This window comes from Dermochelys coriacea, chromosome 14, assembly GCF_009764565.3.
Source record: "Dermochelys coriacea isolate rDerCor1 chromosome 14, rDerCor1.pri.v4, whole genome shotgun sequence".
NCBI lineage: Eukaryota > Metazoa > Chordata > Testudines > Dermochelyidae > Dermochelys > Dermochelys coriacea.
In genome coordinates, this window is record NC_050081.1 from 28,933,971 (window position 1) to 29,075,461 (window position 141,491).

A 141,491-nucleotide genomic window follows, 5' to 3' on the forward strand; every position below is an offset into this window, starting at 1 on the left:
CACGTCCGGAGGGACTGCCCCCTGGCCCGGCAAGGAAGGGCATCCAGGACCCCCGAGCCCTGGCAGGGCACCGGCCCTATCGTTGCCGGCACCCCTGGCTGCCCGGCACCCAAAACCACCTCTCCACCTTCCCAGTCCACCATTACTCCTGCTCGGGCCCAAAGGACACCTCCCCAACTATGCCCAGATGAGAGGGAGAGCCCCACCCCCACTGCTTGCAATCTGGCGGGGCCTGTGGAGGAGGGTGCAGCAGGGACACTGCTGGGCATGGGAGAGGGCCCGCCCCAAGGGGAATCTTCCCTCCCTTGTGCTGTCCCACCGTTACCCCCTCGAGTCCCTGAGCCATCGCCTCTGCCCCCTGACACAACCCCTGCTAGCCAGCCCCCGGATGATGCCATGGAGGGCTGGACCCTAGTCCAGGGGAAGCGGGGCAAGCGGAAGGCTCGAGCTCCGCTCCTCCCATCTGATGCGGAGGCTCCCCGGAAGACCAGGAAGGGGGGCACCGATGCCGAGCCTTCCGCTTTACCCACGGGTGCGTTCCACCCACCAGAGCCGGCTGGGGAAGACGTGGCAGCACTGGAAGACGGTATCTCCCCTCCACGGGAGTCCCTCCCCTCCAAGACCCCCGAGGCACCATCTGAAACCCCAGTGTGCCCCGAAGTGACCGTCGCGTCAGGTGCTGGCGGGGAGAATCCCGGGGTAGCGGAAAACAATTTCCCATCTATATATGAGGAGATCGAGGCCCTGGGTCTGACCCCGGTCACCCAGGGGGAGGACGATCCTATGCCAGCGGGCCTCGATCTGGGCGACTTCTTTCCAGCCCCCTTTTCCCAATACTCCCTCCCCGTAACCGTTGCTTCTGCTCCCACCTCCGAGGAGCCCCTGGACTCCTCCATCAACCTGGCTGCAGAGGGCACCCTGCTGAGAGCCACCGAGCCAGTTGAGGCGACGGCCAGTGCCACGCGGCTGGAACCTGAGCCACCAGGGGCATCCCTTGCTGGTGAGGAGCATTCGACCTCCTTTCTGGGAGAGGACCCTACAGAAGAAAGTCCACCTCCTGATGCCGTGGCTGCCAAATCCACCAGAGAGCTTGCGCCCGGCATCAGTGAGAGCCCTCTCCCGACCCAGACTCTCATCTCTACCCCTGCCCCTGCCCTTATCCCGCCCACCTCCCGAGATATTATTGCCACCCCTGGGACAGTCTCCTTCCCCTTTTCAACAGATGACTCCCAGGGAATGGCCTTTGTGTTTGCCCATCCCGACCCACCAGGGGCTGCTATTCTCCCTCCGCCGCCCCCTATCGCCCCAGCATTCAGGTCAATCCATCAAGAGCCCCGTCGGGGGTCCGCACCCTGTCTGCCCATCTCGCTGGGCCAGGGGGCTGTACCAAGGGCCCCATTGGGGAGCAACCAGACCATAACCCCAGCCCCCCATGCGCTGCGAGAGGAGTTGCGGGAGTTCCTAGAAGACGTCCGTGGCTCCCGCAACAAAGTCCAGCTTGCCCTCCAGCGATGGGGGGACTTTAATCAAATCCTCCGGGCCGCAAGGGCCCTCATGGGGGAGGGGAAAAGGACCGGGAGACAGGGCGCCGCGGCCTACCAGCGGGTCCGCCACTTCCGTGACTCCTTACTCACCTACGGGGTGGGTCACGGACTGCTGCGCGGCCCGCCGGGAGCCACGAGCATCCCTGCCGGCGAGGATCCCCCCCAGCCCTCCTCATGGCACCCTTTACCATTGCAACATTGAACAACCGTGGCTGTAAGATGGGTCTCCGCAGGTCCCAGGTGCTCTCCTTCCTTCGAGAGGGGAGGTACTCTGTGGTTTTCCTGCAGGAGACCCATACGGATCCGACCGCCGAAGACAGCTGGCGGCTGGATTGGGGGGACAGGGTCTACTTTAGCCACCTCACAGTTCATACGGGTGGAGTGGCGACCCTGTTCTCCCCCGACCTACGGCCCGAGGTGCTGGGGGTCGCCGAGGCTGTGCCAGGTCGCCTGCTGCACCTCCGAGTCCAAATGGAGGGGCTCGTAGTCAACCTCGTCAACATCTATGCCCCAGCAGCGAGCCCGGAGCGGCTGCAATTCTATCAGCAGGCATCCGCCTTCCTCGGCACCTTGGATCCTCAGGAGTGCCTGGTCCTGGGAGGGGACTTTAACATCACCCTTGAAGAACGGGACCGCTCGGGAACCGAGCAGAGCCCGGCCGCCATCGCCGTCCTCCAGGAGATAGTCGAACACCACTCCCTGGTGGACGTCTGGCGCGACCACCACCCGGATGACACTTCCACATTCCCCTTTGTCCGGGTGGAGGCCCATCGGTCGCGCCACTCCCGGTTGGACCGCATTTATTTATCACGCTTTCATCTTACACGAGCCCACTCCTCCAACATCCGGCCGGCCCCATTTTCTGACCATCACATAGCCACCGTGACAGCCTCCCTCTGCGCGGAGAGGCCGGGGCCGGCCTATTGGCATTTTAACAACAGCTTGCTGGAGGATGCGGGCTTCGTGGCGTCCTTCCGGGAGTTCTGGCTGGCCTGGGGAGGGCAGCGGCGTGCCTTTCCCTCGGCACGGCGGTGGTGGGACGTAGGGAAGGTGCGCGCCCGGCTCTTCTGCCGTGACTACACCCGGGGCACCAGCCGACGGAGGGATGCAGCGATAGAGCAGTTGGAACGGGAGGTCTTAGAGCTGGAGAGGCGTCTGGCCGCCAGCCCCGAGGATCCATCCCTCTGCGGAGCGTGCCGGGAGAAGCGGGAGGAGCTCCAGAGCCTCGAGGACCATCGGGCCCGGGGTGCCTTTGTTCGATCCCGCATCCGTCTCCTTCGGGAGATGGATTGCGGCTCCCGCTTCTTCTACGCCCTGGAAAAAAAGAGGGGGGCTAAGAAACATATCATCTGCCTACTGGCAGAAGATGGCACCCCCCTCACGGATCCGGTGGAGATGTGCGAGAGGGCGAGAGCCTTCTACGCAAGCCTTTTCTCCCCGGAGCCGACCGATCCTAACGCTTGCAGAGTGCTGTGGGAGGAGCTCCCGACGGTCAGCGTGGGCGACCGAGACCGGCTAGAGCTGCCTCTCACTCTGGCCGAGTTCTCGGAAGCCCTCCGTCGCATGCCCACCAATAAATCTCCGGGCATGGACGGGCTGACCGTGGAGTTCTACCGCGTGTTCTGGGACGTCCTGGGCCCAGACCTAGTCACCGTCTGGGCCGAGTCTTTGCAGAGCGGGGTCCTCCCTCTTTCGTGCAGGCGAGCCGTGCTCGCCTTATTGCCGAAGAAGGGGGACCTCCGCGATTTACGAAATTGGCGTCCCGTCTCGCTCCTCAGCACGGACTACAAAATCGTGGCAAAAGCCATCTCCCTGAGGCTAGGGTCCGTGCTGGCGGACGTGATCCATCCAGACCAGACCTACACCGTCCCGGGCCGCAGCATCTTCGACAACCTCTATCTGGTCCGGGACCTATTGGAACTTGGGTGTAGGGATGGTCTGTCGTTCGCCCTCCTGTCCTTAGATCAGGAGAAGGCGTTCGACAGGGTGGATCACGGGTATCTCCTGAGCACTCTGCAAGCGTTTGGCTTCGGACCCAGGTTTGTGAACTTTCTCCGGGTGCTGTACGCTTCCGCAGAGTGTCTGGTAAGGCTCAACTGGACCCTGACCGAACCGCTCAACTTCGGGCGAGGAGTACGGCAGGGGTGCCCCCTCTCAGGCCAGCTGTACGCTCTGGCGATCGAGCCCTTCCTCTGTCTCCTCCGAAGGAGGTTGACAGGGTTGGTGCTGAGGGAGCCGGAGCTGCGGCTGGTCCTGTTGGCGTACGCTGATGACGTGCTCCTCATGGTCCAGGACCCGGGCGACTTGGTGCGAGTGGAGGCTTGCCAGGCCATCTATTCAGCAGCCTCCTCTGCGCGGGTCAACTGGGTCAAGAGCTCTGGCTTGGTGGTAGGGGACTGGCGGCAGGCGAGCCCCCGCCCACCCGTGCTTCAAGCCATCCGGTGGAGCACGGGTCCGCTGCTCTATCTGGGCGTTTACCTTTCTGCCACGCATCCCTCTCCGCCGGAGAACTGGCAGAATTTAGAGGGCGGGGTGATAGAGCGGCTCCGGAAATGGACAGGACTACTCCGGTACCTCTCCCTTCGAGGGAGAGCGTTAGTGCTTAATCAACTAGTCCTGTCCATGCTTTGGTACCGGCTCAACATCCTGGTCCCGGCCCCGGCTTTCCTGACCAACCTGCGGACATCGATTCTAGAGTTCTTTTGGTCAGGACTGCACTGGGTCCCTGCAGGGGTTCTCCATCTACCTGTGGAGGAGGGAGGGCAGGGCCTCAAATGTCTGCTTACTCAGGTCCATGTCTTCCGCCTCCAGACCCTGCAGAGACTCCTTTATGGTGCAGGTAGTCCGGCGTGGAGCATACTGGCGCACGCCTTCCTGCGCCGCTTCCGAGGGCTCCGATACGACCGGCAGCTCCTTTATCTCCATCCGAGAGGTCTTCCGCGAGACCTCTCCGGGCTGCCGGTCTTCTACCAGGACCTCCTCCGGACCTGGAAACTCTTTACAACGAGCAGGTCCGTGGCGGCCACCGAGGGGGCAGATCTCCTCGCGGAGCCCCTGCTACACAACCCCCAGCTCCGTTTGCAGGTGGCGGAGTCCCGCTCGGTGCGCCAGAGGTTGGTCCTGGCAGAGGTCACAAGAGTCGGAGACCTCCTGGACTATGACCGGGGAGATTGGCTGGATCCCCTAACCTTCGCTCAGCGCATGGGGCTTTCCAGACTTTGTACACCCCGAGGCATACTTCAGGAGGTGAAGGCCGCTTTGCCGCCCGCTGCTCGGGTTTATCTCGACCGGGTCCTGCACGAGGGCACGCCCCGCCCACCCACTACCCCAGGCCCGCCGGACCTTTTAATTGGACCCCTGCCCCGTGGACCCAACCGATCCCTTCACCCCTTCACTAGAAGCCGGCTGCACGAGATGCAGCCGGTCTGCTTTCAAACCGCGCCAAGAAAACATCTCTACACGCTCGTGCTCCACACCCTTCACGCCCGTACCCTCGTGTCCCGCCCCGATACAAAATGGCGGGATACAAAAACCACTACCTGCCCCATTTGCCACTTGCTTTGCCTCCTCTTTTGCTCCAGCCCCCCTTTCTAGCTTCAGTTTGTTTGCCTGCCCCGCCCATTTCCTTCTGCAGCCTTTGTTTGTTTGCCCCGCCCCAGCCTCTGCAGCTAGCCCCTTGGTTTCCCTGTTCTACCTCCAGACTGCTTAGCCCCTTGCTCCGTGTGCCCATGCCCCCTCCCATGCGCTTGTGCAACTCCCCATTTTAGTTGCAACCCCTTTCACTGCACCCCGAATGTTGTTGTATCCCCCCCACCCTAGTGCACCAAGAGGAGCCGGAATTCCACCTTGTGTCGGTGACTGACCCCAACCCCTGATTGCCCCCTGTCCAGCCCACCCCTTTTGGTGCCCTCCTTCCCTGCCTGCAGCCTAGCGGGGAGGAGTGGTCGACCTGCTTCCCCTCTCCCCTCCTCCTTCTGGTGTCTCCCCTTCCCTCCCTGCTCATGATAGAGGGGGATGAGATGGGTGGGGCTCCTCCAGCAGCCCCAGCTACCTCTCCCCCACCTGCCCCTCTGTCACCCCCCAAGCCTCTACCTCTGCCACCGAACCATCTGCCATCGCCCCCACTGGGGCACCAGCAGCGACGGGCACAGGGGTGACCTCCACTGCTGCCACGTCTCTCACGCCCTCAGATTCGGGGGGAGTCCCCCCAGCCGGCGGGAAGGGCCCCACTAAAAAGAGCAGGCCCTCCATGGCAAGGGCTGCCCCCAATGCCCTGGCCCCATCTCCAGCTAGGGTGCCCCTCCCTGCTGTTCCCTCCACCAGATCTGCAGGTGTCCCTCCCCTGGCCCCCAGAGCCTACGCCCAGGTGGCGGCAGCCCCCGCGCCTGCCGCTACATCATTTCTCCAGCCCACCACCTCCGCTACCATCTATAGCGGCCGGGGCCCCTTTCCCACCATGACCAGGAAGCATGGCGTTCGTTGCCTCCTGGTGCCCGCCTCACCCAATGTGGAGTCCTATGTGCGGGCATTGGCGAGGGTGGTGGGGCCCACGGCCATTGTGGTGGCCTCCAAAATGTATGGCAACGTCATCTTCTTCTTAACATCGGAGGCCGCCGCCCAGGAGGCTGTGGAGAAGGGCCTGGCAGTGGGGGGCGTATTTGTCCCCTTAGAGCCGCTAGAGGACCTGGGCGTCCGCCTGGTCCTGACCTCTGTCCCTCCCTTTCTTCCCAATGCCGCCCTGTTACCCGCCCTCTCTACCCTGGGGAAGCCCATCTCTGTCATCAGCCCTCTCCCGTTGGGCTGCAAAGACCCTGCCCTCCGTCACGTCCTCTCGTTCTGCCGGCAAGTGCAGCTTCAACTGCCGCCGGCGGCCCGTGACGGAGAGGCACTCGAGGGGTCCTTCCTAGTCCCCACCAGGGGGCCCGTTACCGGGTGCATTATTCCACGGGGGAGGCCTGGTGCTACCTCTGCCGGGCGATGGGGCACGTCCGGAGGGACTGCCCCCTGGCCCGGCAAGGAAGGGCATCCAGGACCCCCGAGCCCTGGCAGGGCACCGGCCCTATCGTTGCCGGCACCCCTGGCTGCCCGGCACCCAAAACCACCTCTCCACCTTCCCAGTCCACCATTACTCCTGCTCGGGCCCAAAGGACACCTCCCCAACTATGCCCAGATGAGAGGGAGAGCCCCACCCCCACTGCTTGCAATCTGGCGGGGCCTGTGGAGGAGGGTGCAGCAGGGACACTGCTGGGCATGGGAGAGGGCCCGCCCCAAGGGGAATCTTCCCTCCCTTGTGCTGTCCCACCGTTACCCCCTCGAGTCCCTGAGCCATCGCCTCTGCCCCCTGACACAACCCCTGCTAGCCAGCCCCCATATGATGCTATGGATGGCTCGGCCCTAGTCCAGGGGAAGCGGGGCAAGCAGAAGGCTCGAGCTCCGCTCCTCCCATCTGATGCGGAGGCCCCCCGGAAGACCAGGAAGGGGGCACCGATGCCGAGCCTTCCGCTTTACCCACGGGTGCGTTCCATCCACCGGTGCCGGCTGGGGAAGACGTGGCAGCACTGGAAGGTGGTATCTCCCCTCCACGGAAGTCCCTCTCCTCCAAGGCCCCCGAGGCTCCATCTGAAACCTCAGTGTGCCCCGAGGCAACAGTCGCGTCAGGTGGCAGCAGGGAGAATCCCGGGGTGGCGGAAACTGATCTCCCATCAATATACGAGGAGATCGAGGCCCTGGGTCTGACCCCAGTCACCCAGGGGGAGGATGACCCTATGCTAGCGGGCCTCGATATAGGCGACTTCACTCCAGTCCCCCGTTCCCCATGCTCCCTCCCTCTAACCGTTGCTTCCGCTCCCACCTCCGAGGGGCCTCCATCAACCCGGCTGCAGATGGCACCCCACTGAGGGCCGCCGAACCTGTTGAGGCAACGGCCAGTGCCACGCGGCCGGGACCTGAGCCACCAGGGGCACCCGTCGTTGGTGAGGAGCATTCGACCTCCTTCCCGGGAGAGGGCCCTACAGGAGAGAGTCCACCCCCTGATGCCGTGGCTGCCAATCTACCATAAAGCCTGCGCCCGGCATCACTGAGAACCCCCTACCCTCCCAGAATCTCACCTCTAACCTTGCCCCTGCCCCTGTCCCTGTCCCTATCCCGTCCAAATCCCGAGATGTTATTGCCGCCCCTGGGTCTGTATCCTTCCCCTTCCCAACAGATGACCCCCAGGGAGCGGCCTTTGTGTTTCCCCGTCCCGACCTACCAGGGGCTGCTATCTTCCCTCCGCCGCCCCCTATCGCCCCAGCATTTAAGCCAACTTATTAGGAGCCCCGACAGGGGTCCGCACCCTGTCTGCCCGTCTCGGTGGGCCACGGGGCTGTACCAAGGGCTCCGTCGGGGAGTAATCAAGAGACCATAACCCCAGCCCCCCATGCGCTGCGAGAGGAGTTGCGGGAGTTCCTAGAAGACGTCTGTGGCTCCCGCAACAAAGTCCAGCTTGCCCTCCAGCGATGGGGGGACTTTAATCAAATCCTCCAGGCCGCAAGGGCCCTCATCGGGGAGGGTAAAAGGACCGGGAGGCAGGGCGCCGCGGCCTACCAGCGGGTCCGCCTCTTCTGTGACTCCTTACTCACCTACGGGGTGGGTCACGGACTGCTGCGCGGCCCGCCGGGAGCCACGAGCATCCCTGCCGGCGAAGATCCCACCCAGCCCTCCTCATGGCACCCTTTACCATTGCAACATTGAACACCCGCGGCTGTAGGATGGGTCTCCGCAGGTCCCAGGTGCTCTCCTTCCTTTGGGAGGGGAGGTACTCTGTGGTTTTCCTGCAGGAGACCCATACGGATCCGACCGCCGAAGACAGCTGGCGGCTGGATTGGGGGGACAGAGTCTACTTTAGCCACCTCACAGTTCGTACGGCTGGAGTGGCGACCCTGTTCTCCCCCGACCTACGGCCCAAGGTGCTGGGGGTCGCCGAGGCTGTGCCGGGCCGCCTGCTGCACCTCCGGGTCTGCATGGAGGAGCTGGTAGTCAACCTCCTCAACATCTATGCCCCAGCAGCGAGCCCGAAGCGGCTGCAATTTTATCAGCAGGCGTCCACCTTCCTCGGCACTTTGGATCCTCAGGAGTGTCTGGTCCTGGGAGGGGACTTTAACATCACCCTCGAGGAGCGAGACCGCTCGGGGACCGAGCAGAGCCCGGCCACCATCGCCGTTCTCCAGGAGATAGTCAAACCCACTCCCTGGTGGACGTCTGGCACGACCACCACCCGGATGACACTTCCACATTCACCTTTGTCCGGGTGGAGGCCCATCGGTCGCGCCACTCCCGGTTGGACCGCATTTATTTATCACGCTTTCATCTTTCACGAGCCCACTCCTCCAGCATCCGGCTGGCCCCATTTTCTGACCATCATATAGCCACCGTGACAGCCTCCCTCTGTGCGGAGAGGCCGGGGCCGGCCTATTGGCATTTTAACAACAGCTTGCTGGAGGATGCGGGCTTCGTGGCGTCCTTCCGGGAGTTCTGGCTGACCTGGGGAGGGCAGCGGCGTGCCTTTCGCTCGGCATGGCAGTGGTGGGACCTAGGGAAGGTGCGCGCCAAGCTCTTCTGCCGCGACTACACCCGGGGCGCCAGCCGACGAAGGGATGCGGCGATAGAGCAGTTGGAACGGGAGGTCTTAGAGCTGGAGAGGCGTCTGGCCGCCAACCCCAAGGATCCACCCCTCTGCGGAGCGTGCCGGGAGAAGGGGGAGGAGCTCCAGACCCTCGCGGACCATCGGGCCCGGGGTGCCTTTGTTCAATCCCGCATCCGTCTCCTTCGAGCCATGCTGGCCTTATTGCCGAAGAAGGGGGACCTCTGCGATTTACGAAATTGGCGTCCCGTCTCGCTCCTCAGCATGGACTACAAAGTTGTGGCAAAAGCCATCTCGCTGCGGCTAGGGTCCGTGCTGGCGGACGTGGTCCACCCAGACCAGACCTACACCGTCCCGGGCCGCAGCATCTTCGACAACCTCTATCTGGTCCGGGACCTATTGGAACTTGGGTGTAGGGATGGTCTGTCGTTCGCCGTCCTGTCCTTACATCAGGAGAAGGCCTTCGACAGGGTGGATCACGAGTATCTCCTGAGCACTCTGCAAGCGTTTGGCTTCGGACCCAGGTTTGTGAATTTTCTCTGGGTGCTGTACGCCTCCGCAGAGTGTTTGGTCAGGCTCAACTGGACCCTGACCGAACCGGTCAGCTTCGGGCGAGGAGTACGGCGGGGTGCCCCCTCTCAGGCCAGCTGTACGCTCTAGCGATCGAGCCCTTCCTCTGTCTCCTCCGAAGGAGGTTGACAGGGTTGGTGCTGCGGGAGCCGGAGCTGCGGCTGGTCCTGTCGGCGTATGCTGATGACATGCTCCTTGTGGTCAAGGACCCGGGCGACTTGGCGCGGGTGGAGGCTTGCCAGGCCATCTATTCGGCAGCCTCCTCCGCGTGGGTCAACTGGGTCAAGAGCTCTGGCTTGGTGGTAGGGGACTGGTGGCAGGCGAGCTCCCTCCCACCCGCGCTTCAGGCCATCCGGTGGAGAACGGGTCTGCTGCTCTATCTGGGCGTTTACCTTTCTGTCACGCATCCCTCTCCGCCGGACAACTGGCAGAATTTAGAGGGCGGAGTGATAGAGCGGCTCCAGAAATGGACAGGACTACTCTGGTGCCTCTCCCTTCGAGGGAGAGCACTGGTGCTTAATCAACTAGTCCTGTCCATGCTCTGGTACCGGCTCAACACCCTGGTCCCGGTCCCGGGTTTCCTGGCCAACCTCCGGACATCGATTCTGGAGTTCTTTTTGTCAGGACTGCACTGGGTCCCTGCAGGGGTTCTCCATCTACCTCTGGAGGAGGGAGGGCACGGCCTAAAATGTCTGCTTACTCAGGTCCATGTCTTCCGCCTCCAGACCCTGCAGAGACTCCTTTATGGTGCAGGTAGTCCGGCATGGAGCATACTGGTGCACGCCTTCCTGCACCACTTCCGAGGGCTCCAATACGACCGGCAGCTCCTTTATCTCCATCCGAGTGGTCTTCCGCGAGACCTCTCCGGGCTGCCGGTCTTCTACCAGGACCTCCTCCGGACCTGGAAACTCTTTTCAATGACCAGGTCCATAGTGGCCACCGAGGGGGCAGATCTCCTCGCGGAGCCCCTGCTACACAACTCCCAGGTCCGTGTGCAGGTGGCGGAGTCCTGCTCAGTGTGCCAGAGGTTGATCCTGGCAGAGTTCACAAATGTCGGAGACCTCCTGGACTATGACCGGGAGACTGGCTGGATGCCCTGATGCTCGCTCAGCACATGCGGCTTTCCAGACTTTGTACTCCCCGGCACATACTTCAGGAGGTGAAGGCCACTTTGCTGCCCGCTGCTCGGGTTCATATCGACCGGGTCCTGCACGAGGGCACGCCCCGCCCACCCGCTACCCCAGGCCTGCCGGGCCTTTTAATTGGACCCCTGCCCCGTGGACCCAACCAACCCCTTCACCCCTTCACTAGAAGCCGGCTGCACGAGATGCAGCCGGTCTGCTTTCAAATCGCGCCAAGAACACATCTCTACACGCTCGTGCTCCACACTCTTCACACCCTCACCCTCGTGTTCCACCCCGATACAAAATGGTGGGACCTCCTGCCACCTATGGAGGGTGAGGGGCCCCAGTGGGCCAGCCTATATTCCACCTTAGTCCCAAGGCCCACTGGGGATGTCAGTTGGCGGCTCCTTCACGGAGCTGTGAGCACAGGCATGTACTTGGCGCAGTTCACTTCAATCCCAGACACCTGCCCCTTTTGCGGTGTGAGGGATACCCTGGCACATGTATACTTGGAGTTTGCCAGGCTGCAGCCCCTATTCCGGCTCCTCACCAATATTTTATTACGTTTTTGATTGCACTTCTCCCCTCACCTTCTCATTTATGCACTCCCTATCCGTGGTCCCACAAAGTCACGGGATCTCCTGGTCAACCTCCTCCTGGCCCTAGCTAAAATGGCCATCTATAAAACCAGAGTGAGGAGGTTGGCCGATGGAGTCTCCTATGACTGTGGGGCCTATTTCCGATCCTCGGTCCATTCACGTATCCGGGCAGAGTTCCTCTGGGCGGCGTCCTGACTCCCTTGACGCCTTTGAGGAGCAGTGGGCGCTGTACGGGGTTCTCTGCTCGGTGTCCCTGTCCGATTCCCTTCATTTGACCTTTTGACCGCACTCCTGTCCCTGTTATTTCATTAGTTGTCCCCTGGAATTTTTTGGGCATCGAGGTCCTGTGGATCCCCCTTTTAGGCTGGGGGGGATTCTTTAGCGGTGGACGGGCTTCGCCCGCCCACTTCCTGGATCCCAATAAGACCTGGCTGCTGGATCCCCCACTCTTGGCTGCTACTGCTCCAACTGCAGCCCCGGGTGGGGGGCTGCTAGCCCGCTCCCCAGAGAGAAGGAGAGAGGGACCCCAGCCACTGATGTTGTGGACACCAGCACCACCACCGCCACCTGAGAGGGGTCCTTTCTGCCTGCCTGGACCACGACCTGGAGTTCCTGGAGCTGCTGCTGCTGCGGAGTCTGCTGCCTGGAGCTGCTGAAGCCCCGAGGAGGAGAAGAAGAGGACCATCCACCAGTGGGGGGAGCACCTATAGACTTTGCAGACCACGATGGAGGGGGCCTTAAGACTGAGTAACTTTCAAACTGTGCTTTTGTGGTGGGGGTCTTGACCGTGTTTCCAGGGACACGGGGTGTGGTGTGGAGCTGCCCCCCAATCCATCTGTGTGTCCCCCCAACCCCCACCACTACTACCACCACCGCTGCCCCCTCCACCACTCCCACTGGCTGTATACCATCTGCCTCAGCTCCTGCCTCTGGATTCAGCTGCTTGCTTGGCTTGCCAAGCCCTATTTCCACCCTTTGGCCCAGAAGCAGTAACCAGCCCAAATTGACTTTGTGCCAGCGCACGTGGGTGCACGTGCCCCCCCCGGACTGCCTGCCCCCCATCTTTGCCCTTGCAACCTGCCCCATTTGCCCTTTGCAGCTTTTGCTCCCGTTATGCCCCAGCCCCTGCTTACTACCTTCAGTTTGTTTGCCTGCCCCGCCCATTTCCTCCTGCTGCCTCTGTTTGTTTGCTCTGCCGCAGCCTCTGAGGTTAGCCCCTTGGTTTCCCTGCCCTACCTCCAACCTACTTAGCCCCTTGCTCCGTGTGCTCATGCCCCCTCCCATGCGCTTGTGCAACTCCCCATTTTAGTTTCAACCCTCTTCACTGCACCCCCAATGTTGTTGTATCCCCCCCTCCCCTCGTGCAGCTAGAGGAGCCGGAATTCCACCCTGTGTCGGCGACTGACCCCTAACCCAATTGCCCCCATCCAGCCCACCCCTTTTGGTGCCCTCCTCCCCTGCCTGCAGCCTAGCGGGGAGGAGTCGTCGACCTGCTTCCCCTTTCCCCTCCTTCTTCTGGTATCTCCCATTCCCTCCCTGCTCACGATGCTGGGGGACGAGACGGGTGGGGCGCCCCCTGCAGCCCCAGCTATCCCTCCCCCACCTGCCCCTCCATCACCCCCCCAAGCTTCTACCTCCGCTGCCAAACCATGTGCCACTTCCCCCGCTGGGGCACCAGCAGCAATGGGCACCGGGGTGACCTCTATTGCTGCCACATCTCTCATCCCCTCAGATCTGGGAGTAGCCCCCCCCCCAGCCGGCGGGAAGGGCCACGGTAAGAAGGGGAAGGGCCCCACTAAAAAGACCAGGCCCTCCATGGCAGGGGCTGCCCCCAGTGCCACAGCCCCACCACCAGCTGGGGCGTCCCTCCCCACTGTTCCCTCCACCAGCTCCTCAGGTATCCCTCCCCCAGCCCCCAGGGCGTACGCCCAGGTGGCGGCAGCCCCCCCGCCCACCGCCTCCGCTACCATCTATAGCGGCCGGGGGCCCCTTTCCCACGAGCAGGAAGCACGGCATCCGTTGCCTCCTGGTGCCCGCCTCACCCCACGTGGAGACCTATGTGCGGGCGTTGGCGAGGGTGTTGGGGCCCAGGGCCATTGTGGCGGCCTCCAAAATGTTGTCTTCTTCTTCGCATCAGAGGCCGCCGCCCAGGAGGTGATGGAGAAGGGGCTGGCAATGGGGGCGTGTTCGTCTCCCTGGAGCCGCTAGAGGACCTGGGCGTCCGCCTGGTCCTGACCTCCGTCCCTCCCTTTCTTCCCAATGCCGCCGTTACCCGCCCTCTCTATCCTGGGGAAGCCCATCTCTGTCATCAGCCCTCTCCCGTTGGGCTGCAAAGACCCCACCCTCCATCACGTCCTCTCGTTCCGCCAGCAAGTGCATCTTCAACTGCTGCCGGCGGCGCGTGATGGAGAGGCGCTGGAGGGGTCCTTCTTAGTCCCCTACCTGGGGGCCCTTTACTGGGTGCATTACTCCATGGGGGAGGCCTGGTGCTACCTCTGCCGGGCGATGGGGCACGGCTGGAGGAACTGCCAATTGGTCTGGCAAGGAGGGACATCTGGGACCCCCGAGCCCCGGCAGGGCACCGGCTCCGTCATCACCGGCACCCCTGGCTGCCCGGCGCCTGAAACCACCCCTTCTTCCCTGTCCACCATTGCTCCCGCTCGGGCCCAAGGGGCACCTCCCCAACTATGCCCAGATGAGCGGGAGAGCCCCGCCCCCGCTGCTTGCAATCTGGTGGGGCCTGTGGAGGAGGGTGTGATAGGAACACCGCCAGGCATGGGAGAGGGCCCGCCCCAAGGGGAATTTTCTCTCCCTTGTGCTGCCCCACCGTTATCCCCTCGAGTCCCTGAGCCATCGCCTCTGCCCCGGCACGACCCCTGCTAGCCAGCCCCCTAATGATGCCATGGAGGGCTGGGCCCTAGTCCAGGGGAAGCGGGGCAAGCGGAAGGCTAGAGCTCTGCTCCTTCCATCGGATGCGGAGGCCCCCCGGAAGACCAGGAAGGGGGGCACCGATGCCGAGCCTTCTGCTTTACCTCCGCGTGTGCTCCATCCACTGGTGCCGGCTGGGGAAGACGTGGCAGCACTGGAAGGCAGTATCTCCCCTCCACAGGAGTCCCTCCCCTCCGAGGCCCCCAAGGGAGCCCCTCCTGCCCTGGTGCCATCTGAGACCTCAGCGTGCCCAGAGTGAGGAGGTTGGCCGATGGAGTCTCCTGTGACTGTGGGCCCTATTTCCGATCCTCAGTCCGTTCACGTATCCAGGCAGAGTTCCTCTGGGCAGCATCCTCTGACTCCCTTGACGTCTTCGAACAGCAGTGGGCTCAGTCCGGGGTTCTCTGCTCGTTGTCCCCGTCCGGTTCTCTTTGTTTGACCCTTTGACCACACTCCCGTCCCTGTTATTTCATTAGTTGCCCCCCGGAATTATTTAGAATCTACTTTTCTATAGCTATTTGGCCTTTCCCTGTCACACTTGTCACCATCATCAGTGGTCATCATCCATGCATCTTCCAAGACCTACATCTGTCAAAGCAAAAAGACCAGGATACAATTTTTAATAATGCCTAATGCATATTCAGTAGGGATTTTATCCCATTTTCCTTATCTGTATTTCTTCACCTTACTAATGTAGAGGTGGCCTTCTCCCATCGGTAACTAATCCTATTACCTAAAGTTCATTAGCATACACATCCATTAGTTACCATAACATTCTCGTGGTCAGACATTGGCTTATGTTCATAACTTAAAATATCCCAGACTTGTATAAACCAGTATTTTGTGTTTCCTGTCAGCAGTTTGGGCAATACAGCAATCTGTCTTGTGCTATATTATGATTTAGGGTTACTCCTGATTAACTGCTTTTGCTAAAGCTTTTGAGACATCCTTACAGCCCTCAGAGTAAGGGTCAGTTTATTGACTCTCGACACTAGGCCTAGCAGCCCTGTGAGCAAGGGCAACCCTATTGACTCTGGCCATTGGGCCTTATGGTCCTGAGAATGAGGGCAAGTCTACAGACTCTGACCATTAGGTGTCATGGCCCCGAGTCAAGAGCAGTCTTAAGGACTTATTCACAGGATGGGGTGCACTCACCACACACTGGATGGGGTACCCCCCAGCCCATCACAGGCTCCATGCATTATTGCCTTAATTTATACCTATGCCTTACCTACAGAGTACACCTACACCTGCACTCAAGGGAGCTTGTGGACAAAGGAAAGGAGATGCAGGAAAGGATCCTGGACATCATGCAGAAGCAAACACCTCTGCTGGAAAACACTGTGGAGCTATGTTCACATCCAGTACCTCAACCAAGCCATCCTGCAGCCTGTGGAGAACACAGGACACTGGGAGTCCCCTTTTCCTCCCACAAATTCTATCCTCCAAGAAAAGGAGAACAGTTTCCACCTACATATTTTTGTGAGCTCATCAGCACAGCCATGTGTGCACTCAGGAGTCTGGGCATGTTTCTCCACAAGTCCATTGGTCTGAAGTTTCCACTGCATTATGTTAACTCAATAGAGGTTTCATCACGTACAATTCAGCTTAAAAAAAATTGCTGAGGTACATTTCCCCTTCCCCCACATAACATTAATTATTAATTAATTATTAAATAAACACACTACATTCATTTCCTCTTACAGAACATTCATTTTCTACAACTACAGTCTGACATTTTTGGAGCACAACCCATCTCTGACTCCATGTCCCGGACCACCTGGCAGAAGTCCCCTCTCTGGCTGTTCAGAACAGGGGAATTCTCTCCACCTCTGCTTCCCAGCCATCAGTGAGGATCTCTCCTTGGCTTTCACAGATGTTCAGCAAAACTCAGCAATCACCTATGACAAGAGGCAGATACTGCTCAGTAGCCTCCAGCCTTGTTAGGAGGTTCCTCCTCCTTCCCTTCAGTCTAACAGATGCCTATCTCACTGCAGCTAATCAGACTGTGCTTAAACAGCTCCTTTAACCTGTCCAAGTGCCCAGCGCAATGATTTATAAACCAGGGATTCAGGTGCTTCCCCAGAATGAAAGGAGCGTGAGGCAAAAAAGGGTTGTTTGCCAGGTAATATTCAAAGTAAAATTACTAAAATAATGAAACAATTATAAAAACTGATAATTAGGAGAAACAATAAATAGATGGAATTGTTAATTAATTGCTCCTCAGCTGACTGGTTCAGGAAAAGCAAAGAAAACATGGAATTATTGATTATTGTTATTAATGCATTCAGGCAGTAACCACATAAAAATTTACCCAGGCTTCTTTTTCCTGTGCATAAGGGATGTCCCAAAATAAACAATTCAACCTGATATTAAAACTTTTAAACTAAAAATAAATTTGGATGAAACTAGATAGGTTGATAAGGCAATACAATTGAAAGGAGTGTCAACTTCATAAAAGCTAGCAAAGCTATTATTACATCTTTTATTTTTATTAAAGGTAATACCATACATCTATGGGTGACATTGTATTGTTCAAATATACAAAAAAAAACCCTATCACAAAGTACCCTGCTTTTGTTATTTAAAATGGGCAAAGGTAAAATAGGAACTAATGAAGTTCCCACCCCAAGACTGGAATGAAGCTAGTCTGGAGTGTAAAATAGGAACACACGAGACAACTCTGTAGTTAAAAACACACACAACATAGTTAAAATTATTTTAAAAGTAAGAGTATTCTAAAGTTTAGAAGTCACACAAGTAAAGATTAAAGTATGAATCTGAAGTTAGAACATAGCTTTGGTCACACACACACACAGTGTAATATCCCAAAGGAGACAGATCTAAGGATATTTCTTTCACTGGCAGGTAATTCTCACTCACATGTGCAAAGGCAGCACAGCTGGAGAGCATGAGTGTAAGGGTTTGTTTACATTGGCACTTGGTCAGCAAAACTTTTGTTGTTCAGGGGTGTTACAAAAAAAACCCCGAATGACAAAAGTTTTACTGACAAAAAGCGCCAGTGTGAACAGCACTTTGTCAGCAGGAGCACTCTGCTGCCGACAAACAGCAGCTACACTGCATGTCTTTTAGCTGCCTGGCAGTAGCAGCACAGCCGTGTCGCTAAAAGCCTCATAGTGTAGCCATAACTCAAGATACAGGCAAGAGTAGAACAGTGATTGACAAAGTTGCTAGATCTCAGTAGCACTTAAAGTTAGGAATTGAGTTGAAACAAGACAACAAAAGAAAATTAACCATCAAGCAATGGATTTCCACAAAGCTGGGATAACACAATAAGCACAGCTGAGATTTAGTTATGTCCTTGCCAAACCAAAGCTTTGAAGGGTAGCTCTTTTAGGCAGTGTCATAAATATAAAGGGAAGGGTAAACTCCTTTAAAATCCCTCCTGGCCAGAGGAAAAACCCTTTCACCTGTAAAGGGTTAAGAAGCTAGGATAACCTCGCTGGCACCTGACCAAAATGACCAATGAGGAAACAAGATACTTTCAAAAGCTCGGGGGAGGGAGAAACAAAGCCTCTCTCTCTGTCTGTGCAATGCTTTTGTCGGGGACAGAACAAGAGTGAAGTCTTAGAACTTAGTAAGTAATCTAGCTAGATATGCGTTAGATTCTGTTTTTTTAAACAGCTGAGAAAATAAGCTGTGCTGAATGGAATGGATATTCCTGTTTTTGTGTCTTTTTGTAACTTAAGGTTTTGCCTAGAGGGATTCTCTATGTTTGGAATCCGATTACCCTGTAAGGTATTTACCATCCTGATTTTACAGAGGTGATTCTTTTTACTTTTTCTTCTATTAAAATTCTTCTTTTAAGAATCTGAATGCTTTTTCATTGTTCTTAAGATCCAAGGGTTTGGGTCTGTGTTCACCTATGCAAATTGGTGAGGATTTTTATCAAACCTTCCCCAGGAAAGGGGGTATAAGGGTTGGGAGGATTTTGGGGGGAAAGACATTTCCAAACGGGCTCTTTCCCAATTATATACCTGTTAGACGTTTGGTGGTGGCAGCGATAAAGTCCAAGGGCAAAAGGTAAAATGGTTAGTACCTTGGGGAAGTTTTAACCTAAGCTGGTAAAAGTAAGCTTAGGAGGTTTTCATGCAGGTCCCCACATCTGTACCCTAGAGTTCAGAGTGGGGAAGGAACCTTGACAGGCAGTAAGGCAGATAATTAATTAGACAATTAAAGTCAGCTCAGCACTACACAGACAAGGTGTGAACAGTAACTGGCAGTTACAGGCGCAAGCAGGCAGTTTAAATCAGCACCACATCAGTTTCACTTAAAAAGTTGTCACATTCAAATGCTAGAACTTTGTCTGGTGATGTTCTTAGGAGAATTTTCCTCACTGTTTTGTGCGGACTTAGGCGGCTTCTGAACACAATTACTGGACCAGGCCCCGCCGCATCTACTTTCCCTGGTTTGTCAATCACAGAGATAAGTTCCTATGCCCCTGGGAGGGGTGAGGTTTAGCACACATCCCTCTGGTCATCTCCCATTGGCTAGCTTAGGCAGCGCCCTACCTAGCATGCTGGCTTTTGTGAATCTCATTCTAAGGCACCTATCTCTCATTCATTGCAGAGAGGGAGCTGGTGCTCCTAACTCAGGCTTTGTTGATCCTGGTGTTGTTCCTGTGATTTGCTAGGTGCCAAAAAATTTAGTCTCTGCAATACTGAGTGTCACAGCGCCTAAGTCCCTCGGTGGATACCAGCCTAAAATATTATCAAGAGTTAATGCAAGTCACAGCATATAGGATAGGGATGATTCTAGATATACAAGACCAAAGTTCAATAGATAACCTGAATGGAAGTATCTGGAAAATTATAATAAAGTCCCATCACAATGTGGAAGTCTCATCTCAGATTCTCGTTCTCCACAGCTTTGCTCCAGGAAGGTGATTTCATTTTCTGCTTTATAACTACACCATGTCCTCATTACATGGCCACTCCTGCCAGGCCTGGCCTGACCCTCTGAGATTTGTGGGAATTGGCAAAGGTGCTATTCACTTGGCCCTTCCCCAGCCAGGACAATTCTTGGTTTTGTGATCTCTGGATTCTCTTATGTGTTATGAGGTCTGAGCTGTGCCGAAAGCCTTTCCCATAGTCAGGGCATTTATAAGGTGGCTCTCCAATGGAGGTTCTCTGATATGATTGAAAGTGTGAGATATGACTGAAGCCGTTCCCAGTCAATACACTTGTATGGTCTTTCTCCACTGTGAATTCTCTTATGTTTGTGAGCTCACAGTGAAGCTTTTTCCATATTCTGGGCATTAAAAGGGTTTCTCCCCTGTGTGGAGTCTCTGGTGAGCAACAAGGACTGACTTCTGACAGAAGTTTTTCCTGCAGTCAGGGCAGTTATAGCGTTTCTCTCCAGGGTGGATTCTCTGATGCGATAGGAGGCCAGAGATCCGACCGAAGCTTTTCCCACACTCAGCACATTTGTAGGGTTTTTCTCCCATGTGGATTCTCTGATGTTCAATAAGGCCTAAGCTATGATGGAAACTTTTTCCGCAATTGGGGCAGTTATAGGGTCACTCTCCTGTGTGAGTTCTTTGATGTGATAGAAGCTGTGAATTCTGACTGAAGCTTTTCCCACAGTCAGTACACTCATAGGGACTTTCTCCACTGTGGATTCTCCTATGTTTAGTAAGGGCTGAGCTCACAGTGAAGCTCTTCCCACATTCTGGACATTGAAAGGATTTCTCCCCTGTGTGGACTCTCTGGTGAGTAACAAGGACTGACCTCTGACGGAAACTTTTACCGCAGTCAGAGCAGTTATAGGGTTTCTCTCCTGTGTGGATTCTCTGATGTGATAGGAGGCGTGAAATCCGACTGAAGCTTTTCCCACACTCATTGCACTTGTAGGGTTTCTCTCCCGTGTGGATACTCTGGTGTTGAGTAAGAGTCGAGTTGTGACTGAAGCTTTTCCCACAGTAAAGGCAGTTGTAGGGTTTCTCTCCTGTGTGAATTCTCTGATGTGTTAGGAAGTGTGAGATGTGACTGAAGCTTTTCCCACACTCTTTGCATTTGTAGGGTTTCTCTCCCGTGTGGATTCTCTGATGTTGAATAAGGGTTGAGCTTTCACTGAAGCTTTTTCCACAGTCGGGGCAGTTATAGGGTTTCTCTCCTGTGTGGGTTCTCTGATGTGAAAGAAGGTGAGAGAACCGACTGAAGCTTTTCTCACACTCATTGCATTTGTAGGGTTTCTCTCCCGTGTGGATTCTCTGATGTTCAACAAGGACTGATCTATGACGGAAGCTTTTCCCGCAATCGGGGCAGTTATAGGGTCTCTCTCCTGTGTGGGTTCTCTGATGTGATAGAAGCTGTGAATTCTCACTGAAGCTTTTCTCACACATGAGGCATTCATAGGGTCGCTCTCCCGTGTGGATTCTCTGATGTTTAACAAGGTGGAACCTCTGACGAAAGTTTTTCCCACACTCTAGACACTCATAGGGTCTCTCTCCCGTGTGGACTGTATGATGTTTACTAAGGGCTGAGGTTTGTCTGAAGCTTTTCCCACAGTCGAAACACTTGTAGGGTCTCTCCCCTGTGTGGATTCTCTGATGTCTAATAAGGGCTGATCTGTGTTGGAAGCTTTTCTTACAGTCACCACACATGTAGGATCTCTCTCCACTGGGGATTCTCTGTTGAACAGTTTCTTTGATTTTCCTGATTCCTCTAGATTTACCCTGTCTCTCCTCTGAGTGGTTTTCTTGCTCTGTCTCTGGCCTGCTCTGACCCTCATGGGCTTCTCCCTCCTCATGACTCTGGGAACTATCCCCTTTGGCTCTTTCCGATACTGTCCCCTGTGGTTCCACTTGCTCAGGACCTTCCTGCTCAGGATTCTCCTCCTCAGTATCACTCACCGTCCCATCACCTGCTGGGACAGAGAGAGAATTCAGACAGGAGTCAGTCCCTGTGCCGGGGGGAGGATGGGGGGGATAGGAACCTCAGAAAGGGGAAAGAAAAGGAGGAAACAAACCAAAGTAACTGTTGAGGAGATAAAAAAAAATGAATCCTATCTACTCTCCCTCCAAGAAAAGAGAGAGGAAAGGACCCATCCTTCCTCCACATCCTCTGAATATAGATGAAGGCAGGACTAAATGGTCAGACACATTTGATAAAAATTCATGATTGATGTTTGCCAGGAGGATACAAAATTTGGTTTCTGAATCAGTTTTGCACAATCCTCACCTGTGTGGGTGTTTCTTGGGATCTCTCTTTCCTTGTATCCATGGAGATCAGGGAGCCACAGCTCCTCTCCTTGCTCTAGCCAGGAGATGTCATCAGGTTTGAAAATCAGAAATCCTGCTTGTGGGGCAAAGAAACTTGTTCATTAAAGTCATTTAAAGTTCATTAAAGGATCTAAGCAGGAAAGCGCAGAGAGGCTCCCTGCTATCCTTTCCCCTCCCCTCCAGGGTCTGGGCTATAAACCATACAAGATCTGATCTGGAGCAAGGATTCACCACCTCTGCCTAGGAAACTGCCCTAACTTATTCCCCTGGGGAGCCTAGCAGAGTTGCTACCCTCTCTAGCTATCTGAGATACAATCTCTTTCCCATCACTCACAACTACTCTCCTGCCACACCTACCCTTCCCCAACACAAGACAGAACATGAAGATGTTGGTGCACCAACTCGACAACCTCATGAGAAGGGCTAATATTCTGGGGTGTATTAACAGGAGCGTTGTATGTAAAACAGGCAGCGGCATAGACAGCTGCAGCGGCACAGGAGCTAGCAAACAGAGATGTAAACAGGGGAGTTTGAGTGGGAGTTCTGTTGGAGGAGAAGGACTTAGGTGGGAAGGCGATGACAGATACGGAGGCAGCTGTGGGAGTGACTCCTGTAGTGAAAGACACATTGAGGATGACTGGATGTGGAAGCTGTGGTATGTACATGATCCTGGAGGGGGGACCTGGTAAGAGTTTTTTCTGCATGAAATGCCGTCTGATAGAGCTGATGGAGGAAAAGATCCGAGGTTTGGAGATGCAGGTGGAAAGTCTCGTTGAGTTTAGGAAGGGGTTTGAGCAGATGATGAAGCAAAGATATGAGGTATCTGAAGGGAAAAGCTCAGACTCACAGATGGAAGCAGGGCTGGGGAATTTTGAGGGGAGACTGGGCGAGGAAAGTGGTCAGTGGAAGCATGTGACTAAAAGGACCAGGCAGAGGAAAAGACGGGCTAGTGAAGGAGAAATAGAGCTTAGGAACAGGTTTGCAGAGTTGGAAAATGAAGAAGGGGCTCAGCAGGTACTTGTTGAAGGTGGAAGGGAAAGGAAGAAGAGAAGAGAGGATAGTCCTATAGGAAAAGCGGAAAGAGTCAAGGAGACTACACCAAATATGAGCCCCAGGAGGATACAGGATGGGTTGAGAGGATTATAAGGGAAAAATAGGAATGGAAAGAACTTGCAGCCAGAGGGAACAGGGGAGAGACTGGAGAATAGCACTGTCACCAGGAAAAGGCAGGTCTATGTGATCGGGGACTCTTTACTGAGAAGAATAGACAGGCCTGTAATCAGAGCTGATCCAGAGAATAGAAGGGTGTGCTGTCTTCCAGGTGCTAAGATACGGGATATAGACCTGAGGTTGAAAAAGATCCTAAAGGGAGCGGGAAAGAATCGCCTCATTATCCTTCATGTGGGAACAAATGATACGGCTAGATTCTCACTGGAAAGTATTAAGGGAAACTATGCTAGGCTGGGGAAGACGCGTAAGGAAATTGAGGCTCAGGTGATCTTTAGTGGGATCCTTCCTGTTCCTAGAGAAGGGCAACAAAGGTGTGACAAGATTTTGACTATCAACAGATGGCTTAGGCAGTGGTGCTATAAGGAGGGCTTTGGGATGTATGGCCACTGGGAGGCATTCACGGACAGAGGACAGTTCTCTCGGGATGGACTTCATCTGAGTAGGGAAGGAAATAGACTTCTAGGATTGAGGCTGGCACAACTGATTAAGAGAGCTTTAAACTAGGAATTAGGGGAGATGGTTGGGAGATGTCCAGGTAATCTCCACGCCAAATTTTAGCATTGAGAGGGAAGAAGACGAAGTAAGAAAGGATACAGCTGTGGGTAGGAGAATGTATATAAGGAGCGAGGGCGGTGTGGATACTAGTCTAATAGGTTATACTGGCTGTAGAATGACTGTGCCTAATAGGGTACAAAATGTGAGCGAGCCCAAACAGCAAACATTAAGATGTTTGTACACCAATGCGAGGAGCCTAGGTAACAAAATGGAGGAACTAGAGCTACTGGTGCAGGAAGTGAAACTAGATATTATAGGGATAACAGAAACATGGTGGAATAGTAGTCATGACTGGACTACAGGTATTGAAGGGTATGTGCTGTTTAGGAAAGACAGAAACAAAAGTAAAGGTGGTGGAGTAGCATTGTATATCAATGATGAGGTAGAATGTAAAGAAATAAGAAGCGATGCAATGGATAAGACAGAGTCTGTCTGGGCAAAAATTACATTGGGGAAGATAACTAGTAAAGCCTCTCCTACGATAGTGCTTGGGGTGTGCTATAGACCTCCGGGATCTAATTTGGATATGGATAGAGCCCTTTTTAATGTTTTTAATAAAGTAAATACTAATGGAAACTGCGTGCTCATGGGAGACTTTACCTTCCCAGATATAGACTGGAGGACCAGTGCTAGTAATAATAATAGGGCTCAGATTTTCCTAGATGCGATAGCTGATGGATTCCTTCATCAAGTAGTTGCTGAACCGACTAGAAGGGATGCCATTTTAGATTTAATTTTGGTGAGTAGCGAGGACCTCATAGAAAAATGGTTGTAGGGGACAATCTTGGTTCAAGTGATCATGAGCTAATTCAGTTCAAACTAAATGGAAGGATTAACAAAAATAAATCTGCAACTAGAGTTTTTGATATCAAAAGGGCTGACTTTCAAAATTAAGGAATTAGTTAGGGAAGTGGATTGGACTGAAGAACTTATGGATCTAAAGGTAGAGGAGGCCTGGGATTACTTTAAATCAAAGCTGCAGAAGCTATCGGAAGCCTGTATCCCAAGAAAGGGGAAAAAATTCATAGGCAGGAGTTGTAAACCAAGCTGGATGACCAAGCATCTTAGAGAGGTGATTAAGAAGAAGCAGAAAGCATACAGGGAGTGGAAGATGGGAGGGATCAGCAAGGAAAGCTACCTAATTGAGGTCAGAACATGTAGGGATAAAGTGAGACGGGCTAAAAGTCGAGTAGAGTTGGACCTTGCAAAGGGAATTAAAACCAATAGTAAAAGGTTCTTGACTGAGGATGGAGTGGAGGTTAAAGATAATCTAGGCATGGACCAATATCTAAAGAAATACTTTGCCTCAGTCTTCAATAAGGCTAAAGAGGATTTTAGGGATAATGGTAGCATGACAAATGGGAATGAGGATATGGAGGTAGATATTACCATATCTGAGGTAGAAGCGAAACTCAAACAGCTTAATGGGACTAAATCGGGGGGCCCAGATAATCTTCATCCAAGAATATTAAAGGAATTGGCACCTGAAATTACAAGCCCATTAGCAAGAATTTTTAATGAATCTGTAAACTCAGGAGTAGTACCGAATGATTGGAGAATTGCTAATATAGTTCCTATTTTTAAGAAAGGAAAAAAAAGTAATCCGGGTAACTACAGGCCAGTTAGTTTGACATCTGTAGTATGCAAGGTCCTGGAAAAAATTTTGAAGGAGAAATTAGTTAAGGACATTGAAGTCAATGGTAAATGGGACAAAATACAACATAGTTTTACAAAAGGTAGATCGTGCCAAACCAACCTAATCTCCTTTTTTGAAAAAGTAACAGATTTTTTAGATAAAGCAAACGCAGTGGATCTAATTTACCTAGATTTCAGTAAGGCATTTGATACCGTGCCACATGAGGAATTATTAGTTAAATTGGAGAAGATGGGGATCAATATGAACATCAAAAGGTGGATAAGGAACTGGTTAAAGGGGAGACTGCAACAGGTCCTACTGAAAGGAGAACTGTCAGGTTGGAGGGAGGATACCAGTGGAGTTCCTCAGGGATCGGTTTTGGGACCAATCTTATTTAATCTTTTTATTACTGATCTTGGCACAAAAAGTGGGAGTGTGCTAATAAAGTTTGCAGATGATACAAAGCTGGGAGGTATTGCCAATTCAGAGAAGGATCGGGATATTATACAGGAGGATTTGGATGACCTTGTAAACTGGAGTAATAGTAATAGGATGAAATTTAATAGTGAGAAGTGTAAGGTCATGCATTTAGGAATTAATAACAAGAATTTTAGTTACAAGTTGGGGACCCATCAATTAGAAGTAATGGAAGAGGAGAAGGACCTTGGAGTATTGGTTGATCATAGGATGACTATGAGCTGCCAATGTGATATGGCTGTGAAAAAAGCTAATGCGGTTTTGGGATGCATCAGGAGAGGCATTTCCAGTAGGGATAAGGAGGTTTTAGTACCATTATACAAGGCACTGGTGAGACCTCACCTAGAATACTGTGTGCAGTTCTGGTCTCCCATGTTTAAAAAGGATGAATTCAAACTGGAGCAGGTATAGAGAAGGGCTACTAGGATGATCGGAGGAATGGAAAACTTGTCTTCTGAAAGGAGACTTAAGGAGCTTGGCTTGTTTAGCCTAACTAAAAGAAGGTTGAGGGGAGATATGATTTCTCTCTATAAATATATCAGAGGGATAAATACAGGAGAGGGAGAGGAATTATTTCAGCTCAGCACCAATGTGAACACAAGAACAAATGGGTATAAACTGGCCACCAGGAAGTTTAGACTTGAAATTAGACGAAGGTTTCTAACCATCAGACGAGTGAAGTTTTGGAATAGCCTTCCAAGGGAAGCAGTGGGGGTAAAAGATCTATCTGGTTTTAAGATTCTACTTGATAAGTTTATGGAGGAGATGGTATGATGGGATAATGGGATTTTGGTAAGTAATTGATCTTTAAATATTCAGGGTAAATAGGACTAATCCCCTGAGATGGGATATTAGATGGATGGGATCTGAGTTACTACAGAAAATTCTTTCCTGGGTATCTGGTTGGTCAATCTTGCCCATATGCTCAGGGTTTAGCTGATCGTCATATTTGGGGTCAGGAAGGAATTTTCCTCCAGGGCAGATTGGAGAAGCCCTGGAGGTTTTTCGCCTTCCTCTGTAGTATGGGGCATGGGTGACTTGAGGGAGGCTTCTCTGCTCCTTGAGTCTTTAAACCATGATTTAAGGACTCAATAGCTCAGACATAGGTGAGGTTTTTTTGTAAGAGTGGGTGGGTGAGATTCTGTGGCCTGCGCTGTGCAGGAGGTCGGATTAGATGATCAGAATGGTCCCTTCTGACCTTAGTATCTATGAATCTAAGACAGAGGACATAATTGTCCTGCTCTACTCAGCACTGAGGAGGGCTCAGTATGAGTACTGTGTCCAATTCTGAGCACCACAGTCTAGGAAAGATGTGGACAAACTGGAGAGAGTCCGGAGGAGAGCAACAAAATGATAAAAGATTTAGAAAATATGAGTTATAAGGAAAGGTTAAAAAACATGTACATGTTTAGTCTTAGGGAAAAAGACTGAGGGGGGACCCACCTGATTACAGTCTTCAAATATATTAAGGGCTGATAAAAAGAGGATGGTGATGAATTGTAAGACAAGAAGTAATAGAGTTAACTTGCAGCAAGGGAGATTTAGGTCAGATACTGGGGAAAAAACTTTCTAACTAGAAGGGTAGTTTAGCTCTGGAATAGGCTTCCGAGGGAGGTTGTGCAATCCCCATTGCTGAAGGCTTTAAAAAAATGGTTGGATAAACATGTCAGGAATAATCTAGGTTTACTTGGTCCTGCCTTGCTTCTTGAGGTACCTTTCAGCCCTACATATCTATGATTCTATATTAGTTAGACTTGGAGCTCTTTCATCTGGAGACTGTGCTTTACTAGGTGTCCCCATGCAGCACCTTGCATAATGGGGCAGTGGTCCCTGACTAGTCCAATCCCTGTGCTGAGGCAGGACCAAATAAACCTACTCCATCTCTAACAGGTGTTTGTCCACCCTGTTCTTAAAAACATTCAGTGACAGGGATTCTAGAACCTGTTCTCAGTGGTAGTAGATGACAGAACAAGGAGTAATGGTCTCAAGTTGCAGTGGGGGAAGTTTAGGTTGGATATTAGGAGAAACTTTTTCACTAGGAGGATGGTGAAGCACTGAAATGGGTTACCTAGGGAGGTGGTGGAATCTCCTTCCTTAGAGGTTTTTAAGGTCAGGCTTGACAAAGCCCTGGCTGGGATGATTTAGTTGGAGATTAGGTCCTGCTTTGAGCAGGGGGTTGGACTAGATGACCTCCCGAGGTCCCTTCCAACCCTGATATTCTATGATTCTATGATCCTGCCGTGATAACTGTTCTAGTGCTTAAATATCCTTACAGTTAGAGAGTTTTTCCTAATATCCAACCTAAATCTTGTTTGCTGCACATTAAGCCGATTACTTCTTCTGCTATCTTCAGTGCACATAGAGAACAACCGATCTCCATCCTTTTTACAACACCCTGTAACATGTTTGAAGACTGTTATAAGGTCTCCCTTCAGGCCTTTTTTCTCACAACTAAATATCCCCACTTATTGTAACCTTTTCTCATAGCTCACGTTTTCTAAATCTTTTATCACTTTTGTAACTCTCCTCCACACTCTGTCCTATTTGTCCACACCTTTCTTAAAGTGTGGTGTTTAAACCTGGACACAGTATGCCATCTGAGGCCACAGCAGTGCCAAGTAGACAAAAGACAACTACCTCCTGTGTCTTACATACATCATCTCTGTTTATACACACCAGAATTATATTAATCTGTTTCACAAGTAGACAGGAGCAGCGCACGGAGCCTCATGCTTTCCCCCCTCCACCCCCACGGGGCCACAGGATTGTGCTGGCTGCTTCTGTGAGCGGTGTGGGGCCGGAGCAGGCAGGGAGCCTACCACCAACCGGGAGATGCCCGAAGTAAGTGCCACCCGGCAGAAGCCCGCACCCCAGCCCTGAGCCCCCTCCCGGAACCAGCACCCCATATCCCCTTCTGCCCCTGAACCCCCTCCCACACCCCAACCCCCTGCCCCAGCCCTAACTCCCCCCCCCCAGAGCTAGCACCCCATAACCCCTCCCACACCCCAATACTCTGCCCCAGCCTGGAGCTCCGTCCTGTACCCAAACTCCCTCCCAGAGCTTGCACCCTTCAACCCCTTCTGCATCCCAAGCCCCTGCCTCAGGCTCAGCCCAGAGCCCCCTCCCACCCTCAGAAACCCTCGGCCACAGTCCAGAGACCACACCCCTCCCAAACCCCAAACCCCTGCCCCAGACCGATGAAAGTGAGTGAAGGTGGGGAAGAGTGAGCGACGGAGGGAGGGGAGGATGGAGTGAGTGTGGCGGGGCTTTGGAGAAGGGGCAGGGCCTCGGGGAAGGCGTGGGGTAGATGCTGTGTCGCACTTAAATTCAAAAAGTGATCTTGTGCATAAAAAGGTTGGAGACCACTGATCTAGACTATATTCCCTAGATTGCATATGATAATGTCATGTGGGATTGTGTCAAATCTTTACTAAAATCAAGCTAAATCATGTCTAGTGCTACTTCCCTATGCACTAGGAGAGTAACCTTGCCAAAGAAATAAATTAGTTTTAGCTTGATTTGTACTGGACAGATCTATGCTAGCTCTTCCTTATAACCCTGCTTCCTCCAGTATCTATCCAGGTATCAAAGTTCAGTTGCCTTGTCAATAATTCTGTGGGTCCTCTTTGTTCCCCTTTTAAAAAAAGGAAGTCAGTTACACTTTCTCCAGTCCACTGGGACCTAACCTGTTCTCAAAAATAATTGCTAATGTTTTCTGAGATTGCCTCAGCTAGTTCCTTAAGTGTCCTAGGGTAAATATGGTCAGGCCCTGCCAACGTGAATACCTCTAACTTTACTAAACATTCTTCAGCTTATTCTTTCCCTATTCTAAATTGTGTTTCTTCCTCCTTCTTGTTAATACTAGTAATGTTAAGCATCTGATCATAATTAATCTTTAGTGAAAACTGAAGTAAAATAGGCATTAAAAAGCTCAGCCTCCTTGATGGTATTCATTGTTAGCTATCCTTCCCTGCTAACTAGTGGGCCTACACTTTCCTTCATCTTTTTCTTGTTCCTAACATGGTTATAGAACCTCTTCTTATTTCTTTTTATGTCCATTGCTATGTGGAACTCATTTTGTGCCACAGCCTCTCTCATTTTTTCTTCAATGTGTTTCTCCTGTTCTTTCATAATCATCCTTAGTAATTTATCCATTTTTCCACTTTTTGTTGGATTGCTTTTTGATTTTCAGGTCAGTAAAAAAGCTGCAGATTCAGCCATATTGGCCTCTTACTATTCTTCCTATCTTTCATGTGCATTGGGGGTCTTCCTTTTTGTGCTTTAAATATTCTCTCTCAGATACTGCCAGCTCTTCTTAACTCCTTCTTCCCCTTAGATATTCTTCCTCTGGGACCATACCTACTACTTCTCTAAGTTTGTTAAAGTCTGCTTTTCTGAAGTCCATGAGGCAGGCATACAGGGTCACATGCGCCCCAGATTTGCTGCTTGGCTTGGACTGAGCATGCTCACATGGACTGAGTGTGCTCAGTAATATTTGCTGAAGCTGCTGCCCTCACTCTGCCCTGCTCGCTATCGGCAGTCTCTGCACTCCTGCCTTTACTTAGATGCAGAAGATGTTCTAGCCAAACAAATCCCACCCATAATCTCCCAGGAGGTCAGTTGAGCACACCACTTAAACTCAGTGCTTGAATCCTATTTACATTAAGTTAAAGGTGTTCTTATGTTCTTGGTGAATAGGGTTGGTTTGTTTAAATGGGGCTTGGGTCCCCAGACAAGGCTGACCGGTTTCCCAACTATCATATAGACTTGCAAACAGATTCATAGATGTTGAAGCCAGAACCGAGTCTTATGATCAAGTTTGACCTCCTGTATAAAATACAGACTACAGCAGGGGTTCTCACAACAATTTTTCGGTGACCTCAGGGTGCAGCCACCAACTCTTGCTGGTGGCCGCACTGACACTTTTTCCTAAACTACCTAATTAACTTTAGAAAAAACAAATAAATATGCACATTTATAAATCCAAATAATTGTAATTTATTTATGTAGGGTTTTTTTGCAGACTCTCTGATAAAAAATAATGCTGTGAAAAGTGATATTTTTATGTTTGTTAATATCACTTTTCACAGCACATTACTCGCTAGATGGGAAGCTGTGAAAAGTGATATTAACAAATATACAAGTATAGCCTCCCAGCTAGCTAGTTAAGTCTGCTGTGAAAAATGATACCTGCATGTTTGTTAATTTCATTTTTCTCAGGAAAAATTAAGCCCTAGATGAGGGTATGGGGGGAAGGAAGCAGGGGCCAGGGGCAATGCGGGGATGGATGAGAGGCTGGGGGAGACTGCGGGGGCCCGGTGCAATGGGGAAGGGTGTTGAGCCACCCTCTGAATGGCTTAATCTGGGGGTCAGTGCCCGAAGCCCCGTGACCAGAGCCATGGCCAGAGTTGGAGCCTGGGGGTTGCGCAGCTGGATCCAAGTCAGCACCTTCTGCTATATGTCCAGAATCGCAGGTCAGCACCCAAAGCACTGTGGTTGGAGTCAGAAGCTGCACTGCCAGAGCTGGGTGTGGCATCCACTACCACATGGCTGGAGCCAGGGGTCAGCACCCAAAGCCATGCTGCTGGAGGCTGGAGCTGCCACTGGAACGTGCTGCCCAACTACCCCAGGGCTAAAGCCCAAGCTCCACCGCCTTCACTTGCTCCTCCAGTGTTGTGCCCCACCTGTCTGCAGAGGTGGTGCAGGGTGTCACATCCAGGAACAAAAGGGAGGGAGGGGTAGGTGCTGCTGCTTTGACCCCCTCCCCTCTATCACCACCCAGGAAACTGTCATGGCTGCATGAAAAGTGGCTGGTGGCAACATTTGAGAAACACTGGACTAGAGAACCTCACCCAGAGATTCCTAATCAAGCCCACATCTTGTTGTTAAGCTAGACTGTATTTCTTAGAGCGAGACATCCCTGGCTTGATTTAAAGACTCCAGGTGATGCAGAGTGCACCACAACTCTAGGTAATTTCTCCAATAGTTCACTCACCTCAACATTTGCACCTTGTGATTGGCCTGAATTTGTCAAGCTCCAGGTTCCAGCCACTGGATTTCATTCTGACTTTGTGTGCTAGATTAAAAAGCCCTCTGCTGTCAGACATTTTCTCCCCATGTGGGTATCTTTGGGCTCTGTTCAATACACCTCTTAACCTTCTCCTGGATAAACTAAAGAGGCGGAGCTCCTTTAGTCACTCACTCTAAGGCAGATTTTCCAGACCTCGAATCATTCTTGTGGCACTTTTGTAAGCCCCTTTCCAATTTGTTAACATTCTTCTTGAAGTGTGGACACCAGAACTGGATACACTGTCCACTAATAATTTCCTAATGCCTCAAACAGAAGTTAAGCCAGGTTGGCTGGCTCATCGGGGATAAAGGCTAAAGGCCAGGCTTCTTTCACTCAGGCTGGTAAACCATCCACTTTGAAGTGAGGGTGAAGGCTATGTCACTCAAGGGCTAATAATCCTTCAAATCCTTCCCACAATGTCTCCCTGTGCTCATAAGGACAGAGAGTCCTCCCCCGATTCAATGAAAAAGAATCATAGGGCATCTCAGCTCCCTGATGTGCTAAGAACCATGGGATGAGCCCCCAGAAATTATAGGGACATACACAAGTTGAGTGCAGCACCAGTGAGGACACTGTAACTTGCACAGGGCTTGCAGGGTGGCTGCTCACAGCCCAACTAGGCTAATTCCAGTGCTTAGACCCAGGCGTCGATCTAGGGTAACCAGATGTTCTGATTTTATAGGGACAGTCCCAATTTTTGGGTCTTTTTCTTATATAGGCTCCTATTACACCCCACTCCCGTCCCGATTTTTCACATTTGCTGTCTGGTCACTAAGTCGATCACACAAGTTAAATCTGCACTGAAGACATATCTTGAGTTTCTCTCAGGCAATGTTTATTCCCACACACAGCCAGTCACCTCCTGGACTAGACACAGGCATCAGAAACACCAGACCCCCCGCCTCCCTCATCCCCAGTCCTGTCAGGCCACTCCCTACTTCAGGCACAAACCAGAACTGTCCCTTTAGGAAGGATTGCTGAGCTTCACTTCACTTCAGTTACCCCATGAACCACAGACCCAGAGAGGCAGAGGAGATGCTTTATTCCCATCTGGTCTTAAACGCAGACACACTGTCCTGCTAATCTATGAAGCAGCAGTTACTGTCACACTCCATCCCCAGAAACTCATGAAAACTCTACCCAAGCAAGAGGCCAAGGAGCACAAAGATGTATAACTACAGCAGGGTGGAGAAAGCTGGTGCTGGGTTACAGACGAGCAAAAAGAGACTTCAGAACAAAGAATTTTTGTATCCCTTACACCAGTGCTGCTGCAGGAGGATGAGATTATTAGTGACAGAAGCACAGTGAAACTCAGATTGAAATCACAGTTCACTTTGTTATCAGTGTACTTATGTGGCCCCTCATACCATAGTAATTGAGCACCTCACAGTATTTAAAATAATTATCCTCAGACCTCTGTGACATAGGGATGGGCTATAATAAATATTGTACAGATAGGCAACTGTGGCAGACAGTCCAAGTGACATACACAAGCCACAAAGAAAGTCTGTAGCAGTAAGAGCAAGAAATTAAATCTTTGGAGTTTGCTGTCAGAGCCCTAACCACTGTCCCATCCTCACTCTCAAAACAGGCACCAGACATCCACGTAGTGAGAGACAGGCCCTACCCAAAACAGCTGTCAATCTAAAAAGACAAAACAGACAGGGAGTGGATTTTTTTCCTCCATTACACAGAGGGGAAAAGCAGGACTAGGAAAATAAAGCTGGGTCTTCTAAAGGGTCCCAGACACCGAAGGAAAAAGATTGGATATCTAATTCTCTAGGGCCTCTTTGAAAACCGCAGATTGTGATTTACAAGAGGTCAGACAGGGAGGCTGTGGAAGAGCCTGGAATTGAATCCAGGCCCCTAGTCACAGAGCAGAGCCTGAAACACAAGAAGAGCCCTCCTCGCTTTTTTCTACTAAAGTGACATACCCCACACAATACTTCCAGACCATAAATTACATCATTAATCCTCACTGAGCCCCAAAACCCAACCCCTCTCACTACCAGAAACCATCACTTCACAGAGACCAACCACAGCCAGGAAGAGACACCAGGAATAACATCCGCCTTCCAAAAAGAAAAGGAGTACTTGTGGCACCTTAGAGACTAACAAATTTATTTGAGCATAAGCGTTCATGAGCTACAGCTCACTTCATCGGATGCAACTCATGAATGCAGTAGCTCACAAAAGCTTATGCTCAAATAAATTTGTTAATCTCTAAGGTGCCACAAGTACTCCTTTTCTTTTTGCGAATACAGATTAACACAGCTGCTACTCTGAATCCTCCTTCCAGGAGTTTGGCACATTGACACAAGAGGGAGCCCTTAGTGAAGGCACTAACAACACCCAGACCCAGACCCATGACAGTGGACCAGGGGTTCTCAACAAATTTTTGGTAGCCTCAGAGTGTGACCACCCACTCTTGCTGGTGGCCGCACTGACAATTTTTCCTAAAATGCTTAATTAACTTTAGGAAAAACAAATAAATATGCACATGTCCAAATCATCGTAATTTATTTATATAAGAGTTTTTTTGCAGACTCAATAATAAAAATATACAGTTGTCTCTATTCTTTACTGGGCCTAAACAGAACAGAAACACAAATAAGGTGCTTTTCATGTTCTTGTATTTTTTGTTGTTGGTTCTTTTGGTTGCTTTTTTAAAAGACTTATTAGCTAGTAAATCTGCTGCTGTGAAAAATGATAATTGTATGTTAACATCACTTTTCACAGCCTCCCAACTAACTACTAACTCTGCCATGAAAAGTGATATTAAATAACAAATAGAAATATCCCTTTTCACAGCAGATTTACTCAGCCCTGGCAAGCCCAGGGACAAATTAAGTCCTGGATGGGGAAGTGGGTAGGGAGATGCCAGGGGCAGCAGGGTGGGGGGGTGAGTCCAGGGGATGGCACCTGAAGCCCCAGGACTGAAGTCCAACCCCAGCGCCTATGGGAAGGTGGGGAACTCACTGGCTGCCTGCTCTGCCAGCGTTTGTGTCTCCAGAGAGGTAACCGGGGGCGGGGGGAGTGGCAGCACTGCTTTGCCTCACCCTCCCAATCACCATCATAAGAACATAAGAATGGCCATACTGGGTCAGGCCAAAGGTCCATCCAGCCCAGTATCCTGTCTACCGACAGTGGTCAATACCCGGTGCCCCAGAGGTAGTGAACCTACCAGATAATGATCAAGTGATCTCTCTCCTGCCATCTATCTTCACCCACTGACAAACAGAGGCTAGGGACACCATTCCTTACCCATCCTGGCTAACAGCCATTAATGGACTTAACCTCCATGAATTTATCCAGTTCTTTTTTAAACCCTGTTATAGTCCTAGCGTTCACAACCTCCTCAGGCAAGGAGTTCCACAGATTGACTGTGCTCTGTGTGAAGAACTTCTTTCTTTTATTTGTTTTAAGCCTGTTGCCCATTAATTTCATTTAGTGGCTGCTAGTTCTTATATTATGGGAACAAGTAAATAACTTTTCCTTATTCACTTTCTCCACACCACTCATAATTTTATACACCTCTATCATATCTCCCCTTAGTGTCCTCTTGCAAGCTGAAAAGTCCTAGCCTCTTTAATCTCTCCTCATATGGGACCCATTCCAAACTCCTAATCATTTTAGTTGCCCTTTTCTGAACCTTTTCTAATGGCAGTATCTCTTTTTTGAGATGAGGGGACCACATCTGTATGCAGTAAGATGTGGGCGTACCATGGACTTGTATAAGGGCAACAAGATATTCTCCATCTTATTCTCTATCCCTTTTTAATGATTCCTAACATCCCGTGTGCTTTTTTGACTGCTGCTGCACACTGCGTGGACGTCTTCAGAGAACTATCCACAATGACTCCAAGATCTCTTTCCTGATTAGTTGTAGCTAAATTAGCCCCCATCGTATTGTATGTATAGTTGGGGTTATTTTTTTTAATGTGCATTACTTTACATTTATCCACATTAAATTTCATTTCCCATTTTGATGCCCAATCACTTAGTTTGTGAGATCTTTTTGAGGTTCTTCACAGTCTGCTTTGGTCTTAACTATCTTGAGAAGTTCAATATCATCTGCAAACTTTGCTGCCTCACTGTTTACCCCTTTCTCCAGATCATTTATGAATAAGTTGAATAGGATTGGTCCTACGACTGACCCTTGGGGCACACTACCAGTTACCCCTCTCCACTCTGAAAATTTAACATTTATTCCTACCCTTTGTTTCCTGTCTTTTAACCAGTTCTCAATCCATGAAAGGATCTTCCCTCTTATCTCATGACAACATAATTTACGTAAGAGCCTTTGGTGAGGGACCTTGTCAAAGGCTTTCTGGAAATCTAAGTACACTATGTCCACTGGATCCTCCTTATCCACATGTTTGTTGACCCCTTCAAAGTACTCTAATAGATTAGTAAGACATGATTTCCCTTTACAGAAACCATGTTGACTTTTGCGCAACAATTTATGTTCTTCTACGTGTCTGACAATTTTATTCTTTACTATTGTTTCAATTAATTTACCCGGTACTGACATTAGACTTACTGGTCTGTAATTGCCGGGATCAACTCTAGAGCCCTTTTAAAATATTGGCATTACGTTAGCTATCTTCCAGTCATTGGGTAGCTGATTTAAAGGACAGGTTACAAACCATAGTTAATAGTTCCGTAATTTCACATTTGAGTTCTTTCAGAACTCTTGGGTGAATGCCATTTGGTCCCAGTGACTTGTTACAGTTAAGTTTATCAATTAATTCCAAAACCTCCTTTAGTGACACTTCAATCTGTGACAATTCCTCAAATTTGTCACCTACAAAAGACAGCTCAGGTTTGGGAATCTCCCTAACATCCTCAGCCATGAAGACTGAAGCAAAGAATTCATTTAGTTTCTCTGCAATGACTTTGTCATCTTTAAGTGCTCCTTTTGTATCTCAATCGTCCAGGGGCCTCACTGGTTGTTTAGCAGGCTTCCTGCTTCTGATGTACTTAAAAAACATTTTGTTATTACCAAGAGGCTATGGCTGCACTAGAAGCACTATATATGCGGCTGTAGGGAGTCTGGTGAAGACACTCTATGCCGACGGGAGAGCGCTTTCCCAGTGGCATAATTACTCCACCTCCAATAGAGGTAGAAGCTATGTTGGCGTAAGAGCATCTCCCACCAACATAGCACCAGTGTGGATAGCACTTAGGTCAGCGTAACTTGTGTCGCTCAGGGGCTGTCTTTTTCACACACCCTGGGCGATGTAAGTTTTATTGACTTAAGCGATAGCGTAGACCTGCCGTAAGTGTATTTGAAAATCTGGCCACTGGGGACTGAGGCAGTCCTAAGGGAAGATGGCAGAGGGCTCAGAGACCCCCTAAGTTGGAATTTGCCTTGGGAAGGGGGAGTAGAGAGTGAATTTGTCTCACTTGAAAACCGTGGTTATGGGAAGAGTAGCACCATCATTTTGTCCCTGAATCTTCTGTTCTGTGGGAGGGCATGTGGAAGGCACAGTCTCTCACACACAGGAGCTAGGGGCTGATCCTCCTGATATCTGGGGGACCAATGAAGAATCCTGCACAGAAACCAGCTCCGGTGCTTTAGAGATAGCTGCAGCTTCTACTTTCCAAGGGGCTATGCATTCTTACCCAGCAAGGTCACAGTCTCGTAATTCTCCTGCATGACGTCCCTGTAGAGGGCTCTCTGACCCGGGTCCAGCAGAGCCCATTCCTCCTCAGAGAAATACACAGCCACCTCCTCAAAGGTCACCAGCTCCGCTGCAGTCATTTCCCTTCCCTGTTTCTGGAGGGCATGGGACAACCTGGAGCAAAACGTGGGTGTTATTCTGCAGCCTGTCAGAGTGAGGAGGGTGATGGGAAGGTTTCAGTTCCCCCCAGTCCTTTCCCTGCTGATGACATTCCAGACTCCGCCATTCTGGGAAAATACTTGAGCCAAGATATTTAAAAAAAACCCTCAAGTTAGATCCCAAATCCCTGTTCAGTTCTCTGGGATTCAAATTGCTGAGCCAGCAACTGTAGCATATGAAAGTGATGTGTGCTTATGTTCAAGAGAAAGGTGCTAACATGTAATTAGAACAGAGGTTTGGGGACCTAAATTTAGGCTTGACAATAATGAGACCTGGTAAATTGTGGGCGAAGTGAAGTGAGACAGCTCAGAAGCTTCATCCAACTTTCAGAAATAAATTCACCTCAGAGAGAGACTGTCCACTGTCAAGATCAACATAGGAACTGCCAGAGTGGGTAGAAGCCAGGTTCATCTAGTAACTGAATAGGTTATAAGCATCTGAAAAAGGCCCTTTAGACTAAAATTGTGCACCCAACAGCGTCACTGTGTGCTCCAGCTGTCATGAAAGAGCAGAATCCAAGGAGCCGCTTTGGGGATCCCCCTGACACTGTCCCCAGGGCAGCGCATCCCCCCAGCAGCGCGGGGGCCAGGCAGAGGCAGGAACTGGCTTTTCCTCTCCCTGCTCCTCCCCTTGTCCCGGGAAAGTCAATCCGCCCGGGGCGCTGCAGGGACCGGGGCTGGGCAGCGCTGGGAGCCGGGAACCTCCCTCCCCACTGATTGCTCCGGCTGCCCCTGCCAGTCTCTGCCCCCATCTCCCTCCTGCCCCCCTCCCCTCGGGCTGGGAGACTCGGTCCCTGGCCCGGCCCGGGGCGGTCGCTCTCCCGGCGCTGGCTCGGCTCCTGCAGGCGCTCAGGGGGGCAGAGCCTGGGGGGGGGGGGTCAGGGAGGGCAGCAGCTCCGGGACTCGCAGCCCCCCGCCCCCCCGGGGGCAGAGCTGGGGCGAGGAGGGGCCGTTGGGGCAGAGTCACTTTCCTGCCCGGCCCCAGCCCTTCCCCCGGGTCTCCCCCCCTCACCTGCAGGCTCCGGCTCAGGGGCTGGTGTCGGCAGAGCCCGGGGCTGCTCCCAGCCCCCGGAGCAAGTCCCCCCGGCCGGGCCCCGAGGGGCGCTAGGGAAGGGCTCTCCCCGCACGGACCCCGCTGGGGAGCACCTGATAAGTCCGGTTCCGGGATCGCAATAGATGGAGGCGGCGGCAGCAGCTTCTGACCCAGGAAGTTCAACCCCGAGCCCGCAGGGCAAAGAAACCGAGCAGCCGCCTCCCTGGGCGCTTAGCTGTAGCCTGAGCCCGGCAGCGGCTACAGCTAACGAGCCCCCCTGCCGTAGTGACCATGCCGACACCGGAACGACTGAGCCGGCTGCCCCGCAGGTGCTGGAACCAAAGCTCCGCCGCTGGACACCTGGCTCCGGCAGCGCTGCGCTGCCCTCGCTCCCCGTCTGATTCTGCTGCCTGCTCATTGCAGGCCAGGGATTAAAACGGCGCAAAGGGGTCAAATCCAGGAGGGGGATGGATGGGCAGGGTCTGAGAAGGGGGTGGAAATTGACTAGCCTGGGGGTCAAGCAGGTAGAGGCAGGTTTAGGATAAAAAGAAAAGGAGGACTTGTGGCACCTTAGAGACTAACAAATTTATTTGAGCATAAGCTTTGGTGAGCCTCAGCTCACTTCATCGGATGCATTCTGATGAAGTGAGCTGTAGCTCACGAAAGCTTATGCTCAAATAAATTTGTTAGTCTCTAAGGTGCCACAAGTCCTCCCTTTCTTTTTGCGAATACAGACTAACACGGCTGCTACTCTGAAACCGGTCATTTTGCAAGGTTTAGGATAGGGGCTGAAGGGCAAAATTGGGGGAGGAGCCAGGGTTAAATCCAGGGGCAGGGCCAGATTAATCTTTTGTGGGCCCAGCGCCAAACATATTTGTGGGCCCCCATGGAGGCAATAGAGCATGGCAAGGGGAAGTCAGTCCCCAGAGTGAGGGGCTGGCCAGGGGCAATGGGGCATGGCACGGCAGAGGCAGCCCTGCTCCGCCCAGTGTGAGGACACTGTTCACAAACCAGCAGTTGATCCGTCTCTGTGCTGCCAGCATGCCCCCTGAAGCGTGGGGGTGGGCCCATGCTATGCCACACAACCCCAAACGCTCCCCGACTCCCTATGCCCAGAGCCCCCCACACTTAAATGCACTCTACCCTCCACACCACCATCCCGCCCAGCGCACCCCCACCCTCAGCCCAACCACAACTGCCCAGCAATCCACACAGACACCCCACTTCCTAACGCTCCAACACACACACACCTCCTCCAGCTCCACTGCCCAGTGTCCTTCCCCACAGCCCCACCACCACAACTACACAGTGCCCTCCCAACAGACCCTCACTGCCAAACACCCCAAATCACACAAACCTCCCCCACTCCCCAGCACCTCCCACCCCTTCACATCCCAGCATCCCCTTCACAGACCCAATTCTCCAAGCCCTGCCCTCAGCCCCTGCTGAGCCAGCACAGAGCAGGGATCCCCCTCCCAGCACAGTGCTAGGGGGCAGGACAGCTGAAGCTCAGGAGCACAGAGCGGTCCTGGCCCCCAGGGCTCCACCCAGCCCTACCCGCCTGGCGTTGGTGCTGCCTGTGGCGGAGGAGGCATTTCCTTGCATGGGCGGAGCAGGGGGGCAGCCACCAACTTCCCCAGGCCACCACTTCTGCAGAGCGGCAGGGAGTGGCAGGCCCCACCCCGGGGGACCCGAAGCGGACGGTCACCAGGCTGGAGTGGCAGTGGCTGAGGGTTCCTCTCCACCCCTGTCTCCGCTGGTGGCTGCTTGCCAATGATGGGGACAGAGAGGAGACCTGCCAGCTGAGAGGAGCAAGCAATGGACAGGAGGAAGGGGTCATGGGGTGGGGAGGAGCCAGCGGGCAGGGCCAGGGGGTGGAGAGAAGCCCTGGGCCAGGCAGCCGAGTGGGGCGAACAGTGGCGGGGAGGAGTCGGGGGGTGTAGAGGAGCCAGCTGCTCTGGGCACAGCGCAAGTGAGCGGGCCAGGTTGGGGCCCCTTTTGAGTGTGGACCCGACGCTAAGGCGCCACTGGTGCCATTGTAAATCCAGTACTCCTCAGGGGTGAGGTGCTGCCAGAGGGTGGCAGAGGGCAAAACCCTGGAACAGGGAGCTGCAGAGGGGGTAACAGTTACCTCGATGGGATAAGCCACCCGCTGTGTTTGCAAAAATAGGGTGGAGGGCAGAAGAGCTGTACTGGTGAGTTTGGAGAAGAAGACCCAGAGATTCTGGCTTTGGGATAAACTGTTATTTCATGTTAATCATCCAGAACCCAGAAAGGGAGAATCATTCCAATGCACCAATTGCAGGACTTTATTTGATTGGGAAAGGAGAGTAACTTGTACAGTGTCAGGGTCTGACACCAGTTTGGGGTTATCCTTAAGCCCTATCCATAACCCTAACCCATAACCAACAGGGACTTAAGTATAAGTTTTTCTTTAAACCTTCAATGGGGCCACTCATGTGTTTGGACCAGATCCTCAGCTGGTGTAAACTCTCAGAGATCTATTGACCTCAACAGAGCGATGACAATTTAAACCAGCTAAGAGTTAGCCCCTTGGTTTTTCAGGAACCATGTGTGATACGTCCATTTATTCAGAGAAACAAAACACAGCATGTTTAAAATGTATCCAGTCAAAACAGCTCAAAGTCCAAACACCGAGTACTTTTGATGAGCTGTTTGTAAATGAGTGATGGAGTAAGATATAGTCATAAACAATCTTTGCTAAATAATGCTTAAGAACGATTACTTATAAGAGAATCATGATGTGGACAAAGACAATCATTAACAGGAAGAAGCACAATAATTTTTCTAGGTTATTTGTTATCTAGCTAGCTAACATAATTCACAATCAAAGAGAAATCTGTCATTATGACTAAATGAGGTTGTGTGTTCGGAGAAGAAATGATCCTATCTGTCTCTCTCTCTATCTAATCACATGATCTGTTTTTATCTGTCATATATGTAGTGTACAGAATCATGCACAAAGATGGTATTCTAATAGTAACAACTTCTGAGATCCTTTCTCAGCTTGGAAATGAGTAGATCTACATGGGATAGTGTATGGAACAGCAGATCAGTGCATGTGATGGCACTTTTCCGCTTACATCAAGGCTAGAACAAAATGATCCCAAACAAGTAACTTACACCAGTGTTCATGTCACTGCCAAGTGTAGCCCAGAGACTCTGGGCCAGAACCTCATCAGTATTAAACTGGTGATGTTAATGTGTTGCTGGTTCAGATGAGTTGGGAGCAAACCTTCAGCTCACTCAGAAAACCCCATCAAAGATATGACACATGAGCACTCTCAAGAGAAGGCAAAAATTGAAAATCCTCTCGAACCAAACTCTCACCATCTCAACAGGCCTGCCCACCTGCAAACCCACCTGGAACAAAGAAACAAATAAAAACAACAAACAACTCAACAAAAATAAACTAAAAAACTGACAAACAAACAAAAACCAAAGAACAAGTGCGTTGATACCTCCGTCAGAGTTATTATCCTGAAAAAGAAGAGCCAGAGAACCTACTAGGAACTTTGCTATGGCTACTGATTATCAGATAGAATGGTGATGTCTAGCAGTACATGGATAGATAGACAGATAGATAGATAGACGCAACTGCTTTGTTCCAGGTGACGAGCCAGGCTGGGCTCAGGGAGGGGTGAGGATGGGGATGTGAACACCCTGGGCCCAGACGCTCTCCCAGTGACATGGCGGGGTGGGGGGGGACCCCAACTCAGGTGTCTGGCCTGAGCCACGTGAATGCCACTGAGAGCAGCAGCAGTCACTCAGCTGCCCCTTCAGCAAGGGAAATTGGGGGTGGGGGCATCAAGAGCTGCTGCCACTTTGGTCCTTGCTGCTCCGGGGCTGGGGGAGTAGGCATCTCCCATGGAGCCCTGGACAGTGGAGGCGGGGGAGGGTCTCTGCTATGGGCTTCTGAAGCTGTTCGGAGCTGAAGGCATCCCTGAGAGGGAGGTTTGGGGCCCCATCTGCCCTGGGTGCCTGAGGTGGGAAGGGGGCTCTTTAATCCTGCTCTGCCCACCATGCCCCTGTCCTTCCCCCAAGTGACAGCAGGCATCACCCTGTTACCTTCTCTCCCTGGTGCAGGGACTCCCCAGGATTTGGAGCAGGAGGAAGGGGTGGACATAGCAGCAGATGAAGTTGCTCTCAAGGTCATCAGAGAGCAGCTCCAGTGCAGAGAAAAAGTACAAATGTTCCCCACCTGGGCTGGAACCAAGATTGCCCTGTCCCTTCCCAGCATCCCCAGCCCCTGCCGAGGGTCTTGCTCCTCAAGATCCACCACCCCTAATGGGGCCCTTTTACATCCATGATGTGGGACCCCCAAGATGGGGGGGTTTGTCCCACAACAGCCGAGGTCTTCTCCCTGCACAGGCACTGTCCCAGTTCCTCATCCTGCTTGTGTAGGAGTCGTGGGGGATTTGGAGAATAGGCGGGTCCCCACAATCCCCAATTGAAGCCTGAGCCCTGGAGCTGGTGTAGGTGGGGCAGGAAGGTCCCTGGCTAACAGGTTCTCTCTTGCTATACCCCACTCCTGGTGGGTACAGGATGAGGGGCAGCAGCTCCTGTTCCTACAGGCCATCTACCCCGCATGTCTGGCTGCATGGGAGAGAGGGGAGGACACTCTGGAGCTGCGCTGCTGCAAGGCAGCTGTGGTGAAGAGGATTGTGGTGAGTGAGACATGTCATACAGCAGCTGGTGGGAGGAGAGAGATACGGAATTGGCAGGGATATCGCCAGGCTAATGGGTGGGGGCTGGGTGATATTGGAGGGGGCAGCAGAAGTTGGGGATTGCTGGGGCTGAAGACTGGGGAGAAGAGAATGGAGAAATTCTGAGACTGGTCAGTAGTGGGCAGTGGGGGAATTGTGGGGCTGGACGGCACCTGAGACTGGGGGACAAGGAATCATATGGTCCCAGCTCGGTAGTTGGGAGGGTGCTGAATGGGGGCAGTTTTGACAGGGAGGAGGAAAGAAGGGGATTGAGACTGAGCTGGACAGGAATCCTGGAAGGGGGACAAGTTTGATGGGCAGGAAGGAATCGGAGGAGCGGGAGGTAGTGGGGGATCCTGCTGGTCATGTGGGGCACTGGCTGTTTAATCTCCCCACTGGGAGGTGTCAGTAGGGCCTGAATCTCACACACTCCTTTGTCTCCTTCGCGTCTCACAGGAGCTCATCGAGGAGCTTCCCCATCACTCTTCACCCAGCGCCGTCCTCGCCAACTCCCTGGCTGCAGTGGCCATCTCAGGTACCGAGACAGCCCCCCCCCGCACCGGCTCCCCTAACTCCAGTGCTGCTCAGGCCCAAGGCTGGGAGTCACTGTCCCTCCAACTCCCAGGTCACCTCCCAAGAGTGGCTCCTCTGCCAGAGACGGTGGGGTGGGAAGGTTCACTCTGTCCTGCTGGGCTGTTCTTTTCACTCCCATAACATTACAGGGGCCTTGGGCAGGGGCTCACTCCCGGGCTCAGATACAGGAGGGGCAGCAGGCTCCAGGGAACAGGAGCTATTCCTGTCCTGTCACTGTCTGTCTGTGATGCCTTGGCCTTGTCATTCCCTAGCTTAGTGCCTCAGTTTCCATTCTCGCCAGCCTGTGCCTATATCCCTGTGGTTTCGTGTCCGTGTTGGTGACAGTCCCACCTCTGTACTGCACAGTCTAATACCAGCTCCTCTCTCTTCCCAGCACCATGAAACCTGCCCTTGAGAAAGACCTAGAGACCCACCTTTTGCGAGCTGTCCTTCACTCCGTCTTCACCCTGGGCACGGAGAAGGACACCACCTACATCCAGGTACATCCTCCTCCTCCATCCTCCTCCTCTTCCAGAGTGGTCCTTGGTCCCTGCTCCCTTCATTCGCTGGAGCTCCAGATGTAGGGGTTGGGTAGGCAGAGATGGAACAAGCTGCAGGGTTGGATCCTTCTCTACAGGGAAGAGATTACCCCTCTCTAGGGGAGATTTCTTTCTTTCTTTCTTTCTTTCTTTCTTTCTTTCTTTCTTTCTTTCTTTCTTTCTTTCTTTCTTTCTTTCTTTCTTTCATATGCTGTGTTTTACCCAGCAGCCCAGCATCCAACCATAGCAACTTGGCTGTTTCATACTCTTCTGCCTACAAGGTCCTCTGCAGAGACCTGCTAAGCTCATGGGTCAAAGATCCAGGTGTCATCAGTTCTTGCGAATTGCCTGCAGTGGGATGTGAATGAGAGAGGCCAGGATGTGTGTTTGGGAGTCTCACCAGGGCTTCCCAGAGACCCCTCTTCCCATCCTGTGGCAGATGTAGGCCCAGTTTCCCTAACTCTGACCCATGCTTTGCAGGCTCTGCACAAAGTCATGTCAGAGGTCCTGGATGCCATGCTGGGGAACCTGCTGGCAGAGTCCCCAGACAGGCTCGACTACATCTTAGAGGTGAGCCCCATAAGGAGGGGTGGGGACCAATTTTACCTGAACTCTTTGGGGAACTGATAAGGAGAGACTGGAAGATCCATTTTCTACTCTGTCCTCCTAGCAGGGTCCCCAGTGGGCCGTCCTTGGTTGGGGAGGTCAATGCAATGCAGTGTCAGGTCCTTCCTTCTTGAGGGACAGAGGAAGGAGCTGGGACTTCAAGCCAGAGCTCATCCTGGTTCTCTTGAGCACAAACCACAGGGCCCCTGGTGTCTTGGGGAGTGAGAGTTTGAAAACCCACCCTTCCCCCGCCCCTCCAACACACACACACACACACACACACACACACACACCATGAGATTTGGGAGATGGTTCTCAGAGTAGAGGCACACGCTCCTTCCTAGAGAAACAGGAGGACCCCAGTGAATCAGCCCTTCCCTCTGAGATGCTCTGAAATTCCTGGGGGGATTGTGTTCTCAGTCACTCCCTACATCCTCCCAAGGATTTTAGCAGCAGGGAAGGGCATGGGTTCAGTCTCCTTTCTGGTGAACTGTACAGGCATCAGGAGTTCTGGGAGGATGGGACCAGACCCGACACCGAACATTGTCCCAGTCTAGAGAGATACTGAGAAGTTGTGACCTGCAGGATACAAGCTGCATCCTGGGGGAAAGAATCTCCTTCTAAAGCTCTACCATCAATGACTCAGATATTCCCCCCTGCACAGAATGTCTCAGGCCCCTGGGGCTGGGGCTCATTTGCAAAGCAGGTGCACCTGGACATTGATTCTGACCTGCCTCCTTTCCCCACAGCATGTCAACTTCTGGATCGTGTCCAGGGTGTCCCAGGAGAGAGCCAGGGCCATTAGGAGCAGCACAGCCCTGCTGAGATACACAGTCACCCTCCCTGAATTTGACATAAGTGACCTCTGACCCCAGCTTCCTGGCTCCTGGCGGAGGCGGGCTGGCTCCAACGGGCTGTAGGATCTGCTGCTGCAGGGGCTGTGGCTTAGGAGTGTTCTTCATGGGGGGGCAGAGTCAGAGCGGGGAATGAGCTAGGCTTGAGTCAAGTTCTTCTTGTCCTGGTTAAGTGTTATCCCTGGACCTTTAAGGGGACCATGTTACAGCCCCTGCTTGCCATCCCAAAGCAGCTCCTGGCTCTCTTGGCAGCAGAGCAAATGAAGGGTCGATCTCAAACTCCTCTCCTCCAGCACCTCCTGCAGAGGGGCAAAGGCGAAGGAGCCTTCTGGCCCAGGGAGGACAGGGAGCTGACAGGAAAATGCTGATGGAGTCCCCTCTCCTCTCCCTTCCATTAGATCTCAGCAGAGTTCCCTAGGATGGGTCACCATGCGGCCCAGCTGGCTCTGTTTGTCAGTGACCCAGACAAGGACAGCAGCCGGCAGGCCAGGAAGGGGACTTACCGGCTCGACCAGCTGCTGCTCCAACAGTGGGGTAAGGAACCCAGCTGGGACAGAGAACCCAAGAGGGGACTGAGAGTGACCACAAGTGGATAATGGGACCCCAGACAATTTCTCTCAGACTGACCTCAGCTGGAGGACAAGTCTCTCTTTGCTTCTGTTCTCCACTCCACTGTGCAGCCACCAATGGGATTGGAAGGACACAGAAACTGCAATCAGAATGATAAAAGTCTCTCTCTCTCTCTCTTCCAGGGCTGACCATACATGAGGCAGAAGATCTGTGGTGCTCTGACTGGCACCAGGACAGCAGGCTCCTGGCTTACAAGAACACAGCCAGGGTTGGGGAGGTAAGGACACTGCGCCAGGGCATGACACAGCTCAGGGAGTGGGGCTGGTTGTGTTCCCTGCAGTGAATGCCTCCTGGAGACAGGAAAAGATTATTTCCAGCTCAGAGTTCCTCATCCAGCAACCAGTGGGACAGGCTGGTGCTAAAAGTCAACCATGGGAACCTCGCTAGTTGCTGTGATTTGAGTGTTTTACATGGATCAATTGATATGTGGCATAAGGAGAATCCTCGGGTGGGTGAGTTAATATAGGATTATGGCTCTGGGTGTCTCTCTGCGCCTTGTCCCCCTGGCTGATCCCCAAATATCTGAGAGGAGAGCACTGGGTCAGTCAGTCATGATTGCTTGATCAGATCCTTATTTAATTCCCTGCACCCTGTAGAAGCAGAGAAAGGAGGTGGGGTTTGCCCAATTCCATTGCCAGTCAGGAAGCAGAATGCCCCAACCTGGGAACTGGGTAGGGGACACAGTGACCTCCAGAGCCAATATGGACCACATGAGCCCCCCTCATGTCTCCAGACCTGGCCAAGGAAAGGCAGAGTATTTGGACCTCAGCCACTGTTCCAAAGAAGCACATTGTCACTGACCCAAGTTGCAGCTACTTGGTGAACAAGTAGAAAATCAAAAACACCCTCCCACCCCACGTCTCACAACTGTGGTGAGAATATCCAAACCTTTGAACACACCATAACACAGTGCCTCCAGACTGGAGTCAAAGGTGAAATTGGTGATTTAGACACTTTGCAGTGACTAAAACTGAATCTTAACAAGTCACAATCTTTGCCTTAGCAGTTTCCAGACTAACATCTCAACTTTCGTAACAGACTTTTTGATGTCCCTGTACGGTACAAAACTTCTCTGTTGAATCTGCTGATTTGATTGCTTAGTCTTTTGGTTTCAGACCCCTCTGTTTTCCTTCTGGGGTGGCTGGACCCTGATTGTACCATCTCTCTTCCAGTCTCTGGCCCAGCCTCTTACACAGATATGTGCTGCAGCCAGCCCAGCGCAGAGAGAAGTGGGGACAGATGATCTCATCCTGTCAAACCAAGCAACAGGGGTTCCATTGAGGCTTAGATGGAGGGTCCCATGCATCTCTGGGAGGTAAGAACCATCCACTCTTCTGGGCACTTGGGGCTATTGCAACAAAAAGGGGGCTCCTATTACATAGCCTATTTGTCATCATGACTGTTTTTTTATTCTCAGAGGATGCGCCCGGGACCCTGGAGACGGTTTCCTGCAGGAGGTTTGAGCGGGGAGAGATCACTCACTGTCATGACCAGGGTTCCTGGGAGCAGCCACACTTCAGCATGTCACCTGGAAGCCTACGAAAAACTGCTTACCTAAGACTTATGAAGTCCAGACCCAGTTTGAGGCTCCATCCCTGAGGCCTATTGGCAGAGTCCCAGAGCAGCTAATCAGCCCCCAGCACCTCCTTAAAACAGCAGTAGGAACAAGAAACTGTCTGAACACCCCAGCTCCTCCCCCGCTCTGGACCATGTGTCAGCTGTTCCTGCTCCCACTCCTCAGGCTTGATTTCCTGGCATCCTGACTCGGGGTGACTCATCTGATTTGAGGTTCTGAACACAATTTGGTCTTTCGCTTCTGCTCTTCCAGTATCCTGACCCAGCTGACTCTCAACTCCTGTCTTGTGAGTGTGGACTCTGCCTTTGACCACTAGGTCTGGCTGCCCATGACCTGACCATGACACTGACTTGTCTACAATTCCTCCAATGCCCTTTTCTGCTCTCCAGCTCTGCTTTCCCAGCAAGACACACCAAACCCTTGGCTCCCGGGGTCCTGCTTGCCTGCTATTCAAGGGCTCAGGGGTAGTGCTTGTATTGCCACCTCCCCTACCACAGCTGTTTTTCCTAGGGGAATCTCCTGAGTGCAGAGGAGAATCAGTCCTAGTAGCAATGCAGGAAGTCATAAAAGGGACGGTCTGCTAAGCTCCCTCTGCAGTGCCACTGTTCGAGAACACTACGAGTGGGTGCCAAGTGACTGTGCCGGCAGCTCCTAGGGGCAGGGTAGTCATGTTTCATGGTGACCTCGGAAAGCCATGCAAAGAGTGCAACATTGAAGAGACTCTCCTGCTGTCACAAAGGGTTTCTGTTCTCCTGCACAGTCAGACAGTGGGGCCAGGTTGCAGAATGTGGAAGAGCTGTTGGTGATGAGTTGAAGGATTCACCATACCGGTGGCAGCAGCTGCAGATCCTGGAGTCCCTATGGTAGGGTTACCATGCATATGGGTTTTCACGGACATGTGCGGCTTTTTGGGTTTTAAATACCCGTCGGGGAGGAATTAGTAAAACTCTCAAAAATTCCGGGATTTCCCTCCCAATGCAGAGCGCGGCACGGCTGACAGGGCAGCCGGGCCGGCTTGAACCGCTCGCATCAGGGCCTCCCACAGCCAGAGCCCCTCCACTGCTGCCCCCCTCCCGTGCAGCCTCAGCAAGCCATGCCGGCAGCGCTGTGCAGGGCGGGGCTGCGTTTTCCGCGGGGGAGCACGGCACCGTATCTGGCTCCGCACACTGCTCTGAGCAGCATGGTAAGGGGGCCGGGGAGTTGGAGGACTGGCATGGGGTCCCAAGGGACAGTCAGGGGACAGGAGCAGGATGAGTTGGAGGGGTCAGGGGTTCTGGGGGGGGGGCTGTCAGGAGGCGGGGGTGTGGAGAGGGGTCGGGGCAGTGAAGGGAGAGGGAGCGGGGGGGGTTGGATGGGGCGGAGGTTCTGTGGGGGCAGTCAGGGGACAGGGAGCGGTTGGATAGGTGTGGGAAACCAGGGGTTCTGTCAGGGGTCGGGTGTGTGGATAGGGGGCAGGGCAGTCAGCGGACAGCTAGCGGGTGGAGTTCGAGAGGGGCAGTTAAGGTGGGAGGTGTAAGGAGGGGGCAGTCAGAGACAAGGAAAAGGAAGGCTTAGGTAGGGGGTGGGGTCCTGGGGGGGCAGTTAGGGGCAGGGGTCCCGGGAGGGAGCGATCAGGGGACAAGGAGCAGGGGGATCGGATGGGTTGGTGGTTCTGTGGGGCACATTCAGGGGGCAGGAAGTGGGAGGGAGTGGATAGGGGGTAGGGCTACCACTCCCCCACCATGGAGTGTTCTCTTTTTTGAAAGTTCAAATATGGTAACCCTACCCTATGGGCCAAGCCTCCACTCCTGACAGTTCAAGCTAACCTCCCCCTGTTCTCAGTGAATCTTTGGCTTTAGCTGCTGGGCCTGCCTGCCTGCCGAGACAGAGGAAACAGTATTTCCATCAGGCTGCTCAGTTGCAAATGCAGCCATCCAAAGAAGTGAAGAATGGAAGCGAAAGAGCAAGGCTGGACCATCCGCTGAGCTCCTGCAATCAAGTGAGCACAGCCTGGGAGAGAAGAGGGAAAGCTCGAAGGTGACTGGTGGCTGCAGGGAGCCAGAGGAGGAGAAATAAATAGTTAATGATGAATACTACGGGCTTTATCTTGTGTGGTGAAGGGTTTAAAATGGGTCTAGTTCCTATCACATTAAATTTTACAATCACTGTTTATGATTGAAAGGCAGGTCTAGAAAGGTAAGAAGTCACTCGAGGAGCTTCAAGTCTCCGATTCTGTCCCTATTGCCTGCTTCGACCTGCTGATCTCAACCCAACACATCCCTCAGGTGGTAGCAGTGGTGAGCTCTTTCCCTCCTTTTCTGGATTAGCCACCAGAATAGGGACAGGATACATGTGGCCAAGGAAATCGAGAGGCATGGGGGTCACTTGCAGAGTTTCCTGTTAATGCAGCTCCTATGGGGGAGCACCGTAGGGTTCTGTGCACTATGGGGCACCATTTCTAATTTTGGAGAGGGCAGGGAGGATAATTTCACCATGATTCCAGGGGCTACATAGGCACCTGAAACCTCTTGTTGTTTGGCCAATAACTTGGCAATGGGCTGACAGGAACACTTGCCAGATTGCTTTCCGGGGAAGACAGCTATAAGAATGGATCCAGGGAATGGTTCTGTATCTCTGAGCTGTTTGGACACTTTCAGGGAACATTCCAGATGCAAGACAGAGATCCCCAAAGTTATCTTGAGTAACCCTGAGAGACTTCTGGAAAACTAGCGGATCCCACATCTCTGCTGTCACTTAGCACTGACAAACTTGGACTGTCTAGACCTGTTCATGTATTTTACCTGCTGGAATCTCTCAATAACTTTCATATATAAAAGAAAGACAATTGAATCAATATTAGACCCCCTGAGCTCTAATACTAACGTGTTCTGACATCTTGTGGAAAATCACTTTAGGGACACTGGTTCCAATTGTAATGTATCTTCTTACTTCGTGACTAACTCTTTAGAGAGAGAGACCTTGCCAGGACTCCTGGGTTCTATCCCAGCTCTAGGAGGGGAATGGGGTCTAGTGGGTTACAATGTGGGGCAGCCAGCCCAGGAGAAAGGGGCAATTCTGGCATTTCAGCAGGTCCTACTCACTGCTAGTGGCTCCGCTTAGCATTGGGGAAAGTGGGCTGGTACCGGCCAGTATGGCGTACTGGTAAGAAGTGGCTGCCGGTACAGGTCCATTGACCTGGGATAAGTGACTGACCCTTTGGGCTTGGGAGTAACCCAATAGATTGTGATTTTTTGTTTTAATAAGCTTTTATGACAAAGTCCAGTTATCTGGTTGGTGAGTGTCAAGGTTTCTTCCCCACTCTGAACCCTAGGGTACAAATGTGGGGTCCTGCATGGAAAGCTCCTAAGCTTACTTTTACCAGCTTAGGTTAAAACTTCCCCAAGGAACAAACTATTTTACCTTTTGCCCTTGGACTTGCACTGCCACCACCAAACGTCCCGGTTTATTTTTTGAGAAAGCGTTGTTTAGTAACGTCTTTCCCCCCAAAATCCTCACCAAAACCTTGCACCCCCCCCCCCCACCTGGGGAAGGCTTGTTAAAAATCCTCACCAATTTGCATAGGTGACCTCAGACCCAAACCCTTGGATCTTAAGAACTATGAAAAAAGCATTCAGTTTCTTACAAGAAGAATTTTAATATAAGAAAAGGTAAAAAGAATCACCTCTGTAAAATCAGGATGGTAAATACCTTACAGGGTAATTAGATTCAAAACATAGAGAATCCCTCTAGGCAAACCTTAAGTTACAAAAAGACACAAATACAGGAATATCCATTCCATTCAGCACAGCCTATTTTCTCAGCCATTTAAAGAAATCATAATCTAACGCATATCTAGCTAGATTACTTACTAAATTCTAAGACTCCATTCCTGTTCTGTCCCCGGCAAAAGTACAACACAGACAGCCAGACCCTTTGTTTCTCCCTCCCTCCACCTTTGAAAGTATCTTGTCTCTTCATTGGTCATTTTAGTCAGGTGTTAGCGAGATTATCCTAGCCTCTTAACCCTTTACATGTGAAAGGGTTTTTCCTTTGGCCAGGAGGGATTTTAAAGGTGTTTACTCTTCCCTTTACTTTTATGACAGTAAAATTGGCTGGAGATCCTAGGGGACTGTCTGTGACTCCATGGTAATACTAATATAGTGATCCAGGAGTTCACATTTATTCCTGGCTTGGTGAAATCTAATTATCGAATATACCGCCAGTTGGGGCATCTGCCCTGTGTTCTGACCGTCTGACCTGAGGTTGGAACTCATGGTTGTGAGCCATTCCAGACAGCATGACAGCAATGATTGAGGAAGAATGGTCTAGGTGATTTGGACGCTAACCTGGAACCTGAGAGACCAAGCTCAGATATCTGTTTTGCCATGGGTTTCCTGTGTGATCTTGAGCACGTCATTCTGTGTGTACAACAGTTCCCATCTATAACATGGATATAATAGTACTTCCCTGCCTTGCAGGGTTCGGGTGAGGATAAATATATTGAAGAGTTAGTTGTTTAAACAGAGGTGGTTGGAAACTTTGTTTCCTCATGAAAATTTTATGGGTTTTTTTGTCAAAGAAAATCCCCAACTTTTCTCAAAACTGAACTTTTTTGTCTGAAAACTGTCAAAAAACATGAAATTAAATTAAATTAAATTCAAAATAAAATTTTTCAGCCAAAACTATTTGTTTTCCCAGTTTTCATTTCTTTCAATGAAAAAGAGAAAAATTACGAGTGAACACTTTCTGTGAAAATTTTGTTTGGTGAACCCTGCACTTTGTACATTGGAAAAGAATGTGATGGAATGTTTGGTGAACCCTGCAATTTATACATTGGAAAACATCGTGATGGAATGCAGTCATGGCAGCCATATGGACACTTTAGATAGACAAAGAAGTAAATAATGGGCCTTTTCCCCTGATCATCTGTACAGTTGAGTTATGACAGTTCCTTCCATTTGAGGCTATCATGAGGCTGATGTCATTGTCAGATTAAATTCATCCATGGGCACCATTTAGTTTGGTGCCTGAATGGGAACTGAGTTCTTCTGAGCGGGCCTCCGGGCATAAGGAATAAGTTACATTCCATGTTCAGCATTGGATGAGTTGATTTTTCACTGGCTGTGAAGCACCAAGTATTGGCTATTGCCCAGAACCACCACGTATGTCAGTGGCAAAACCAAAAACCAAGTCCCATGAGAGCTGAGTACATGCTACCTTGGAGGACCTGAGCCTGGAACAAGTTCTGAATTCCTATCGACTGCACGAACTTCCTTAGACTCCCTTGAAAATAAAAGCCCAAATATGGAATTTTTTGCACCATTCTGGAGTCCTTTCAGCATGCAGAATAAAAGTCACATTTGAAAATGTGGCTCAAAACAATGATTGCAAATTTTCTTTTAAAATTAACAAGACAGCAAATACAAACGTTGAAGGACTCCTGAAATAAGTTGGACTTGGCATGGGAGGAAATGATGCATTGTAGGCATCACCTTTGAATGGACTAAAATATCATTAGCTGAGGAGCTGCAGGAAGACAGCAGCTTTTGATGTTTATTTTATTTTATGTTTATTTTACCCAGGCTCAGCGGTAAGTCCTTATTAATGTTCACTTCCAAACATACACATGCACAAAATAATATTTGCCCATAAATACACAAGTATGTACACGTAGAAACACACACACAATAACCCACATTCACAACACACATGTAGTCACAGAATATTTTTAATCATAAACATATAATGTTGTGTGTTCACAAACACAACAATAATGCAGACTTGAATGCCAGAAGAAGCATTGACAACACCCACAAAAGTTACACAACATTTTTCAGTCATAAAAACATGATGTACATTCACATCATGTCTGTTCCCAAGGACACACACAGGAATAAAAAACTCACATGCACATTGATTTCAACTCAGGTATACACTCACAATAATGTACACTGACAACAACACACATGTGAGCAGTGTACTTGACTAGCAAACACACACTGAAAGCAATGTCTCAGTACATGGCACTTATAATGTAATCTCACAAAAAGAAACACATAGAACAGATCGACAGTAGAAACTTTCACCATCAATGACAGCTTGGACGTGTGATTTTTTGGGGGCAACATTTCTATACTGGTCAAACCCCTAGTGTAAACATGGTTAAACCAGCTTATAAATGATTCTGTGGTGTGGCTTGTTTCTTTCAGAGAACCAGTGTAAGCAATACCAGCAAAACTACGAGTACATTTACAGTAGGAGAGTTGTTTGTATTGCTATATCAGCAAAAAATTTTCAGTGTAGACCTAACTAGACATTGTCTCACTCTACATTCTCCCTCTTCTTCTCATATAAACACACACACAGACACACACACGCTCACACTTACAGGCACACAGATTCTCCTCCATTTACTGCCATTGAGTAAAATTATCATCCCCCATCAAGTTATTTAGATACCTAAGTTTTATTTTCAAAAGTGACTTTGGCACTTCTACATATAATACGGCCATATTTTTAAAGGTATGTAGGTGCCTATGGAGGATTATCTAAAGAACCTACATGCTTAATACAGATGGAAATCAATGGGTGTTAAGTGAGAAGATGTTTTTGAAAAATCTCACAACACACCTAAATACCTTAAAAATCTGGCCTGAGTGACTAAGGCATTTTTGGAAATGGAACCCTGTGACAGAAGTGCTTTTGCAAATGATACCCCTTGCCATGAGGCAGCCACCAGCCAGAGGCAGATCCGATTTCTCACGAAAGTGACATATTGCAGCAGATATGAGATGGCCATTTGGAAGTCTAAGGCATCCCATCCTGGCTAATAGCCACTGATGGACCTATTCTCCAGGAATTTATCTAGTTCTTTTTAAAATCCTGTTATAGTTTTGGTCTTCACAGCATCCCCTGGCAAAGAGTTCCATGGGTTGACTTTCTGTTGTGTGAAGAAGTACCTCCTTTTGTTTTTTTTAAACCTGCTGCCTATTAATTTAATTGCATGACTATTAGTTCTTGTGTAATGTGCAGGATTAAATAACATTTCCTTATTCACTTTCTTCATACCAGTCAACATTTTATAGACCGCTGTCATATCACCCTCAGTCGTCTCTTTTCTAAGAAGAAAATTCCCAATCATTTTAATTTCTCCTCCTGTTTCATACCCCTAATCATTTTAGTTGCCCATCTCTATACATTTCCAATATATCTTTTTTGAGATGGGGTGACCACATCTGCACGCAGTATTCAAGATGTGGGCGTACCATGAATTTATATAGAGGCAATATGATATTTTCTGTCTTATCTATCCCTTTCTTAATGATTCCCAACATTCTGTTTGCTTTTTGTTGACTGCCGCTGCACATTTAGTGGATATTTTCATCATCCACAATGATTCTAGCATCTCGTTCTTGAGTGTTAACAGCCGATTTAGACTCAATCATTTTGTGTGTATAGTTGAGATTGTTTTCCAATGTGCACTATTTTGAATTTGTCAACATTGAATTTCATCTGCCATTTATTAGTTCAGTCACCCAATTTTCTGAGATCCCTTTGTAACTCTTCGCAGTCTGCTTTGGACTTAACTATCTTGAATAGTTTGTATCATCTGCAAATTTTGACACCTCACTGTTTACCCATTTTTCCAGATCATTTATGAATATGTTGAATAGTAATGGTCCAGTACCAACCCCTCAGGGACACCACTATTTGTCTCTCTCCATTCTGAAAACTGATAATTTATTCCTACCCTTTGTTTCCCATCTTTCAACCAGTTACTGATCCATGAGAGAACTTCCCTCTTATCCCATGATGGCTTGCTTTTCAAAAGTCAATTTAAATTAAATAAATAACAAAATTGTATTTATCTTAAAATTACTCCAGCCATTATTACTGGCTTTGGAAAGTATCTACCAAGATGGGATGGATCTAAGTAGTGAGGCTGGTGGATTACTTTTGCTACTATGTTCAGAGAAAACTATTGCCATTCTCTCTCTTCTAAGTCTACTGTTGAAACCACTTGGGCCATTAAACAATGCCATCCAGGCATCTGCTACAACAGAAGTAGATCTTTGTCCCGCAATAGAAGCTACATTTGGATCAATCAGAGAGCTATCCATTGAAAAAGTACTGGAAGAAGCAAAGACTTCAGTCCAGAAGTTGACTAATGAAGGCATTTATATTGAATTCTTAAGTGACGAGGACAAGAAGTGTTTGTTAAGACAACTGAAAAAGTACACAGACTTGATTCTTAAAAATCTACAACAGTGACTTCTAGATTCTACTCTGTCTCTACGTAGCTTTTACAGATGCCTGTCTTATAAAACACTGACAGTTGAGTGGAGTGAGGCACTACCAGAAATAGGGCTGCCATGTGCTCAGGACAGAACAGAGAATTTGAAAACAGAGTGGAATATCATACGATGAATGAATGAAGATTTGACTTCAGCTTCTTTTTTATCATCACTAGTGGCTCGACCTGATCTTTAGGCTGTGTGTCCTGGGCTAAAAGAAGTAGGAATTAATCTCTTGCTACTCCCAGTCGCAATAGCTACAGTTGCATGTTCTTTTTCATCATTGAATAGAATTTTGTGTTTTGAAAGAAGTCACTTTCTGCCTGATCATATGAATGAACTAAAGAGCATATCAATTGAAGGAATGGAAGTACCGGACACACGAGAAGCTACCAAATATGAATGCATTGCATTCAAGAAGTTCATTAACAGAGTTGTGCAAAATTATAACAAGAAACCAAGAAGGATGTAGATGTAGTGCTTCATAGAAGGTTTGAGTAGATGATTTTAAAACATGAGTTAAATCTAATTAAAATAGTCATGAAACATTTTTCAGTGTTATATGGCCATTGGTATAGTCTCGGGGTCTGATTATAACATAATCAGGGAGGTGACAGTGTTTAGACCAAGGATGTTTCTAGGTGGTCTTATAGTTGTTACTCTGCCTAAAAATGGTATTTGTGGTGAATAGGGCATGCTCCACACATTTGCTGAGGAGGAGAATACCATTGGGGTTTACATTTCCCACCTCTTCTTTTCCTATTGTGACACTTCAGAATTGGGAGTTTCCGTCTGACTCTGGCATTGAAAACTCCCAGGTGAATGAGTTTGTCTGCCTTACGTGTAGTTGTGAGGATTGCATCAAAAGTTCTAGAAAATTGCTCCGTATTGTCTTACTCATTCTCCAGTGTTGGAGTGTGTGCACTGATGATCGTGGCATATTGGTTGTTGCTAATCTTGAGCTGAAGAATCATGAGATGCTAGTTTATCCCCACAGGAAGCTCCAAAAGCTGACTGACAATCTTCAGGTGGCTTTCCTTTTCAAAGAAGATGTAGCCACCTCCATTCTCTTTTAATTGGCCCTCATCAGCCCGGTGGGTCTCACTAATAGCTGTAATGTCAATGTTGAGTCTTGCCAGTTCTCTGGCAATTATGGAAGTTCTTCTTTCTGGGCATTCACTGTGCTGAGAGTCCATAAGGATGCCAACATTTCAGGTGGTGAAATTCATTGTTTTATAACTCTTGTTCCAGCCGTGGAATTGAGTGATCCCACTGAATACGGCCATCCAGTCAGAAGACTGTGAGACAGCCTATGTTTGGGGCACCTTTTCTCGCCCTTTCACATTTCTGGTCAGCAGAGGGGATACTGAAAAGGCCTGCTCAGTCAGAGCCGCTGCTGCCGAAATGCACTTCTGTCTCAACCAAGCACAAAATCATCATCACATGGCTGCCACCTGCATACAGATTTGTGACTAAAGCCTCCCAGAGATTGCTGCTCCTGTCTTCCCTGCCACTTGTCCATCACCACAGGACTTTGTGCGGGTGTGAACCCACTGCCAGAGGCCTGCATGTGAAATCTTTAATGTGGGGAAACTGGTATGCAGGCAATAACCACACAAAACTTGACAGGAGGAAAACCCTGACTCAGAGGCAAGGAGATCCAAGACAACCAAGGGCCTCCCTCCTGCTGCAGCCCCCATCTGCCTTTACAGCTGCAGAGCACTAGAAGGTCCTCTATATGTGTCAGATACACCATTGGGGTCTTTCAAAGTTTGATACACGATTAGTCAGGAGCCTCGCCTCAGACCTGCTCGCCAAGGGGGACCCAAGCAAGAGTATCAAAGCTCCAGATGATATAGCTCTGAGGGTCTTTAGCTCACGCAAGTCTCTCCACCACGACAAGGTTGCAGTCCATCGGAGAGGAACAGCAACGTACTTCCGCTAATAAGGCTCTTACTTAATCTTGCACCACAACTAACACGCTGGGGTAACTTTGGTTGCTACTCCATAGTTGCTACTAACGCTCTATCACCTTCAAAACTAACTAGATACATTATACAATTTAGCTACATTTCAATGTTTATATTTAAGTGCATCAGTTTTAATTAAGCATCACTCAGTTTAATCTGAATCCTTAAGAGTCTAGAGCGATTAATCTGTGTATCTAGCCTGTTTCTTATCACTCTGTCTTTAGAGGTAGTATCGTGGCCCCATGTTATTGTTGTCGTGTTCCTGTATTCAGATTGACCCCTTGAGATTTCTGGTATTCTTTGCATTTCTGAGTTGGACACACTTGCTGTTTGTTCTGTCTTTTCATCCCACTCCTCCACCATTCTTTTAGTACTCATCAAATCATTTTTTCTTTTTCCATAGGCATCTCCTGCCTCTGTCTCAAGCAGATAAGATCTTGATGCAGCATGTTGGTCAATCTCCTTTGCAGGCTTCCATTCTCCTTTTTGATAACTATAATCATTCTCTTTATTTCCCAGTGGTGATAAAGGGGCTTTGCACCTTGGTCAAAAATATTTCTGCTTTGCTTGCCTCAATTTTAGGCCAACGTGTATGTTTCCTAGTATCAGGCTGGGTTGCAACCCCTGTGATTAAATCAGCAATCTGGTCCCTGGATGTCTTCCCGTGATGAGTTTAGCAGGTGATCCTAAATCTCACAAGAACATACATAGAGGTCTAGCCACAGGTCTATTGATAGTCTAGGAGACAAAGATAGGGATCTGTTTTCTCCAAACTAGATTTTTTAAGAATCCTTTTTAGACTTTGTACTCATCTCTGTGCCATTCTATTCAACTGTGGGAACTATGGACTTGATGTTTGGTGAATAAAATCTGTGACGGGATCTCCGGAGCACAACCTGGAACTAGGATACCGCTGTGCCTCTTAACTCTCCAGCGTGGGCTTTCTCTCACAATGCTTTGCTAGTGAGAAGCAGCAACCCCCTTCAGGTGTGGTTATCACTCCATACAATGGCATGTGGAACCTCACACCCAGCTAGATTGCATGGATGCTCCCAGAGCAGAGAAAGGCACCACCAAATATCCAAAGCCCCCAGCCTTGCACCCCAGACCTGTACCATCTTGCCTTGGTCAGAAGCCTGACCAGTGTTAGTTCATTACCAAATCTGCCCCCCCCCCGCCGATGTGGAGAGGACATACATTAGCCTTTGTAAACTGAGCTGAGATTTCCCAAGCGCTTCAGCCAAACCACACTGTTTTAGGTAAAATATATATAGATTTATTAAATATAGAAAGATTTTAAGTGATAACAAGTGGTAGGCCCAAAAAGTCAGTGATCGTTAATGTGAGTGGGATCCCAATGCTGAGATTACTCAATCAGGACAAACTGCAAAGAATGGGGCGATCCCCCAAACTGGTGGTTATTCTAATACTTGAATTCATCAAGCCAGCAACAAAATAGAGCACCTAGAGTAGGTTACCCAGAAACAAAAATCACATTTCCCTTAAACTAATCCAGTTTTGGGCTCCGACCCAGATCTTGCAAATACAGATTTGCAGTGTTTAATGATAGATGTGCTTGTGGTGTCCTGAAGCAAACAACTTCTAAGCATTTTGAATAATCATCAAGCAGAATAAGATCGTCTACATCTTGAAACTCAAACAGATCCATTCCAAGTTTCTGCCAAAGTCTGTTTGGGACCTTATGTGGCAGCATTGGTTCCTGTTGAGTTTTGTTTGTAAAGATTTTACATGTGTTGCATGACTGTAGCATGTCCTCAATTTGAATATTTGAGCATTGTATATCAATGATGAGGTAGAATAGCATTGTATACCAATGATGAGGTAGAATGTAAAGAAATAAGAAGTGATGCAATGGATAAGACAGAGTCCGTCTGGGCAAAAATTACATTGGGGAAGATAACTAGTAAAGCCTCTCCTACGATAGTGCTTGGGGTGTGCTATAGACCTCCGGGATCTAATTTGGATATGGATAGAGCCCTTTTTAATGTTTTTAATAAAGTAAATACTAATGGAAACTGCATGCTCATGGGAGACTTTAACTTCCCAGATATAGACTGGAGGATCAGTGCTAGTAATAATAATAGGGCTCAGATTTTCCTAGATGCAATAGCTGATGGATTCCTTCATCAAGTAGTTGCTGAACCGACTAGAGGGGATGCCATTTTAGATTTAATTTTGGTGAGTAGCGAGGACCTCATAGAAGAAATGGTTGTAGGGGACAATCTTGGCTCAAGTGATCATGAGCTAATTCAGTTCAAACTAAATGGAAGGATTAACAAAAATAAATCTGCAACTAGAGTTTTTGATTTCAAAAGGGCTGACTTTCAAAAATTAAGGAAATTAGTTAGGGAAGTGGATTGGACTGAAGAACTTATGGATCTAAAGGTAGAGGAAGCCTGGGATTACTTTAAATCAAAGCTGCAGAAGCTATCGGAAGCCTGTATCCCAAGAAAGGGGAAAAAATTCATAGGAAGGAGTTGTAGACCAAGCTGGATGAGCAAGCATCTTAGAGAGGTGATTAAGAAGAAGCAGAAAGCATACAGAGAGTGGAAGATGGGAGGGATCAGCAAGGAAAGCTACCTAATTGAGGTCAGAACATGTAGGGATAAAGTGAGACGGGCTAAAAGTCGAGTAGAGTTGGACCTTGCAAAGGGAATTAAAACCAATAGTAAAAGGTTCTATAGCCATATAAATAAGAAGAAAACTAAGAAAGAAGAAGTGGGGCCGCTAAACACTGAGGATGGAGTGGAGGTTAAAGATAATCTAGGCATGGCCCAATATCTAAAGAAATACTTTGCCTCAGTCTTTAATAAGGCTAAAGAGGATTTTAGGGATAATGGTAGCATGACAAATGGGAATGAGGAATATGGAGGTAGATATTACCATATCTGAGGTAGAAGCGAAAATGAAACAGCTTAAAGGGACTAAATCGGGGGGCCCAGATAATCTTCATCCAAGAATATTAAAGGAATTGGCACCTGAAATTGCAAGCCCATAGGCAAGAATTTTTAATGAATCTGTATACTCAGGAGTAGTACCGAATGATTGGAGAATTGCTAATATAGTTCCTATTTTTAAGAAAGGAAAAAAAAGTGATCCGGGTAACTACAAGCCAGTTAGTTTGACATCTGTAGTATGCAAGGTCCTGGAAAAAATTTTGAAGGAGAAATTAGTTAAGGACATTGAAGTCAATGGTAAATGGGACAAAATACAACATGGTTTTACAAAAGGTAGATCGTGCCAAACCAACCTAATCTCCTTTTTTGAAAAAGTAACAGATTTTTTAGATAAAGCAAACGCAGTGGATCTAATTTACCTAGATTTCAGTAAGGCATTTGATACCGTGCCACATGAGGAATTATTAGTTAAATTGGAGAAGATGGGAATCAATATGAACATCAAAAGGTGGATAAGGAACTGGTTAAAGGGGAGACTGCAACGGGTCCTTCTGAAAGGAGAACTGTCAGGTTGGAGGGAGGATACCAGTGGAGTTCCTCAGGGATCGGTTTTGGGACCAATCTTATTTAATCTTTTTATTACTGACCTTGGCACAAAAAGTGGGAGTGTGCTAATAAAGTTTGCAGATGATACAAAGCTGGGAGGTATTGCCAATTCAGAGAAGGATCGGGATATTATATAGGAGGATCTGGATGACCTTGTAAACTGGAGTAATAGTAATAGGATGAAATTTAATAGTGAGAAGTGTAAGGTTATGCATTTAGGGATTAATAACAAGAATTTTAGTTATAAGTTGGGGACACATCAATTAGAAGTAACGGAAGAGGAGAAGGACCTTGGAGTATTGGTTGATCATGGGATGACTATGAGCTGCCAATGTGATATGGCTGTGAAAAAAGCTAATGCGGTTTTGGGATGCATCAGGAGAGGCATTTCCAGTAGGGATAAGGAGGTTTTAGTACCATTATACAAGGCACTGGTGAGACCTCACCTAGAATACTGTGTGCAGTTCTGGTCTCCCATGTTTAAAAAGGATGAATTCAAACTGGAGCAAGTACAGAGAAGGGCTACTAGGATGATCCGAGGAATGGAAAACTTGTCTTCTGAAAGGAGACTTAAGGAGCTTGGCTTGTTTAGCCTAACTAAAAGAAGGTTGAGGGGCGATATGATTGCTCTCTATAAATATATCAGAGGGATAAATACAGGAGAGGGAGAGGAATTATTTCAGCTCAGCACCAATGTGGACACAAGAACAAATGGGTATAAACTGGCCACCAGGAAGTTTAGACTTGAAATTAGACGAAGGTTTCTAACCATCAGAGGAGTGAAGTTTTGGAATAGACTTCCAAGGGAAGCAGTGGGGGCAAAAGATCTATCTGGTTTTAAGATTCTACTCGATAAGTTTATGGAGGAGATGGTATGATGGGATAATGGGATTTTGGTAAGTAACTGATCTATAAATATTCAGGGTAAATAGGACTAATCCCCCCGAGATGGGATATTAGATGGATGGGATCTGAGTTACCCAGGAAAGAATTTTCTGTAGTATCTGGCTGGTCAATCTTGCCCATATGCTCAGGGTTTAGCTGATTGCCATATTTGGGGTCGGGAAGGAATTTTCCTCCAGGGCAGATTGGAGAGGCCCTGGAGGTTTTTCGCCTTCCTCTGTAGCATGGGGCATGGTTGACTTGAGGGAGGCTTCTCTGCTCTTTGAAGTCTTTAAACCATGATTTAAGGACTTCAATAGCTCAGACATAGGTGAGGTTTTTTTGTAGGAGTGGGTGAGATTCTGTGGCCTGCGCTGTGCAGGAGGTCGGACTAGATGATCAGAATGGTCCCTTCTGACCTTAGTATCTATGAATCTATAGGCTTGGCCAAGGGACAGTATTTCAACTGCTTCTTTTACATAACTCTGCTACCAAATGACTTTCATGAATAATAGTCAAGATCTCTTTCTTGGAATTATGATTCTGTCACTTTTTAAGAGAAGTCAATCTTGCATATTTAGATAATCTCCCTGGATAACCAATAAGCACAGATATCATCTGGTACTTCAGGTCCCTTTTCTGACCATCCTTGTAAAATAGTTTATCTTAAAATTTGCCGGACAATATCATTTGCAATAGCTGCTTGAGATTCTTGCCATTCTATATTGAAATCAGGAAATAAGACATTAAGAGGACTATTTCAACATCTGCTTCATAGGACTAAATTGGGGGGGCTCAGATAATGATTGGCCAAGAATATTAAAAGAATTGGCATATGAAATTGCAAGCCCAATAGCAAAGATTTTTAATGAATATGTATACTCGGGGGTTATACCTTATGACTGTACAATTGTTAATAAAATTCCAATTTTTAAGAGAGGAGGGGGAAAAATTGATCCAGGAATCTACCGACCTGTTATTTGACCTCAATTGTATGCAAGGTCCTGGAACAAATTTTGAAAGAGAAAGTAGTTATGGACATAGAGGTTAACCATAACTGGGATAAAATACATTATGGTTTTACAAAGGGTAGATTGTGCCAGACCAACCTGAACTCCTTCTTTAAAAAAATAACTGATTTTTTAGACAAATGACATGACAGATCTACTCTACCTGCATTTCAGTAAGGCATTTGATACAGTGAAAAAGTGACATACATTATGAAACAAAAAAACACACCTACAACACTTGAGCTACTACTCCCCACAGAGAAGATGTTTCACTTAAGGACAATCTGTCTAGTGCCATGATTTGCAACAAAAGAATTGATGACATTGTCAACATTTATGTTTGGTGAATTGAATTAGAATTTTCTTCTAATTGAATTTATGGAATGTCAGACAAGGTTATTGGTTTGACAGTCTCCACTGCTGTTTCTTAAGAATTTTTTCAGTCCTTGTAGACAGGAAAAGCTACGTCCAAAGAGATCTCTGCAAACAGCTGAGCTAATAGGTAATGTTGCACCAATGCACAGAAGTTTGTACAAATCAATAAACGCAATTCGATATGGTCGGAGTAGGCTCGAAAATTCAAGTGGGGAGTTAACAACATGTCCCCATTGTTTTTTTCTCTCAAGACGACATTGCATTAATTCTACTATTGCTCGGATGTACCTTTGATACTCAACAGCTTTTGCATGAGTGAAATTAATTAAATTTTCTATCTTGCACCCTTTTCTTCTCAAACCTTGAATTCAGGCCAGGATTCCACAGAACATTTGTGTGGTGCAGCTATGTGGTGGGTTTTCAGAAACACACTTGCTTTCTTCCAATTCCTGAAACCGTGCTGCATAAAGGCAGCTTCAGTATGTCCAGACTGTCCGACGTGTGGAAAATGCCGGTAAGCAAAACAAAACATGGTGTCTAATGCAATTGAATATTCTAAGCAAGTAAATTGTTTATACCAGCTGCAATTGAAAAACCTGGCTTACGTGCCAAACATTCAGTTCAGGGCTCTGAGGTTCATCATCTGAAATTTGACAGGTATCATCAGGACTAAGGGGCTTTTTGCAATATTAATGGCAGTAGCACTTTTTTCTTTTTCATCTTCTACCTCTGTGACGGGATCCCCAGGGTGCAGCCTAGGACTGTGGGACCACTGTGCCCCCTCAAATCTCTCCAGCCTGGGCTGTCTCTCACAATGCTTTGCTAGTGACAAGCAGCAAACCCCTCCAGGAGCTGTAATCACTCAGTACAACCGCATGTGGAGCCCCACACCCAGCTATATTGCATGAATGCTCCCAGAACCATTCATGAATCACACAGGGAAAGGCACTAGCCATATCCTCACCAGCTCCCCGCCTTCCATCTCAGAAATATAGTGTCGTGCACTGCTCAAGACGAACAATGCAGATTTATTAATTGATTCACCACTTCATCAGTGGAAAGTGGATATACCTCAGCCTTTGCAAAACTTGAGCAGGTTTACCACACACTTCAGGCAAACTCACTGCTAAAGATAAAGTTAAACAGATTTATTGATTACAAAAGATAGATTTTAAGTAACTGCAAGTGATAGGCAAAAAGTTAGCGTTAGTTAGCAAAAGAAATAAAATATAAGCAGGCAGTCTAAACTTTCAACCCTATTAGATTGGGCAACAACTAGACTAAGCAGTTTTTCTCACTCCATTGGATGGTGCAGTCCTTACTATACAGATTTGTCTTTTAAATCTGGGGAAGACCCCTCTGTTGGAGTCTTCAGTCTTCTTCTCAGTGTCTTTGTTGTTTACAGCATAGGTGGGGGCAGAAGAAAGGCCAAGCATGAGCCTGCTGTATTCTGTTTTATATCCTCAGTCCCATGTGCTTGGGGAACACACAAGTCCAGGCATGTCTCGTGGGCATTACTCAGTGTCCAGGCAGGGTTGAGCTATTCCCCTGGTGTGACCTCATGTAGGTGAGTCATTGAATTGTAGCACCCTTGCTGGACAATGACTGTCGATAGGTTGTTTGACATCTCTCCCGGATGTTGGTTACTTTCCTTGCTGTTGCCTCTGGAGAGCTAATATCTGGCTTATTCCCCAAATTGCAGCATGTTTTAGTGACAATCACACCTCACAATTCTCATAACTTCATATGCATTAATGATGAACATATGGATAGAGAAATGACGTTCAGCAGATCATAACCATTCCCCTGGTACCTCACATGGCCTGCTTTATATGTACTATCACAATTGTATACAGATGAGGAATATGGGAGTTACAAGACTCTCCCGCAAGGTATATAGTATGTCATAACCTCATTTAAAATAGTGACACACCATTCATCATCACTCTTGTTGCTGTCAGATGCAATTACCTCTTCAGTAACTTGATCCTTCTCTTCCTCGATTTCAATGTTCCTGAGTGGGGTGGCAGTCTGTACTGGGTCCTCACCACTGGTTAATAGAGAGTCTTTGTTTTCGTGCCCCTTTTTGTAGAATTAAGAACTGATCCGTACTTAAAACTGATCCTCATGATCACCAAACGTAAACAACCTCGACCTCGCTGCTTCACTCCTATCACATTGTTGACTTTCAACATACTTTGTCATGTGACATGCTCTGAGATTATGTTAACATTTACCATTTACTGTGTAGTGCACAGGCGATGCTCAGTTTCACAACTGTGTACCAGAGTTTTCAACCCAAGTATGGCACTGAAGGCTGATGATCATCTCTGGAAATGCTTTGGGGATCTCTGGAAATGGTTTCATATTGAAAAAGGCTGCTCTGAACTGATTTAGGGCAAGTAGGTAAGGATAAGAATGTATTCATCAAATACATTCAGTGAAAAATCAGTGTTTCCTCCCTGGTCAGCCTCCACTGGCAATGAACAGGGTCCATCCCTGTGATGAAGGGGGCAAAGTAGGATATCTGGAAGATTTGGAGACTCGGAGCCATAATATAACAACTGGAGCAGGGGACCTCAGTGCTAGAGAGGGTAAACTGAGCACAGGTGCTGTAGGAGGCGTTACCAGGATACCTTCTGCTTTGTCCTTAGGAGCAGCTGGAGGAGGTGTAAATCCAGTCCCACAAGATGAATGGGACAAAGCAGACTTGAGCTCACTACTCAAGGCTGGCTGGCTGTGGCGGAACACTGTGAGAGAGTATATGTTGGAGGGACATGTGTGTGTGAGAGAGAGAGAGTGGTGTGTGTGTGTGTGTATGTGTGTGTATGTGTTGGAGGCAGTGTGTGGGGGACACAGTGTGTATGCCTGAGAGAGAGTGTCAGTGTGCTGTTTGTTTAAGCTGCTTCTTGCTTGTTCAGAAGAGCAGCAGGTGCAGCTCCCACTCCTGAGCCAGAGGCAACAGCACAAACTCCCTGTCCCCCCCACCCCAGCTCAGCAGAGACCCACATGGACATGGAGCATCAGGTGAGCTCCCTCAGCACCTTGCCAGCCATGGGTCAGCTTCCCACAGAAGGGGTGACTTCTCCAGCTCCAGCTTCAGCTCCACTCTGTCTCAGCTCTGCTGCTCCTGCTATGCTTCCAGCTTCTCTGCTCCCCAGCTCAGCTTGGGCTCCTGCTCTCTCCTTAGCTCAGCCCCACTCTGGCTTGGGCAGCCAAGGACACATGGAATATGGGACCTCCTGACTCCCTCATTAGCCCGCCTGCCTTGTCAATCAGAGTCAGGTAACTTGTTTTCCTTTAAACTTTCTCATTTTTTCCCTATTTTTTAAGTTGATTGCTGTTTAATAAATTGCTGTTTAATAAAGGTATACATACAGATGTCAGCTGGGAAGGAATACTGCTCATTCATTATATAGGCCCTGGTAGACCATACAGGAGGTTTATGAACACCAGCTTGGGATTCACCAGCAGGGTGTATGAAGATCTGACATGCTATAAATGAAACACATTGAGACTTTGTTCCCATCCAGTAATACGGATTTCAGCAGGTGTCTGTGCCCATTGTTATTTGGAATGACCCAGCCTATCCTTTCCTGCTCTGGATCATGATGTCTTCATGTAACAGAACCTGGCATTGGAAGGGTTAATTACACCCTGAGCAGGTGCTCGATGGTGGTAGAATCTGCATTTGGCTGAGCGAGGCAGGATGGTTCTGCCTAAAAACCCGTTGAGATGTGTGCCGTGTGCTCAGTGCCAGCTGCTGTGCCCTGTATGATACACGCGACGAGAAGGCAGAGAGCTGTCTCCAGGAGCTGGTCAATGGTTGTTCGGGTTTATGGGCCTGTTACACAAAGCGCACAGCTGATAAGATGGGTGGGATCCAGGATGGTGAGGGAAGTGAGAGTTGCCATGCCTGTCACAGCTACACTATGTTGGGGGAAATGACCATCATAATGGATAATGTGAGTGCAACATTTGTGTGTTGTATCAATGAACCAGTGCAATTCAATCTGTTTCAGTCCATCGTTACCAATTTTATAATGATACGTGGTGGTGAACTAAGTCTTTATGAAAAGATTGCTTTGAAATTCCAGTCTGTATTGTGTGCTGAGTACTCACACTCCAAGAGATTGAGCTGCAGAAATACTGTATCACAACTTAGGAGCACATTAAGATGAGGTATCACTATGTTACCCTACATCCCCCCCCCAAAAAGCCAAACCATAAAAAGTCACATGTAAGAATGGAATTTCCCATGGCCAATGCACTTGCACCCCTCCCCCCGTGGACGCACATGGGTGGAGTGCAATAGGTACATCTGCCCAAGCACCCTGCCCATTCATAAACTGCATGGAGTGGCCCATTCCCCACCCAGAATAGTCATTGACTGTGGAACAGCTTCTATAGGAAAGATTGAGGGACAGCCCCTCAAAATATCCCATAACTCAGTGGTTAGCATGCCTCTCCTAAGAGCCTGAATATCTGGCACTGCAATTAAACAGCCCTTTAGCCCAAATCCCATGAGCCCAAATCAGTTTACTCATAGATTCATAGATACTCAGGCCAGCTGTGGGTTTTAAGAGCAGTGTAGACATACCCTTAGACATTACTCCATCTTTCTTCACCTGGTTTGAGGACACATTACCCACCAGGTCAATGAGTATTTCAGATCTCACCAAAATACACACTTACCGCCAATTCTTATCAACTAAACTAAGATTTATGAAAAAATAAAAGCGAGAGCATGTTGTGGTTAAAGTCCATTATACATACAGAAATCAATAAAGTTCTTAGCTCAGCTTCATAGTACAGATGGTAAGCTGCTGAATTGCAAAAAGTTCTTTCCAGAATGAATTCCATACGTTATAGTCAGGCACTCTATATAGAGTTTATTCAAATTCTTGCATGAGAATTAGCAGGATAATCCAGAGTGGAGCTGGAGACCTCAGTCTTGCAATTCAAGCTTCCCCTGACCAAAAGCAGATCTGAGATGACAGGATGAGGTCCTAGAGTTCTTTGATAGATTTCTGGCAGGCTGTGGTAGAGTCTTGACAGCATGATAATACAACAGGCATTCTTTCAATGAAGAATAAGTAATGCACATTTTGCTTTGAAGTAAAAAATTCCTATTTCCCATGTATACACAGGCAAACTAGTAGTATTAATTAAGATAAGGCAATTATCCATTCAAACTATCAAGGTGAATGCATTATGGCAGAGGCAAAGTAATACTATTTCCTGAAATATCTTACATCTTTGATCTTAAGGTAAACTGAACCATCCACAAGCATAATATAATGTAATTCATACAGGAAAGGCAATTAACATCTACAAGCTAATCTAACAAGATTATATACAAATATAATTAGTATTTACCTCTAGTTCTCTAACAATACAGGTTTTCATTTCTAAGCTCTAGTCTCTCTAACAATTTATAAGGAATTGCCCAAATTACTATTGAGCCAGACCCGCTAGCCTACTGCAAACCCTGGCCAAGGTCTGAACCACATCCCCTAACAACTGTAGACTTAACTGAAAGCAGCTTACAGAAGTGTCTCTGTCTCTAACACTCAGATGCCCAACTCCCAATGGGGTCAAAAACCTAAATAAATCTGTTTATAAGATTTATAGAGGGTAAACTCATAAATTGTTCGCCCTCTATAACACTGATAGAGAGATATGCACAGCGGTTTGCCCTCCTCCCCACCCAGTGTTAATACATACTCTAGGTTACTAAGTAAAAAGTGATTTTATTAAATACAGAAAGTAGGATTTAAATAGTTCTAAGTAGTAACAGACAGAACAAAGTGAATTACAAAGCAAAATAAAATGAAACACTAAAGTCTATGTCTAATCAAACTGAATACAGATAAAAGCCTCACCAGTTCCAGTAAGCTTTCTTTTACAGACTAATCTCCTTCTAGTCTGGGTCCAGCAATTACTCAAATCCCCTGTAGTTAGTTAATGTGCTTTATTCCAGTTTCTTTCAGGTATCTTTGGGGGGGGGGCGGGTGGAGAGGCTTTCTCTTTAGGCAGCTGCAGACCAAATGGAGGGGTCTAAATAGACTTTCTCTTGTGGGTGGAGACCCCTCTCCTCTCTCCAATGTGAAGTCCAGCTACAAAATGGAGTTTTGGAGTCACCTGGGCAAGTCACACGTACATGCATGACTAAGTTCCTTACCAGCCAAGCCACATTCCTGGGAAAGCCCAGATGTGGTTTGGCATTTCCAAATTCATTGTTGGCTTAAGGGCTTCTTGATTGGACACTTATTGAGAATAGTCTTTTCTCAGGAAGCTGACAAACTGCTTCACTAAAACCTACACAGAATCAAATAAATATGCAGCCAATATTCATAACATCAAATATAAAAATGATACATGCATACAAATAAGATTAATAGTTTCAGTAGATCATAACCTCTACAGAGATATGTTACATGGCATATGCTAGCATAAAACATATTCCAGTTATATCATATATATACATAAGCATATTTCCATAAAACCTTATGGGGGGCACCGTCACACCATTTATATACTTTTGTAGTATGTCTTTAAAGTTGTATCTAGGTCATTTAGCTGGCTAGTTGGTTAACGCTTTCTGGCTCAGTGTCACATATACATATAACATACTGACAGCACCGAGCATTCAAAGATCGTGCACTATGTATCAAAAAAATTATGAAAAAACACATTTGGGGTTCCTTTTATTTGGCTCTATTTTTTGAGCCCCTAAGGAGAATTAATTCCTTATTGCCTAGCTTTCAATTTCCAGCAGCTTATACTTTCAGAAAAACACCAAATTTTGCCACAGTCATGCCAAAATCAGGAGAGTTGGTATTACTGACATATGTATTTCATGTCTAGACACACATGGTCTTGGTATCTGTGTTAATACCTGTACTTCATAAAGTTACAGAATTGTTTAATTTATTTCTGATTCTGCAGCCATTGACTGGCTGTGACCTCTCCTGAAGTATCCCAGTAATAGGTAAATGTTTCCCCTTTTGAATTTCAAAAAAAATCCTAATTTGTGTAACAAATTCACCCATCCTGTAAATACTGAAGAATATGCGTTAGTCTTCTATTACATCATTAGTCTCTGTGAAGGTATAAGGGACACCATTCCACTAACGTCAGAGGCTGGCAGCTCGTGATTATCCCCTCCCACTACACCTGTTAGGGGCACTTACAGTCAAGGTTAGCTGCTTAAATATTACTTTTATTTTTAGGATACATTAACTTTTTGTTCCATTCTCCCATTCTGATTAGCAAAACTGCAAACATGCAGCTGTTTGGCTTTGCCTCTCAGAGTCCTAAAAATGATTCCTAACTATGTGGTACTTGGTTTTCAGCTAGCAGTGGCTGGACCCCCAAAATAGCTGATTACAGTAAAATTAAGTTTAGTTCTCCCACAACACCACCCTCCTTGCAGATTGTATATTCCTAATATTAAGATTTTCACAAACACACAAATATAATGAGTTTAGTGGCTTACTAGTGAGGTCCAGACTGGGCTTAAGGCTTATAACTGAGACCAGAATTATAAGGGACCAGAATTGATGTACGTTTTTGGGGGGAAGTACCCAAGACTTGCAAAATCGCAAGCTTCGCAACAGATTTTTTTAAAAAGTTAGCATGTTGGCACCAGAAACAAAAAATTCTGTTTGAATGCCTCTCCTTCAAATTTTACATAAAGTCTGAACATCCCTCCTTAGCAACCAGTGTCCAAATGTGCCACTATTGGGAGGAACTAGGGGAGCCTGACTTCTCTTTCCTTCATGTTCACCGAGCCTTAACAAAAGTTAACCCTTAAAGTTAACAAACCATACCCCTGGTCTCTATTCTGCTTCTGCGAGGACAGGGGGATTGTAACCTGCTCTTATAAATTAATATGCCTTTGGGTATCTTCATTTCCAGAAGGGATCCCTACTTGGATAGCGTAAGGGGGCTTGGCAAAATCCTGTGGGGTAATGCATTCCCTGACAGTTCCTTAGGGAATACATGGGCAGGATCCCCTGGGAGACTAATATGAGGGTGGAAAGGAGTGCAGGAAAGCTGGTTATATTTTAAATACGCCTTATTGAGGGTGCAAGAACAAACCATCCTGGTGTGCAGAGAGAATACCAAATATGACAGACAACCAGGTCGGCTTAACAGTGAAATCTTCGAGGAGCGTAAACACAAAAAGGAAGCTTACAAAAAGTGGAAATTTGGATAAATGACTAGGGAGGAGTATAAAAATATTGCTAGAGCATGCAGGGATGTAGTCAGGAAGGCACAATTGGAGTTGCAGCTAGCAAGGGATGTGAAAGGTAACAAGAAGGGTTTCTACAGGTATCTTAGCAACAAGAAGATGGTCAGGGAAAGTGTGAGATCCTTACAGAGTAGAGAATGCAACCTAGAGACAGATGATGTAGAAAAAGCTGAAGAAAATGCTTTTTTTGCCATGGTCTTCACAGACAAGGTCATGTCCCAGACTGCTGCAATGGACAACACAGTATGGGGAGGAGGTGAGCAGCCGTCAGTGGTGAAAGAAGTGTTAAGGACTATTTAGAAAAGCTGGACATACACAAGTCCAGGGTTCCAGTTCTAATGCATCCAAGGGTGCTGAGAGAGTTGACTGATGTGATTGCAGAGCCATTGGCCACTATCTTTGAATATTTGTCGTGATCGGAGGAGGTCCTGGATGATTGTAAAAAAGGCAATAAACTGTCCATCTTTTAAAAAGGGAAGAAAGAGAACCTGGGGAACTATAGGTGACTCAGCCTCAGTTCAATCCTGGCAAAATCATGGAGCAATCCATTTTGAAGCAGTTGGGGGAGAGGAAGGTGATCAGGAAGAGTCAACATGGATTCACCAAGGGCAAGTCATGCCTGACCAACGTAATTGCCTTCCATGATGATGAGATAACGCACTGTGGATATGGGGAAAGCGGTGGAAGTGATATATCTTGACTTTACCAAAGCTTTGGTTATGGTCTACCATAGTATTCTTGCCAGCAAGGTAAAAAAGTTTGGATTGGATGAATAGACTATCAGATGGATAGAAAGTTGGCTAGATTGTCGGGCTTAACAGGTAGTGATCAACGGCTCGATGTCTAGTTGACAGCTGGTATTTAGCAGAGTTTTGTTCAACAGCTTCATTAATGATCTGGATGATGGGATGAATTGCACCCTCAGCAAGTTTGCGGGTGACACTAAACTGGAGGGAGAGGCAGATATGCTGGATGGTAAGATTAGGGTTCAGTGTAACCTAGATAAATTAGAGGATTGGGCCAAAAGAAATTGGATGAGGTTCAACAAGGACAACTGCAGAGTCCTGCATGTAGGAAGGAAGAATCCCATGCACCGCTACAGGCTGGGGACTGACCGACTGGCCAAGCAGCAGTTCTGCAGTAAAGGACCTGGCGATTACAGTGGCTGAGAAGCTGGATATGAGTCAGCAGTGTGCTCTTGTTGCCAAAAAGGCCAATGGCATATTGGGTTGTATTAGTAGGATCATTGTGAGCAAATCGAGGGAGGTGATCATTCCCCTCTATTCGGCACTGGTGAGCCACAAATGGAGTACTGCGTCCACTTTTGAGCCCCCCACTACGGAAGGTATGTGGACAAATTGGAGAGAGTTCAGCGGAGGGCAACAAAAATTATCAGGGGGCGGAGCACTCAATTTACAAGGAGAGGCTGAGGGAACTGCGCTTATTAGGTCTGCAGAAGAGAAGAGTGAGGGGAGAGTTGATAGCAGCCTTCAACTACCTGAAGGGGGGGGGGGTTCCAGAGAGGATGGAGCTCGGCTCTTCTCAGTGGTGGCAGATGACAGAACGAGGAGAAATGGTCTCAAGTTGCAGCAAGGGAGATATAGGTTGGATATTAGGAAACACTATTTCACTAGGAGGGTGGTGAAGCACTGGAATGTGTTACCTAGGGAGGTGGTGGAATCTCCATCCTTAGAGGTTTTTAAGGCCCGGCTTGACAACGTCTTGTCTGGGATGATTTAGTTGGTGTTGGTCCTGCTTTGAGCAGGGGATTGGACTAGATAACCTCCTGAGGTCTCTTCCAACCCTAATATTCTATGACTGGTTCAGGAAAACCAAACGAAAAGATGGAACTGTTTGTTTATGGCTATAATAAGATTGCACTTCGTTATTAAGGAGTCTGAAAATATAAATGTACCAAGGATTCTTTTTCCAGTAGATGACGGGATGTCACAAAACAAACAATTCAACTTGTAATAAAGAAATATTTAAGTAATCAGAAATGACAGAAGAAAACCAATAAACAATTAACTCAAGAAGGATTATAAAATGCAATATATGAGATTAAAAAAAAGTAAATAAAAAGCATGGTACAATGTACCAACTCCTAAAAGAAACTGCTTAACTAAAATTAAATTTTATAATAGAAAATAAATTAAAACAAGGTTAGTTAACTATATTGAATGGAGTAGTGTTTGTGAAAAAGCTCTGTCCTTGTCTCTGTGAGTCCTGCATTTCTTGGTGGATTTCGATAGCCTCAGAGGATCAATGTGATCCTCCACGTAGCCCTTCTTTCTCTAGAGGCAAGGGTCACAGCCTACTGAGCCATTTTCATCATAACCCAGCGAAGACGGTAACGAAAAGCTATCCTCCCTTGCACAGTCTCTGTTGTCTCCCAGTCTCAGTGATTAATCAGGGGAGCAAAAGGGGAAGCCCAGGCCCGCCCTCTACTCCGGGCTCCAGTCCAGGGACCCTAATAGTATCAACTATGGTAGACTTTCAGAAACAGGACGTGTACAATTCCCTGGGCTACTTCCCCACAGCAGCCACCACTTCCTCATGATCCACTTCTGCTTGTGCCTTATATGGTGTATACTGCTCAGGCTCTCCAACAGTGCAACTTTCTCCTACAGCTCCTGACATGCACACCCACCTGACTACCTGGGAGGTTTTTAACTAGTTTCAGCCAGCCCCGATTGGCTTTAGGTGTCGCAATCAACCTAGCATCCTCTCTACCTTCTGGAAAGATCTTATGTGGCCCTAGATGTCTTGATGAACCTGAAACAGCTACCTTTTGGTTACCATTGTAACAGGGATTTGTTTAGCCTTGGGCTAATGTACCTGTTTCTCACTACTTTCCTATAGCCATCTGTACTTGCCCCATCACATGTTATAAAACTGGGTATCGAATTCTAAAACCTCTGAGTGTTAACTGCGATGACATTTTTTTAAAGATATTAACCACATCCAGAAGTGGTTTGCTCTAATTCAAATTAAGTAGTAGCTAACCATTATTAACAGAATTCATCAGCTAACCTTAAAGAACTAGGTCTGGCCTATATTTCATAGTTAGGCTGATGTAACTCACCTTGCGTCAATTTAGTTCCGCATGTGTCTACACTGAAATTTGGTCTCTCAGCTGTGTAAGCAACCAATTGTGACGCCTTGGGGAATTCTGCACCAAAAATTAAAAATTCTGCACACAATATTTTCAAATTCTGCATATTTTATGTATCAAAATAACACAATACAATCACACCAGTTTCAATTATTTTTGGTAATTTATTTCAAAATATTTGTTAGCAAGTATGTCTGTAACAATACAGACAACAAATTCCGATTCACAAAATGTTTTTTGACAAATAACAGGTTTCACAGTAGCAGCCGTATTAGTCTGTATTCGCAAAAAAGAAAAGGAGTACTTGTGGCACCTTAGAGACTAACAAATTTATTTGAGCATAAGCTTTCGTGAGCTAAAGCATCCGATGAAGTGAGCTGTAGCTCACGAAAGCTTATGCTCAAATAAATTTGTTAGTCTCTAAGGTGCCACAAGTACTCCTTTTCTTTTCTCTCTCTGTGTAACCCTCAGGAGAGTGATATTATTCATGGTCACCTGGTTGAAATAGGGTGGTTTTAGTAAGCAGACATTCAGAGGTACCCGTTCCAGCTGGGCTGTTTGCCTGTGGCTGCACGGATATCTTCCCCGCTGTTAGCCACGTGGTGGGGGGAGGGGTGAAGCCATCAGCCCAGAGAATTGGGTATATGTGTGTGTGTGTGGGGGGGGGGGGTTAGTTGAGTTTCTGCTGCACGTGAACCTGGAAACCGCAGCCCCTCCTTTTAAATTGCCAACCCATTTTTAATGGGCAACCCAATGGCTACTTTGTATGGGAAATGAGGGCGCTGCTCTTTGAAGCCATTCCCACGTTATGAAGGTTAAAGAAGCCAAAAGACTATGGCTTACCATGGCTGCCTGCAAGCCGAATTCTGCTGCCGGGCCCTGCATGAGTGATCTCTCACACCAAACCGGCATACCCTCAATAAGAGGCAAAATGAGACCTTGTAATGAAAGCACGTGCTATGTAATGTTAACAGCAAGATTTACTGTGAACAAGTGTACCCATTAGTCTATAAAATGTGTCTTTTTAACTACCACTCTCTCCTTTTTTTTCTCCTCCATCAGCTGCATATGTTTCTCCTTCCCAGAGGCTAGCGAAGATTAGAAGGTGAAAAAAATGCACTTGTGATGAAATGTTCTCTGACCTCATGCTGTCCTCCCACACTGACAGAGCAGAGCAAAATACGTGGAGGCAGACAATCTCAGAGTGCAGGAAAACACAGATGACCGAGAAGAGAGGTGGTGGGCTGAAGATGCTCCCACCTATGGTTGAGCTGCAGGAAAGGCAGCAGGAGCACAGACCGCCGCTACAGCCCCTGTGTAACCAACCGCCCTCCTCCCCAAGTTCCATAGCCTCCTCAACCAGACGCCCAGGAATGCGGTGGTGGGAGGCCTCCAGCCACCTAGCCACTCCACCCCAGAGGATTGCCCAAACAACAGAAGGCTGGCATTCAATAAGTTTTAAAGTTTTAAAGTGCTATGTGGCCTTGTCCTTCCTTCCTCTACCACCCCACCCAGTGCTTCCCTCCTCTACCACCCCTCCCAGGCTACCTTAGCAATTATCCCCCTATTTGTGTGATGAATAAATAAAGAATGCATGAATGTGAAGCAACAATGACTTTATTGCCTCTGCAAGCGGTGATCAAAGGGAGGAGGGGAGGGTGGCTAGCTTACTGGAAAGTAGAGTGAAACCAGGGTGGGGAGGGGGGGTTGCCATCAAGGAGAAACAAACAGAACTTTCACACTGTAGCTGGCCATTCCTGAAACTGGTTTGCAAAGCTTCTCTGATGCACACCATGCCCTCTTGTACTCTTCTAACCGCCCTGGTGTCTGGCTGCGCGTAATCAGCGGCCAGGCGATTTGCCTCAACCTCCCACCCCGTCATAAACGTCTCCCCCTTACTCTCACAGATATTGTGCAGCGCACAGCAAGCAGTAATAACAGTGGGAATATTGGTTTCACTGAGGTCTAACTGAGTCAGTAAACTGTGCCAGCACACTTTTAAATGCCTAAATGCACATTCTACCATCATTTGCCCTTGCTCGGCCTATAGTTGAACAGCTCTTGATTACTGTCCAGGGTGCCTGTGTATGGCTTCATGAGCCATGGCATTAAGGGGTAGCCTGGGTCCCCAAGGATAACTATAGGCATTTCAACATCCCCAACAGTAATTTTCTGATCTGAAAAGTAAGTCCCTTGCTGCAGCTTTTGAAACAGACCAGAGTTCCTGAAGATGCGAGTGTCATGTACCTTTCCCGGCCATCCCACGTTGATATTGGTGAAACATCGCTTGTGATCCACGAGTGCTTGCAGTACCATTGAAAAGTACTCCTTGCAGTTTATGTACTTGCTGCCTTGGTGCTCCAGTGCCAAGATAGGGATATGGATTCCGTCTATCGGTTCACCGCAGTTATGGAATCATTACAACAAAGCTATCCACTATGACCTGTACATTTTCCAGCGTCACAACCCTTGATATCAGCAGCTCAGTGATAGCATTGGCTACTTGCATCATAGCAGACCCCCAGCGTAGATTTGCCCTCTCCAAATTGATTTCTGACTGACCGGGAGCTGTCTGGCGTTGCAAGCTTCCACAGGGCTATCGCCACTCGCTTCTCAACTGTGAGGCCTGCTCTCATCTTGGTATTCTTGCACTTCAGGTCCAGGGGAAAGCAAGTCACAAAGTTCCACGAAAGTGCCCTTACGCATGCGAAAGCTTCGCAGCCACTGGGAATCGTCCCAGACCTGCAACACTATGAGGTCCCACCAGTATGTGCTTGTTTCCCAGGCCCAGAATTGGCGTTCCACTCCATGTACCTGCCCAATTGGCATCATGATGTGCACATTGTAGGGGCCTGTACTTAGTGAGAAGTCTATGTCCATATCCTCATCACTCTCATCACCACGCTGCAGTCGCTTCCTCCTTGCCTGGTTTCGCTTTTCTTGCAGGTTATAGTTCTGCCTATCTTGCTGGATAATGCGCGCAGTGTTTATAGTGCTCATAATTGCTGTCTGATCTGAGCGGGCTCCATGTTCCCAGTGCTATGGCGTCTGTGCTGAAAAAAGGCGCGAAACGATTGTCTGCCGTTGCTCTGACGGAGGGAGGGGCGACTGACAACATGGCTTACAGGGTTGGCTTACAGGGAATTAAAATCAATAAAGGGGGTGGCTTTGCATCACGGAGAAACAGAATGGCTCCCTCAAGGATAGAACTCAAAACCCTGGGTTTAGCAGGCCGTTGATTTCACGGAGGGAGGGAGGAGAAAGTGAATAAAAAACAAATCTGGTCTATTTCTTATTTTGAGCCACTTCATCTATCTTTATACATCTTGCTGACAGCAGACTGTGCAGTATGACTGCTGGCCATCGTCATCTCCTGGGTGCTCGGCAGAAGACGGTGCAGTATGTCTGCTGGCCATCATCGTCTCCTGGCTGCTCATTAAAAGACAGTGTAGTAGGACTGCCGGCAGACTGAATCACCATGAAATGAAACTTAAAAGGGTAATGACCTAGCTGAGTCACTCCCATGTTTGCCCAGGTGCCCCTGACCTCTCCAAGTTCGGTTAAAAGAGCACCCTGCAGTACGTCGACGATGACTGCCAGTCATACTGCACTGACTGCTGCCAAAAGGAAGTGAGCATCTGCTGTGTAGCAATGCAGTACCACATCTGTCAACATCCAGGAGATATACAGTGACAGTGAGCTGAGCGGGCTCCATCCTTGCCGTTGTATGGCATCTGCGCAGGTAACCCAGGAAAAAAGGCCAAAATGATTGTCTGCTGTTGCTTTCAAGGAGGGAGGGAGGGAAGGGGGGCCTGATGATATGTACCCAGAACCACCCGTGACAATGTTTTTGCCCCATCAGGCATTGGGATTTCTACCCAGAATTCAAATGGGCGGCAGAGACTGCCGGAACTGTGGGATAGCTACCCACAGTGCAACACTCTGGAAGTCGACAGTTGCCTCAGTACTGTGGACGCACTCCGCCCACTAAATGCCGGATAAATGCACTAAAACCATGTGTGTGGAGACACACACAATCGACTGTATAAAAACGCTTTCTACAAAACTGACTTCTATAAATTCGACCTCATTTCGTAGTGTAGACATACCCATAGGGTGTCTCTCCTGTGTGGATTCTGTGGTGCAAGAGAAGATGTGAGCTCTGGCTAAAGCTCTTACTACACTCAGTGCATTGGTAGGGTCTCTCCCCCATGTGGAGTCTTTCGTGTTTTATGACGTCCGAGCAGTCTCTGAAACTCTTCTTACAGTAGGGGCACTTATGTGGCTTCTCTCCTATGTGTGTTCTCAGATGTAAAATGAGGTGGCAGCTAAGACAAAAGCTTTTCCCGCACTCGATGCATCGGTAGGCTTTCCCTCTCAAGGGGGTTTGCTGGTGTTTTGGAAGGTCTGAACTGTCTCTACCACTGTTCTCACACTTGGGGCTTTTCCCACAATCACCACATGTGTTGAGTCTCCATTCAGTGGCTATTCTCTGTTGAATAGATCCTTTAATTTTCTTGACCTCTCTGCTTCTGTGAGTGGATTTACCCTGTCTCTCCCTGGACTGGTTTCCCCGCTGCATCTCTGACCTGAGCTGACTCTCACAGGCCTCTTCCTGATTGGAAGCCTGGGAAAAATGCCCTTCAGATCTTTCCAGTGTCGCCCCACTTGGTTCCACTGGCTTCGGACCTTCCTGCTGAGTGGTCTCCTCTTTGCTTTCACTCACCATCCCCCCATCTGCTGGGACAGAGAGAGAATACAGACTGGAGTCAGTCCTTGTGCTTGGGGGAAGGAGCCTCAGAAAGGGGAATGGGAAAGGGGGAAACAAACCAAAGTAACTGCTGGGGAAAGCAACAAATGATTAGATGAATCTGCCCCTGCAAACCTTTCCCCAGAGGAGAGAAAGCAGGGGACCAATTCTGCCTCCGCATCCCATCTGAACACTCAGAGAAAAAGGGAGCTGGTATCAGCCAGGGCAGATGGGACACCTTTGTTGACACCTGCTGGGAACAATCCTGACCTCAGTGACACAGGGCAGAACAAACCAACATAAATGATGGGGAGATAAAAATACAGGTAGTCCTCAGATTTACAGAACAATTGGTTCCTGAACAGTGCGTCATAACTCGGAACCTCAATACTCTCGATTGCAGGACCGAGCATTGTAAAATCGAAACCAATTGTCGTAAGTCGAATCAGGGTCAATTAAGAAACGTTGTAAATGCCGTCCATCATAAGTCAAACATCATAAAGTCAAGGACTACCTGCACATAAATCAGGAGATAAATCCTGCCCCCCCCCAACTCTTACCCAGAGGTCAGAGAGGAGGGGATCAATTCTACCTCCTTATCCCGTCTGCCTATGGATGAGGGGAGATGTTCTATGGTCAGATAACTCTTGTGAAAACCCACGAGGGATATCTGACAAGAGAATATAAAAACTGAGTCAGTTTAATCAATTCCTCACTTGTGTAGATGTCTCTTGGAATCTCCCTTTCCTCATAACTCTGGAGATTGAGGAACCACGGCTCCACCTGCTGGAAGATCACGTTGAGTTTGGAAATTGGAAATCCTGCTTGGTGGCGAGGAAACAAGTGTTGATCTTGTTTGTTAAGGTTAGTCATGTTACTACTTCCATATCCATGATTTAAGTAGCCCACACACAGAGGGTCCTTCCTCTCCCCACGCCACCCTACAGGGACTGGGCTATAAAACATACAAAATCCCATGATGCACTGGTCTGGAGCAAGGGTTCAATCACACTGCCTAGGGAGTGGCCCTGCTTTATTTCCCTGGGACACTGAGCAGAGTTGCTGTGCTCTCTAGGTGTCTGGTTTGCAACTCAGTCTCCAACACTGCCAATTAGCCTGCCACCACTACCCCCCACCCATCCATTTCCCCACAAAACACAAGCCAGAACACAAGCTGTTACTTAGACTATGAGCTCTTTGGGCTGGAGACAGTCTCTCACTGCAGCACCTGGCTCACGGGGGCTCTGATCCTTCACTGGGTCCTCTAGGCATTGCCCTAATACAACCTGTGAAGAAATAAAGAGAGGAAACACCCCCCAGGGCCTGGACAGCAGATCACTAGACACTGCTTACAGTCCAGCCAGGCCATGGCAGTCAGGCCTAGTGGTGAAGGTGAGTGTTCAGCCTGTTGGTTAGAGCTGGGTCCAGGATGGGCAGTGTCCGGGAAATGAGCCAAGGGTCAGTACCAGAGGGGCAGAAGCCAAATGCCAGGGTTGAGGTGTGGGAGTGAAGGGGTAAAACCAGAGCTGTAAGCCAGAGTGGGAGCCAAGGGTTGAAGACAGAAGTCAGAGGAGAGCAGAGAGCAGGGCCTGGAACAAGGGCAGTTTTTAAGCAGGCACTGAACTGCACTGGGGCATCACACCCCCCCTTGGTCAGGGCTGCTAAACCAGCAGCTGATCAGGGACTGCCAGTCAAGAGTCCCAAGGCTTTACAACTGGGCTCTTTGGTCACAGCATAGTTCACCTGGAACTGGCCAGCAGCTGTTCCTACCTGATCTGGTCCCTGACACCAGCACACACAGCAAAGAGCCTCCTCTGTTACCTAGCAGCTCTGTGTTCTTGGGGAACCAGGACGCAGCACCCAGCCTGTCTGACTCACAAAAGACCTTCCCCCACCCCCAGCCTCTGCTTGAACCAAATCTGAATCAGAAGAAAGACTTACAAAAGGCAATGAAAAGGCATTGGGAGACACACCTAAACCCCTGGGATAAGGAGGAAAGGACTAAGGAAACTCCCCTAGCCTCATTTGCATTGAAGATGGGACAAGGAGGCATCTCCATTAGCATACAGAATGGAGAACAGAGATTCCAAGGCAAGAACCACATGGAACTCTGGGACCAGAAAAGCAGGGAAGCACTGCATGATGGGGGAATCTCTGCTCCAGATGTTAATGAACCCATGCCTGGACACACCCAGCTCAGTAGTTATCAGACTAATTCTAGTAATAAATCCATTATTACAAAATAGTGAAGCTCCCTAATTGCATTGTGAGCTCCCTCCAAGGAATACCACTCAAAGCCAGGAATGATCAGCTCCCATGGTCTAGCCTGAACAAAACAACTTTGGTATACTCCCTTGTTTACACATAAACAAATCTAGTGTTCTCCCTTGAACCATTGTTGTTTCTCTACAAAAACCCTACCCATGCTCAAGTAAGTACTCTGATGCCTGGATCCAAAATCTGCATCAGTTCCATTAGGACTTCATCTTCTCCTGATTGATCATACTGGGGGCTTTGCCTTTCTCCAGCACTCCGGACTCTCAGCTACCACCACCAGGGACCCCTGATCGATTCAAACTTCATGGAGTGATGAGAACCCAGCTCGCTCTCTCTCTCTCTCTCTAGGTATAGTCTTCTGACCCTGACTTGTGCGATCAGTTATAGTTTTGTAAACCTGACTTTTATACTCAAATTTAAGTTAGATTTAATATTATAACTGTTTTGTTTGTTTGTCTCTCCTATAGTTATTACCTAGCAATAAATAACTTTCATGATTAAGCTGGTTGCTTCTCTCTCTCTCCCCCTCACGGGTGTTTTTTGGTTTCCTCATTCACTCTGCAGCAACGCTCCTCATACCTAAGTTAAAAGATCCCTGGAGCACCCAAAAATCCTGTGGTGTTTGCTCATCAAGTGGTTTCCTATCAGAACAATTGTAACGTGAAAGTGGGGATAGAGACATGCTGAACCTGGCACATATGAGGGTGGCAGCTTGGAAGTGCTGCTCAACCCAATCTGCTGAGTCCAGGGACATATAAGGGGTCAGTCTGGGAATGCTGATTAACCCGGTCCTCTCAGATGTGCTCTGCTAATGTGTGTGTGTGTGTTGTGTGTGTTCATCTGATTCTGGGGCTGATTCTGATTCTCCACATAAGAACACAAGTGACACAAGCAATACATTGATAGACATACAGAATCCCCTCCCCCACACAAGAGTAACCCTAATAAATGAGCATACCCCAAGTAGTGGGCAAAGCTAGTAACACGTCTCACGGGGTCACGATGGACTGGCCCTAGGGCATATTCCCTGCTGATCAATCAGCCCTCCTCATCACTCAGGAGACCCGCTCTGACCCCACAGGCTGACACTGGAGGCCTGCTGCTGTCTCTCCTCACCCCACCCCCACTCCCCAGTCTGCTCCATACACCAAAGACCCTGAGAGGACATCTAAATAGAGGTCATCTAGTCCAGCCACTCTGGTGAGGAAGGAAAAAATAAACCCACGTCATCCCTGACAGCTGTTTTTCTAACCTGTTCATAAAACCCTCCAGTGATGGCGGTTCCACCACCTCCCTTGGTGACCTGCACCAGTGCGGAATGATCCTAATACAGTAGATTAGCAATCCTCCAGTTGCCAGCAAAACGCTGTTGATTTTAAGGCCAGAAGGGACCACTAGATGATCTAGTCCAATGGTTCTCATGAAGAAGGTTCTCCAACTTTGTATTGGTGACCCCTTTCACACAGTAAGCTTCTGAGTTATAAATTAAAACCACATTTTTTTTAATATTTAGCACTATTATAAATGCTGGAGGCAAAGCAGGGTTTGGGGTGAGTAGTATAAGGGCTCTATCGTCAATCAAACATTAATCCCACCCCTTGATCCCTTAAGCCCAGCCCACCTGTCACCAGCAGTCCCGCCCTGGGGGTATTATTTCCGGAGTCAAGCCTGACACATGACCAGAAGCAAGGTGTGTCATGTAACCCCCCTCTAAGAACTCCTCCCACTGCCCTCTACCAATCAGGATGTGTTTCACCCCTATAAGACCACCCCGAGAGGAGATTTGACCAATCGAGGGGAGTTTCAGGGCGTGGTGACCCATCTGGAAGAGGGTCATGTGACCCCTCTTAGAACTTCTCCCACCACCCTCTACCAATCAGGAGGGGTTTCAGTCTCTGGGACCACCCCCGAGAGAAGATTTGACAGATCGGGGGGAGTTCTGGGCTGGAGTGACCTGTCCAGAAGTGTTTTGTGTGACCCCCCTAAGAACTCCTCCCACCACCCTCTACCAATTGGGATGGGTTTCGGCCACAGGGGACTGCCCCGAGAGCAGATTTGACCAAAACTGGGCAGGTTCTGGGGCGGGATGAACTACCCAGAAGAGGGTAGTGTGACCCCTCTAAGAACTCCTCCCACTGCCCTCTGCCAATCAGAGCACAGCACCACCACCCCATAAGTCCCAATGCCAGGCAGAAGAGGCCATCTCTTACCAAGAACACGTTTTAGAAATCGTGGAAATGCTGAGAGGAAACATGGACTCCTTTACAACCTCCATGAGAACTTTGGACTTTGTTTTAGCCCCGAGGGCCTTCAACCATCCATAGAGAAAGCGTTACATCAGTGACAGTTCTGAGGAGGAGGAGGGAGAGGCTGAGGGGAGCCCTTTGGCCCAGCTATTTATAGATTCTGGAACCTGACCCCGAAACCCAACTGTTCGTGAGACACTCTGATGAGCGTGGTGGCCTCTTGTCATCCACCCCCCTGGAGGAGGAATGTGAACGCAGATCAGGGGAGTCACTGGCGGACAAGGTGAATGGAAAAGTCATCGCTCAAGTCAATGAACAATTTAGAAATAACATTAGAGGATTTGTGTGTGTGTGCACGCGCGCACGTCTCTGTGTGTGTAATGGGGTTAGGAACCAGGGTTGTGTAAATCTAAAATCAAGCACTGGGAACTTTTCTGAAAATCTCTCAACAGCTCGACGATGCCTTTCTAGAGGACCTGGGGGCCCTGGACAGCGTTGCATCAAGCAGCGAAGATGAACCGGGCCCACCTTGTTTTTGCTCAACACTGATTCAAAATGTTGAAGAGGACTCCGAGGATGAAGGCTATGAGGAGTTTAGGAGGCGGCTTGGCATGGAAATAACTGAGCCAGTGCCACGTTGTGAGCATAAAAAAGTCATGCAGACTATTGTACACGTTGTTGTTTATGCTGACCTTAATCACTGTCTTAGGGAAACCTTTTTGAAGATTGTGAGGGCTGTGTCATAGATGCGCCAGGCCAGCGGCACCATGACTGTGTGACTTGGACGTCAATGGATATAAACTGCAAGCTCCAGGGCCTGTGTGCTGAGCTGTGTTTGGAAAGCTTATTAAACACTATTATTGCCACTGATTATGCTATACAATGTCTGTGCTTAACTCAAGAACATTTAGTGCAAGGGGTGACCTTGATATATGCTGTGCAATGGAGTGGACACCCTGACTGTGTTTTAAAGAAAATGACAAAACCAGAAGATACCTGCTTACAGCATTATATTGACCGTCTGGTCCGCACAAAAAGTTACAGAACCCTGCTTAAGAAAAATACTATTTGTGAGAAATCTAAAAGGATTAAGTTAGAGAATGGTGAGGGGACAAATATGCGATATAAAACTTGGTAGCTGTAAATAAACTAAAATATCTATTGCAAAGGGCTTTGTGACTATCTGTGTTTCTGTTGGAAGGTCGCTGTGGCCCTTAAATGAGCTAAAAGTTTTTATGGAGTATCTTGGTTTGTTTTCAAGGAGCTGTATGTCTTTTAAATAAAAAAATAGTTTGTGAGAACTTAGCTCTTGTGTCTTTGTGTGAAAGAGACCCATTTACAGCAAAAAGCTGGAATGTATGTTGTAGAATCTTGTGGAGGGGAAAAAACCCTAAAAATATGTTTACGATTAAAAACAAAACAAACAAACAGGGATGGTCCAGACACGTATTTGAGTACAATAGAGATGACCCACCCTGTTGAACTGAATGGTTTTAAGCACACCCCCACTGAATAGCCATGGTGACTGAGATTGCCCACCCTTGTTAGGTTAATCATATTAGTGATCAGGGTTAATCATATTACTGATCAGTAATTAAATTTGATGGGTGTACACTCACAGTAAGGGAGGTGGGTGGGTGAGGATGGTGAGCTCTGATTAATATGAAATTAAATAAAATCTCAGGAGTTCGCAGTCGCTATTGGACAGTTTAAATATAACCCTGGGAGTTTGTAGAATGCTCTTGGACAGTTTAAACATGACTCCAGGAGTTTGTAGAACACTATTGGACAGTGTAAATATAATCCAGGAGTTGGTTGAATGCTATGGGTCACTCTTTCTAGCAACTCAGAGTCATTAAAATAATATATTTACAAAAATAAACAAGGGTCTAACCCAAAACTGAAATGTTTCAAGGGTTCACAAACCTCCACCATCCTTTTATAGAACAAGCATTTTCTGTAAAAACATTTAAAAGCTCTGGGTATTTGTAGGGTGTTTACTAGGGTTCTGATACATTCATTTTATTTCAAAACAACCCAAAACTTTAAGCATGAAAGAAACATGTTTAAAAAAAAAAACAAGACATTCATTGATACCAGTAACATTAAGGATTGTTGTGTATGGTGATTTACTGTTTAATACTGTAAGAAGGCCCCTGTTTTTTCATAGAAACAGAAAAATGTATTTTAACTAAAAGAAAAAAATTAGCCAAAAACAGCCCAGTTATGCAGACAACTTAATTCCCCCACCCCAGATCACAAAAGGGATTGTTAGGGGAGGGGTGCCTAAAGTCCTCTTTCAATAGAAACTATTTTGAATTGAATTGCTGCTGGACTGCAAGAGGAGGTATGCTCCCTGTTTTTAACTCTGAAAATATATATATTATATAATGTCACTCTTTGGCCATGCTGTCCTTACTAAATAATGGTACCTATCTTTATTGAAGTGTGATATGTTTAGCATGGAACCAGTAACTTTAAGCTGCATTTCACCACCAGGGCAAGGTTAAAAACCAAAAAAAAACCCCACCCAAAAACCATTTTTAACTACAGTTGTGCTTAATACTGTTTAATAAAAAAACTTCAGGTATTACACAGGTTGCATAGGGGTTTGATGCATTTAGGGAATAATACTAACTAAAATTTTTGCTTGTTCTTTAACCCAAAGGCCCAAACACACATAGGAGAAAACAGAACTGCCATGTGCCAGTAACCCTTTACCCTGTGGTAGAATATAACTTTTAGCAATTGGCTTTTAAATGCATGTGGGTTTATTGAACAGTATTTTGTTACAAACTTTTGGTTTTAAACTGCTGGGGTTTTATGGTTGCAAACTGATGGTATGGTATGTTTCAAACTAACAGAGTGTTTTTCTGTGCAAAATGGTTTTTAAAAGTTATTTTTAAAAGCAGTTTGTTTTTTCTGCAAAAATGATTTTTTTTAAATGGGGTTGTTTGTCTTCTTAAAAGAGTTGGCTTTAACGTTTAAATTGTTAGTGATTCAGGGGCCTAAGCTAGAGGTAAGTGTGGGTGTTTAAAAAAGTATTTTGTTGCAAACTGTTGGTTTGGTGTTTTAAACTGCTGGGGTTTGTGCGTGTGAGTGTGTCTGAGTTTGTGTAAAACATAGGTGTGTAGTTTTTTTAAGTATATTGCTGGGTTTTTAAAAAAAGGTATATGGCTGTAAACTATTAGTTTCAAACCAACACAGGTTTCTGTGCAAAATGTGTTTTTAAATGGATTTTAAAAGTTGGTTTTTAAAGCAGTTTGTTTTTTATTCTGCAAAATGAGATATGTGTTTTTTAAAATGTTTGTGGGTTTTTATTTCTTTCACTTAAAAAAAAAATCTCAAAACCTGTGTTTGTTATACAGCCTGAAATGGATTATTTTGTTTTAAAGCTGTGACTTTTTAAATAGAAAAACACCCTAATGAAAATTTTATTTTTTAAGTTTACAAGACAGTTTCATGTGTTTTATAATAATAATGTTGTCTGCTCTACGGTATGGTCAAAACATGAGAGATCCTTAGATCAGAGGGTAAACAAGCTCAAAAGAAAAAGGAAACAGACAGCTGAGAAGGAAAATTCACTAGCATCAATGGCTGATGGATGGAGGAAGCCCAGTAAATATATTTTGCTTATTGGTTTGGTTATTTTCTGAGGTTTTGTATTTTAAGCAAATACCTAGGTGTGGGTGAGAAAGATGGTAAAGTTAAGTTTTGTAAAATGATTTTTTCCCCCCTAATCAGGCATGGGCAGCTCTCCTGACAATGCTGTAGTCAGAGCTACAGGGACACCTCCACCAGAACCGCCAAAGAACCAGGAATCTGCTTTGAGACCTTTAACAATGCCAAAGCAAAACAGCACAAGAGCACAGATGACGCATCAGGACAATCCAAACCTCATATACGTCAAACCCAAGGACAAAACAAAAGACTCTGGTAAAAACCAACCATGCAAACATAACTCCAATTCCTCAGTGGCAACCACCACACCAAGCCCTGAGAAAACTGTGAGTGAAAACACCCACATTCACAAACCTGGAGCACGCGTTCTAGTAGTTGTGAACGTGAGTGAAAACACACCCATTCACAAACCTGGAGCACGCACTCTAGGGGTTGTGAATAAAAATCCAAGGACCGACAAAGCATTCTCCCAACACCATAAGCTCGTCATAGCTCCCCCATATTCTAGTGTTTGGGAAAAGTATGATGCTTCATTCAGAAAACTGATGATGCTGTATCCTTGGGGGTTCTAAAAAGAACGGTATTCTAGAAAGATTTGGGGAAAATATGATGTTTTCTTCAGAATACTTGTGGACGCTGTATCTTCAGGGATTCTAAAAGAAAGGAGGGCTGGAAACTACATCAAAAATGCAAAAGCTCTTGCAGGTGGCTTTTAGAAAAATACTTCTATTTTTCCAAAAGGTGGCTCTGAGCAGGCATGACTATTTGTGGAAAGGGGCCTGGGTAAAAGGGGCACCCTCAAGGGTACACATCAGTTAAGGTGTAAACAAAAGGGGGGACAGCGCTTGGGAGATAAACAGATGGCTGCAAAAAAGTTCCAGGCCAGGGTCACTGTAATTTTTTTTTTTTTAAAAGGCTAAAGAGGTAATGAGGAAAAAAACAAACAAAAAGAGATGCCCCCTACTGGAGGCTCTCAAATTGGTGTGTCTCAGAATGGGGAGGCAGAATCCGACCTGGGGGGCAGTGGTGACTCTCATGCAGTGTCTGATTTAGAAAATTCCCCAGATGGCTCTCTAGATGGGACCCTCACGGAGGCCCCTCGGAATCTGACTCTCAAATAGCATCTGACTTAGAAGATGGTCCCGTAGAGGAACTCCAAGTAACCCTGAAAATGCAGAGGTGTATATGCAGAGAGTGAGAAGTTGGCAATGTGAATTACCTAGATTTGGGGGGGTCGGTGTATTGTGAGGAATTTCGTTTTGTCAATCTTGAGAGAACAAATTCAGCTCAGCAGGTTGTTGAAGCTATACACAGGGGGATACAGTTAGTTCTCGATGACATTAATGGTAGGGTAGATGCTGATTATTATGTTCAGTTACATTTAGAGAGCTGTAATTTAACTAACCCTTTGTTTTCGGTCAGAAGAACTAGGGATGAGCTGTCTGCTGAGGATTTCTTAAAAGAAATCTGATGAGGTTCAACAAAGAAAAGTGCAGAGTCCTGCACTTAGGACGGAAGAATCCCATGCACTGCTACAGACTAGGGACCGAATAGCTAGGCAGCAGTTCTGCAGAAAAGGACCTAGGGATTACAGTGGACAAGAAGCTGGATATGAGTCAACAGTGTGCCCTTGTTGCCAAGAAGGCTAATGGCATATTGGGCTGTATAAGTAGCGGCATTGCCAGCAGATTGAGGGATGTGATCATTCCCCTCTATTCGGCATTGGTGAGGCCTCATCTGGAGTACTGTGTCCAGTTTTGGGCCCCACACTACAAGAAGGATGTGGAAAAATTGGAAAGCATCCAGCGGAGGGCAACAAAAATGATTAGGGGACTGGAACACATGATTTATGAGGAAACCGGAGGGAACTGGGATTATTTAGTCTGCAGAAGAGAAGAATGAGGGGGGATTTGATAGCTGTTTTCAACTATCTGAAAGGGGGTTCCAAGGAGGATGGATCTAGACTGTTCTCAGTGGTAGCAGATGACAGAACAAGGAGTAATGGTCTCAAGTTGCAGTGGGGGAGGTTTAGGTTGGATATTAGGAAAATCTTTTTCACTAGGAGGGTGGTGAAGCACTGGAATGCGTTACCTAGGGAAGTGGTAAAATCTCCTCCCTTTGAGGTTTTTAAAGTCAGGCCTGACAAAGCGCTGGCTGGGATAATTTAATTGGGGATTGGTCCTGCTTTGAGCAGGGGGTTGGACTAAATGAGCTCCTGAGGTCCCTTCCAATCCTGATATTCTATGATTCTATGTCAGGGTAGAGCTCATTCTGACTCTGCTTACATCAGCATATTCTCCATTCCATTACACAACTTTTTAATGACAATATTCCATAATACCAGACCCAAGACAGACCCTAGCAGGACCACACCAGATACATCCTCCCAGTTTGTCAGCAAACCATTGAGCACTACATTTTGAGAACAGTGTTTCAACCAGTTATGCAATCACCCTACAGAAATTTCATCTTGACCACATTTCCCTAGCTTGCTTATAAGAATGTCATGCAGGGTGTTGAGAAAAGCACTACTAAAATCAAGATATGTCTATTGCTCCCTCCTTATCCAGTAGGCCAGTACTGCTGTGGAAGAAGGAATGTGGGTTGTTTTGGAACAATTTGTTCTTTACAGTCCATGCTGGCTATTACTTATAATCCTATTATTCTCAGAGTGCTTACAAACTGATTTTTAAATCATTTGTTCCAGTGTTTTTCCAGGTATCGAAGTTACGGAAACTGAGCTATAATTACCCTGGTCTGCCTTGTTCTCCTTTTAAAAGATTGATACCATATTTGCTATTCTCCAGTCCTCTGTGGCCCATCCTCCTTGAGTTCTCAAAGACAAGGGTTCTGAGATTGCTTGGTTCCTTAAGTACCCTAGGGTATATTTCTTCAAAATCTCCTGACTTGAATACATCTAACTTCTCTAAATATTCTTTAACCTGTTTTTTACTTGTTTGGGTTTGTAACATAGGCATTATACAACTCAGCCTTCTTGATGTCATCTGTTATTAGCTCTCCTTCCCTGCACTTTTCCTTTCTTTTTCTCTTGATCCTAATGTATTAAAAGAAGATTCTCAAGAGTGAATAAACCAGAGACAGCGTCCCAGAGAAATGTGACCCCTGCCTAGTGTTGCCAACTGTCTAACTACACAAACCCAAACACCCTTGCTCTGCCCCCTCTCCCTTCCCTTCCCAGAGGGCCCACCCCACTCATTCCATCCCCTCGCCTCCATCGCTCACTCTTCCCCACCCTCATTGGGCTGGATAAGGGGGTTGAGGTCCGGGAACTGTGGCCAATGGGAGCTGCGAAGGCGGAGCCTATCTTAGCCCCACGGCACCACTAACCGGAAGTCGCCCAAGGTAAGCAGGGTCAGTAGGCTCCGCATGCTGCCCCTTCTGCATGCTGCTCCCAGAAGCAGCTAGCATGTCCCTGTGGCCCCTAGGGAGGAACCAGGGAGCTCCTCGTGCTGCCCCTGCCTGCAGACACCGCCCCTGCAGCTCCCATTGGCTGCAGTTCCTGGCCAATGGGAGCTGTGGAGTCAGCACTTGGGGCGGAGGCAGCATGCAGAGACCTGCTACCCCCGGCTGCTTCTGGGAGTGGCGTGGGGCCAAGGCAGGCCGGGAGTCTGCCATAGCCCTGCTGTGCCATCGGACTTTTAGAAGTCTAAAATCTCCTGGAGTGGCTTCAGTAGCCTCTGGGAGACAGAGCCTGATTCTGGGAGACTCCCAGTGAAGCCGGGAGGGTTGACAACCCATGGGTGGCAGGGGCCCTTTGCTCCCCCTTTTTCTCCCCCAAAGCCAGTGGGGGATCAGTTCAGGCAGTGGCTTGGGGCAGCTTGGGCCAGCTGGTGGCCTGAGGCAGCTCGGGCCGGCCAGGGTCAGGACGATGCTCAGGCTGGCCGGTGATCAGGACGGTTCACCCATGGCTCCACCAGCCATGGTGTGGGAGGTCTCGGGGCTGCAGCAGATGAGGAGGCCGGAAGGGGCAGGGTTAGGGCAGGGCCTTTGGTGGAAGGGGTGGGGCTCGGTGGCTGGCCTCCCTAAAGGGGGTTCACCTGCCGCCCATGACCCCTGCTGCTGCTGCTATCCAAGGCTCTAGCCAGCCCCAGAGGCCAGGTGCCCATCAACTCTGGAGCTATTTATTTTGCTGTCCCAGCAGGAAGAGTTGCTCCCTCCCCCTCACCTCAGACAGGAACACAGCAAAGGAAGGATCAAGTGGGAGACTGCTTTCTTCAGAATTTGTTCCTTTACTGTTCCAGAGCAGACTGCAGTGATCTGAAATTGCTCAGTGACATCTGCTGAAACCGCTGTCCTCACTCCGTTCATATTAGCATCATGGTCCACTCCTGCCCATAGATGGTGCTAAAAGTTGAGCAGAGAGAGAAAACAAGAAGGGAGGGGAAATTTGTGAAGGAGGTAGAACGGTGTCCAGAGGCATGGTGAAACTGGTGGAGGCAAGAGGAGAGAGGCAGACAGGGAAACTCAAAGCATGGAGCAAGAGCTGTCCTATGTGCTGTTCTGATTGCCTGAATCGACTCCCTTTCCTGCAATCCACTGTCAATGTAGTTTCCATCCTTTTTGTTATTTATTTTACATATTATTTCTATTATTCTTTTTGTTTCTAGCACTCTATCCTTCACCCTGGTTAATATTTTCTGTATGGATCTCATTGTGCTTCCTCATCCATGGTTTCCTTATTTTGCAAATGTTCACTAAGGGCACTTTGCTATTGTTATAGGCGGGTTAAAGCCCTTTACATTGATGAATGAGGCATCCATCCTTAAATGTAAGACAGGATAGCAAAAACACGATAGCAGTGGGTACACTGAAGGCCACCAGGGAGTTTGAGCTATGTTGGGAGAGAGCTCTGCTGAGGGGAGGGGGTGCATGTAAACCCAGCCTCAACAAGCTGGCTGCTAGAGGTTGGTGCTGTAAGCAAAATAAGTTGTCATCTGTTTTGTTTTGGGGGCTGCAGGTGGAGGTGGGGGCATTTGGTCCCTCCTGCATTCACCAAAACAGGATTTTGTGAATAAGCAAGATTGCACAAAAAGGTCCCGGACTCCATTGTCGTATTCTCCTCCCAACTGGAACAACCCACAGGCCCTGACCTTTGGCTATCTGCTCAGGTGAAAAGGAGGTAACACTATATTGTATGAATCCCTCTCAAAGGAAAATTTCTACTGTAAATTTTTACTAAACATCTAATGCACACACACACACTTGGGGCTTTTCGTTTGCCTTTTTTCTGTCCCTTTAATGTGCACTTGATTTTTTCTCAGCAACCATGAAGGTTAGAATCATTTTTATGATTATTATTCTTAATGAAAGCTTTAATTCTCAAGCAAACTCTTGATCCTGTTAGCCTGAGACAGTTGTAACTAGGTTTTACTTTACAGAAGATGTGCTGTCTGCAGTGTTTTACCCCCTCCACATCTATCATCGGTAATTGTGTAGTTAAGACAAAGGCAGATTAAGGTTGCAAACAACAAAATGGTGCTTATTGAGATACACAACAACAAACTAGGACTCCCTGCAACTAAGATAACACAAAGAATAACAGCTCAATTGTTAACACAGATGATGGAAATGGGGATGAACCCCAGAGCCCCAAACCCTATACACAATGGGGTACATAGGACTAAACAAGAAGGACTATACCATGTCTTGCAGACAGTGGACAGGAGAACAGGAACAGGAACACAGACAGGAGCCAGGGTCTCAGGGACAGGTGGCAGGAACAGGAACACAACAAGAACCAGACCTCAGGAACTTCAGTGACAGGTAAGTAGATCTTTAGTATGTTGTCTTCTCTCTTCTATTCTTGATCTCATCATCCTGCATGCTGAATTCAAACACTATCTCATGTGATGATGGAACAGGTGAGTGGAGGTAAGTTAAGGGAACTTTAGTAGATGTTACTGGTTCACCTCAAGTCCTAATCCCTCAGAGCTCTAGCAAATAGCAAGGCTGGTATTCTGTGGGAGGGCTTCTAAGCCTCACTGGCATGATGACTTGTTTTCACAGCATCCAGAGACACAGAGTGCCCCTCGGAGGTGACACTCCCTTATATGAATACTTGTGGCACCTTAGAGACTAACAAATTTATTAGAGCATAAGCTTTCGTGAGCTACAGCTCACTGTAGCTCACGAAAGCTTATGCTCTAATAAATTTGTTAGTCTCTAAGGTGCCACAAGTACTCCTTTTCTTTTTGCGAATACAGACTAACACGGCTGCTACTCTGAAACTCCCTTATATGCGTTCTCTGTTGCTAGGCAGATTTTACTGCCAGGCCTACGAGACACTATCTTTCTCGCCTTTACCTTGGCGCCAAAAAGCTGAAGGAGATGGGGTACCAAGATGGAGGACAGGTTGTCCTTTTACCAATCCAAAATGGCGACTATGTACACTTAATAAATTGAACCTTTCCTACCCAATAATCCCAGAAGCTTCTGTTTTGAGAATTAAACCACCAAATACTGCCATACTCATAATAAAATCATCAGTGTCTAACACCCATCGCATTGGTATCAATGAGACTATTTGCACTGTGTATGTAAAGTAATGACTTATGTAACTTTTTTTCTGCACAGACGGCATAGTTTGCAGGCTGATACTGCACCCATTTATTGGCTGTTAGTTCTCCCACAAAAACCTTATGGCGAAAATGATAACTTCAAATATATAGTTTTCACCCCTTTCTAATAAAAAACCACAACAATGCTGCAACGAATTCTACCATCCTGCCATGCTTTATTACCTTGTAAGCTACATCAGTGTTAATTTTTCTCCTGAAATACTTATTGTTCTGATTGGACAACTTACTTTCCGTACCACCTCTCCAAGTTTTCCCAGGCTCATCTCTTTTTTTGAGGTAGCTGTCTGGGACATCAGTAAAGGTGCTTACTTAGTGCACAGTGCCAGTGTAGCTGTCTAGGAAATCCATAAGCATTATCAAAACACTGCCAGCAATCCTGTTGATCTGCGATCATCCCACATGTTCTGGATTTTGTACATCAAAGGTACAACCCTATGTCATGGCCTTTTCTCTATGGTAAATTTTTGGAAGGATACATTTCAGTAGTATTCATCATTCTGACAAGTTTACTTTTTGTTTGTTCTTCCAAAACCAATAAGGAATTTTTTTTCCAATGAATACTATGTTACTCCTTTGCATTAGTCTCAGAATCCACATTCCATTGCTATGTCAAGTAGTAGCTATAATGTGTGTCTATAATGATTCTAACCAATCAGGTTTATATTAGCACTTTCCCACAACATGTTGGAAGATGGGCTAGAGATGTTTTTAAGATGATTAATACCATCACTGCCTGCTCTCCCAGAGCTGCGCACCCCGACACCATCCCCTCTGTGAACCCCACTCCTGACACCCCTAACCCTGCATATACCCTGATTATTTTTTTCATTTGGAACATTTGGTGCAGCTCTTAGTTCGCTTTTCCCAGTTGGCTCTCCCGGAGCTGGCTCGGCTCCTGCAGGCGCTCAGGGGGGCAGAGTCTGGGGGGGTCAGGGAGGGCAGCAGCTCCGGGACTCGCAGCCCCCCGCCCCCCCCCCGGGGGCAGAGCTGGGGCGAGGAGGGGCCGTTGGGGCAGAGTCACTTTCCTGCCCGGCTCCAGCCCTTCCCCCGGGTCTCCCCACGCCTCACCTGCAGGCTCCGGCTCAGGGGCTGGTGTCGGCAGAGCCCGGGGCTGCTTCCAGCCCCCGGAGCAAGTCCCCCCGGCTGGGCCCAGGGGGGCGCTAGGGAAGGGCTCTCCCCGCACGGACCCCGCTGGGGAGCAGCAGCGTCTGACCCAGGAAGCTCTCACACCACCACTACCCCCGTATGCTGGTTAGAGAGACTGAGCGCTTCCAGCGCTGCCCACCCTCCATTGCAGCAGCGTCCGGCGTGGGGGTCAAAGGATCCTTCCCCCAGAACCTCCCTTTGCCAGACTCCCCCCCAGGGACGTGCCCGAGGCGATCACAGCCTGTCTCCGCTGAGCTCGGAGTCCCTGACACTGCGAGCCCTCGCTCGCTGCCTCCTGGCAGCTGATGAGTTAACGCCCCCGCCGCCGCCGCGCAGCGCTACTCTGCCCATCCGGGAGGGAGGCGGCTGCTCTCTCCGTCTCTGAGCGGATCCGGGGCTGAGCTTCCTGGCTCAGACGCTGCTGCCGCCTCCATTGTGAGCCGGGAGCCCGGGCTGAGCCGTTGCTGCTCCCCAGCGGGGTCTGTGCGGGGAGAGCCCCGCACTAACCCCTCTGGGCCCAGCCGGGGGGACTTGCTCCAGTGGCTGGAACCAGCCCCTGGGGCAGCCCCGGGCTCTGCCGACACCAGCCCCTGAGCCGGAGCCTGCAGGTGAGGGGGAGAGACCCGGGGGAAAGGGCCGGGGCCGGGGCAATGGCACCATCTGCTGCTTTGCTGCTCCTGAGCAGCCTCCTGCGAAGCGAGGCTGCTCAGTCCCACGTGCTGGTGCCCCGGCTCCCGCCCTGCACAACGCTCTCGCGGTGCTCGAGGGGGCAAATCGGAGGGGCAAAGTCTGTGCAGGGGCCAGACTGACTGCACGGTGGGCGGGGGGCGGGGGTCACACAGCTGGAGGCAGGGCCAGGAGAGGGGTCAAGGGGCAAAATCAGGGCAGGGGGTAGGGAGCGGGGTTAAGGATACAGGCTCTGCCAGCCAGTGGCAGAGGGGAAACCCCGCGATAGGGAGCGGCAGAGGGGATAGAAGCGACCCCAGACGTCGGGGAGCCATCTGCAGCCTTTGCAAAAATCGAGTTTCAGAGTAGCAGCCGTGTTAGTCTGTATTCGCAAAAAGAAAAGGAGTACTTGTGGCACCTTAGAGACTAACAAATTTATTAGAGCATAAGCTTTCGTGAGCTACAGCTCACTTCATCGGATGCATTTCCGATGAAAAATCGAGTGTGTTCTATTAATAGGGGCTGGTCTCGGCCCTCCCTTCCAGCTCAGCACCCACTTTCTAGGGTTGACTTCTTAAAGGCACAGGGCAGCCTAATGCATAGGCCGGACAGATCTTCCCTAAATAACATGTACTGAGCTGCCAAAGGAGACTTGGTTCACTGACATATTTTACATACAGCGATCCCCCCACGTCAGACATGTTTTTAAGGTTTGAAAGTGTCCCTTATCAGTTTCTGTGTCTGCATAAAACCTCATGGCAGTTCACAAAATGCCCTAGCTGCTGTTCTCATTGCCTGAATTGCTCTGCCTTTTTCTTGTGTTCCGTGGAACCTAGTTGCATTCCTATATCATTTTATTTTTAAACTATTCTTTTGCTCACTCTGAGCACTTCATAATGTACCTGCATTAATATTCTGCAGGTGGATGTCATTGTGCATCACTGTACATATTTTTAATAGCAAATAATTGAAAATATTAATTCACTAGTGGCTTCAGGAATCCCATCTCATGGTATTTCACTTCCTATTTGCCTTGCAGCATTTTAATTTTAAAATTTCCTGGGGGGAGATTTTCTTTTTTTTTTTTTAATAGACAAGTTTATTCTTTGAGATCATATGTCTTGAAGGCATTCTGATTTCCTGGGTTGGTGTCAAAACTTCTTTCATTTCTTTGATCCACCAATGGTGACTGCCTTTGTCAACGGTTATTTTGTCTTTCTATCCAGCACTCTAGTGCTTTTTCTACACTTGTCTGTGCGGAGATAAAGGAAGAAGGGGGTACGCATCAGGACCCTAATTGGGCCCTGGGTGATTGCTACTTCCCACCACCCAACACAGATGTAATGAGGTTGAGTAATGCCTGTATAAGAAAAATTAAAACTACTAGTTATTCCTCAAAAAAGGTTTTTAATGATTTTTGACTATAAAAACAACACAGACAAAATAAGAAAAGAAAAAGTAAAGACCAGCATTGGATAAGAATTAATATAAATGGCAGATTATACTGAAGACAAGCACAGGTACATGTTATGAACCATTAAGGAGCTAATGAACAGCAACCCTACATACACTGGTCCTGGCAGGTTATACTGAAAGTCCTGAAGACAAGCATATATAAAGCTATTATCCACCAGTTATTTACCACTGGTTTTACATTACAGTATTGATACAACTGAGATCAATTTAGCTCAAGCAACCACACTACTTTACTCCATAATCTTACCCTGCATTTGTCTGAAAAATACGTTACCCTTCAGTCAGCTGTTTTCTGCACTGGCCGGTTACAGACAGTCGAGAAGTGCACGTCCCTTCGGTCCAGGGGATGTAGGTCAGGTTTCCCTTATGACCGAAAACACACACACAGTCCCTTGCCTTCATAGTTTTTATCTGATCTGTTGGCCATGTTTCAAAACAGACCAACCAATCTGGGTGGATCACATCGTTAATGAGGTCAGTGTGGTTGCCCCAGTTGTATAATTGATGCATACCTATCTCCTTATAGCCAATTTTCGTATAATTTAGGCCTATTTATCTCCTATAGCCAATTGAGTTTTAAGTGTGCTTAATGTGGGTTTGCTTAGTTCAGGGGTCCCACATGCAGTGCCTGCAGGCGCAATGGCGCCTGCCAGGGTAGTTGTGTGCACCCGCAGGACACTGCGCTGCTGAAATGCCACTGCCAAGCGCGGTCGCTGGAGAACCGCCTGCTGAAATGCCGCCAAGAAGCATTGCCGTTTCTTAGCTGCATTTCGGCGGCAATGCTTATTTCCGTTGCCACTTTTCGGCGGCAGGGTGTTTGACGCCCGCCACAATCTTTTGGGAATAGGAATGTGCTATTCCCACAGAAAAGTTGGGGACCACGGCTTAGTTCATAGGAGTCAGCAAAAAGTTGCCTGGTTACAGCGCATCCTGACCACAAGTCTTAACTTCCTTTTGCAAAGCTTGCTTTTTAGAGCTTCCGGAAGTTTGAGGCCTAACATTGACAATACTTTTGTTCAGTTCAAGCTTGACAATACAGTTGTTCAAATTATTCACAGTCTGTAGAATTTGGTTGCCAAATATTCACTGAAGGCCATGTTTTTAAACCCTCCTACATCACCGTGTCCAAGAGCCTGGTCTACAGCCCAAGCCCAGACATCTACACAGCAGTGAAACAACCCCACAGCCTGAGCTCCATGAGCCCAATTTGGCTAGCACAGTCCAGCCCGGGCGTCTAATTGCTGTGTAGACCCTCAGAAAGGGGGTGTAAGCACAGTTCCCAGAATTAGGGGATAGCTGTTTTTGGGTGTGCATGTGTTGGGAGCATGGCCAGAACGTACTGCACGACAGCTCTTCTGTCTCTCGAGGCCCATGGGGGCTGCAGAAAGCAAAATGTAAGTTAGAGCAGTATTAAGGCTGCTCTAACTTACACCAATAGCCAAGTAGGACTTTGCATAGATCCTGAATATAAGGAGTGTAAAAATCAGCCATACCCAGCTCCCTAATGTACCATCTAGCAGGCCTGGCATGGTGGGCAAACTGAAACTGAATTAAACTAAATAGCCAGAAACACAGTGAAAACTAATATGAGGTTTCTGCATATTCTGCCAAGAGCCATAGAAAGGGTAAGATTTGAACATCTATTTAACTGTTGGCAATGTGATGCTGGAAACAGCCCTGGTGATAGAGTAGATGGCAAGGGAGGATGAGGAAGGGGAGCCAGTGACTAAACTTGTGAGATTGTGCTGGGGCCGCACGTGCTGAGTGAGGGACCCTTGCTGTTTCAGCAGCCAGTGACCTTCAAGGAGGTGCCTGAGTATTTTCCTGGGGCAGTGGGCTCTGCTGGACCCCAGTCAGAGAGCTCTCTACAGGGACGTCATGCAGGAGAATTCTGAGATTGAGACCTTGCTGGGTAAGGATTCCTGTCCCCTTGGGTACTGCAAGCTGGGGTCCAGAAGTATCTGGGTTGGGTTGTGTTCAAGGGTGTTCCCTGGCCTCTTAGATTTGAGAGGGAGCCACCTCTAAAATCCCATATCCCATGTGTGAGAGACCATCCCCTCTGCACCTGTCCTGCGGGACCAGAGATTCAAGGACATAACGATGGTGCTGCTCTTCCCATAAGTAAGGCTCCCAAATGGGAGAAACTCCATGTTCCCAGCCGCTCCTTCCCAGGGCAGGTTCTGTCCTGTGAGGCCTGTGACCCCTCTGCCAATTTAGGGATGGACTCGTGTCTCATGAGTCAGCACTGCCTAAGTCCCTAAGGGCCAGGTTTTCAAGGATAGGCAGATAGCTGCCTCGTGGGATTTTTTAAAGCACAATGGAGATAGGTGCCTCGGTGCTATTGAAAATCCCCCGAGGAGCCTGTCTGCATCTTTAAGCACCTGAAGGCCTTTAAAAATCTGGCTCCAAATTCCCTGTCGGTGCAGATCCCTAAACTCACTTCAGTGACTCAGCATCTGGGCCACACATGCTGCCTTTCCCAGGGGGATCTGGGACTATTTCCTTTGTTGTTTGTATTAAATGTCCCTCCAGCAAAGAAAGGGATTAAAATCCTGGCATAGGCTCCCTAACAACCACTCAACAAACAGAGGGTGGGTTTGATCCCACTTGCTTTCTGTCTCCTGAGCAGGATTTCCCATTCCCAAACCCAGCATCACCTGCTGGCCAGAGCAAGGGGAAGAGCTGTGGGTCCTGGCTGTCCAGGGCTCTGAGGAAAGGGAGCTCCTAGGGGTGGTTAAACCAACTCAGAAACCATCAGCGAGGGAAGCAAAAATCTGAGATTCCCACAAAAAGTCCATGAGCTCCACCAGTTCTGTCTCTTCTCAATCAGGTCAGGATTATCCCCAGCAGGGGTCATATTCTCATGGCAGACGTCACTCATCATAGCTTCCCACCCACCCTGACTAATAGCTGGCAGTCTCTCCCTCTCTCTGAGTGTTCAGATGGGATGTAGAAGAGAATTGGTCCCCTCCTTTCTCCTCTCAGGTATTCAGCTTCTGAATCAGCTCCTCTTTGGTTTGTTCCCCCCTTTCTTGTTCCCTTTCAGAGGTTCCCATTCCTGCCAGCACAGGGAGTGGCTCCTGTCTGGATTCTCTCTCTGTTCCAGCAGGTGATGGGACAGTGAGAAAGAATGAGGAAGAGAATCTGCAGCAGGAAGGTGTCAAGCGAGTGGAATTGCCCAGGATGTTATTGCGACATCCTGAAGGGAACGTTTCCCAGAGCCTGGAACAAGGGACTGACAGGTGGAATCTGCGCAGGTCCCTTAGGCAGAAAGGAAAACGGCCTGTGGAGAGAGAGCTCAAAGAAACCGTCCACCAAGAAATCCCCACTGGAGAGACACCGAACATGTGTAGTGAGTGTGGGAAGAACTTCCGGTGGAGATCAGCCCTTATTGACCACCAGAGAATCCACACAGGAGAGAGGCCCTATCAGTGTGACGAATGTGGGAGAAGCTTCAGCAGGAGTTCGAACCTTGCTACCCATCAGAGACTGCACACGGGAGAGAGACCCTACAAATGCCCTGACTGTGGGAAAGGCTTTAATCACAGCTCCAATCTTTCTGCACATCAGAGAACCCACACAGGAGACCTACCTTACAAGTGTCCCGAGTGTGGGAAAAGCTACAGCGTGAGCTCCTACCTCCTGAGACATCAGAAAATCCACACAGGCGAGAGACCCTATAAGTGTGATGAGTGTGAAAAGAGTTTTGGCCAGAGCTCAACCCTTGTTATTCACAAGAGAGTGCACACGGCAGAGAAGCCCTATAAATGCCTTGAGTGCGGGAAATGTTTCAGGAACAGCTCTGACCTTATTAGACACCAGAGAACCCACACAGGAGAAAGACCTTATGAATGCAGCAAGTGTGGGAAAAGTTTCAATGAGAGCTCACACCTCACCAGGCATCAGAAAACCCACACACGGGAGAGATCCTATAAATGCCTCGAGTGCAATAAATGTTTCAAGAACAGCTCCAGGCTCATTAGACACCAGAGAACCCACACAGGGGAGAAATCCTATAAATGCCCTGACTGCGAGAAAAGCTTCAATCGGAGCTCAAACCTCATTGTCCATCAGAGATCCCACATGCAGCAAAAGCCCTACAAGTGCCTGGACTGTGCTAAAACCTTCAGCTGCAGCTCACAGCTGATCAGGCACCAGAGGATCCACACAGGAGAAAAACCCTATAAATGCCCTGACTGCGGGAAAAGCTTCACCGTAAGCTCACAACTGACTTCCCACCAGAGACTCCACACTGGAGAGAAGCCCTATGGATGCCCTGAGTGCGGGAAAAGCTTCCGTCACAGCTCAGGACTTGTGTCACATCAACGGAAACACAGGAAGGAGGGCTGCCCTGTGACTGTCCCCATTGTGATGACAGCCCAGACTTTATTGCATATTACAGTGATGCCCGTGCAAAGCAGCAGTGCCTAGATCCCACGCAGGAGAAAGACACTATACATCTGTAGAATGGGTTGAAACTTTCCCATGAAAACTATTTTTGATAGAAAATTGTGGGGGTTGATTTGACCCGTTTTTGTGAAAAGTGTCAAGTGTCTGGGTTTTTTTGAGTGTGGGGGGGGGAATTGGTGGTTGGGGGGGAGGGGTTGGCAAAAAACTGCCCTGAACTTGAATATTTTGCTTTGGAAATGTTGCTACATTGCCTCATAGGAGTTATAGTTCGGTTGTCTTCCTCCTGTACCCAATCTCCCCTATGGGCCAGGCTCTCAGCTGGATTACATCTCCCATGATGCACCATCTCCCTTCTCTAAGAATATGTCTGCACTGCAGCTGGGAGCATGCTTCCCAAATTGGGCAGACAGCACATGCTAGCTCTGCTCAAGTTAGTATGGTGAAAATTGCAAAATGAGCTAGGGCGGCAGCTCGAGCCAGCCACCTGAGTACAAACCGACCCAGACTACCCCTGGCTATGCTGCTATTTTAGTGCACTAGTTTAAGCAGAGCTAGCACATGTCTGTCTACTCGCTCTGGGATGCACCCTCCCAGCTGCTGTGTAGATGTACCCCAAGAGGGAAAAGTATGGTGCATCATGGGACATATAGGTGAACCTGGCCTATAGAGAACAATTCAGGCGTGAGATATCCACGCTATAACTTGCATGAGGTACTGTGGTGACATTTCCCATTCAAAATATTTCTGGTTTTGGCCAAAATTTTCTGTTGGGTGTAGAAGCATTTTTCACAAGCTAAAGATGAGTTGAATATGACTCAACAGTGTAACACTATTGCAAAAAAAGCAAACATCATTCTGAGATGTATTAGCAGGAGTGTTGTAAGCAAGACCCAAGAAGTAATTCTTTCGCTCTACTCCATTCTGATTAGGCCTCAGCTGGAGTATCGTGTCCAGTTGCGAGCACCACATTTCAGAAAAGATGTGGACAAATTGGAGAAAGTCCAGAAAGGAGCAACAAAAATGATTAAAGGTCTAGAAGACATGACCTGTGAGCAAAGATTGAAAAAACTGGGCTTGTTTAACTGGAAAAGAGAAGACTGAGAGGGGACATAATAATAGTTTTCAAGTACATAAAAGGTTGTTACAAGAAAGAGGGAGAAAAATTGTTCTTCTTAACCTCCGAGGATAGGACAAGAAGCAGTGAGCTTCAATTGCAGCAAGGGCAGTTTAGGTTGGACCTTAGAAAAAACTTCCTAACTGTCACAGTGGTTAAACACTGGAATAAATTGCCTAGGGAAATTGTAGGATCTCCATCATTGGAGATTTTTAAGAACAGGTTAGACAAACACATGTCAGAGATTGTCTAGATAATACTTAGTCTTCCTCTGAGTGCAGGGGACTGGATTAGACGACCTTTCGAGGTCCCTTCCAGTCCTACACTTCTATGATTTACTAGTTCAAAAATCTCTTCCTGAAGAGGAGGCTTATTAACCATGAAACAACCAGCAAAGGAAAGAACTAGATTGACCTCCCCTCCGATTAAAGGTGTGAAAGCAGGACACACCTCAGGATCCAAACACTAAAAAAAGGAAATAGGCAGCAATTATTAAAATTAGGTAGAGCATTTAAACACAATCATACAATACAGGCTACTGTCGGCCCCCTTGCAACCACCTCTCATGGAAGTGCCACTTGCATCCCCGCAACTGCAAGACATTATCCCACAGTACGGCACTCCCACTAGACAGCTCCGGCAGCACTGGTGTGCCATAGACTTCATGAGTTTGTGATGCACTGGCGGGATCTTTGTGTTATTGCATAGGAATATGCTTAACACGCTACTGGACAGCAGCGTAGTTGTAGCTGTGTCAGTCCAAGGTTATTAGAGAGATAAGGTGTGGGAGTAATAACTTTTACTGGACCAAATTCTGTTGGTGAGAGAGACAAGCTTTCAAGCCACAGAGAGCTCTTCTTCAGGGCTGGGAAAGGTACTCTGAACATCACAGCTAAATGTAAGTTGGAATATTGTTTAACATAAGTAATTAGCACATAGGGACCATTAGCACTCAGATACTATGGTGGGGAGCGCAGTATCTATATAAAAAATAGATAAAATAGAACATAGGATTGGAAGGGACTCTGTGTCACTGAGTCCAGTTCCATAATACTACAGGCAACCCCAGCATCTACTCCGATTCATAAATGTACCAAGCTCAATCTTAAAACTAGTAAAGTTGTTTGGCCACCACTCCTCATGATGGGAGGCTGTTCCAGAACCTCACTCCTCTGATGGTTAGAAATCTTCTCAATTCCAGTCTAAACACATGTGTGACCAGTTTATACTCATTTGCAGCTTACCTCTGGGGTGGGTGGGGTTCTGTACCGGTGAAAAGGAGAACACAGTTATAAGTTAATGGTTTGTGGTACAGTTGTTAGTGACTTTCACATTTTGTCAACAGAATGGACTATTTATTGGTGAATTGCGTATTGGCAAATATGGTGAGTGGAAATTATCAAAGCCTACAGATTAACTGGCAGATCTTTGACACTCTGTACTTGGTTACTGAAGGAAGTTGTGTTAACATGTTAACAAAAGGTGTGAATTTAAAATGATTTAGTTAAATCAATGCAAACTCATTTATGGACATTCTTATTTTGATTTAAGAGTGGCCAATTGCAGTGTAGCTTCAGTCAATAATGAATAAGGTGAAGTTAGCTGAAATAAGCCACTCTTCAAATGTGAGGGTTACACTGATTTTCTAAATCATTTCTTTAACCCATTAAGTCAGTGCAAAAGCTGTGTGTGAAGCAGGACTCTGCTCACATTTTCAAGGTGGTATTTGCACACATAACCAATCGAACCAAAGATTATCTTTATCAGTTGAAAAATTTACAATCCGACCAAAGATTATCTTCGCTAACTGGTAAAGACTGATGTTTCTATTGTATTTTGGATGTAGCTATAACTTCCATTGAAGAAAGATTTTATCAGCTGCATGGTCATTGTGAAACTTTTGAATTTTTATACGATATTGGAAATATTAAAAATCAGTTTTCCAAAGAAGACCTCATGAAGCACTGCCAAGACTACATTTAGCACTCAGTACTGATAACGCTGCTGACATTGATGGAGTAAAATTGTATGATGAATTAATAGCTTTATCTGAGATAAGTCCTAAAACTTCTCCTCTAAAAGTATTAGAATTTATAGCAAGAAATGATTTTTTCACTCCAAACACTGCTATAGCATTACACATTCTTTTAACATTGCCAGTATCAGTGGCTTCTGGTGAGCGCAGTTTCTCAAAACTGAAATTACTAAAAAATTATTTGAGGTCCACCATGTCTCAAAATTATTTGTCAGGACTCGCATTAATTTCAATTGAAACTACCATTGCAAAAAAATTTAGATTTCACTGAATTATTAAAAAACTACGCAAGTATAAAAACCAGAAAAATTCAGTTCATATAAATTCTTTTAATTTATGAGAAACTGGCTGCACCAGAAGACACTAATGTTTTTCATTACAGTGTATAGTTGATCCCAAATTGTTTGTAATTGTGATTTTGTTAAAATTAAATGAGTACACTAGTAGGAAATTGTTTTATTTCACTAACTACAAATTCTCTGTTTTCATTTTTTTTTTAAATTTTAAACTGTCAAAAAAAAAACCTACTGCAAAGTGCAAATGTGTAAAAGCCAAAAAAAAGTGGGGGGCAACCAAAAATTTTTTTGCTTGGGGCGGCAAAAACCCTAGAGCTGGCCCTGGCTGAAGTCCCAAGTTCTGGGGCTCTTGCAAATACTCCAGGAAAATTTAAGCCCTCTTGGGGGGTGAGGAGCGCAGATACAAGAGGACTGGATGGAGTGGGGGGGGAGGAGCTACTAACCCTAATCTAACTCTCACATCACTGTCACACACCTGTCCTGAGGGACCCAACTGTGATATTACAATTTTCTGATTTTCTCGAAAGTCAGTAGGGTTCTGTCCATTAATGCCTAGAACATTTCCTGAAATTTTGGAGTTGATTAGATATGGCTTTCAAAAGTTGTCATGTTACTTACACATAGACAACAGAGAAAGGACAGAAGGTCCTTGTTACTTAACCAATGAAACCAGTGCACAGACAAACCCACCAGCTTAACCTGACAGGTCACACTGGATGATTGTTCAGGGTAGGTAAAATCTTTAGTCCAGCTCATGGACTAGGCCATGTCTACATGGTGGCAATTAAAATGGCATAGCTGCAGCACTGTGGTTACACTGGTATAACCCAATAGTGCAGACGTAGCGCACAGCAAGGGAAGGGGTTTTTCCGTTGTTGTAGGAACACTCCCTCTCCAAGTGACAGTAGCTGGGTTAATGGAAGCATTCTTCCATGGACCTAGCTGCATCTGTGCCAGGGTTAGGTTGGCATAGGTACAGTGCACAAGGATGTGGATTTTTCACACCCCTGAGTGCCATAACTATGTCAACCTACATATTAAGTGCAGACCAGGCCTTCCCTACCTCAGCTGTAGTCTTGTTCAGTCCCGATAATGCTGCTTTCTTCTCTGGTTTGCATTTGTATTGGGACAGGACATGAGCCCTGCTCTGAAGTTACCATTCTGGGCTCCAGCATGTCAATTCCAATTTCCTTTGTCAAAAGTAAAGTCTAGATTCATGAAGGGACATAGGTGTTTTGACACCGAATGTCACAGTGCCTAACATTTAGGCATGTAAAAGCCACAGGAACACCCCTGGTATCCATAAAGCCTGAGGTAGGTGCCCAGGCTCTAAGAATGGGGAGAGGCATGTGCCTTAGGTTGTGGGGAGCCATGTAAGATTGCTAGTGGGAGATTCCAATGAAAGGAGTGGTGTGCAACCTCCACCCCCATGGAGATAGGGCCTAAATCCAGGCTGCAGGGAACCCTCTCTTGGAGTTAGGCACCTGAGGCAATAATCCAGTGCTGGGAGCATGGGGTTATAATTAAGGTGCCTAAAACTGGGGATTGGGTATTTAAGTACCTTTGTGAGTATAGGTCACAGTATCTCTGTTATGCGTGCAAATACCACCTTGAAAATGTAAGCAGAGTCCTGCTTCATACACTGCTTTTGCACTGACTTAATGGGTTAAAGAAATGATTTAGTAAAATCAGTGTAACCCTCACATTTGAAGAGTGGCTTATTTCAGTTAACTTCACCCTATTCATTATTGATTGAAGGATTTAATTCCCACTGTCTTGAAATAATGGTGAGTCAATAAGAGGCTAAGAGTCCCGAGACTAGCAAGGAATTGCTTAACAAGATTGGCAGGAGAATTGTAGTTATTAGGTTTCAGAGTGAACATGCAGTTGCTATTAATGTTACCATTCTAAATTCTCTTGGAGCTCTTGTAGCAGCATGTGGATCTGAGACACCATTGCCGCAGTGTGGCTCTGACAGGGTCTCTGCAGCCAAGGGAGTAAAGTCTGCAAGAAATCTCAGAGGCCCCAAAGAATCCCAGGTGACTCAAAACCTTTGGATTGGGCAGGAATTCTGCTCTCCCAAATTCCAGTCCTCCAGCCCTGCCCATCCCTCTCTGCAGCAGTGTCCAGAGTGGGGTACAGAGACCCATATTCCCTGTCCCCACTCACCCTTCTACCCTAGCACACATGCATGAGGGACAGTTCCACCAGATCAAAACCTTCGCTGGGATGGGAGACACAGAGGCTGCTGGAACATGCCTTCTGCCTGTTAGAGCTGCTGCTAGCAGAGACATGTTTAATGAATGCTGCAATACTCAGTGACACTGGGGGAGACTAGCAGTGCTTAATTTGTAATGAAAGAGGTGCCAGGGCACAAGCACTTTTTTTTACATTAATAACTGATGCAGCACGCCCAGAGGTGCTGGAGCTATGAACTGTCAAGCCCACCGGCTCCAGGGCTCAGCGCTAGCAAGCCTTGGCACAAATTAAGCACTGGAGACTAGCCCTGAGGTTTTAAAGCCCAGGTCTAAACTACACCTAGAGGGGTGATTTTCTTAGTGACATTTCTCTAGTGCAGACACAGTTATATCAGCATCACAGTGCTTCAGCTGTGTCCCCGCAGCTTATTTTGCTTGGGCAGCACCTGGATTAAGCTCTGCTAGCAAAAGCACATCTTTGTATAAATTGCATCCCCAGAAGGAGGTCTGCGCAAATCTATCTCTAGTGTAGAAATTAGTTGTTGCCACAGGAGGGCTCTGGATAAAGCTGTGGGAGAGGGCTGCTCTTCCTGCGCTCAGATCAGGATATCAGCAATTGAGCTTCCGGGGTGAGACATTAATGACTCCTCCATTGTCATGTAGGGGAGCCGGGGCTGAGCAGCCGCTGCTCCCCAGCCGGGAGAGAGACAACCCCCCTCTGTGTCCAGCCGGGGGGACTTTCTCCGGGGACTGGAACCAGCCCTTGGGGCAGCCCCGGGCTCTGCTGACACCAGCCCCTGAGCCGGAGCCTGCAGGTGAGGGGGGGACCCGGGGGAAGGGCTGGGGCCGGGCAGGAAAGTGACTCGACACCAATGGCCCCAGCTCTGCTCCCTGGGGGGGCGGGGGGCTGCGAGTCCCAGAGCTGCTGCCCTCCCTGACCCCCCCCAGGCTCTGCCCCCCTGAGCGCCTGCAGGAGCCGAGCCAGCGCCGGGAGAGCGACCGTCTCGGGACCGGGCCAGGGACCGAGTCTCCCAGCCCGAGGGGAGGGGAGGGGGCAGGAGGGAGACGGGGCAGAGACTGGCAGGGGCAGCCGGAGCAATCAGTGGGGAGGGAGGTTCCCGGCTCCCAGCCCTGCCCAGCCCCGTTCCCTGCAGCGCCCCGGGCGGATTGACTTTCCCGGGACAAGGGGAGGGGCAGGGAGAGGAAAAGCCAGTTCCTGCCTCTGCTGGGGGAATGTGCTGCCCTGGGGACAGTATCGGGGGATCCCCCAAAGTGGCTCCTTTCATCTCTTTTCTCTTATTTGATTCAGAGACTCTGGTATTGGGATGAGTGGGGGGTTGAAATGTTGTAGTGGGATTGGTCCTGGTGGGGGGAGCCGGGTCTGCACTATCATGAAGCAACCAAGCCTTTTCCCCCCACCACCGAGTCATGAGTATCTGTCCACAGGGAAAAGGCCTGGTGGGAATCTGGGTGTGAAATGGCCTAAAGCCCCTTCTGAAACCTGCCCCATCATCTCGCCCTGACAGGCTGAAGAATCACATCTGGTCCATTCCTGACTGCACTACCCTCCCGGGGCATGGGGCAGGGACATGGCTGGAGCAAAGCTCGCTCAGGTAGGGCATTCGTATTGGAGTTCATGGAAAAGAGAAGAAGGCAGTGAAAGGCTGGGGTCAAACAGGCCCTCATGCTTTGGATACAAACCTGTCCTGGAGGGTTGGGAATCCTCCTGGGATGTGGAAGGTGAACTAAGCCCCTGACGGTCCTGAAGCCATATTTAAACTCCCTTATGGGTAGGGGCTGCTGGGAGTTTCTGAAGGAACTTCTCATTTCTGCTACAGGTCCTGTTTTGGCCCCACTGCTTTTTGGTAGTAGATACCAGCACAGTTATGTCTAGGACTATCTGAGCCACATAGTGCAATCAGGGAACCCTACTGAGGATGGCAGCTTTGAGGCCCCCAGACTACCACTCCCATGAAGCACCAGGGCAGCATTTCCAAATCAAAATATTTCTGGCTTTGGATACCATTTTCCATAGGGGTAGGTGGGTGTGGGAATGGTTTTTTGACCTGCCTTTTGGAATTGAACTAGTTCAGGTTTTGTCCAATTTTTTTTTAGTATTTGAATTTTTACCAAAAAAACCCAACCTGTCTTCTGCCCCGCTCCATTAATGCTTCTGTGAGTACTGAAAGCAGAGACAGAGCCATCAACAGTCTGTGGGGTACAAGGAAAGTGGGGTGAGGGCCTTTTGGAAGGTGATTCTAACTCTAAGCTAGGATTCATGGGAACTACACCAATCCCTGCAGGGCAGAATTCATCAGAGGGCTCAACCAGATCTCCCGTGACTGAGCTGGTAGGTCTGTGGCTGGAGCAGGAAGCTCTGAATGGGGGATGCTTGGTATTCCAGGAGCTGGTGACCTTCGAGGAGGTGGCTGTGTATTTCACCAAGGAGCAGTGGGCTCTGCTGGTCCCAGGTCAGAGAGCCCTCTACAGGGACGTCATGCAGGAGAATTATGAGTCTGTGGCCTCACTGGGTAAGGCTTCCTGTCCCCTCGGGTACAGCTTTTGACCATGGGGGCCTCTTCCAGTGTTCTGTTCTTATAAGGGGGCAGGGAAGGAACCCTGAGCAGAAGCCAATGCACGTGCTTAAGAGACCCCACATCTTAGGGATATATTTCATAGTCCCCAGATCCCATATGAGAGACATCCTCCACATCTCTTCTCATGGGCCAGAAGATTCTGGGACTCACCAGGGATTCTTCTCTTAATATCTCTAGAGATTTGAACAGGGACACACTTGGTTTATTCTCCCAAATTCCTGATAGTGGTTCAAACCCTCTTCTTAATCATTGTTAATACTATGAGTATTTAGCTGGCAGTAGTGCACAGAGGCCCAAGAGGCCAGGGCCCCATTCTGCTAAGCACTGTACAAACATATAGTAAATGACCATCTGTGACCCGAGGAGTTTACAGCCTGAAAATCTACTATAACAGATGCTGACGCACACAGAGACAAGGCACATCTGTGGGATCTGTAAAAAAAAAATAAGAGTTCTCCCTCACACAATTTATTTCAATTCAAGGTGATAATATTTCTCCCTAGCCTCTTAGTAATTGTAGAGATGCCTGCCTTAAAACAACACAAAAGAGAGTGTGTTTATTAGCTGTCAGTGTTCAGGGGAGGTCATCAGCACAGCCTGCTTCAGAGCTTCATAAAGAAGAGACCATTATAACCATCTAGTCTGACCTGCATCACACAGGCCAGCGAATTTTACCCAGAGATTCCCAATATCTTGTGGTTGAACTGGATGGTATTTTTTAGAAAGACATCTGGTCCTGACTTGAAATCTCCAAATGATGGAGAATACGCCCTGTCCCTGGGTAAATTGTTCCAGTGGTTAATCCCTCTCACAGTTAAACCTGTTCACCTTATTTCTAGCTTGAATTTATCTAGCTTCAGCTTCCAGCATTGGACCTTGTCACTATTTTTGCCTACTAAATTAAAGACCTGACTGCTACGTGAAATCTCCTGCCCATGTAGGTAGGTTCTTGTAGACCTTTCAGGTAGAGCTAGATGAGAAATCATTTTCCCGTCTTGCGAAAATTTTGAGATTTCAAACGGTTTTGAGATTTCAAACGGTTTGTCCCATCCGCATCAGGACAAAAAATGAGACCTTTTGAAATTCTGTTGCAGAGAGATCCACCCAGAATAGCTAGAATCCCAGGCATTAGGGAACTCATCTGGGAAGTGGTAGAACAAGTTATATAAGAATACTAGAATGGCCACAATGCGTCAGACCAATGGTAGATCTAGCCCAGTATCCTATCTTCCAACCGTGGTTACTGCCAGATGCTCAAGAGAGAATAAACAGAACAGGCAATTATCGAGTGATCCATCCCCTGTCATCCAGCCCCAACTTCTAGCAGTCAGAGGTTTAGGGACACCCAGAGCACTGGGTTGAATCCCTGACCATCTTGGCCAATAGCTATTGATGGACCTATCCTCCAGGAACTTATCTAATTCTTTTTTGAACACAGTTATACTTTTGGCCTTCACAACATCCCCTGGCAACGAGTTCTGCAGGTTGATTGTATGTTTGTGTTTGTTGTAAACCTGCTGCCTTTAATTTCATTGGATGATCCCTGGGTCTTGTGTTGTGTGAAGGAGTAAATAACACTTTCCTATTCATTTTCTCCAAACCATTCATGATTTTGTAAACCTTTATCATATCCCCTGTTAGTCATCTCTTTTCTAAGATGAACAGTTCTAGTGTTTTTAATCTTTCATTGTATGGAAGCTGATCCACACTCCTAATCTTTTTTGTTGCCCTTCTCTGTACTTTTTCAAATTCTAATATAACTTTTTTGAGATGGGGCGACCAGACCTGCATGCAGTATTCAAGGTGTGGGTGTACCATGGATTTATATAGTGGCATTATAATATTTTCTGTTTTATTATGTATCCCTTTCCTAATGATTGCTAACATTCTTTTAGCTTTTTTTTGCTTACTGCTGCACTTTGAGCAGATGTTTTCAGAGATCTATCTACAGTGACTTCAAGATCTCTTTCCTGAGTGGTAGCAGCTAATTTAAACTTGATTATTTTGTATGTGTAGTTGAGATTATGTTTTCCAATATGAATTACTTCGCACTTATCAATATTGAGTTTCATCTGCCATTTTCTTGCCCAGTCACCCAATTTTGTGAAAGCCCTTTATAGCTCTTCACATTCAACTTTACACTTAACCATCTTGAATATTGTCTGCAAACTTTTCCACCTCCCTGTTTATTCACTTTTCCAGATCATTTACGAATGTATTGAACAGCACAGGTCCCAGTACAGATCCCTGGGGACCCTGCTATTTACCGTTTCCATTCTGAAAACTGACCATTTATTCCTACCCTTGTTTCCTGTATTTAACCAATTACTGATCCATGAGAGGACCTTCCCTCTTATCTCATGACAGCTTAATTTGCTTAAGATCCTTTGGTGAGGGACCTTGTCAAAGGCTTTCTGAAAGTCCACATACAATGTATCAACTGGATCATCCTTGTCCACATTTTTGTTGATGCCTTCAAGGAATTCTAATAAATGGGTGAGGCCATTTACAAAAGCCATGTTGTCTCTTCCCCAGCTTATTGTATTCATCTATGTGTCTGATCAGTTCTTTACTATAGTTTCTACCAATTTACCTAATACCGAAGTTAGACTTACAAGCCTGTATTTGCCAGTACTGCCTTTGGAGCCTTTTAAAAAATCAATGTTACATTAGCTATCCTCTAGTCTCCAAGTCCCCGCGCTCCAACCCTATTCCCTGGCAGGAGCACGGAAGGGGTGGGGAAGGACCCCCACTTGTTCTGGCCCATGGCCCCTCAAAACCCTAATCCACCCCTGTGCAAGGGTGTTAAATTTAACTACATTGTGGTCACTATTACCAAGCAGTTCAGCTATATTCATCTCTTGGACCAGATCCTGTGTGCCATTTAGAACTAAATCAAGAATTGCCTCTCCCCTTGTGGGTTCCAGGACTAGTTCCTTCAAGAAGCATCCATTCATGGTGTCTAGAAATTTATCTCTGCCTCTCATCCTGAGGGGACATACCCAGTCAAAACTGGGTAGTTGAAATCCCTCATTATGATTGGGTGTTCTGTTTTTGTGGCCTCTCTAATCTCCCTGAGCATTTCACAGTTATCATTACCATCCTGGTCAGGTGGTCGGTAGTATATTCCTACTGCTACACTCTTATTATTCAACTATGGAATTTCTATACATGGAAATTCTATGGTATGGTTTGATTCTTTTAAGATTTTTGCTTTTTTGGCTCTATGCTTTCTTTCACATTTAGTGTCACTCCCCCACCAGTGAGACCTTCTCTGTCATTCCTATATATTTTGTACCCTGGTGTTCCTGTGTCCCACTGGTTATTATCATTCAATCAAATTTCTGTGATGGCTATTATATCAATATTCTCATTTAATACCAAGCACTCAAGTTCACCCCTCTTAGTATGTAGTCTTCTGGCATTTGTACACAAGCAATATTTAGTTGTCTGCCTTTCTGTGATGTAACGGTGATAGACTCTTTTTCTTTGAACTCCTTTTTTTTTCATTTCCTACATGTACAGTACTTTATATCTTCTCCTCTTTATTAGGATGAGGAGTATCCTTTTTAATAAATTCTCTCTTAAGGACTGTGTCTGTCTGGACTGTGTGTTCCTCCTCATCCATCAGCTTTCCCCCAGCCCTTAGTTTAAAAACGCCTATACAATCTTTTAAATTATACATGCCAGCAATATGGTTCTGTTTTGGGTTAGGTGGAGCCCACCCTTCCTGTGTAAGCTCCCCCTTCCCCAAAAGGTTCCGCGCTTCCTAATAAACCTAAATCATTCATCCCTACACCTCATCTTCTCCGCACATTGAGACCCTGCAGTTCTTCCTGTCTAGCTGGCCCAGCATGTGGAACAGGAAGTGTTTCAGCTTCAGAGAGAGGACCTGGACTTCAATCTCTTACTAGCAGCCTAAATTTGGCCTCCAGGACCTCTCTCATAGAATCGTAGAATAACAGGGTTGGAAGGGACCTCAGGAGATCATTTAGTCCAACCCCCTGCTCAAAGCAGGACCAATCCCCAATTAAATTATCCCAGCCAGGGCTTTGTCAAGCCTGACCTTAAAAACTTCAAAGGAAGGAGATTCCACCACTTCCCTAGGTAATGCATTCCAGTGTTTCACCACTCTCCTAGTGAAAAAGTTTTTCCTAATATCCAACCTAAACCTCTACCACTGCAACTTGAGACCATTACTCCTCATTCTGTCATCTGCTACCATTGAGAACAGTCTAGATCCATCCTCTTTGGAACCCCCTTTCAGGTAGTTGAAAGCAGCTATCAAATCCCGCCTCATTCTTCTCTTCCGCAGACTAAACAATCCCAGTTCCCTCAGCCTCTCCTCATAAGTCATGTGTTCCAGTCCCCTAATCATTTTTGTTGCCCTCCGCTGGACGCTTTCCATTTTTTCACATCCTTCTTGTAGTGTGGATCCCAAAACTGGACACAGTACTCCAGATGAGGCCTCAGCAATGTTGAATAGAGGGGGAACGATCACGTCCCTTGATCTGTTGGCAATGCCCCTATTTATACAACCTGAAATGCCATTGACCTTCTTGGCAACAAGGGCACACTGTAGACTCATATCCAGCTTCTCATCCACTATAACCCCTAGGTCCTTTTCTGCAGAACTGCTGCCTAGCCATTCGGTCCCTAGTCTGTAACGGTGCATGGGATTCTTCCGTCCTAAGTGCAGGACTCTGCACTTGTCCTTGTTGAACCTCATCAGATTTCTTTTGGCCCAGTACTCTAATTTGTCTAGTTCCCTCTGTATCCTATCCCTACCCTCCAGCGTATCTACCACTCCTCCCAGTTTAGTGTCATCTGCAAACTTGCGGAGGGTGCAATCCACACCATCCTCCAGATCATTAATGAAGATATTGAACAAAACCAGCCCCAGGACTGACCCTTGGGGCATTCCGCTTGATACCGGCTGCCAACCAGAATGGAGCCATTGATCACTACCCATTGAGCCCGACGATCTAGCCAGCTTTCTATCCACCTTATAGTCCATTCATCTAGCCCATACTTATTTAACTTGCTGGCAAGAATACTGGGGGAGACCATGTCAAAAGCTTTGCTAAATCAAGGAATAACACATCCACTGCTTTCCCCTCATCCACAAAGCCAATTATCTCACCATAGAAGGCAATTAGATTAGTCAGGCATGACTTGCCCTTGGTGAATCCATGCTGACTGTTCCTGATCAATTGCCTCTCCTCTAAGTGCTTCAGAATTGATTTCTTAAGGACCTGCTTCATGATTTTTCCAGGGACTGAGGTGAGGCTGACTGGCCTGTAGTTCCCTGGGTCGTCCTTCTTCCCTTTTTTAAAGATAGGCACTACATTAGCCTTTTTCCAGTCGTCCAGGACCTCCTCCGATTGCCATGAGTTTTCAAAGACAATGGCCAATGGCTCTGCAATCACATCTGCCAACTCGTTTAGCGCTCTCGGATGCAGCGCATCCAGCCCCATGGACTTGTGTTCATCCAGCTTTTCTAAATAGTCCCGAACGACTTCTTTCTCCACAGAGGGCTGGTCACCTCCTCCCCATGCTGTGCTGCCCAGTGCAGCAGTCTGGGAGCTGACCTTGTTCGTGAAGACAGAGGCAAAAAAAGCATTGAGTACATTAGCTTTTTCCACATCCTCTGTCACTATGTTGCCTCCCTCATTCAGTAAGGGGCCCACACTTTCCTTGACTTTCTTCTTGTTAACATACCTGAAGAAACCCTTCTTGTTACTCTTAACATCTCTTGCTAGCTGCAACTCCAAGTGTGATTTGGCCTTCCTGATTTCACTCCTGCATGCCTGAGCAATACTTTTATACTCCTCCCTGGTCATTTGTCCAATCTTCCACTTCTTGTAAGCTTCTTTTTTGTGTTTAAGATCAGCAAGGATTTCACTGTTAAGCCAAACTGGTCGCCTGCCAGATTTACTATTCTTTCTACACATCAGGATGGTTTGTTCCTATAACCTCAATAAGGATTCTTTAAAATACAGCCAGCTCTCCTGGACTCCTTCCCCCATCACGTTATTCTCCCAGGGGATCCTGCCCATCAGTTCCCCGAGGGAATCAAAGTCTGCCTTTCTGAAGTCCAGAGTCCGTATTCTGCTGCTCTCCTTTCTTCCTTGTGTCAAGATTCTGAACTCATCCATCTCATGGTCACTGCCTCCCAGGTTCCCATCCACTTCTGCTTCCCCTACTAATTCTTCCCAGTTTGTGAGCAGCAGGTGAAGAAGAGCTCTGCCGCTAGTTGGTTCCTCCAGCACTTGCACCAGGAAATTGTCCCCTACACTTTCCAAAAACTTCCTGGATTGTCTGTGCACCTCTGTATTGCTCTCCCAGCAGATATCAGGGTGATTGACGTTTCCCATGAGAACCAGGGCCTGCGATCTAGTAACTTCCTTTAGTTGCCGGAAGAAAGCCTCATCCACCTCATCCCCCTGGTCTGGTGGTCTATAGCAGACTCCCACCATGACATCACCGTTGTTGCTCACACTTCTAAACTTAATCCAGAGACTCTCAGGTTTTCCTGCAGTTTCATACCGGAGCTCTGAGCAGTCATACTGCTCTCTTATATACAATGCAACTCCTCCACCTTTTCTGCCCTGCCTGTCCTTCCTGAACAGTTTATATCCATCCATGACAGTACTCTAGTCATGTGAGTTATCCCACCAAGTCTCTGTTGTTCCAATCTCATCATAATTCCTTGACTGTGCCAGGACTTCCAGTTCTCCCTGCTTGTTTCCCAGGCTTCTTACATTTGTGTATAGACACTTGAGATAACTCGCTGATTGTCCCTCTTTCTCAGTATGAGGCAGGAACCCTCTCCTATCCTTCCTTACGTCATTGATACCTACATGGACTACCAGCTCCTCCCCAGCATTGCACACATGTCTATCTAGATGTTTTGAGAGGTCTGCAACCCTTGCACCAGGCAGGCAGTTCACTGTGCAGTTCTTCCAGTCATCATAAACCCAGCTACCTATATTTCTAATGATTGACTCCCCTATTATTATTACTTGGCTCTTCCTAATAACTGGAATACCATGACATCATCTGGAATCGTTTCCCTCTGCTCCATTTGGATGTTCTCCTTCCCCATAAGAACATGAGAATGGCCATACTGGCCCAAATCATTGTGTCAGACCAAAGGTCCGTCCAGCCCAGTATCCTGTCTACCAACAGTGGCCAATGCCAGGTGCCCCAGAGGGAGTGAACCTAACAGATAATGATCAAGTGATTTCTCTCCTGCCATCCATCTCCACCCTCTGACAAACAGAGGCTAGGGACATGATTCCTTACCTATTCTGCCTAATAGCCATTAACCCCGAGACTTCCTTACCCATCCTGGCTAATAGCCATTAACCCCGAGACTTCCATCCTCCTCAGCAGCACAGAGGCTGTAAGACTTGGGATGGGACCATTCTGCTCTGTCCTGGAGAGTCTTGTCTGTGATTAGGGGACTGGAACACATGACTTATAAGGAGAGGCTGAGGGAACTGGGATAGTTTAGTCTGTGGAAGAGAAGAATGAGGGGGGATTTGATAGCTGCTTTCAACTACCTGAAAGAGGGTTCCAAAGAGGATGGATCTAGACTGTTCTCAGTGGTAGAAGATGACAGAACAAGGAATAATGGTCTCAAGTTGCAGTGGTGGAGGTTTAGGTTGGATATTGGGAAAAACTTTTTCACTAGGAGGGTGGTGAAGCACTGCAATGTGTTACATAGGGAGGTGGTGGAATCTCCTTCCTAAGAGGTTTTTAAGGTCAGGCTTGACAAAGCCTTGGCTGGGATGATTTAGTTGTGGATTGGTCCTGCTTTGAGCAGGAGGTTGGACTAGATGTGACCTCCTGAGCTCCCTTCCAACCCTGATATTCTATTATTCTACCTCTCTGTCTCCCTTAGCTCCTGCAGTTTAGCCACTCTGGTCTCCACAGCCCATACTCAGTCTCTGAGGACCATGAGCTCTTTTCACTGAGTGCAAAAATATGCCACCATAACCCACCCACAAGGCAGATAATCATACATGTTTCATTTAGGGCAATAAACTGGATAGCCCCAACACTGCTGCTGGGCTTCTGCCTGCATACTTTTTTGCTTTTGCAGGGTTTGTTTGTTTGTTTGTACGTTCTTTGGGGGGTTTGTTTTGGGGTTTTTTTTGGGGGGGGTGGGTGTTATTGGCCTAAGGTTAAAGTATGTTTGTTAGGTGTATCTTGCTCTCAGGCTCCCCCCCCCCCCCACACAAGTTGCCTTGCAAAACTCCCCTGTTCACTAGCTCCTTTTGTCACTTAGGAGCAGGTTTTTTAAACCCCTCTTTTCCCTGAGTTAGCCTTGCTCCTTGTCAAGGGATCAAAGGATGGCTGGCAAGAGCCTCATTAGTAAGGTCTCAGCCTAGCCTAGCAGGCCACTACGCTCAGCACACAGCCCCCAAAACAGACCACACTATAAACATCAATCAAGCAGGCACACAACAAGCTAACAGACAACAAAGACACCCCCAGGATCATCTAATCACTCCTCCTGCACCTGGAGAGCTCTCTCCCAGGACTTCCCCATTTGCAATGCTCTGATTTGGAGCAGAGACTTGGCTCTGCCAGTCCCTCTGGGGTGCCCTAACCCCCAGGCTGTGGAACCAATTTCTCTTGTGTTGGCCCACTTAATATTTAATTGTTTATTTGAAGTGGAACAGCTTCAATGGGGGAAGTTCGCAAAGAGTGAGAGAGATCCGAGCTCTCCCTGGGGTGCAGGAGGTATAGACTGAACTTGCTGCTCTGCTAGCTAGATTCTGGCCAGGGACTCAAACCTAGATCTCAGCCACGTTCCCTACCCATTGGAATGGATGGGGCTCTCTGACCCTAGGCTTTATCCTGGACCTGAGAAATTGGTTTCCATAAATTTGGCATTTTCTGATTTAAAAAAAAATCGTTGTGTCAAAAATTTCCCCACCAGCTCTGTTCCAGGTCTTTGCGGTAAGGGCAGGATTCATGTCCTTCCCCTGATTTCCCAGCATGCTTTGGCCCACTCTAGGACATTGACAGAGAATCATAGAAGATTAGGGTCGGAAGAGAACTCAGGAGGTCATCTAGTCCAATCCTTGTTCAAAGCAGGACCAGCCCCAACTAAAGCATTCCAGCCAGGGCTTTGTCAAGCCTGACCTTAAAAACTTCAAAGGAAGGAGATTCCACCACTTCCCTAGGTAATACATTCCAGTGCTTCACCACCCTCCTAGTGAAAAAGTTTTTCCTAATATCCAACCTAAACCTCCCCCACTGCAACTTGAGACCATTGCTCCTTGTTCTGTCATCTGCCACCACTTAGAACAGCCTAGCTCCATCCTCTTTGGAACCCCCCTTCAGGTAATTGAAGGCTGCTATCAAATCCCCCCTCACTCTTCTCTTCTGCAGACTAAATAATCCCAGTTCCCTCAGCCTCTTCTTGTAAGTCATGTGCCCCAGGCCCCTAATAATTTTCGTTGCCCTCCGCTGGACTGTCTCCAATTTGTCCACATCCTTTTTGTAGTGGGGGGCCCAAAACTGGACACAGGACTCCAGATGTGGCCTCACCGGTGCCAAATAGAGGGGAACGATCATGTCCCTCAATCTGCTGGCAATGCTCCTATTAATGCAGCCCAGTATGCCATTAGTCTTTTTGGCAATGAGGGCACACTGTTGACAGAGCCGCCAGAGTGAGCTACATTTCCCAGTATGCCCTTCTCTTGGGCAAAACATCTGAGGGCAACTGCCTGGAACCCCCAGAAGCCATCTTGGCCCATCACTGGCAAGAAGAGCACAAGCTTGTCTGGAGCTACTTGTACCATTCCAGCCTCAGGCGGTAAAACTAAGGTCAGCAGTTGCTTCCTTATTACTTCCTGGCTGCTCCTCCAGTTCAGTGACTTGGTCTTTTGACCAAGGATCCTGGAACTGAGCTGGGCTGACTGGGTTCCCATCATACACCTTAAAAAGTCAGTCCACTGTCCTGTTACACCGTGAAATGGGCAGGTGTATTTTTATACCGCAGGGGCACGTGTGTGTGTACACACAGGGGAGCCTTAAATGGACTGCAGAGGACCCCGTTTGTCTGCCACCAGATGTGTGATCCCACAGAGTGGGTCTCCATGAATATTTTCCAGTTGCTTTGTCTCAAGCACCCCCTCGCCCAGCAAAGAAAGGGGCTAATATGAAAGCAGAGAACTGCCTGCATGAGAAGCACAACGTGAATACCAGCCTCAACCTCTCCCATTTTCTACCCCTGAGCAGGGTTTCCCGTTCCCAAACCCCGCGTGATCTCCCAGCTGGAAGGAGGGGAGGAGCCGTGGGTCCCAGATCCCCAGGGCTCTGAGGACAGGGAGGTCCCAAGACGCAGCCACAGAGGTGAGGATTTAGTTAAACTAACTTGGAAACCATCCAAGCCCTTGGAGCTCCCCCAGTTCTGTCTCATCTCATCCAGGTCAGGATTGTCCCCAGCAGGTCATATCCTCATGGCGGACTCAACTCAGCGCTTCCCGCCCACCCTGCCTGAGATCTGGCTGGAGATCCCTTCCCATGCGTGCTCAGACGGGCTGCGGGGGCAGGCCTGGCCCTGCTCTCTCTGCTCTGGGAGAATGGAGGGTTTGGGGAATCAGCTTCTGATTTTTTACCCTCTCAATTCCTTGTGACACTCCCTTTAGCATCCCGATTCCCAATGTTCCCTTGCTGCCTGCAGAGACACTGACTCGTATCTGGATTCCTCAATTGCAGCTGCCGAGGGGATGGCGAGGGAGGAGGAGGAGAGGCCGCAACAGGACACCCCTGCGCAGCTGCAGGTGCAGAACCCTGGTCAGGGAGCAGCTTGTTTGACTGAGGGCAGTTCGGGAAGGCAGCAGAGAAACTCACCCTCGGAGTTGGAGTGTGAGCCAGGTTCTGGGCTGCACCCCACCTGGGGCCCATCCCCTCCCTTTGGCGGAGCTGTGGAGAGTCGGGGCCAGGCCAGGGAGCGGCCCAATGTGTGCAGCGAGTGCGGGAAAGGCTTCCGGCGTGGCTCAGACCTCAGCAAGCACCGCCGGTCCCACGGCGAGCGTCCCCACCAGTGCCCCGAGTGCGGGAAAGGCTTCCCTGTCCGCTCAGCCCTGGCCACCCACCGGCGCATCCACACAGGGGAGCGCCCCTATGCCTGCGACGCATGCGGGAAGCGCTTTGGCCAGAGCTCCCACCTCATGCAGCACCTGCGCTCCCACACAGGGGAGAAGCCCCACCGGTGCCCCGAGTGTGGGAAGAGCTTCCGAGAGGGCTCCACGCTGGCCCGGCACCGCCGCACCCACCGCCAGGAGAAGCCCCATACCTGCCCCCACTGCGGGAAGGGTTTCCATGAGCGGTCCAACTTCGCCCGGCACCAGCGCACCCATGCCGGAGAGCTACTCTCTGCCCCAGAGGAGGAGGGGAAGTCCTTCATCTGCCCCGAGTGCGGGAAGGGCTTTGGCCGCAATGCCTACCTGACTCTGCACCGGCGCGTGCACACAGGGGAGAGGCCCTACGCCTGCACCGACTGCGGGAAGAGCTTCAGCGCCAGCTCCAACCTGACCCGGCACCAGCGCATCCACACGGGCGAGAGGCCCTACCCCTGTGCCCGCTGCGGGAAACGCTTCTCCCAAAGCTCCACCCTCTTTGTGCACCTGCGCACCCATACCGGGGAGGCACCCTACCGCTGCGCTGTGTGCGGGAGGGGCTTTAGCCAGAACTCCACCCTCCTGGCGCACCAGCGCACCCATAGGGGTGAGAAACCCTGCCGCCAGCCCCCAGGAGCCTGTGCCAGGGACGGGCCCTACCTGGGCAAGTGCTGTGCCAGTGACCCGCTGCTCCAGAGGCACCAGGAGGCGCACCTGTGATGGGGGACCTGTCCCCACTCAGAGGCATGGTAGAGCGCAGCCCTGAGGAATAGCCCAGGGTCAGGGCCCTGCCTGGGGATAGGAGACCCAAACTCAGTTTCTTGCTCTTCCATAAATCACTTGGGCCCAGATTGTCAAAGGTATTTAGGCTCCTGACTCTTATTGATTTAAATGGACTTTAGGGCCAGATTTTAAAGGTATTTGGGTGCTTAAAGATGCCTAAAAATTCAGTTCCAAAAGGGAACCAAAAAAAGTAGAAATTTCCCATGCAACAAAATTCCATCATCTTCTGGCTGTGACTTTATATGTTTTTATTTATTTATATATAATATATACACACACACACACACACACACACACACACACACATTCTTATATAATACTATGTATATATATATACACATACACACACACACATTCTTATATAACTTAAATAATTTTTTCACTTCAAGGTCCAAGGTTTTCATCTCAAGGCCAAAAGACCAAAAACATCAAGACAGTTGATCATGGCCTTGGATAGGCCAAGAGACTACTTACACTTGATCTTATACTACACACACACACGTATACTATATATATACTATATGTATTATGCAATATATATTTTTTTAATTGAAACAAAAAATCATTTTAAAAGGAAAATCAAAATGGTCCCTCCCCAAAAGGTAGAAATAGAACCTTTCCGCCTTCTAGGCATGTTTCCGTTTCATTTTATTTTTCCTCAATGAAATTTCATCAGAACTAATCCATTTCTCCTATTTTGACAGAATGCCCCTTCCAACAGAGAACCATTCCCTCAGAATGTTTTTGGCTAGCTCTAGTGCTTAACCTCCTCCATGCTTTCAAAAAATCCCTCCAAGTGCCTATCTGCAGCTTTAGGCACCTAGATACTTTTGTAAACCTGGGCCTTTGTGAGTGTGGGTCTCAGTCCCCCATCTGTAAAATGGGGTTATAGCTCTGCCCTGCCTGAGAGAGGTATGCAAGGACAAATGCACTGAAGTTTGTGAGGTGCCCAGGTGCTACAGTGATGGAAGCTCTCTCAGCATCATAGATAGATAGCATGGGGTTAGCGAACTGCCATTGAATTTCCCTGGGACTTGGGTGCCCAAGTCCTTTGGGGGCCTAAGTCCTTTAGGTTTGTCATAAATATAATGGGAAGGGTAACCATCTTTCTGTATACAATGCTATAAAATCCCTCCTGGCCAGAGGCAACATCCTGTTACCTGTAAAGGGTTAAGAAGCTCAGCTAACCTGGCTGGCACCTGACCCAAAGGACCAATAAGGGAACATGATACTTTCAAATCTTGGAGGAGGGATAGTTCGGTGGTTTGAGCATTGGCCTGCTAAACCCAGGGTTGTGAGTTCAATCCTTGAGGGGGCCATTTAGGGTTCTGGGGCAAAAATTGGGGATTCATCCTGCTTTGAGCAGGGGGTTGGAGAAGATGGATTTCTGTCTGGTCTCTCTCAGTCCCAAGAGAGAACAAACATGTAAACAAAGAGCACAAACAAAAGCCTTTCCCCTGTGAGAGACAGCGACAGCCCAAAAAGAGCCGCAGCAGCAGCATGAACGGGCTGGTGGAGAGATTTTATGGGACCCTGAGGATGATGCTGAGGACTTTTATGAATCAGTGTCTGCAGGCCTGGGACAAGTACCTGCTGTGACGAAGTGGGACTGTTCTTAATGTTTCCTCTGAATACTATGGGGTGCCTCAGTTTCCCCTATGCATTTCTTAAGTCTCTAGGTGGTGGGATAAGGGAGTGTAATTATTGCAGAGCAAAGGGCCAGTGTACATAAATGGCCGACACTCTGTCTCCTGGCAACTGTTGGCCTGGGCCCTTCCCCCCGCAAGGTGATAGCTAAAGGGTTGGAGAGCAAAGGAATCAGGTGACCTCCTGGTCCGGGAAAGGGACAAAGCCCAGAGGAGGCGGGGCTGGAGGGTGAGTCAGTTTGGGACTGGCTGGGGATGTGGAGTGAAGTGCAGACATGGTTGTCTGGCTCACTGCCCCCCAAAATGGATCCGGCTGAGGGGTCCTGTTCTCTGTACCTACAAGCTCTGTTTTAAACCATGTTCCTGTCATCTAATAAACCTCTGTTTTACTGGCTGGCTAAGAGTCACGTCTGACTGAAAAGTTGGGGTGCAGGACCCTCTGGCTTCCCCAGGACCCCGCCTTGGTGGACTCGCTGTGGGAAGCGCACAGAGAGGCAGAGGATGCTGAATGCTCCGAGGTCAGACCCAAGAAGGTGGAAGATGTGTGAGTTTTTTGCCTTGCAGACAGTCTGCTCACAGAGAGGAGACTTCATCCAAGTCCTGACTGGCTTCGTAGGGAGTAGTTCCAGAGCATCGCCCTGGGACTCCGTGACAACTGGTGGCAGGGGTGGGATGCACTGCACCCCGTGGATGGCACTTCCTGCAGTAAGTGACTGGGGAGCAGTAAAACGAAGGGGGGCTAATGAGGACCAGGCGTGCTGAAGGCTCAGAGAGGAGTGGTTTCAGGGGCGGAAGAGCTGCGCTTAACCCCTGGGAGTGTGTGACCAGCGAGAAGGACTATGTAGTAATGGGGTCCCCCGGGGACTGCAGTGAGCAGTCTCAGGGGCAGAGGAGTCTGCGGCTTGGTCCTGGCAAGGAGGTGGTGACCTCGAGAAGACTGGCACACTAGGAGTTCTCCCTAGAAACCGTGGGGTGCTAAGAGCACACAGCACACAGTTGAGTCCATAACAACTTGGGAACAGCGAAGTGATGGCCTATCACCATCTCCATAAGAAGGACATTGTAATCCTGTGCAAAAAGAGAGGGTTGTGCATTGGAAAGTTCACCAAAGCACAGTTAATCATGCAGCTGTATGAGGATGACCACTCTAAGGAACAGATTCCTGACCCAAATGGGGCTATAGCAGGATCTGGGAGTAGCTGGAGTAGTAGCAAGGCATCCCCAAGACTCCTGTCCCCGACCAGATGTGGGTCTTCATGATTGGGTTCCCCATCAGGGGATCAGAGACGGGATTGGAGCTGAGTCCCAAGAGAGAACTAACAGGTAAACAAAGAGCACAAACAAAAGCCTTTTTCCCTCTCCAAGATTTGAAAGTATCATGTTCCCTTATTGGTCCTTTGAGTCAGGTGCCAGCCAGGTTAGCTGAGCTTCTTAACCCTTTACAGGTAACAGGATGTTGTCTCTGGCCAGGAGGGATTTTATAGCACTGTATACAGAAAGGTGGTTACCCTTCTCTTTATATTTATGACCAGGTTCCTTTGAAAATCTTAGCCCACATTGCTTAGGAGCATAAGGGGATTGGTGTGTGTGTGGTGAAGGGAGAGGAACAGTCAGAGGCGGGAGGAAGCTGGTATTTGAGTGGGGCGGGGGGGGGTGGAATGGCTGCCTTAGGAAGCAGGGGTTCTGGTGAAAGAGTTGGGCACTGCATGAATGGATTGTTTTTCTGGGGTTGCGAGGAATTGGGAGCCAAAGGGAAATTTTATTTTTCTTAAAGCCCCAAACTACCCAAAGTGATGAAGGCCTCTGGTTCCCTGGGGCAGCAGGAGGGGGCATAACAAGCTAGCTGTGCCATCTGGTGTATTGCCCCCTCCCGCCACACACACGCATTCTGGGCAATTCCTGTGTTTTGGAGCTCTCCATAGTGATGGACAAAAATCCTGTAGCTCCCTCTCCATGCAGCTGGTCACAAAACAGGAAACAGCATTCACAAATGTGTTTCAAGGGATGTTTCCTGTTCTTTCACCCATATGCGGAGTCCAGACCAAGGGCAAAACCCCACTTCAATCCTATTTGTGCTCTATTTTGAGAGATTAAAGGGGATTTAATACCCTCTAACCCAGGGGTAGTCAGTTATTTTTTCTCAAGATCCAAATTTCTTGGTCAAGGTATAGTCAAGGTCCAGACTCCAGAGAAAATAATTTTAAAAATCCCAACAATAATGATAATAAGTAAATAACATTTTAGGGTCTATTCAAAAGTGTCTGGTGGTCCGGATTTGGCCCATGGTCCACCTATTGACTACTCCTGCTCTTATCTATCTATCAACCTATCTATCTAATCACATTAAAGTTGGTCCCATGGAAAATTATCATGAAAATGAGGGGGGAAATGTTTTTGTTGAAATTTTTCACAGGAAATTTCAACTTTTAAATGCAAAATGGAAATATTTCAATTCTGAAAGGACACCATGGTGCCTCATGGCAGATGTAGTTTGTGTGCTTCTTGCCCCCATTCTCCTTTATGGCCAGGCTCCTTAGTTGGCCTTCATCTCCCATGATGCCTTGTTGAGGGAAGGTGGTGAATCATGGAAGTCCCATGGCCAAGATACATCATGGGAGATGAAATCCAGCTGGGGAACCCTGCCCATCGAGTAGAATGGGGATATGAAACAACTGAACTACAATTCTCATGAAGCAACCTTGGCAGAATTTCCATATGGAAACATTTCATTTTGAGGGAGTTCAGGGTTTTGCTTTTTGTTTTGTTTTGTCTTTTAGATGAAAAATTGATATTTTCCTCAGAAATCATATATTTTCCTTTTCATGAAAAATGTGTTAGTCAAAATTCAAATTTCCATCAATAAAAAGTTTAGACAGCATGTGTTTTGGCCATTCATAATCACCATGCATATCCCTCTGTCAGTCTAGCTGTACTTCATATATGTGTTTGGTAATATATATGTGGAGAAAACTTCCAGTCATTTCCTTATCTGTAGTCTCTCTTTCTCTGTTTTGTCTTGTTTAAATTGTAAACTCTTTGGCACAGAGACCATGTCTTTCTATGTGTTTATGTAGCGCTCGGTGCAATGGGGCCCCAGTCAGAACTGGACCTGTTCATTGCTACTGTAGTACAATAAATAAATGTTAATTACTTCTGTTTAAATATGAATCATGCTTGGAACACACAGAGAAGTGTGTGTGTGTGTGTGTGTGTGTGTGTGTGTGTGTGTATGTTTGTGAGCGAGCAAATGTAGGCCTGGAGCAGGATGTAAATGGTAGAGCTGGACAAAAATTTTTGGAGAAACAAACAAAATAGAAAAGAAACCAAAACATTTTTTAGACATTTTTGGAAATGAAACATTTTGATTTTGGTTTGGAACAACATTTTGTTTCATAATTTCCTTTAATTTTTTTTAATGTGAAAAGTATTGAAATCAGAAATCTTGTTCGATCCAAAATCATTTTTTCTGACTTTTCAATTCACTTAAACTTTAAAAAAAATTGTTTTCAGGTCGACCTGATTTTTTTTTCTAATTTTCTTTAGGAATTGCCAGTGACCTGAAAAGTCAGTTATTCACCCAAATTTAATAAGCAGAGCCTGGCTCTCATGCTGATCCTCTGCACAAGGGGAATTTCAGCCAATGTCTATGAAATAAGTACATTTTATGGCTCACATACTCAGCTGGTGCACTGAGTCCAATGGAGCAACACCAATTTACACCCAGCTGCGGATTGACTGTAGTGGGGCTAGGGTTGATTCACACCAGCTGGGGCTCTGGCCTCATTTACATCTGTAGGGGGTTGTTGATGAACACATGTAGCTGGCTCTAGGTCAGAGGTGGACAAACTATGGCCCAGCCCATGGGACCCTCCTGCCTAATCCCACCCTGAGCTCCTGGCCTGGGAGGCTAATCCCAGGCCCCTCCTCTGCTGTTCCCCCTCCCATGCAGGCTCAGCTCACAATGCTCTGGGCAGCGGGGCTGTGAGCTCTTGCTGGGCAGCATAGCTGCAGAGCCGCAGCCTGACCCGGTGCTCTGTGCTACACAGTGGTGTGGCTAGCTCCAGCTGGGTGGTGCGGCTGCCTGTCCTGGTGCTCTGAGTGGCGTGGCTGTAGCGCCACCAGCCACCGGTGCTCCAGGCAGCGCAGTAAGGGGGCAGGGAGCAGGGGGATTGGATAGAGGGCAGGGGAGTTTAGGGTGTTGGTCAGGGGACGGGGGTGTGGATAGGGTTGGGGCGGTCAGAAGGCAGGGAACAGGTGGGTTGAATGGGGGCAGGGGTCCCGGGGAGGCAGTCAGGAAGGAGGGGGGGTTAGATGGGGCAGTTGGGGGCAGGAGTTCTGGGGGCTGGCAGGGAGAAGGGGTGGTTGGATGGGGCAGGGTGCCGGGGGGGCAGTCAGGAATGAGAGGGGGGGTTGGATGGGGCAGTGGGGGGCAGTCAGGGGGCAGGGAGGGGTGGATCGGGCAGGGGTCCCAGGGGGGCCATCAGGGAACAGGGGGGGTTGGATGGGGTGAGAAGCAGGGGGGGTCAGATGGGGTGGGGGCTGGGCCATGCCTGGCTGTCTGGGGAGGCACTGCCTCCCCTAACCGACCTTCCATACAATTTCAGAAACCCGATGTGACCCTCAGGCCAAAAAGTTTGCCCGCCCCTGCTCTAGGTGAACCCAGGTAATGCAGGCCAGAGGAGATAAATGTCTTGATAAACCCTATTATCCTGCATTAGGTAGCTCCAGCTATGGTAAGCAGTCTTGTGGACTCTCCTCACTGATCCTAAATACCCATATAATGGTGCTACTGGCTGGGGTCAGCTGTAGGTTTTCAACATGGGACCTCACCCCAGGAGCCTATACTGCCTGAGCTAAAGCATCATTAACTCGTTATCCCTTTTTGGCCCAAGTTGGTAGCCAGTTTTTGTGGTCCTGTGAGTTGCTTCTACTAGGAAGAGAAATTAATGATAGAGTCAGGTGTTTCTTTAGTGCAATCCTGTTTATTTGCAAAGAATGTACAAAGCCCTGTTTTCCTGAACACAAGAGGAATCAAACAACAGGAGACAGTTTCTTTGATCACAGCTCAAAGGTCTTTCAGCCAGCACTCTGCCCAGAAGCTCTCCCTTGGCTTTTCACAGGGCCTCCTTTCTTTCTTGCTGCCCTTTATCTCAACTTCTGTGGTCTTTCTGCTGCTTCCCTTCCAGACACACAAACCTTCACAAAACACTAGCCAGCAAAACTTCTCCATAAAGCTCAGTTTCTGGGTGAGTTTTTGGGTGGGCCAGGCTCAGAACAGGGTAACCTGCTGCCGAGGTGACCTGTGCGGGGGAGGGAAGCTCTCTTCCTGATTTTGAAATGTGGCTTTATACTAAATTGGAATGAAAAATTACCGCGCTGCCCCTCCCTCAAATTGTTTCAGTTCAATCAGCATGTTTCAAAATGTTTCACTGAGAAAATGTCAGAACAGGGTGTTTGGAAATTTTGTTTCTGGTTTTCTTCCAAAATGAAATTCCAGAGCACATGGAATCATATATTTGGAAGTCAATAGTGAAGGTAGGCATCAGAACGATTTACCAAGGGGTCACGATGGATTCTCCATCATAGGCAATTTTTAAATCAAGACTGATTTTTTTCAGATAAGCTCTAGCTCAAACAGGAATTGGCCTGTCTCTCTCTCTGGGTTTCTCTCTGAGGTTTCCTACAGAATTTACTCTCCTGGCTGCGGAGATCCTATTGGAGCATCATTGGTGTCTGGCATAGCTACAATTTCCCTAAGAGAGATGGCAATAGCCCCATTCATCCACAAATAACAGAATCAGTGGGTGCCAACCTTATACTGAATTCCTCCCTCTTCGACCTCCCTGTACCCATCAATGAACTGTCATGAGCCAGGCTGGACCATCCCCCCGCCCCAGGGTGAGGGACACCCTCAATACGCATCCTTTGATGGCCTGGGGAGGACTCAGGCTATACCCTCCCTAAAACCCTCCAACCTCTTCTGCCCCCGTCCCTGGGCGTAACTGTGCCTGAGTGTGAGGGACAAGCTCCTTAGGCCCAGAGCGGCTGGGAGTCCAGCACCAAGACTGAGCAACTGAGGGGAAAGGAGCCCAGCAGAGGGACCATGGGCTGCAGGTATAATAGGCCAGGGAAGATTAAGCCTCCCCAAACAGGATGCTGTGCACCTCCATTTGGAGGCATGCCACCAGCCCACCGCCTTTGAGAGTGTGGACACCTGGGCCATGGCCCTGCCTGCGCTGTGCCCCAAAGCCCCACTCCCGCTTTTCCCCACACGCTGCCTCCCCCACTCTGCTCCTCTTCTCACCCCCACTCCACCTTTCCCCCCTCCCAAGACCTGCCCTCACTCTGCCCCTTCCCATTCCTGCCCCTTCCCATGAGGCCCCACCGCCTGCTGAGTCACTCCTCTCCTCCACCCACCCCCCTGCAAGGCCCCCACCGCCTTGTGGGAGTATAACATTTTTCACACAACAGTTCTACCAGTTTAAAGGTTGCCTACATGGGGAAATTGTACAAGCATAGCTGCATAAATATACTAAAATAGCTCTGCTGGTATAACGCCCTTAAACTAAGGGCTGGGAGAAAGGTGACAGGTGTTAAAGAGCACATAGGTTGGACAGAGAGCCTTGGGGAGGATTTATCAAAGGGGCTCCTCTATATCCTAGTAAAGAGGAGAGGATAGAAATTGCTGAAGTACAGGTAGGAACTGAAGAGAAAAAGTCAATTGAAAAAGAGCCCCATTCAATTATATCACATGAAGGCAGACAACGAATTATTGACAAATATTATAAGTGCTTGTCAATAATAATACTAGACATCTAAATACCAAGATGGGTGAATTTGAGTGCCTAGTGTTAACTGAGGACCTTGATATAATAGACATCATAGAAATTTGGTGTAATGATGATAATCAAAGCTACATGGTAATACCAGGGTACTACATTTATGGGAGTGACAGAATAGGTCATGCTGGTGGGAGTGTGATAATATATGTAAAAGAAAGCATAAAGTCAAATATAGTAAAAATCTTAAATGACTCAAACAGTGTCATAGAATCTCTATGGATAGTGATTCCATGCTTGACTAATAAGAGTATAGTGGTAGGAACATACCACCTGACCAGGATGGTGATGGTGAAATGCTCAGGGAGATTAGAGAGGCTACAGAAAACAATAATAATGTGTGATTTAAACTATTGACTACCTATTAAACTACCTGTATTGACTGGGTACATGTCACCCCAGGACAGGATGCAGAGATAAAGTTTCTTGACACCTTAATTGACTGCTTCTTGCAACAGCTAGTCCTGGAACCCACAAGGGGAGAGGCAATTCTTGATTTGGTCCTAAGTGGAGCACAGGATCTGTCCAAGTGGCGAATATAGCTGAACTGCTTGGTATCCTATTGAAGAAAATAGAAAGGAGCAGGAATTCTGGCAAGTGTATAAGTATAAAGAGGCAGGGCAAAAACCAACTAGCAAAAGACACAAACGCTAGCAGCAAAAGAAAAAAGAAAAGAAAAAGAAAGCTGTACATCAGAAGCATGAAGCCTGCCAAACAATCAGTGGGGCCACTGGGGGCTAGTCTACACTAGAATCACTACAGTGGAGCTGCTGTTGGGCTGCTAGTGCAGACGCTCTATGCTGACAGAAGGGAGCTCTCCGATCGGCGGTAGCTATGTTGATGGGAGAGCTTTTCCCACTGACACAGCACTGTCCGCACCGGCGTGTCAGTCACTGTAACTTAGATTGCTCATGGGTGGGGGGGATAAATGAATTCTTTGCATTGGTCTTCACTGCAGGGATGTAAGGAAGATTTCCACACCTGAGCCATTCCTATTAGGTGACAAATCTGAGGCACTGTCACAGATTGAGGTGTCAATAGAGGAGGTTTTGAAACAAATTGATAAATTACACAGTAATAAGTCACGAGGACCAGATGGTATTCACCCAAGAGTTCTGAAGGAATTCAAAATATGAAATTAGAGAGACAAGATGGGTGAGATAATATCTTTTATTGGGCCAGCTTCTGTTGGTGAGAGAGACGAGCTTTCCAGCTTACACAGAGCTCTTCAGGGCTGGGAAATGTACTCATAGTGTCCCAGCTAAATACAAAGTGGAACAGACTATTTAGCATTACTAGTTAACACATATTTCAAGGGACTATTCATGGTGAAGTTAGTCCCATAAAAGATATTACCTCACCTACCTTGTCTCTCTAATATCCTGGGACTGACATGGCTACAACAACACTGTATCAAATATGAAATGGCAGCACTACTGACTGTGGTATGTACAGTAATCTATTGCTAAAATCAGCCTCTGTACTAGATGACTGGAGGATAACTAACAATGCAATTAAAAAACAAAGTTTCCAGAGAAGAGTCTGACAATTACAGGCCAGTGAGCCTAACTTCAATGCCAGGCAAATTCATTAGTATTCAATAGTATTCATTAGTATTCAATTCAATAGTAAAGAACAGAAATATCAGAAACATAGGTAAACACAATATGCTGGAGAATAGTCAACATAGCTTTTGTAAAGGGAAATCATGCCTCGCTAATCTGTTAGAATTCTTTGAGTGTTTCAACAAGCATGTGAATAAGTTGAACAACTATATCCAGTTGAGTACTTGGACTTTCAGACAGCCTTTGATAAGGTCCCACACTAAGAGCTCTTGAGTCATGGGTTAAGAGGGAAGGTCCGCTCATGGATCAGTAATTAATTAAAATATAGGAAAGACATTAATAGTGGGGTCCCCCAAGGATCTGTATTGGAACCAGTGCTGTTCAACATATTAATAAATGATCTGGAAAAGGGGTAAACAGTGAGGTGGCAAAGTTTGCAGATGATACAAAATTACTCAAGATTGTTAAATCAAAAGCAGACTATGAAAAGCACAACGGAATCTCTCAAAACTGGGTGACTGGGCAACAAAATGGCAGAGGAAATTCAGTGTTGATAAGTACAAAACAATGCACATTTGAAAATGTAATCCCAACTGTACATATAAAATGATGGGGTCTAAATTAGCTGTTACCACTCATGAAAGAGATCTTGGAGTCATTGTAGATAGCTCTCTGAAAACATCCACTCAATATGCAGCAGCAGTCAAAAAAGTGAATTGAAAGTTAGGAACCATTAGGAAAGGGATAGATAATAAAACAGAAAATGTCATAATGCTACTATAGAAATCTAGGGGACACTCACACCTTGAATACTGTGTTCTGGGTGCCCCGTCTTAAAAAAAGATATATTTGAATTGGAAAAAGTACAGAAAAGGGCAACAAAAATTATTAGGGGTATGTAATAACTATATGATGAGAGATTAAAAAGACTGGGACTGTTTATCTTAATCATCTCTTTCCTAAGTGGGGCTATGATAGAGAGCTATTAAATCATGAATGGTATGGAGAAACTGAACAAGGAGGTGTTATTTACTCCTCATAACACACGAACTAGAGGTCACCAAATGAAATTAATAGGCAGCAGGTTTAAAACAAACAAAAGGAAGTATTTCTTCATAAATGTACAGTCAATCTGTGGAACTTTTTGCCAGGGAATTTTGTGAAAGCCAAAAGTATAACTCTTCAAAAAAGAATTAGATAAGTTCCTGGAGAATAGGTCCATCAATGGCTATTAGCCAAGATGGTTGGGGATGCAACCTATGCTGCGGGTGTCCCTAAATCTCCAAATGTCAGATGATGGGACTGGATGAGAGAGAACTGATCACTAGATAATTGCCCTGTACAGTTCATTGGCTTTGAAGCATCCGGCAGCAGCCACTGTCAGAAGACAAAAAGAAAAGGAGTACTTGTGGCACCTTAGAGACTAACAAATTTATTAGAGCATAAGCTTTCGTGAGCTACAGCTCACTTCATCGGATGCATTTCCTGTCAGAAGACAGGATACTGGGCAAGTGGGACCATTGGTCTGACCCACTGTGGCCATTCTTATGTCCTTACAGCAGTATAATTCTATCAGTTTAACTTTGTTGGTAAGTAGACAAGCCCTAACTAAACTGGTTTCTAAAGTGATTTAGTAAAGTCAGCACAACCTCTCTGTGTGGATACATTTAAATCAGTTTAAGAGTGCTTTAAAAATAGCTTAAATTTAGTTTGTTGCTGATCAGAAACCAATTTAATTAAGTCTGTATAAAAGCTGCATATAGATTGAGCCTAAGCTTAATAAATCAGTCAATCAAATCAAGCTCCGGTGTTTTCACAGTCTAGCCCAGCTGTTCCTTGGCTCCTTTCAACTGCCAGCATTGCGTCTCTCAGATTAACTGGGTTTCCCTGTGCTGTCTCTTCTCTGGGTGTGGAGAACATCCCCACAAGTGCACTCTGATCTAGCACCAGACATGTCCTTGCACAAGCCCCCCCATATCTCCTGCCTCCAGCCCCTGCCGACCGCTGTCCAGGAAGCAGCGCACTAGGTCGGGGGCACTCAGTGGGGTCCATCATGGAGGGATTACAGATAACAAGGGGAACATTGGCCCAGCTCCACAAAGGTGTTCAGGTGCCTCTCTGCCTCATCAGGCACCTAATTCTGCCACTGGACATCACTGACATCGTCAAAGCTGCCACCTAACCCCATAGGCACCTATGTCCTCCCAGCACCTATGTTTCCACTGGTCGACATTTACAAATCTGCCTAGAGGCTGACACTGCCCCACAACTATGGAGTCACTCAGTGCCCCTGCTCAAGCCAGCACCCCAGAAGTTGGATTCTTAAATGAGGCTGGGGAATCCTTGCTCCCCAGCCAGGCCCGATCCTGTAGGGGTGCTCTGAGCACCCCTAATGTCTGCTAGGTGATAGACATGAGATGGAGGGAGTCGGGGCAGCACAGCTCCCACACAGAAGACAGCTGGGGGCACAGGGAAACATAGGGCGAGCGTGAGAGATGGACCAGGTGTGACCCAGAGACAGCAGAGAGAGAGAGAGTTTAGGCTGCTCCAGCCTGGGCTATCCGAACGGCTGACCTGACCTGATGCCAGGAGACGATTTGCAGCTGAGGATCCCAAATGGAGGGAGCGCCCTGAGCTACATGGGTAATTAGGCCACGAACCCAAGACCTAGGTGCTAAATCCCAGTTTTATGCTCCTCTGTGACACACAGAACTCCCACTGAACCCTGTAGGAGTCTAAACTCACTCCGCCCCTAAGGATGCAGAGTGACAGTTCCCTCAGCATCTACATGTCTCTGGGCATGCATACGGCTGCCGCACTCCTGACCCCTATGTGCCCTGCCTCAGCCCCACAATAATCCATGGAGAAAGGCAGGTGTTCAGCCACCTATGATCCAGTGGGTGGCTGCCGAGAACACTTACCAGATCAGGTCCCATCCAAAATCTGGCTGAGGGAGTATCTCTCTTATAACTTTTAGCCCAGTCGTTAGAAGCCCCACATCAGAATATCCCATAGGCCAGGGCACTCAGCTAAGACTTAGAAACTCCCATTCAAATTCTCTTTTCCCCAACATGACAGAATTGAACATGGATCTCCAACACGAGTGGTGTCACCCCCTGCCTCCTTCAGCCATTGTGCATGGAGTGAGACAGGTGCTTAATGCATTCTCGCAATAACTGGCCCCACCTGACTCCAGGCAGAGGGCTCCTGGACATGGCTCACAACCAGAGCTGGGCACCTTCCTGCAGCCTGGACTTACACATCTAACTCAGTGAGAGGAGTGGAGTTTAGAACACACCCCTCAGCTGGGCACCTCCCATTGGCTAGTCAAGGCAAGGCACCATCTAGCATGCTGGGTTTTATGGCTCCTTTTCAGGGGCACCTATCTCAATCTCAGCCCATTCATTGGAGAGGGGGCCCAGGCACCAACCTCAGGCTCTGTGGATCATGGTGCTGTTCCTGTGATTTCCTTGACACTCAAACGCTGAGCCCCGCCATGCCCGAGTCCCTCTGTGGATCTGAGTTGTGATTCCCCCGCCCTTGGCAATAATCAGAGCACTCTCATGGCAGCAGCTAATGAATCTCTGCTCTCCCCGGGACAGAAATGCAGTACAGGGGGGATCCAGCCAGAGACCTTCTCTCCTTCCTGAGCAGAGAGAAACCTCCAGAGCGAATGGACCAGAGACAGAGCCCAGAGAAACCTGCCGCCTGCTGGGGCTTTGGGCAGCCCCGGGGGCCAGGTGCCCATCAGCACCAGGAACCTTTTATTTCAGGCATACCCCAAGATCACTGCAGCTCCTCATTCCCCTCTACCCGCCCTATTTATGCTCATGCCCCAGACATGCACCTCCCCAATGGCCAGGAGTATGGGGTCGGAGTCATGTTCTTGTTGTTTAAATGATAGAAAGACTCACAAGAGAGATAGCAAAAAGAAAAGGAGTACTTGTGGCACCTTAGAGACAGTGAGACAGGGATAGCTGGGTCCCTGCAAATAAGGGCTCTGGACAGCTGCACTGGGCCCAGCCTCCCAGGCGGGGTCTGCACAGGGCCCTATTGGGTATTGTGGAAGTAGATAAAGGGAATTTAGATGCAGGCCACTGAAATGAACAGGAGTCAGGCTAACTCTAGCTTTAATAACGCGAGATTTGTAGAAGCGGGGATAGTGTGAAGCGAGTGGAAAGCAACTGTGAAAGAGGCTTTTGTGACCTTTTTCAGAGTAGCAGCCATGTTAGTCTGTATTCGCAAAAAGAAAAGGAGTACTTGTGGCACCTTAGAGACTAACAAATGCATCCGATGAAGTGAGCTGTAGCTCACGAAAGCTTATGCTCTAATAAATTTGTTAGTCTCTAAGGTGCCACAAGTACTCCTTTTCTTTTTGTATTAGATAAGAATAGAATGCAGACTATAAGAGAAATGGTAAGAAAAATAAGATATCATGAAGGAATATGTATAAATAATATGCAGTTGTTGCTTATTACTGTCTGTAATAAAGGTATAAATACTTGCTTTAATTGTTTATCTCGGAGAGACCTGCCTAGGTGGGGGAAACCCTGTGTCCTAGTGCACTCTCTCCCTCTGTGCAATTGCTTGAGATAATAAACTGTATCTGACTTGCTGCACCCAACCTGAGAGTGAGAACGGTGTTTTTCTACGACAGAATGTCTACACTGCAGCTGAAAACAAGCCTCACATAGACTCGCACTAGCAAGCCACGATCTAGCATGATAAAAATTGTGTGGACATTGTGGCTTGGGTTGCATCTCGGGCATTTGAGCCCAACCAACATCCTCAGCTTCAGCCCAACTGCGATGTTCACACTGCTAGTGTGGCAGCTCAAGACCCCCTAGTGCAAATCTGTCTTCCTGGGCTGAGGCACACTCCCAGCAGCAGAGTAAACATGTCCTATCTGGCCTGTCAGCCCTGTGCACCAGGTCAGCTGCTTAGGCAGCTAAGCCCCTCTCCTCTCCCCACCCCTCCACTTGGCATTTCACTCCTGGCTAGCTTCGACAGCTCCCCGCACAGTTTGCTGGCTTCAGGAATCTCTTCCCTGGATACCTAACCCTACCCACACATTGTATGGGGAGGGAAGTGAATTCCACTGGGCAGCAGGGTGCTGAGGAATTAGGTGTTGCAAGACTGAGCAGAGCAATGCTTAAGTACCTTTGAGGATCTGAGCCAGGGATCCTCACACCCCTTTCTGACTCCGACAATCTCAGTAATCAGCACCTCCCTCTCTGCCTCTCAGCATGTCAGTTCCCTTACCCCTCCCCAGATAATGCATTTCCTAGTTTATTTGCACTGCTTTAGGCTCCAGTAAAGGAAAACTGTGAATTTCTAGTTTATGTGGATTCTCTGGTGTCGAATAAGGATTGAGCTCCGGCCAAAGCTTTTCCCGCAGTCAGGGCATATGTATGGTCTCTCTCCCGTGTGGGATCTCTGATGCATGATGAGGTTGGAGCTCTGACTGAAGCTTTTCCCGCAGTCAGGGCATTTGTAGGGTCTCTCTCCAGTGTGGATTCGCTGGTACCTGATAAGAGTTGAGCTCTGGCTGAAGCTCTTCCCACACTCAGAGCACCTGTATGGTTTCTCTCCCAGGAGGAGTCTCTGATGCTGAATAAGGTACCTCCTGGCACTAAAGTTTTTCCCACAGTTGGGGCATTTATAAAGCTTCTCTCTAATGTGGATTCTCTGGTGCTCAAAAAGGGTTAAGCTCTGCTGAAGCTTTTCCTGCACTTCTCACATTTATAGGGTCTCTCACCCGTATGGATTCACTAGTGCACAATGAGGGCTGATCTCCAGTGGAAGCTCTTCCCACATTCCCCACATGTCATGGATTTCTCCTCTCTCAGGTTTCTCTGCTGAATGATTTCTTTGAGTTTTCTGACTCCTCTTCCCCTCTGAGTGGTTTTACTCCCGCCCTTCCCTGGCTGGCTTCTGTCATGGCTAGATACCCTGAACTGACTCTCACAGGCTTCTTCCCTGCTTGGGGCTCTGGGAAACATCCCCTTCGACTCTTCCTGACACCATCTGGGGTGGTTCCACTGGCTCAGCACCTTCCTGCTGGGGATTCTCCTCGCTCTCACTCAGTGTCCCATCACCTGCTGGGACAGAGACAGAATCCAGACAGGAGTCACTCCCTGTGCTGGGGGGAAGGGAACCTCAGATGGGGAATGGGAAATGGAGGAACAAGAACAAATAAATGCTAGAGAGATTGAAACATCAGGAGCTGAGTCCTCCAAACTCTTCCCCAGAGGAGAGAGAGGAGGGGACCAATTCATTTTCCACATCCCACCTGAACACCCAGAGGGAGGGAGCTACTGCCAGAGGTCAGTCATGGAGGGTGGGAAGCAATACGTGATGTCCACTGTGAGGATATGACACCTGTCTGGGTGAGATGAGGCAGAAATGGGAGGAGCACACGGGGCTTTGTGGGAATCTCAGCTTCTTCCTTAATCCACTGATGATCTTCAAATCAGTTTAGCCAGTTCCTCACCTGTGCAGGCCCCTCTCAGGATCTCCCTTCCCACAGAGACCTGGAGGTCAGGCACCCACAGCTTTTCCTCTCCTTCCATCATGAACATCATGTCAGCTTTCCAAATGGGGAAATCCTGCTTGGAAGAAAGAGAACAGCTGAGGTTCAGGTGTGTTCCATCCACACTAAGTATTTGTTATAAAGAATTTTAGACCCAGGGTTTCAAACTCAGCCTCATTTACCTTCCTCTGCACTAGATATTTCTTGGAAATCCCTAACACTAACGGTGCTGGCAACCCCAGCAGCACCAGTATAGACAGGATCCAGGGAGACACCAGCACGTTTATGGCAGTGTCACCTGGACCTGCTCTCTGACACTGGTATATGGCACATTTCACACCTAAATTTCCTGCTGGTTCTTTCCCTTCAGATGGAAGTTCCAGACAACGCAATACCAGGAAAAAGAATTGGTCTGGAGGGATACAAATTTCAAAAGCACTGAAGTGTTTTAGAAACCAAAATCCTGTTTTCAAAAGTGGCCTAATCTACACAGAGGTTCTGTACCAATTGAGCTATTCATGCTTGTAGGGAATGATTTTCTACTCATATAGTTAAAGGGAATAAGCTGTCCTAGTATAAACACTTTTATATGGTCAAAAATAAATAAATCATAATAATAGTAATAACTACAGTATTTGTATTGCCATAGCACTTAGAATTGCCAGTCATGGCCAGGACCTTGTGCTTGGTGCTGTACAAACAGAACAAAAAAAGACCCTGCCCCAAAGAGCTTAAAATATAATTATACAAGACACAACAGATGGGGGAGCACAAGGAGACAATAATAGAACATCAGGGTTGGAAGGGACCTCAGGAGATCATCTAGTCCAACCTTCTGCTTAAAGCAGGACCAATCCCCAATTTTTGCCCCAGATCCCTAAATGGCCCCCTCAAGGATTAAACTCACAATCCTGGGTTTAACAGGTCAATGCTCAAACCACATAGCTATCCCTCCCCACCAAATACAGGTCAGCATTCCAGTAGCAAATGAAAGATGACAGGAAGAGCGGGAATAGACCATGAACGATCTCCACAGGGAAGACAAGCAGCTAGATGTGACAGAGAAGAGGGTGGTGAAGCACTGGAATGGGTTACCTAAGGAGGTGGTGGAATCTCCATCCTTAGAGGTTTTTAAGGCCCGGCTTGGAAAAGTCTTGGCTGGGATGATTTAGTTGGTGTTGGTCCTACTTTGAGCAGGGGGTTGGACTAGATGACCTCCTGAGGTCTCTTCCAACCCTAATCTTCTATGATTCTATAATTCTAGAAAGGGTGGCCAGCAAAGAGAGGGGTGACATAGTTGAAGCGAGGGGCCAGGAGAATGAGCTTTGCAGCAGCATGCTGAATGGATAGGAGGGGGCTAGGGGATGTCATCATGTCAAGCCAGGGGGATTATATCACTCGAAGGGGACAGACAAAGCAGTGCAGCTACTGTGGGTAGACACGGCCAGAGGCACATTACAAGCTTGGCTCTCATTGAAAGTCTGTTTTGAAAAGTGGGATTTCAGCTCCTCAATCATTTAGATGCATCTAAAAATTCTACAGAGAAATGCAGGGCAGATCCAGCCCCTCCCACCATGACTAAACCCACTGACACATTTTAAACCCCCAGCAACAGAGTGTGTGAACCAAGCGCTGGAAAAGAGCAGGACCAAAGGAACCGCTTGGGGGGATCCCCTGACACGGTCCCCAGGGCAGCGCATCCCCCCCAACAGCGTGGGGACCAGGCTCCCTGCTCCCCCCCTACCCCCAGGAAAGTCAATCTGCCCGGGGCGCTGCAGGGACTGGGGCTGGGCAGGGCTGGGAGCCGGGAACCTCCCTCCCCACTGATTGCTCCGGCTGCCCCTGCCAGTCTCTGCCCCTGTCTCCCTCCTGCCCCCTCCCCTCCCCTCGGGCTGGGAGACTCGGTCCCTGGCTCGGTCCCAGGGCGGTCGCTCTCGCGGAGCTGGCTCGGCTCCTGCAGGCGCTCAGGGGAGCAGAGCTGGGGGGGGGAAGAAGGTTCAGGGAGGGCAGCAGCTCCGGGACTCGCAGACCCCCGCCCCCCCGGGAGCAGAGCTGGGGCGAGGAGGGGCTGTTGGTGCAGAGTCACTTTCCTGCCCGGTGCA

General features: G+C 48.0%; 5 protein-coding genes and 2 long non-coding RNA genes across 14 annotated transcripts; 4 read left to right on the forward strand and 3 right to left on the reverse strand.

Annotated features, from left to right (window-relative positions):
- Positions 1 to 16,269: 16,269 nt before the first annotated feature.
- LOC122456652 lies at positions 16,270 to 17,749 on the reverse strand. Its single transcript, XR_006275639.1, has 2 exons — positions 17,718 to 17,749; positions 16,270 to 17,666 (listed from the first exon to the last, which is right to left on the reverse strand). It is a non-coding gene; the product is annotated as an uncharacterized LOC122456652 (long non-coding RNA).
- A 1,554-nt stretch (positions 17,750 to 19,303) lies between these two features.
- LOC119842755 (zinc finger protein 883-like) lies at positions 19,304 to 96,179 on the reverse strand. 3 transcript variants are annotated; one of them, XM_043496773.1, is made up of 6 exons: positions 96,011 to 96,179; positions 61,891 to 61,899; positions 49,700 to 49,706; positions 37,226 to 37,381; positions 21,589 to 21,705; positions 19,304 to 21,274 (listed from the first exon to the last, which is right to left on the reverse strand). In XM_043496773.1, the coding sequence occupies exons 3-6, from the start codon at positions 49,701 to 49,703 to the stop codon at positions 19,926 to 19,928; spliced, it is 1,626 nt and encodes a 541-aa protein (XP_043352708.1). In that variant the 5' UTR covers positions 49,704 to 49,706; positions 61,891 to 61,899; positions 96,011 to 96,179; the 3' UTR covers positions 19,304 to 19,925. The 3 variants fall into 3 exon arrangements, with proteins under 3 accessions (XP_043352708.1, XP_043352709.1, XP_038227202.1); XM_043496774.1 differs by lacking the exons at positions 49,700 to 49,706; positions 61,891 to 61,899 and having other exon boundaries at positions 19,304 to 21,271; positions 21,589 to 21,702; positions 37,226 to 37,398; positions 96,011 to 96,178; XM_038371274.2 differs by lacking the exons at positions 49,700 to 49,706; positions 61,891 to 61,899; positions 96,011 to 96,179 and adding an exon at positions 38,455 to 38,803 and having other exon boundaries at positions 19,304 to 21,271; positions 37,226 to 37,398.
- On the forward strand, positions 31,709 to 49,211 carry LOC122456666. Its single transcript, XR_006275656.1, has 3 exons — positions 31,709 to 31,720; positions 40,802 to 40,805; positions 48,629 to 49,211. It is a non-coding gene; the product is annotated as an uncharacterized LOC122456666 (long non-coding RNA).
- On the forward strand, positions 42,594 to 48,098 carry LOC122456608. The gene is made up of 10 exons (XM_043497038.1): positions 42,594 to 42,680; positions 43,041 to 43,163; positions 43,659 to 43,737; positions 44,170 to 44,275; positions 44,795 to 44,884; positions 45,670 to 45,774; positions 46,173 to 46,308; positions 46,527 to 46,621; positions 47,577 to 47,719; positions 47,822 to 48,098. Exons 2-10 carry the CDS (start codon positions 43,085 to 43,087, stop codon positions 47,865 to 47,867), a joined length of 879 nt encoding a protein of 292 aa, XP_043352973.1. The 5' UTR covers positions 42,594 to 42,680; positions 43,041 to 43,084; the 3' UTR covers positions 47,868 to 48,098.
- Positions 96,180 to 96,445: 266 nt separating the features above from the next.
- On the forward strand, positions 96,446 to 105,617 carry LOC119842758 (zinc finger and SCAN domain-containing protein 2-like). Of its 3 annotated transcripts, XM_038371279.2 has the most exons (3): positions 96,462 to 96,696; positions 100,018 to 100,142; positions 101,277 to 105,617. In XM_038371279.2, the coding sequence occupies exons 2-3, from the start codon at positions 100,109 to 100,111 to the stop codon at positions 102,659 to 102,661; spliced, it is 1,419 nt and encodes a 472-aa protein (XP_038227207.1). In that variant the 5' UTR covers positions 96,462 to 96,696; positions 100,018 to 100,108; the 3' UTR covers positions 102,662 to 105,617. The 3 variants fall into 3 exon arrangements, 2 of the variants coding, with proteins under 2 accessions (XP_038227207.1, XP_043352812.1); XR_006275568.1 differs by lacking the exons at positions 100,018 to 100,142; positions 101,277 to 105,617 and adding an exon at positions 100,857 to 100,902 and having other exon boundaries at positions 96,446 to 96,696; XM_043496877.1 differs by lacking the exon at positions 100,018 to 100,142.
- Positions 105,618 to 108,653: 3,036 nt separating this feature from the next.
- Positions 108,654 to 123,579, forward strand: LOC119842760 (zinc finger protein 250-like). 4 transcript variants are annotated; one of them, XM_043496879.1, is made up of 5 exons: positions 108,658 to 108,912; positions 109,810 to 109,896; positions 110,688 to 110,814; positions 121,141 to 121,254; positions 121,621 to 123,579. In XM_043496879.1, exons 2-5 carry the CDS (start codon positions 109,873 to 109,875, stop codon positions 122,742 to 122,744), a joined length of 1,389 nt encoding a protein of 462 aa, XP_043352814.1. In that variant the 5' UTR covers positions 108,658 to 108,912; positions 109,810 to 109,872; the 3' UTR covers positions 122,745 to 123,579. The 4 variants fall into 4 exon arrangements, with proteins under 4 accessions (XP_043352813.1, XP_043352814.1, XP_038227210.1 ...); XM_038371282.2 differs by lacking the exon at positions 108,658 to 108,912 and adding an exon at positions 108,954 to 109,098; XM_043496880.1 differs by lacking the exons at positions 108,658 to 108,912; positions 109,810 to 109,896 and adding an exon at positions 108,993 to 109,098.
- Positions 123,580 to 137,436: 13,857 nt separating this feature from the next.
- Positions 137,437 to 139,441, reverse strand: LOC122456719 (zinc finger protein 22-like). Its single transcript, XM_043497472.1, has 2 exons — positions 139,351 to 139,441; positions 137,437 to 138,589 (listed from the first exon to the last, which is right to left on the reverse strand). The coding sequence occupies exons 1-2, from the start codon at positions 139,439 to 139,441 to the stop codon at positions 138,192 to 138,194; spliced, it is 489 nt and encodes a 162-aa protein (XP_043353407.1). The 3' UTR covers positions 137,437 to 138,191.
- Between the last annotated feature and the right edge of the window lie 2,050 nt (positions 139,442 to 141,491).

Coding starts and splice junctions, on each gene's coding strand:
- LOC119842755 (XM_043496773.1), bottom strand. Junction 21,706..37,225: donor CGAGACTGTGACCTTGCTGG/GTAAGAATGCAT, acceptor TTGCCCCACAAG/CAGGATTTCTGATTTTCAAA. Junction 21,275..21,588: donor CCCAAGAAACACCCACACAG/GTGAGGATTGTG, acceptor TCTCTGTCCCAG/CAGGTGATGGGACGGTGAGT.
- LOC119842758 (XM_038371279.2), top strand. CDS start 100,109: ATGCAGGAGAATTCTGAGATTGAGACCTTGCTGG. Junction 100,143..101,276: donor TGAGATTGAGACCTTGCTGG/GTAAGGATTCCT, acceptor GTTCCCTTTCAG/AGGTTCCCATTCCTGCCAGC.
- LOC119842760 (XM_043496878.1), top strand. CDS start 108,924: ATGACTCCTCCATTGTCATGTAGGGGAGCCGGGGCTGAGCAGCCGCTG. Junction 109,099..121,137: donor CCCTGAGCCGGAGCCTGCAG/GTGAGGGGGGGA, acceptor TCTACCCCTGAG/CAGGGTTTCCCGTTCCCAAA. Junction 121,255..121,620: donor CCCAAGACGCAGCCACAGAG/GTGAGGATTTAG, acceptor CCTCAATTGCAG/CTGCCGAGGGGATGGCGAGG.
- LOC122456719 (XM_043497472.1), bottom strand. CDS start 139,441: ATGATGTTCATGATGGAAGGAGAGGAAAAGCTGTGGGTGCCTGACCTC. Junction 138,590..139,350: donor CCTGAGAGGGGCCTGCACAG/GTGAGGAACTGG, acceptor AAATGTGAGAAG/TGCAGGAAAAGCTTCAGCAG.
- LOC122456608 (XM_043497038.1), top strand. CDS start 43,085: ATGTCTGGCTGCATGGGAGAGAGGGGAGGACACTCTGGAGCTGCGCTG. Junction 43,738..44,169: donor GGCTGCAGTGGCCATCTCAG/GTACCGAGACAG, acceptor CTCTCTTCCCAG/CACCATGAAACCTGCCCTTG. Junction 44,885..45,669: donor GGCTCGACTACATCTTAGAG/GTGAGCCCCATA, acceptor CTTTCCCCACAG/CATGTCAACTTCTGGATCGT.